Source organism: Tasmannia lanceolata, unplaced genomic scaffold (genome assembly GCF_043159265.1).
Source record: "Tasmannia lanceolata isolate RefF3 unplaced genomic scaffold, GAP_Taslan_0.1 ptg000023l, whole genome shotgun sequence".
NCBI classification, from domain to species: domain Eukaryota; kingdom Viridiplantae; phylum Streptophyta; class Magnoliopsida; order Canellales; family Winteraceae; genus Tasmannia; species Tasmannia lanceolata.
The window spans coordinates 37,183,577-37,327,755 of record NW_027518700.1 but is presented as its reverse complement, the minus strand read 5'-3'; the positions used below and the strand labels follow the sequence as shown (position 1 = coordinate 37,327,755).

Genomic DNA, 144,179 nt, shown 5'->3' with positions numbered 1-144,179 from the left:
TCGATCACATGTTACGGAGGCACCATAAATGTCAAATGGGTGGGGGTCCATATATAAAATATTGAATTTAAAAGAATTTTATTAAAGTTTTAGGAAAAACACCCATAACCCATGTGAGAAGGCCCATTGGGCAAAGCCCACATAGGAAGGGGCCCAAGTGGACCCACCCATGTTGGTCGGCCACATAAGTTGGCACCCCACATGGGTGGCCCACTTAGTTGGGTGCCCAATAAGGATGACGTGGGATGGTGATGTCATATTTGATGTGTTTTGAAAAAAATGGAAAAGAATGAAGAGTTATAATTAGAAAGGGCTAGTATGGTCAGGTTAGTAAAATGGTCATACCTTTTTACCTTCTTGTCCAAAAAATTCTTCTCTATACTTGTTTCGAACGTCTTGAAAAAATCTACAACTTTCTAGTTTACAACTTTTCCTGAATCAGCCTCTAAATAGGTCAACAATGACCTCAAATGTTAGGTAGCCCTCTTTGAACGAAAATCATTCATAAAAGCTAGTTTCCTATGTGAGAAGGCTTCTAGATTGATCTTGAAGGATCACTATTGTGTAATTTAGCATTGCTTAGTGCACAAGATACAAGGTTTAGAAATATATTTTCTATAAAAGCAAGCACACACAACCTTTGGCCCTCCCCTTGAAAAATTCGTCCCTCTTTCTCCTCCCTCTTGCGATTTATTCTACTTTTTTGTGTGCTTTGGTGTTCATCTCTACCACTTAGTTCTACACAAAGTGCTTTCATATATTCAACATATTGGAGGCTATATTATTATTCTTCGAGGTTTTCTTTGCGATAAAAAGGGTAAGTCAAAGCGTATATCCAAGGATTACTTACCCTATAGACAAGGAGAGCTAGCATGGTTGGTCTTCCAAAACCCTCTTTCATGTAACTTAAATTATAAGCATGCTATGAGTGAATTTGTGATTTTCTTTGAAAAGTTATGAAGATGAAAAGTGTTTGCATGTGAAATTTTGAGAAGATGAGATCAGGTTTAGGTTATTTCATAATCTGATTTTTTTTTTTGAAAATCTATTTTTTTAATATTAAAATCTGATTTTTGAACTTAAGAGGGTTTAAATCCATTTTACAAAGCAATTCTAATAAGCCTTTGCAATTTTTTGAATTTTTCAATCTCTGATCTTTTGTGTATTAAAAAGTATAGAAATCTGAAATTTTCAGGAATTTTGACTTCGTTTTGACCGCGATTTGACCTTTTGAACTCTACCCTTAAAGGGGTAAAATTCTAAAGATCGAATTTAAAATGATGTCAAAACAGATCAAAAATCAATGAAAATTTAAACATAACAGACTTTTAAGGTTTTGAAATAGTACAATTTGTTTGAAGAATTTTGGATTTAATTTAAGGGTTTTAAAAATTTATTTAATTTTAGGGGCATTTTTGGGAAAAACTAATTTTTGAAAAATATACAGGATTTTCATAAGTAAAATTTGGATGAGAAATAACTAAAACCTGATCTGATCTCCAGTGAATTTTTCAAGATTTTTTGTTACTGTTAGATATGTCTTATGATTTTTTATGCAAAATAAAGAATGTAATAATAAATCTGAAAAAACTAGTAAATTACAATAAACAATTATGAAAATATTATTTTGAGATTACTGCTTGAATGACATGTTCTCACAAAGTTTGGATTGATTCAAACTACTTTTACTATGTGTTTCTTTGTAATTTCATAATCTGGACAGATATATTTAAAATCGACAATTGATAGAAATCATCTTTAAAATCCATGAAAATTTTATAGTAATCTTCTTTGGTCAAGAAAAAGCTACTGTAAAAATTTTATCTTATTTTGATTAGATTTACTATAAGTTTATGTGTAAATTTATAATCTGGACAGATATCTTCAACATTGGAAAACTGATAGCAAAACACATTTAAAATCCATGAAAATTTTATAGCAATCTTCTCTGGTAAAGATAAACCTACTGTAAAAATTTCAATTTCCTTAGATTACATTTACTATAAGTTGATGTGTAAATATATAATCTGAACTGAAATTTTTTAAAATCCATAAGAACATCGAAATAAATTCAAATTGTTATAAAAATTTTCAGAGAATTTTAATGCTACGTCATGTATTCAATCTTTAAACTATCGAAACAGAAACCTTAGGAATCACTGATTTTTTTTGTAAATTTGCAATGCTATGATAGTTTAACCGCCAAGATCGCATTCATAATCGCATACTAATTGTGATCATTCCTTGATAATTTGAGCATGTAACTTATAATACGTTATTGGCTCCGAGGTCTACTATCCACGGAAATCCTGAGAAACATGTTAGGCAATAACGTACTATAACTTACGTGCTAAATTATGCAAGGGTGGAAAGCATGATTCCTTTCCATGGATGCAATTCAAGGTTGAAACTTGCCAGTTTTAGAGCCATTGGTATTCCTAAGATTTTAAGATTCAGAAACCATTAAAGAACTAAAAATTGTTAATTTCAGCAAACTGAATTAAGTTAATCCGTGTCTTTGGAACGGTTGGATTGCGGTCTCCCATCGTAGGAACCTTTAGGGTCCCTTAAGAACACTTACGTCATGTTGTTTTATAGGTTTTAGGGTATCCTAGAGTTAAGAGTTCAGCCACATCATGACCGATTGTTATTATTAGCAATCGAGTCATAGGTCTAGCTACACTAGTTAACCCATTTCTCTATAGGACAAGCCTAGTTAACCTAGGATGTAGGTTCACCTGCATTAGTTTAGGAAACGTCTTGCACTTAGATAGGACCATATAGCATCTTAGATGAAGTCCTAGTATAATAAAAGCCACTCAACTTAAATTAAATGAATTCTCTTAAACTGTTGAAACAGTTGGTCCAATTTAGATTGATGTCCAAGATGTTTAGGCATGTAGCTTAGTTTAGGCACCGAACTACGTCGACTCTGATCCCAGTGAGGACTGGGTACGTAAGCAGCTTGGATGCTTGATGGCATACCAATCACAAGTCGGCCCTACACAAAATCAGTGGGGTTTTTAGAGTAGTTTTTCTTATTTCTTCTTTATTTTTAAATTCTTAAAATATATAGGATATCCCTCAAATTAGAATTTTATGAGAACATTCACATAGATTGAATCAAAACAAAATTAAGAAAATCAAGATACACATTAGAGATTACATTGAAATTAGATTTTATGATGCATGTCACATTGTTCGCACATTAATATAGAGTTAAATGAGCCATTTAAAAGAAATTCAAGAAAGTTAACTTTTGAAATTGAAGACCGGATTATCGGGCAAGAATGGTGCATGTAGTGGTAACTCCTCATACCTTCCATTCTCGTAATCAGGTAACGAATCTAGATTTCTGGTCACTTATGGGTCCTAGATCTCTCATCTAGGTGGCGACTCTGTCATTCTCTTTTGCATGGAATTCAGATTGCTTTAGTGATCCCAATTTCATGGAAATGATGAATTAAATCAAATAATAAACGACACCCGCCAACAGTGTGGGTACGAGAGACCAAGAGACGAAGACGGGCCGCGCTCCCCTCGCGAGATCGGGTCCCACAATATGGCAAGTCTAAGTCCCCTACATTCTCATGATACTCCCCAAAATTGATTCAAGATGAGCTCTAAATAAATCACACCCCCCTGACATCAGGTTGAAGTTGTGCTTGATAGTCATGACTATCTTAGGCAATAAAATCATCGACAAGAGCATGGTAAGAAAAACTTAAACCTGTAAATTTTTACCATTGGACTCTGAGATCAGACCTACCTTGTTACTAATTTGAAAACAACCTGTAGAACAATCGGTGAAATAACACAATGATTCCACTCAAATAACACGTTTCAACCAATGGGAACCATCGTAACCTTCAAATATGTTGGAAGAATAACATGAACCGACCCAAGCTTCCCACAAAGCACACAGAGTAAGAAGATATACTTAGTAAAAACCCTTCAGGCATTGACATGTAAAATTGACATTGTAAAAAAAAATGTTCACGAACCAAATTATGATTGCAAAGTATAGGCTAAAATAAATTTGTGAACATCGTGTATTATTAGACCCATTTGCAGACATAAATCTTTGAACTGTAATCAATTTATAAACAGAGATTATCACTCAATTAATTTATGGCCACGAAACAACAAGACCAAAACCACAACTAAAGTTATGCAACAACAATAAAATCAAGAAATTTTAGTGAAGAGAATCCTGATAAGGAAATAGTAGAGACAAAATTTTCAAGAATTAAGACTAAGAAATTATAGATTATGAAAGAAAAAACTTACCTAAAATGAATGTATGATTTCCGTTACTTTGTTGCCTATGCCAAAATTACAAGCCAAGGGATTACCTGAGTTTGGCAAATGTGATAGACATGCAAACAACCAAAACTCCTCACCTTCTTCTCTTTCTAATCTCAGATCTCTACAACTCTTTACTCTCTTTTCTTTACACTCTATTTCTCAGATCTATAACATATTTCAGAAATTGCAAAAATTTTCCAAACTCAGATTCTTCAAGACAAGTGTATAGAGCTAGAATCTCAGATTTTAGTGAAATTCCAACTAAAATGAGCTAAGAAATGAGGGTTTTGAGCCTTGAATTTAGGGTTTGAGACTTGGAAAAACAAATCTGAGATTTCAAGAAATCAAGGTTTGAAGGAGATTAAAAGAACACAGATTTTGCGAAGAAGGAAGAAGAAAAAAAATCGCTGTCAATGAGAATTGGCCGGAATCCAGCTATTCTGGCCAGAGAGATTGGCGCTCGATCGGAGAATTAGAAGAAAAGAAAATCTAAGATTTCTAGGTGAGTAAAAAGAATTTGAAATTTCCTATGGTGAATCTAAAGTTTCAAAGAGGTTAAAATGAAGAACAAAGAAGAAAATAAACAAAACTTGCTGGCCGGAGTGTTGCTGCAGCTCACAAGAGATCGATCGGAGAAGATGACTTCGTTGGAATTTTTGGCTGGAATCTGGCCGCAGTCTCGCCTGAGAAGAAGGATTTTGATGAAAAAATGAGGGTTTGAAATTAGGGTTAGGGTTTGGATCGATCCTCTCTCTCTCAGCTCTCTCTAATATTTTTTTTTGTTGAATGAAGAAGCAGCTCTCCTTTTATAGGTCGGATTGTAGACAGATGGTGGGTGAGATGGGTTTGAGTTCCCTCTTTCTTCTCCTCTCCCTCAATTTCTCCCTTTGGAATTTTCTCACGAAAAAATGGGCATCTCCCTGTAATTTCTCTTTTGATTTGCCTTAATTCTCTGTAATTTTTCTTCTTTCTCTGAATCTAGATTCTCCTCAGTAAAGAAACAGCAAGGCCACATTCCTCCTTCCCCTTCTCAACTCTAATCGAAGAGTCCCCTCCTTTTTCTTTTGTTCCCCATGATGTAGAAAATTGTGAAATACCAGCGGTTAGAGTTGGGGGTAGAAGAAGAAGAGATGAGATTACAAATTGGAGTAAATCTAAAAGTTAGAGGATAGATGTGATAAAAATGGGTTTTGTGAGGGTCTGATGAAGAAGCTTGATAGTGGAATTGGTAGTAATGGCTATAGAGATGACGTCGGAGGTTGGCCGCAGCTCCGGCGGAGTCGGCTGGAATCCATGGAGCTTGCTGAAATTAGGGTTTAAATTTCAACAAAAAAAATGATTTTGTAAAGAGTAATATGGATCAAAGGATGAGAGAATTAATCAAAGCAAAAGAGGTGATGATAGTGGAATGAATCTCTTGGAGGCTTGACAGGATTCCGGCGAGATCTCGCTGGAGAAGATGAAGTTAGGGTTTGAAAAATATGAGATCTACTTTCTCTGTAGCTTTCCCTCTCTCTCTCTCTCTTTCTAAAATTTCCAAGAAAACTCTAATTCGAATGAAAAAAAGGCCCTAATCATCTATTTATAGGCATTTGTCAAAAAATTTACTCCCCTCCGATTACTTAGACACTCCCTGTTAGTGTATTTTAACTTGTATTTAATTGGATAATGGTGGTACATAGGAAAAACCTTAATGAAAAATTAGGAAAAATTTAGACCCTATTAGTTACCTAGGGACAACTCTCTTTTGCAAAACACACTAACTGGACTTCCCCTGAACTAGATAAACCACTCCCCTTCTGCTTATTTTAAACTATGCTACAAACTACACTCGTTTGCTAGGCAAACCTTAACGGATTTTAACGAAATTTTAAAGGGACTTAAATGGGATCCTAACCTACTTTAAGGTACCATATGGGACACTAATTCACTAGTATGGAGGGTTTTATTCAAAAGGAGGTGTAAAGGGGTTCGGTCAAAATAGGGTGTCTACACGAATCGATTTTCTGGAAATCCATAAAACATCCAGATTGCCCTCAGCGGGCGACCGCGGCTGTTTGAATTTCGAAAATAAAAAAGGGCACCCGATAAGCGGATGACCACCGTGGCCTGGTCGACCGCGCCGGTTCGGCGAAAGAGCTGTTGGAGCCTGCAGTGGGTAGCTGCAAATGAACTAGCCTACCCAGTTTTATTACGGTTTTGCGCTTGAAGGGTCCCAAATGAACTAGGGTTATTTAAACACCATCAAAGACTTCATTTTACACCTTTTGAGCATTCATCTTTCAAACCCTAGAGCTTCAATCTTTGAAATCAAAAGGATTCTTCTTCAAACCTCTTGTGCATTTAAACTTGCATTCATTTCTTGCCAAGAAGATCTCCCTAAGCATTTAGTTTCAATCATGGGGAGAATATTGTGAGCTTGAGAGTTGTATATGCCTTAAAAAGGCTTGAGAGCTTTTCATTCCTTACTTTCTTTCATTTCTTGTATTTGGAGTTACAAAGAGGAGTTTCTTTCTTCAAGGCGGTGGCGCAACGAAGAAGAACGTCCTCGGAGGCGGATTGTAATACAAGGGTGTGTCCCCTTGTGGAGGTGGAGTATGCTTATAACGCTTTGTGAGGCGACGTTGAGGAGACTTACTGTAGTGGAGAAAATTCCAAGGAAAGACCAAGTACTTGAGTAGTGGAGTAGGTCAAGTTGTGACCGAACCACTATAAAATCATCGTGTAGTCTCCTTGCTCCCTCTCCTCTCTCTTGTGGTGTGATTGGTAATCTCTTTCTGAAATACTCAAGAGGGGGGGTGAATTGAATTTAACTCAATATTAGGCCTTTTGAAAAATTATCTATAAACCCTAATTGGAATTTTTCTTCACTTAATTAAATATTTGGTTAGTGCAAATATAATTGAAAGAACAAAGTGAAAAGCCAAACCAAAACAACAATGGAAATGCAAGAGTGAGAAATGACACACCGATATATAGTGGTTCGGCCAACGGCCTACTCCACTCTACTCAAGGTCGCACTTGAGGGATTCCACTATTGGAGACCTCCACGATGCCCGGCTCCGAGGCGGTTACAAATCCAAGGGATATTAAACAAGGATGCCCTTACACCTTTACAAAGACTCTCCTTCTCCGCCGAGTTCTAAGCGGTTGCTCTCTAGGGAATTAAAAAGGGAATGCCCTAGCCACCTATACAAGATTTGAAAGAGAATAGCTTGGCTTCTTCTTGAAAGGTTGATGCTCTTTGTAGACCCTTGATTGCTCTTCAAAGATGGTGATTTGCAAGTGAAAGCACTACTATATCCAAACTCAAAAGATTCACAAGTGAAAGGCAAGTTTGGGATGAAAAACAAAAACTCAAGCTAAAATGGATTGCAAATGTTTTTGATGCTTAAGGATGTTTTTCAAAGATCAAGAGAGAGGAAATAATCCTCTTGAAGTTGTATAAATAGTATCTCATCAAAATATGACCGTTTGGGCTTAAGAGAATAAGAAAACAATTTTTTAATCAAAACCCAACGGCTCTTTTTTGAGCTGTCGCAAGGTTCTCGGAGTTCCGAGAACCATTCTCGGAGTTCCGAGAAATATTCTCGGAGTTCCGAGACAACGGCCAGAAGAAATAAAATTTCTACTGGACCATTTCTCGGAGTTCCGAGAAATTTTCTCGGAGTTCCGAGAAATTTTCTCGGAGTTCCAAGAAAATGTCCAGATGCTACTGGACCTTTTCTCGGAGTTCCAAGGGAACTCTCGGAGTTCCGAGCTCGGAGCTCCGAGAAAAATTCTCGGAGTTCCGAGAAGCCTAAAAATCCACAGATTTTGATTTTTATTGCTGATTTGATTTTTAGCTTTTGGAACTCAACTCCTATGGTTATTTTGGAATGTTTATGAGGGTCCCAACATGTTGGTCCACCACATAACCATTCACTAATGCATTTTAAGTTCTTAAGTGTTCTTTGAAAAAATATTTTGAAAACACTTTGCCTTGACTTGGAAATCTAAAGAGAAAGGATGTACAATGATACCTATGCAATCTTCGATCCCTCTTTAGCTTTGGTCTTCAAATGATCTTCCATCTTGTGTATGCTTGCTTGAGAGATGAGGTGAGCTTCACTTAGCTCCTTTGACTCTTGTATGGGATATCTCCAAGCATGACCATGTTGTGTGTTGGTTTCTTCAATGATCAATCCTATCTCAAACACAACACTTCAAAGCAAATTGATTAGTATTCAAAAACACAATCAATTATGTTTAGAATCATCAAAACAAGATAGGAGAGTAGACCCTTGGGCTTACAATCTCCCCCTTTTTGATGATGACAAACAAAATTGATTATGAGGTGTGTGTGGAGTGACATAGTAGGCAAGTGAATACTAGAACTCCCCCTCAATATATGCACACATATAAATGATACAAGTTATAAGCAAGTGGTGCATATAGTCAATTGAATAGATAATCAATTTCAAACTTCTCCCCCTTTTGTCATCGACAGAAAGGGTGTAAAAAAAAATTTAGGAGTGGATAACTCCCCCTAAATCAATGCTTATGGTATAAAAATATATAACCAAGTAATGTACATATACCTGTACATGATCGAGATGTTGACATATGTCAAGATGTTAGGTATTTTAATTAAAGTGAAGATACCTCTCCAACTTAGAAAAACTAAGAAGGCTAAGAATATCAATTGAGTGATTTTTAAGATTAAAAGTTTGACATCTCATTCATGCAGATACTACCAAACAAAGATTATATATATAAATACTATATAAATAAGCTGGTTAAAGGCACAAAGTATTTATTTGGCAATTTCTTTAATTTGATCCGCACTCCAAATGTTTAAGGCACTTCGGATATAACAAATTCTATCATCACTAAGGGGTTTTGTAAAGATATCCGCTAATTGATCTTCAGTGTTGATATATTTTAAGCAAATATCCCCCTTTTTGTGAGTGATCTCTGATGAAGTGGTGCCTAATCTCAATGTGTTTTGTTCTTGAGTGTTGTATGGGGTTCTTTGTTAAGCTTATAGCACTAGTATTGTCACATTGGATGAGAATATTTTCCATTTTGATTGCATAGTCCATCAATGTGCTTTTCATCCATAGGACTTGAGCACAGCAAGCTCCAGCTGCCACATATTCTGCTTCTGTTGTGGACAGAGCTACTGAATTTTGCTTCTTGCTAAACCATGAAACAAGTGATTTACCCAAGAATTGGCAAGTCCCACTAGTGCTTTTCCTATCTACTCTACATCCAGCAAAGTCTGCATCTGAATATCCGATGAGAGTGAAGGAAGATGATCTTTCATACCACAGTCCTAGACTTTGGGTTCCTCTTAAGTACTTGAAGATCTTCTTAACGGCTGATAGGTGAGATTCTTTAGGATCCGATTGAAATCGAGCACAGAGACAGACAGTAAACATAATGTCTGGTCTGCTGGCTGTCAAATAGAGCAAACTACCTATCATACCCCTATACAATTTCTGATCCACAGATTTGCCAAATTCATCTTTTTCTAGCTTAGCAGTAGTACTCATGGGAATTCTTGATGTCTTACTGCTATCCATGCCATACTTCTTTAATAACTCCTTTGTATATTTTTCTTGATTTAAAAATATTCCATTTTTGTATTGTTTAATTTGGAGTCCTAAGAAGTAGGTTAACTCTCCCATCATACTCATTTCAAATTCATTTTTCATTAAGGTTGCAAATTCATCACACAATTTTTGATTAGTTGAGCCACAGATGGTATCATCCACATAGATTTGGACAAGGAGGATATCATGATTTTCTCTTTTGATAAATAAGGTTTTATCCACCTTTCCCATCTCGAATCCCTTTTCAACTAAGAAAGTGCAAAGCCTCTCATACCAAGCTCTAGGAGCTTGCTTTAATCCATATAAAGCTTTATCAAGCCTGAAGACATGATTTGGATGTTTGAAGTCTTCAAAACCTGGAGGTTGCTCAACATACACTTCCTCTTGGATATAGCCATTTAGGAAGGCACTTTTGACATCCATTTGATATAGTTTAAATCCTTTATGAGATGCATATGCCAAAAGTATCCTAATAGCCTCCATACGGGCAACAGGAGCAAATGTCTCATCATAATCTATCCCTTCCTCCTGATTGTACCCTTGGGCTACAAGCCTAGCTTTATTTCTAGTGATAATTCCATTTTCATCCAATTTATTTCTATACACCCATCTCGTGCCAATGACTGGATGATCACTAGGTCTAGGTACTAGCCTCCATACCTTGTTCCTTTCGAATTGACTCAACTCTTCTTGCATGGCCATCAACCAATATTCATCCTTTTCTGCTTCCTTGATGGATTTTGGTTCCAATTCGGATAGGAATGCCAAATTATTGCTCACACTACGATAGTATGATCTAGTTCTTACTGGCAATGTGGCATCACCTAAGATTTGGGATTCAGGATGATCAACCAATGTTCTCCTATCCCTAGGTAATGAGGCATCATTTTCATTTTCTACTTCCTCACTAGGTGGTGTATGACTAGTAGATGCATGAGGAGGAGCACTCAATTTTGGAAAAAGATGTTCAACGGGTTCATCCTCATCATGTGGCATTTCTTGAGGTGTTGGCTCTCTTTCATCAAATGTCACATGCATGGATTCTTCTACTACTAGGGTTCTCCTATTAAATACTCTATATGCTTTGCTATGAGAAGAATACCCTAAGAATATTCCATCATCCGACTTCTTATCAAATTTATGTAAATTATCTCTAATGTTCAAAATGAAGCATTTACATCCAAACACTCTAAAATAGCTTATATTTGGTTTCAAGTTTTTCCAAAGCTCATAAGGTGTTTTCTTAGAGATTGGCCTTAAGTATACCCTGTTTATGATATAGCAAGCGGTGCTAACCGCTTCCGCCCAAAAATATCTAGGGAGATCATTTTCATGCAACATTGTTCTAGCCATTTCTTGGAGAGTTCGATTCTTTCTTTCTACTACTCCATTTTGTTGAGGTGTTCTAGGTGCGGAAAAATTATGTTTAATGCCATGTTCATTACAGTAAGTGTCAAAGTGTACATTTTCAAATTCCGTTCCATGATCACTTCTAATGTGGGAGATGGCAACACCTTTTTCATTTTGAATTTGATTGCATAATGTTAGGAAGTTTTCATAAGTTTCATCTTTATGTCCTAGAAATATGACCCAAGTGAATCGTGAGTAGTCATCCACAACTACAAACACGTACCTCTTTCCGCCTAGGCTACTAGTCTTCATTGGTCCAAAAAGATCCATATGAAGTAGCTCAAAGGGGTAGGAAGTTGAAATCATATTTTTAGGTGCAAAAGAGCTTTTCAATTGTTTTCCTAATTGACAAGTTCTACAAATGTGATCCTTGATGAATTTGAACTTAGGCAATCCTCTAACACTTTCTTTTGAGGAGAGGGTCGAAATGAGATCCATTCCGGCATGACCCAACCTCCTATGCCATAGCCAAGAATCCTCACTAATGGCATTTAGACAAGTCACATTTTGGAGTCTAAGATCATCTAGTCCTATTGTATAAATGTTATTGTCTCTAGACCCTAAGAATTTTACTTCTCCATTTATCTTATTTTTAACAATGCATTTGTCGGGATTGAAGACAACTTCAAAACCATTATCACATAATTGACTAATGCTAATAAGATTATGGGACAAGCCATCAACAAAGAGTACATCATGTATGGGAGAGGTAGAGTTACCTATGGTGCCTTCACCTTTGACTTTTCCTTTCTTGTCATCTCCAAAGGTAACTTCTCCACCATCCTTGAGTGATAGTGATGCGAATTGAGTGAGGTCTCCAGTCATGTGTCTAGAGCATCCACTATCAAGGTACCATGTGTTCCTCTTGTTGTGGCTTTTAAGGCATACCTACATAGGAATAGGCAAGTGAGATCCCTTAGGTACCCAAATCTTCCTAATCTTGCTATGTTCATTTGTTTTCACTTTAGAGTTCAATTTGATCTTATCTTGTTTAGCATGCAAGCAAGCAACTTTATAATGACCTAACAATCCACAATAAAAGCAAATTTTGGTACTACTAGAGGAAGTCTTTTCAAGTTTGTTTTTATAGTTAGATATTGTGGTATTCCATCTATGTCCAAGTCCACTTTTGTCACTTGACATTCTTTGAAGATTTACAAGTTTATCCAATTTTAATGAACTATTTTCAAATTTTTTAAAGAGTTTCTTGAGTTCATCATATTCAAAAGATAGTTTACCGTTTTCATGCTTTAGTTTGTTATTTTCAATAGAAAGATTTTGTCGATTTTCATTCAAAGTCTTAATGGTAGCATTTAGCTCATGAATCTCTACCTTGCATTTTTCATTTTCATCATCTAAGAATTCATGATCCTTTTTTAACCAACCAAATTCTTTTGTCATGTTAGCAAGAGAATTTTCAAGTGATGCAATTTTATCAAATTGAATTTCAAGTTCATCATTTGCACTTTGTAAGGAATCTAAAACTTCTTGTAAGATAATGACATCATTTAAAGTGTTTACCTCATTGTTGTCGTTTGTTGAGGCCATGAAGCACACATTTCTTGCAAATAGGCAATCTTCCCCATCATTTTGTTCGCCTTCGCTTTCAATCTCCTCATCCCATGTGGCGGACATTCCTTTCTTGCCTTCTCTTCTCTTGAAGCGGTTGTTTGAAGTAGGTTCATTGTTGAGTGGACAATCCGGGCGAATGTGTCCAAGCTTCTTGCAACCGTAACATCGGGGTTGAGAAGATCCATCACCAACTTCTTCTTTCTTCTTGAATGGAGGATTGGTCCTTCTATTTCTCATGCCTCCCATGTTTCTTTGCAAGAATTTGATCCTTCTTGTTAGGAGAGCTACTTCATCCTCGATGTCTTCCTTTGCATCTTCGCTTTCACCTACATTACAAGCAAAAGCAATTCCTTTTCCTTTTTCGATTTTAGTTTCAATTTCGGGTGCTTTTGTTTTGAAAATCATTTCATGTGTGATCAAGGACCCTATAAGTTCATCTAGGTTCAAAGTGTTCATGTCCTTGGCTTCGGTGATTGCGGAGGTTTTGGATTCCCAAGACAAAGGTAGGGACCTAAGAATTTTAGTTACTAAATCTCTATTGGAAAATTGTTTTCCAAGTCCCCTTAATCCATTTACAAGATTGGTGAATCTAGTGTACATGTCGGCAATTGTTTCATCGGATGTCATTTGAAAAAGTTCGTATTGCCGAAAAAGATGGTTCATTTTAGATTCTTTAACTTGATTGGTTCCTTCATGGGTGACTTCTAGAGTGTCCCAAATTTCCTTAGCCGAATTCAAATTTGATACTCTATTGAATTCTCCGGGAGATAGAGCACAAATGAGAGAATTCATGGCTTTGGCATTATAATTCGAAGCTTGTTGTTCGGCTTCGGTCCAATCATTTAAATTTCTTGTGGGTAGGATATATTCATTATTAATTGCTCTCCACATTTGATAGTCTTGAGTTAAAAAGATTTTCATTTTAGTTTTCCAAAAACCATAATTTGTACCATCAAAATAGGGTGGCCTAGTGTTTGAATAACCTTCATGATGTTGAGGGTAGTTTGCCATTTTTGAATCTTTACTCTAAACCGGTTAGGGTTTTCAAAAAAAATAGAGACGAGGCTTTGATACCAATTGAAATACTCAAGAGGGGGGGTGAATTGAATTTAACTCAATATTAGGCCTTTTGAAAAATTATCTATAAACCCTAATTGGAATTTTTCTTCACTTAATTAAATATTTGGTTAGTGCAAATATAATTGAAAGAACAAAGTGAAAAGCCAAACCAAAACAACAATGGAAATGCAAGAGTGAGAAATGACACACCGATATATAGTGGTTCGGCCAACGGCCTACTCCACTCTACTCAAGGTCGCACTTGAGGGATTCCACTATTGGAGACCTCCACGATGCCCGGCTCCGAGGCGGTTACAAATCCAAGGGATATTAAACAAGGATGCCCTTACACCTTTACAAAGACTCTCCTTCTCCGCCGAGTTCTAAGCGGTTGCTCTCTAGGGAATTAAAAAGGGAATGCCCTAGCCACCTATACAAGATTTGAAAGAGAATAGCTTGGCTTCTTCTTGAAAGCTTGATGCTCTTTGTAGACCCTTGATTGCTCTTCAAAGATGGTGATTTGCAAGTGAAAGCACTACTATATCCAAACTCAAAAGATTCACAAGTGAAAGGCAAGTTTGGGATGAAAAACAAAAACTCAAGCTAAAATGGATTGCAAATGTTTTTGATGCTTAAGGATGTTTTTCAAAGATCAAGAGAGAGGAAATAATCCTCTTGAAGTTGTATAAATAGTATCTCATCAAAATATGACCGTTTGGGCTTAAGAGAATAAGAAAACAATTTTTTAATCAAAACCCAACGGCTCTTTTTTGAGCTGTCGCAAGGTTCTCGGAGTTCCGAGAACCATTCTCGGAGTTCCGAGAATTCTCGGAGTTCCGAGAAATATTCTCGGAGTTCCGAGACAACGGCCAGAAGAAATAAAATTTCTACTGGACCATTTCTCGGAGTTCCGAGAAATTTTCTCGGAGTTCCGAGAAAATGTCCAGATGCTACTGGACCTTTTCTCGGAGTTCCGAGGGAACTCTCGGAGTTCCGAGCTCGGAGCTCCGAGAAAAATTCTCGGAGTTCCGAGAAGCCTAAAAATCCACAGATTTTGATTTTTATTGCTGATTTGATTTTTAGCTTTTGGAACTCAACTCCTATGGTTATTTTGGAATGTTTATGAGGGTCCCAACATGTTGGTCCACCACATAACCATTCACTAATGCATTTTAAGTTCTTAAGTGTTCTTTGAAAAAACATTTTGAAAACACTTTGCCTTGACTTGGAAATCTAAAGAGAAAGGATGTACAATGATACCTATGCAATCTTCGATCCCTCTTTAGCTTTGGTCTTCAAATGATCTTCCATCTTGTGTATGCTTGCTTGAGAGATGAGGTGAGCTTCACTTAGCTCCTTTGACTCTTGTATGGGATATCTCCAAGCATGACCATGTTGTGTGTTGGTTTCTTCAATGATCAATCCTATCTCAAACACAACACTTCAAAGCAAATTGATTAGTATTCAAAAACACAATCAATTATGTTTAGAATCATCAAAACAAGATAGGAGAGTAGACCCTTGGGCTTACACTTTCCCTTTTCTATTTGAATATAATCTTGAACAAGGGTTAGAACTAACTAGGCTAATTTCACAAGCCCTAGCTTTGTAAGTAGAAAAATTTTAAAACACCCAATTCACCCCCTCTTGTGTGTTGCCCTTTGGGATTTCATCTCTCTTCTAAAGCTAGCTAACTAGGGTTTCTTTCTGATTTTCTACAGGGGTTCGAGGTTTGAATTTTACCAAAAGGGGGCAGAAATACACCGGAAGAGGGTGTATAGCACCAAAGGGAGAGAGAGAGAGAGAGAGAAGAGGTGTAAAAACCTTTACCCCCTATTTATAGGCGAGGGGGTTAAAAATATCTGGATCGACCCCAAATTCGTCTCAGACGAATTACAAATTCGTCTGAGACGAATTTGGGATGACAACATCCACCTTTTGGTGGATGATGTCGTCCCCGGTTAGCGCGATAGTTTGTCTCTTTCCCTATTTTGTTCTGTAGTGTTTTCGTCTCTAATCGGTAATTTCGATCGTCCATATCTCTTTCGATTGGACTCCAATTCGCACACGACCAGGTCCGTTGGATTCCTTGTTTCCAAGGCTTTCCAATGGACAAGATATCAGGTGCTTTCAGGAAATAGAGTGCCCTCTGAGTGCTAAAAGAGTTTCAGACCCAAAGTTAACCTACCGATTGAAAATGGCGTGTGTAGACGGGCTTACCAATTTATGCCGTAAAAGGCGAGTGCTGTGTGCACAGGCTTTTGGTTTGCCGAAAAAGTCGGTTGCTGTGTGAAAACAGGCTTTCTGATGGTTCAAAATGGCCTTCGAAAATTGTAAACACCCCCATTTTGCTACGCCTTAAGAAGCAAAGGATGTAGTTGGTCTGTCAAGTCTTGAGTCGATATTCTACAATAGATTAGGCATCTATGCATTCTATGATAGATTTCATCTCATTTTAGGTGTTTTCGAAACCCTAAAGGTTTCTAGGGTGTTCCAACAGTATCTGGAAGATGAAAGTTCAAGTTTCGAAACAAGTGAAAAAACCTCCTATCTTTAGAATTTCCAGGGTTTCCTTCTATTTTGCTCATTTTTGCACTATAGAGGTATTTTAGTCAATCCCGATGTGTCCTGTTTGACAATCGAGTTGTCTCTGAGAAATCTTGAGCGATTCCATGAATTTTGAAAAAGCTACTATTTTGAATCTCAAGGTTTTTCCCATTTTGTGTAACTTGGGGTTGTGTTGATCATTTCTATTGCGCCTGAGATTATCTCTAAGGTATGACTTAAGAATCCTCTAAAATTTCAAGTGTTTTAAGGAACCTGCTATTTTTAGAAACTCATAGGGCTTCCACATTTTCATCATCTTATGGATATTTCGATCGTTTCCCATATATCCAAAATCATCTTGAGGGTATGGTTGACGAATCAGGAGTAATTTCATATGTTTGGAAAACCTACTAAATTTCGATCTCTCAAAGTTTCTCTTAGTGTTGCACTTCAGGGGCATTTTAGTCATTTCCAATATGTCATATTTGGTCCCTAAGTTATGTCTAAGAAATCTTGAGTCATTTCATGAATTTTCGGAAACCTGCTATTTTTGGAATTTCTCAGGGTTTTCCCTAGTTTCACCAAATTTTTGCACCTCGGGGTAATTTGGACTTTTCTTGTGTGATACTTTGATCCCCGAAATGTGTCTGAGAGATTATGAATAATTTTCTGAATTTTGAAAAACGTGCTAAATTTAGAGTTTCTCAGGGGTTTCACTTAATTTGGAAGTTCTGAGTGGTGAGGGCGTTTTGAGAATTTTGGATACCAAATGATCCTGTTTGATATGTCCCACCAAAAGGACCCAATTTTAAAAGTTTCTATTTTTAAGTTTCTCCATAAAAACTTTCCATTTTTAAATTTTCCCTTTAAAGGGTCAACTAATTTGAGGGTATTTTGGTCGCATTTGGATGTGTAATAGTCGAATAGGGGTATTTTGGTCCGAAAAATTATTTTTCTAAAGGGAATGGTTCGACCATATGTCGATGGTGCACCATAAATGTCATATGGGTTGGCTTCATCAATAAAAAATTTAAATTTAAAGGATTTTATTGAATTTTTATTGAAAAAAACCCAAAATACAAGTCATAATGCCCATTGGGCTAAAGCCCATAAGGTAGGGGTCCATGTGGACCCACCCATGTGGGCCGGCCACATAAGTGGGCGCCACACATGAGGAGGCCACATGCAAAAACGTCCAACATGGGATGACGTGGTTGGTGACATCATATTTGTTTTGAAAAATTAATAAAGAAATGAAGAGTTTTAATTAGAAATTGCTCGTATGATCCGGTTACTAAAACGGCCATAACTTTTCACCTTCTAGTCCAAAAAATTTGTGATTTTACTTGTTTTGAACGTATCGAAAATATCTACAACTTTATAGTTTATGAAATTTCCTGAATCAGCCTCTAAAGTGGTCAACAATGAGCTCAAACATCGGGTAGCCCTTTTTGGACGAAAATCATTCATAAAAGCTAGTTTCCTATGTGAGAAGGCTTCTAGATTGATCTTGAAGGATCTCCGTTGTGTAATTTAGCATTGCTTAGCTTGCAAGAAACAAGGTTTAGAAATAAGTTCAATATAGAAATCAAAGAATGAGAAAGTCAATGCACAAATTGGAAACTAACTAAAGGTAGGAGTCCTCACATTGGAAGCTTCCAAATCCAATCTAACCATAACTTTTCTATAAAAACAAAGCAAGCACAACCTTTGGCAGCTCTCTAGAAATTTTCCTCCCTCTCTCTCCTCCATCTTGGTATTTGTTCCATTATTTTGTGTGCTTTGGTGTTCATCTCTGTCACTTGGTTCTACACAAAGTGCTTTCATATATTCAACATATTCAACATTTGAGGCTATTCGGGGTTTTCTTTGCGATTAAAAGGGTAAGTCAAAGAGTATATCCAAGGATTAGTTACCCTAGAGACAATGAGAGCTAGCAAGATTGGTCTTCCAAAACCCTCTTTCATGTAGTTTAAACTAGAAGCAAGCTAGGAGTGAATTTGTGATTTTCTTTGAAAAGCTAAGAAAATGAAAGTGTTTGCATGTGAAATTTTGAGGAGATGAGATCAGGTTTAGGTTATTTCATAATCAAAGATTTTTCTTGAAAAATCTATTTTTAAATATTAAAATCCAATTTTTGAAATTAAGAGGGTTTAAATCAACTTTACAAAGCAACTTTAATAAACCCTTGAAATTTCTTGAATTTTTCAATCTCTGAGTCTTTTGTGTTTTAAAAAGCAAAAAAATCTTGAATTTTCAAAAATTTTGACTTCGTTTTGACCACATTTGACCTTTTGATCTTTACCCTTAAATGGGTAAAATTCTAAAGATCGAATTTAAAAAGATGTCAAAACAGATCACAAATGAATGAAAATTTAAACATAACATACTTTTAAGGTTTTGAAACAGTATGAATTTTATGAAGAATTTTGGATTTTTTTAAGGGGTTTAAAATTTTATTTAATGCTAGGGGTATTTTTGGAAAAAACTAATTTTCGAAAAATATAGAGTTTCCAGAGATGAAATTTTGATGAAAAGTAACTAATACTTGATCTAATCTCCTGTGAATTTTTTAATATTTTTGGTTGCTGTTAAATACTTATTTATGATTTTTATGCGAAATCAAGCATGTCATATTAAATCAGAAACAAATAGGAAATTGCAATGACAAACTCTGGAAATATTTTATTGGGATTTGCGGCTAGAATTACATGTTTTTACAAAGTTTGGATTGATTTGGATTGGATTTACTATGTGTTTCGTTGTAAATTCATAATCTGAACAGAAATCTACTGTAAATTTCATCTTATTTCGATTAGATTTTCTATCAGTTTATGTGTACATTTATAATCTGGACAGAAATCTTCAACATATGAAAACTAATAGCAAAACTTTACAATTCATGAAATCTGTACAGTAACCTTCTCTGGTTGGGAACAAGTTATTGTAAAAAATGAAACTTTTTTAGATTAGATTTGCTATAAGTTGCCGTGTAAATCTATAATCTGAATAAATGTCTTCAAAATTGGAAAATTGAAAGTAAATCACCTTGACGATTCATAAACATTATACAGTGACCTTCCCTGGTCAAGAGAAAGCTACTGTAAATATTTGGGCTTAATTGTATTAGAATTGCTATAGGTTGCCTTGAAAATCTATAATCTGGTCTAAAATCTTTAAAATCCTTAAGAAAATTGAAATTAATTCAAATTGTCTTAAAAAATTTCAGAAAATTCTGATTTTTTCATCTTATATTCAATCTTTAAACTATCGAAACAGAAACCTTAGGAATTATTGATTTTCTTCGCAAATTTGCTATACTATAATAGTTTTACCGTCAAGATTGCGTTTATAATCGTATCTTAATTTTGATCAATCCTTAATGATTTGAGCATTTAAATTATAGTATGTTGTTGGCTCTGAGGTCCACTGTCCACGGAAATCCTGAGAAATATGCCAAGCAATAACATACTATAACTTACGTGCTAAATTATGCGAGGGTGGAAAGCACAATTCCCTTCCATGAATGCAACTCAAGGCTGAAACTTGCCGGTATTAGAGCCATTAGTATTCCTTAGATTTTAGGAGTCGGAAACTTTTAAAGATCTGAAATCATTATCTTCAACAAATTGAATCAATTTACTTCATGTCTTTCGGAATCGTTAGATTGCGGTCTCCTATCGTATGAACCTTTAGGGCCCCTAGGAACACTTATGTCATGTTGTGTTCTTGGTTTTAGGGTGTCCTAGAGTTAGGAGTTCAGCCTCATCACGATCAATTGCTATTATTAGCAATTGAGTCATAGATCTAGTTACACTAGTTAACCCATTTCTCTATAGGACAAGCCTAGTTAACCTAGGATGTAGGTTCACCTGCATTAGTCTAAGGAACGTCTTGCACTTACATAGGACCATATAGCATCTTAGATGAAGTCCTAGGATAATAAAAGCTACTCAACTTGAATTAAATAAATTCCCTTAAATTGTTGAAATAGTTAGTCCAATTTAGATTGGTGTCTTAGTGGTCTAGCATGTAGCTTACTTCAGGTACCGAACTACAATCGACTTTGTTTCCATTGAGGCTTGGATACGTAAGCAGCTTTGGATGCTTTGAATCGCATACCAAGCACGAGTCAGCCCACCACAAATGGTGGGGCTTTGTATATTAGTTTTTTTTATAAATTCTTAACTAAATATATAGGATTTTCCTCAAATTAGAATTTTAAAAGAACATTCACTTAGATTGAATCCAAACAAATTAAGAAAATCAAGATACACAGTAGGGAATACATTGAAATTAGATTTTAGGATGCATGTCATATAGTTCGCACATTAATATAGAGTTAAATGAGCCATTTAAAAGAAATTCAAGAGAGTTAACTTTTGAAATTGAAGATCGGATTATCAGGCAAGAATGGTGCATGTGGTGGTAACTCCCCATACCTTCCATTCTCGTAATCAGGTAACGAATCTAGATTTCTGATCACTTATGGGTCCTAGATCTCTCATCTAGGTGGCGACTCTGTCATTCTCTTTTGCGTGAAATTTGGATTGCTTTAGTGATCCTAAGTTCACAAAAAAGATAAATTAAATCAAATAATAAACGGCACACGCCAATCGCGCGGGTACGAGAGACCAAGAGAGAGGGAGGCAGGCCGCACCGCCCCTCTCGCGGGATCAGATCCTACAGTTTGGCGACTCTGCTGGGGACCACCTAACTTCATTAAAATTTCAAAGGATAATTCGTTTGAATTTATTTTAACTGGCTCATAAAAAACTCTATCTTATATCTTATCTACCTGCTAGATTAGTTTGTTTGCTTTATTTTCTCACCACATCATACTCAAATTTAATCTAAGAAAACCTGAAGGCATCATAAATTACGCAAACTTATTTCACACTTACATCACTTGCATCTAAACCATTGCATCTCACATGTACACACGTCCTATTTTAGGAATCCGGAGTGTTATCTAACATTGTTGACTGGGATTTCATCACCTGGTGCCTCGGTGCTAAAGAAGCATTTCACTCTTAGCCTAATACCTTTATGGTGCGTAAACGGATCTCTTGTTCACCTGTTGATACGCCGAACACTGGTACAGTATATTGAGCATGGATTCGCGCTAAGGGAACTCTTGGCCTTACCCCTATAAATTACCCCACACTTGCATATAGTATGAACACACGTGCATAACGTGTGTGAGCCTAGATTAGGATATAAATCCCATCTTTCCTAAGATCTTATAGGATTACTCATTCTTGATCTACCCATTGAAAGCAATCTCGTGCGATCTCATCTAATCTTTTGATCATGTGTCTATCATTCACCTCTTGTGTGATTCGATTATGTCTTCATTCCCTTTCTCAATTGGCAGAAATTGTGTCTCAATAATTTGATTGTGCAATCTTGATGATCTAATCATACTTGTACCCTTGGTCTCTTCTTACTCTTGGGGCAACCTTTTTCGAGATTATTTTGCTAAGCCCTTCAGAGTTCACTCTCATGATCCTTGAATTATGGGCATTCCCCTATTCGATTCTGTCATCATTGTCGTGTCTTGGTCCTTTAGGATTCATTCTATTGTCCCAATTACTTGCTTAGCGTGTAATCTTTTTTCAGTCATTGAGAAGGAACACTCCTTGAATGTCAAACTCATATACCGTTCTTATTGTTTCCATGTCAGGACTGTTCACAACTGAAAATTCAGGAAAGCTTCATGGGTTTGAATCTATTCGAGGTCAGTGAGGAAGCTAATTCCTAATTTTCTTTGGAAGCGTCTTTAATCCTCTCCTTCCATACTCATGGCAGACTCTATGGAAAATTTCCAGCTCTTTTACATCATGGAAGCCTTGACCCAGCTCGTCCAACAGATGAAGGAATTGAAGGAAGAAAATCAATTCATCAAAGCTCAACTGACTGAGAAATTTGGTCCAACCACTATTATTTTTAAGGGCAAAGGTCCTAGCTTCTCCATGGTTATGGGTTCGGAAGAACTAATTGTGAATCTCTCTAGACAAATGGCTGCGCTAACAGAAGAAGTTGATCAGATGAAGCAACAAATGCAAACCTGGTATTGTCAGTCCCAAAGGTCTAAACATTTCGCTGACAAAATATCAAAGTCCATGATGTTGTTACCAGGAACTTTATCTCTCGGCACCATCAAGATTCTGTTGGGCCTTTAATTCTTGAATATGATCAAGAGCCACCATCTGAGACTCCTAAAAGAGAATTCACCGACTTGCTGATCTCGCGACTTGATGCTTTGAAATTGCTGCTTAAGGAAAGAATGATAACACTATTGGGACCAGAGCATGTTCCTAATCCTCTTCCCAGGACCTTCCAAATGAAAGAATTTTGTGATTATCATTTACGTCCTGGTCATGCTACTGATAAATGCCTCAGTTTGAAATATGATATTCAAGACCTTATAGACCTGGAGCTCATCGACCCTCAAAATCTTTTGTCAAGCGGCGGAACTCCATTATTTCCTGATGACCGCAAACCATGGTTTGAGCAAATGAAGAGAAAGTCTTACGATAATCACGACCAACAATGTACAATGATAGGTAGGAATATATTGAGCCTGGTCTCCACAGGTCAGGAAATCAAAGAGGCCACAACACATGGGGCTTATAACAGGGGCAATTTTACTTTAAAAAATATCAAGGAGCTACAAAACCCTATGGTATTCAAATACGATCAGTCAGGGGCTACACCTAAGCAAGAGCTCAATAAGAAATTTACCCCTCTCCCATTTCCACCGTCTATCGTATTACAGTGAGAATTGGCTTCAGGCAATATTTATTTACCTCCCATTAAACCTCCTCCTAATCCACTCCCCCAAGACATGGAGGGCGCAGGATCACTATGATTTTCACCAAGGATAGGGGCATAGCATTGATCGATGCATAACTTTGAGGAATGTAATCCAGAAATTGGTTGATGAACGTAGGCTGGCATGCCAACAAGCTGTGAATATTGTTGATAATCCCATGCAGAACCATGCCGTGTCGCCTACCAATCGCAATGCTTAGAAGGCCCTATACATGAGAAGCACTGGTCCAGGTGCAGTGAAGAAGAATCAGAAATTAAAAATACTAGACACGAACCAACTTTCGTCGGGCCTCCAAAGCCAGACAGTTGCAGCAGTTGTAGTTTTAGTCCTTCACTTTTTTATCGAGTTGAGTCATTATGGTCAGTCTAGTTATTGAGTCAAGTCTTACAGTTATACAGTTCAAGTTCAATGCCTAGTCCATGCCAATTATCTCCTGCTTTTCTTCTTATTTTTTAGAGTTGTGAATCCTGAGCATGTTCAGGATAGGTCATGGGATGTAATAGCCTTTCTTTAAATGAAATTTCAGTCCCAATAGCTCATTTGTGTTTATGTCTCAAGTATGCTTCTGATCTTAATAATAATAATAAGACTCTCCCTCCTCAAATGACGAAGAGATCGACAAAACTCCACTTGATTCACAGCAATTGCTTGAACAAGAGGAGAAACGCCGATCTCAGCCTCTCAAAGAGAAAATTGAAATGATGAACATTGGCACTAAAACTTTGATTCAGTGAATGCCTATTGAAAATACATTAGAGTGTGAGAAATTGATAAACCCATTTCAAGGATAAAAAGATTGTCTAGAAGCGCTACAACCGATACCAGAGGCAAGACATAGATAGAAATCTCAAGAGAATGAAGAAAGTGAGAGACATATGCTATACAAGGGGCATGGATTGGAAATAACTTTCATATCTCCAGTCAATGACCTTGGTTCCCAAATTCATAATATGAAGCCAACAAATTCAAGATAAGAAGTTCAAGAGAAAGCATTGAAAAGCGATCATCAAATATCAAGACTTACAGATCCATAGATGGAGGATGTCAAAGAACAAGTTTCGCTCCATCAAAGTCGAAAGCACATATCAGAATCTTGAAAGAAGAAGATCCATTATCTCTTACCCGGAAATGCAATCAAACTCTGTGAAAAAAAAAGAACAAAGAATAATAAAGCAAATTTCTCAACCTAGATCAATTCAAAACCTGAACATTGGAAGGCCTTCTTTGGCCGAACAAATTCCAAATTCATGACCCAGTGTCAAAAGGAATACCCGTTTGCAAACCCCTTTGAGCATGAATAAAATTCCTTTAAAACCCCATCAAACTAGGGGCATCTACCCCGAACTACGCGAGGCCTAATCCCTACACTGGGGTACGTAGGCAGCTCGGTTAAACCGAGTTCGGTCGTTTCAAAATAAAAAAATTCAATCGCTCCAAAAAAAAAAGAAAAAAGAAAAGAAAAGAAGTTAGCTTCAAAAAGAAAAATTCAATCATTTCAAAAAGAAAAGAAGAGAGTCAATTAAGAAGAGAATTTACCTTCAAACTAGGGGCATTCGCCCAGAACTACGCACGACCTGATTCCTACCCTGGGATACGTAGGCAACCTGTTCACAGGTTCGGTCGAAATCTTCGTTGAACCTTAAGCCATTGTATGAAAAGCTATATCCTACCTATAAAGTCCTTCAGATGTTCAAAATCAAAGATCTAGGCCTTAAAAAAATTAAAAATAAAAAAGAACGGAGTTTGAATATCTGCTAGACTGAAAACCTGAAAGGGCGGTCTAGGCAAAATTTAAGATCATTCTCCTACTAAGTTGAAAACCTGAAAGGGCGGCTTAGGCAAAAGCTAAGGAGATAGCCTGCTGGATCGAAAACCTAGAAAGGCGGTTCAGGTAAAAGGTAAGGCTAACACGATCCGCCAAGTTAAAAATCCTGAAGAGGTGACCTGGTTACGGTAAGAGAATCATTATAAGAAGGCTACAGCCGGTATCAAGACTGAAGATCAAAAAGAAGTTCAAGCGAGTTCAAGTATCATCCTAGAAATTGGGGGCATTGAAACCAAGCAATCCTAGGAATGGTAACCAAATATTTTAGGCATTACTGTTTTAAGGAAGAAGTCCAGTGTTTATCAATTGAGAAACTACTCTTTAAAATGATAGACTTACCAAACAAAATGTTAAACTAAGTCAGAAGCATCACTGTGTCTGTCAATATAGTTAGTCAATCTTTGTCATTCAGTTCACTCTTTCAGAGTTCCCCAATCCTTTGAATAGTCTCATTTACCCAAATTTTCTCTTTAAGAAGAGTCAACCGCCGTCCTTATGTCCAAATGATGCAACTGTCTCTATAAAAGAGGCTCGGTGTCGTCAGCTCCTTGCGATTGTACCTGCACCAAGTTAATCCTAAAGGAAAGATCTGAAGGATCTAGTCAAAGCGCTTAGTTTTAAAGAAGATTAGCTAAGAAGCATTCCGAAGTAGAAACATCGGGAAGTACAGTTTCCATAAGAGTACCATTCCCCAGAAAGGCACCTGAGACTTGGAGGATTTCAAATGTGATGATGGTTAGGCCAGTTTCTCAGAAAGATGAACCCTTAAAAATTTTAATTTTCGGCGTGGTAGTGGAATACTATCCTAATCATGAAATGTTTATCAAAGGAAAAATCTCACTTCCCAATTTTCAGTATCCAAGAGAGCCATTATTCTAGATTACCAATCCCAGGTATTTAGATCAAGGTTTCAGTTATCAAAATCCCCAGAAGAAAAGACCAACAGTCTCTGTAAAAAATCTTGTTGAAGCTTCCTGAAAGCGTTCCTAAGCAATTCTCGTTAGTCATGCTTCTTCATTCCTAAGGTTTGTCGTCTCGTCATTCTTTAAAGTCTTAGTTTTCAATATCTTCATCAGGCATCTATCGCCCCGATTTCATCCTTCATTGATTTCAAGAAACTAAAGTTCATCAAATTCAACTTCACATCGAATTCAAGTTCATGAAAAATATCCAAATTCTCCATTGTCAAAGTCATTAATTAATCAACAATTGATCAATCAAGCAATCTAAATTTGATCTCCTGTCTCGCTCGCAAACAGGACCCAGGCTCGCTCGCAGCCAGGTCAATCCCTTAGTTTTCCGTCTCATTCGCAGAAAAGCTAATCCCTTCTGACCTTCTGTCTCGCTCGCAGATAGGTCAATCATCTTCACCACAGGCTCGCTCGCAGCCGAGTCAATCCATTAACCTTCTGTCTCGCTCGTAGACAGGTCAATCATCTTGACCCAGGCTCGTTCGCAGCCAGGTCAACCCCTTAGCTTTTCATCTCGTTCGACGACAAGCTAAATCCTTCTGATCTCCTGTCTCGCTCGCAGACAAGTTAAATCTCTTTGAGCCCGTACAACTACGGTGTCTCATTCTCTTCGAGTCCATACGACTATGGTCTCTTATTCTCTTTGAGCATCATACAAATGTGATGTCTCATTTCCTTGGAATCCGTATAAATACGGTATTTCATTCTCTTCGAGTCCATACAACTATAGTCTCTTATTCTCTTTGGTCATACAAATGTGATGTCTCATTTTCTTGAAATTCGTATAAATACGGTATTTCATTCTCTCTGAGTCCATTAAAAAATAGTCTCTTAATTCTCTTTAAACATCATACAAATATGATGTCTCATTTCCTTGGAATCTGTATAAATACGGTATTTCATTCTCTCTGTGTCCATTCAAAAATGGTCTCTTAATTCTCTTTAAACATCATATAAATATGATGTCTCATTTCGCTAGAATCCGTTAAAATACGATATTTCATTCTATCTGAGTCAATTCAAAAATGGTCTCTTAATTCTCTTTGAACATCATACAAATATGATGTCTCATTTATTTGGAATTCGTATAAATACGGTATTTCATTCTCTCTATGTCCATTCAAAAATGGTCTCTTAATTATCTTTGAACATCATACAAATATGATGTCTCATTTTCTTTGAATCATTAAAATTACAGTATCTCATACTTTCTGAGTCCATTTAAAAATGGTCTCTTGTTTCTCTTTGGGATCCATATGATGTCTCATTCCTTGGAATCTGTATAAATACGGCATTTCATTCTCTGTAAGTCCATTCGAAAATGATTTATCTCTTATTTCTCTTTCGCCTGTACAATTACAGTGCCTCATTTCTGTTGAGCCTGTTTGAAAGCGGTATCCATTCGAAAATGATCTCTCATTTCATCATTGCCCGTTTGAAATCGGCGCTGCCTCATAATTATCTTTCATTCTGAGTTGTGTAATTTTTGCATTCAGATTGGATCCATTTCTCCATTATTCTGAACCACCAAGTCACGGTGTTTAGAGTAAATGATCTTGATTATGTTCTAAGACTTCATCTAGGGTTTTGCATTAGGTTAGGTTGCATTGTCTAGTGAATCCTTTGTTGATTAACGCTACACAAAATGGTTCTGTCACTTTTGCTTTGGTATTCGATGACTACATCATCTCTACCAAAGAGGGGCATCTGTAGCCACCCCCATTTTGCTACGTCTTAAGAAGCAAAGGATTTAGTTGGTCTGTCAAGTCTTGAGTCGATATTCTGCAATAGATTAGGCATCTATGCATTCTAGGATAGATTTCATCTCGTTTTAGGTGTTTTCACAATCCTAAAGGTTTATAGGGTGTTCCAACAGTATCTAGAAGATGAAAGTTCAAGTTTCCAAACAAGTGGAAAACCTGCTATTTTTAGAACTTCCAAGGTTTCCTTCATTTTTGCCCATTTTTTGCACTACAGGGGTATTTTAGTCATTCCTGATGTGTCCCGTTTGACCCCCGAGTTGTGTCTGAAAAATCTTGAGTGATTCCATGAATTTTGAAAAAGCTGTTATTTTTAGAATCTCAAGGTTTTTCCCATTTTGTGTAACTTGGGGTTGTGTGTTGATCATTTCTAGTGCGCCGAGATTATCTCTAAGGTATGACTAAAGAATCCTCAAAAATTTCAAGTGTTTTAAGGAACCTGCTATCTTTAGAAACTCATGGGGCTTCTACATTTTCATCATCTTATAGATATTTCGATCGTTTCCCATATAACCAAAATCATCTTGAAGGTATGGTTGACGAATCAGGAGTAATTTCATATGTTTGAGAAACTTGCTAAATTTAGACCTCTCAAGGTTTCTCTTAGTCTTGCACTTCAGGGGCATTTTAGTCATTTCCAATATGTCATATTTGTCCCTAAGTGTCTAAGAAAGCTTGAGTCATTTCATGAATTTTCGGAAACCTGCTATTTTTGAAATTTCTCAGGGTTTTCCTTAGTTTCACCAAATTTTTGCATGTCAGGGTAATTTGGTATTTTCTTGTGTAATACTTTGATCCCCCGAAATGTTTGTTAGAGATTATGAATAATTTCCTGAATTTTGGAAAACGTGCTAAATGTAGAGTCTCTCAGGGGTTTCACTTAATTTGGAAGTTCTGAGTGTTGAGGGCGTTTTGGGTATTTTCAGGGGTACCAAATGATCCTGTTTGATAATGCCCACCAAAAGGACCCAATTTTAAAAGTTTCTATTTTTGAAGTTTGACTACAAAAACTTTCAATTTTTAACTTTCCCCTTTAAAGGGTGAACCAATTTGAGGGTATTTTGGTCGCATTTGGATGTGTAATGGTCGAATAGGGGTATTTTGGTTCGAAAAATTATTTTTTCTAAAGGGGATAGGTCGACCATATGTCATGGTGCAGCATAAATGTCATATGGGTTGGGTTCATCAATAAAAAAAATTAATTTAAAGGATTTTATTGAATTTTCATTGAAAAAAACCCAAAATACATGTCATAACGCCCATTGGGCTAAAGCCCACAAGGTGGGGGTCCATGTGGGTCAGCCACATAAGTGGGCGCCCCACATGAGGAGGCCACATTTAAAAACGTCCAACATGGGATGAGGTGGTTGGTGACATCATATTTATTTTGTAAAAATAATAAAGAAAGGAAGAGTTATAATTAGAAAGGGCTTGTAAGATCAGTTTACTAAAATGGCCATAACGTTTTACCTTCTCGTCCAAAAAAATTACTAATATACTTGTTTCGAACGTCTCAAAAAGATCTAGAATGTTCTAGTTTATGACATTTCCTGAATCAGCTTTCAAATTTGTCAAAATAAGCTCAAATGTCGGGCAGCCCTTTTTGGACGAAAATCATTCATAAAAGCTAGTTTCCTATGTGAGAAGGCTTCTAGATTGATCTTGAAGGATCTCCGTTGTGTAATTTAGCATTGCTTAGCTTCCAAGAAACAAGGTTTAGAAATAAGTTCAATATGAAAATCAAAAAATGAGAAAGTCAAAGCACAAATTGAAAACTAACTAAAGGTAGGAGTCCTCACATTGGAAACTTCCAAATCCAATCTAACTCTAACTTTTCTATAAAAACAAAGCAAGCATAACCTTTGGCGGCTCTCTAGAAATTTCCATCCCTCTCGTTCCTCCATCTTGGAATTTGTTCCATTGTTTTATGTGCTTTGGTGTTCATCTCTATCACTTTGTTCTACACAGTGCTTTCATATATTCAACATATTCAACATTGGAGGCTATTCGGGGTTTTCTTTGAGATTGAAAGGGTAAGTCAAAGCGTATATCCAAGAATTACTTACCCTAGAGACAAGGAAAGCTATCAAGGTTGGTCTTCCAAAACCCTCTTTCATGTAGTTTAAACTAGAAGCATGCTAGGAGTGAATTTGTGATTTTCTTTGAAAAGTTATGAAAATGAAAGTGTTTGCATGTGAAATTTTAAGGAGAGGAGATCAGGTTTAGGTTATTTCATAATCTAAGATTTTTCTTGGAAAATCTATTTTTTAATATTAAAATTCGATTTTTGAAATTAAGAGGGTTTAAATCCACTTTAAAAAGCAACTTTAATAAACATTTGAAATTTCTTTAATTTTTCAATCTCTGAGACTTTTGTGTTTTAAAAAACATAGAAATCTGGAATTTTCAGAAATTTTGACTTCGTTTTGACCACGATTTGACCTTTTGAACTTTACCTTTAAAGGGATAAAATTCTAAAGATTGAATTTAAAAAGATGTCAAAACAGATCAAAAATCAATGAAAATTTAAACATAACAGACGTTTAAGGTTTTTGAAACAGTACGAATTTTTTGAAGAATTGTGGATTTTTTTAAGGGGTTTAAAAATTTATTTAATCCTAGGAGTATTTTTGAAAAAAAACTAATTTTCAAAAAATATATAGAGTTTTCAGAGATGAAATTTAGATAAGAAGTAAATAAGACTTGACCTAATCTCCTATGAATTTTTCAAAAATTTTGGTTGCTATTAAATACTTGTTTATGATTTTTTATGCCAAATCAAGTATGCCATATGAAATCAGAAACAAATAGTAAATTGGAATGAAAAATTTTGGAAATATTTTATTAAGATTTACTACTAGAATTACATGTTTTCACAATGTTTCGACTGATTTGGATTAGATTTACTATGTGTTTCATTGTAAATTCATAATCTGGACAGATAATTTTAAAATCACAAATTGATAGTAAATCATTATTAAAATTCATGAAACTTTTACCGTAATCCTCTATAGTCTAGAGTAATCTACTGTAAAAACTGTATCTTATTTTGATTAGATTTTCTATGAGTTTGTGTAAATTTATAATCTTGACAAAAATCTTCAACATGGGAAAACTGATAGCAAAACACATTCACAATTTGTGAAAATTGTACAGTAACCTTCTCGGGTCGAGAGCAAGTCATGGTAAAAATTTGAACTTATTTAGATTAGATTTACTATAAGTTACTGTGTAAATCTATAATCTGGACAAATATCTTCAAAATTAGAAAATTGATAGTAAATCATCTTGACGATTCATAAAAATTATACAGTGACATTTCCTGGTCAAGAGAAAGCTACTATAAAGATTTGGGCTTAATTGAATTAGAATTGCTATAGGTTGCCTTCAAAATCTATAATCTGGTCTAAAATCTTTAAAATCCTTAAGAAAATTGAAATTAATTCAAATTGTCATAAACATTTCTAGAAAATTCTGATTTTTTCATCATATATTCAATCTTTAAACTATCGAAACAGAAATCTTAGGAATCATTGATTTTCTTTGCAAATTTGCTATACTATAATAGTTTTATCGTCAAGATTGCGTTCATAATCGTATCTTAATTGCGATCATTCCTTAATTATTTGAGCATTTAAATTATAGTATATTGTTGGCTCCGAGGTCCACTGTCCACAGAAATCCTGAGAAATATGCCAGGCAATAACATATTATAACTTTCGTGCTAAATTATGCAAGGGTGAAAAGCACGATTCCCTTCCATGAATGCAACTCAAGGCTGAAACTTGTCAATATTAGAGCCATTGGTATTCCTTAGATTTTAGTAGTAGGAAACTTTTAAAGATCTAAATTATTATCTTCAACAAATTAAAATTAATTTACTTTATGTCTTACGGAACCGTTGGATTGTGGTCTCCCATCGTAGGAACCTTTAGGACCCCTTAGGAATACTTATATCATGTTGTGTTCTAGGTTTTAGGGTGTCATAGAGTTAGGAGTTCAGTTTTATCACGACCAATTGCTATTATTAGCAATCGAGTTATTGATCTAGTTACACTAGTTAACCCATTTTTCTATAAGACAAGCCTAGTTAACCTAGGATGTAGGTTCACCTGCATTAGTCTAAGAGACGTCTTGCACTTAGATAAGACCATATAGCATCTTAGATAAAGTCCTAGGATAATAAAAGCTACTCAACTTGAATTAAATAAATTTTCTTAAACTGTTGAAATAGTTAGTCCAATTTAAATTGGTGTCTTAGTAGTCTAGGCATGTAGCTTAGTTCAGGCACCGAACTATGATCGACTTTGATTCCAGTGAGGCTTGGATACGTAGGCAGCTTTGGATGCTTTGAATCGCATACCAAGCACGAGTCGGTCCACCACAAATGGTGGGGTTTTCTATATTAGTTTTTTATAAATTCTTAACTAAATATATAGGATTTCCCTCAAATTAGAATTTTAGGAGAGCATTCACTTAGATTGAATCCAAACAAATTAAGAAAATCAAGATACACATTAGGGAATACATTGAAATTAGGTTTTAGGATGCATGTCATATAGTTCGCACATTAATATAGAGTTAAATGAGCCATTTAAAAGAAATTCAAGAGAGTTAACTTTTAAAATTGAAGACCGGATTATCGGGCAAGATGTGGTGGTAACTCCCCATACCTTCCATTCTCATAATCAGGTAACGAATCTAGATTTCTGGTCACTTATGGGTCCTAGATCTCTCATCTAGATGGCGACTCTGTCATTCTCTTTTACGTGAAATTCGGATTGCTTTAATGATCCCAAGTTCACGGAAAAGATAAATTAAATTAAATAATAAACGGCACACGCCAATCACGTAGCTACGAGAGACCAAGAGAGAGGGAGGCGGGCCGTGCCGCGTCGCCCCTCTCGCTGGATCGAATCCCACAGAAATCATTTGTTACCCTAAAGAGAGATTGAGAGAAACACAACTTGTGCTCTGGAACTCGTCATAAGGTTTTTCCTCGCGACACCTATCACTAATATTTCCTTGACAAAATTGGGTGTCTACAGATGCCCCTCTTTGGTAGAGGGTACAAGGCACCTGAATGCCAAAGTAAGGAGACAGCAAAATTTAGTCAATGGAGACTAATGATAAGCTTGCAAAACTCACATTGGATCATCAGGTGTACAACCTTCACCGAGGAGTCTTGCTGTCATGTCATTGAGTGGAAACCTCTCACCGACGGTTTTGGGATTTTGAAGATACTACTGTTAGAACGAGTCTTGGGATGGACGTCATCACTAACAGTCGGGAGGGACATCGGGAATCAGGTTAAGGATACCTGACTCGGGGAGGGACCTCTGGGGATGTCATTTTGACATCTAGTGCGCACACTATCAACAAAAATGTCAAAACGACACCTATTGATTGTTATGATGGATAGTACGCAAGATTTCGATATGATATTGTGTTTTAAACTGTGTCTGATCTCGACGAGTTACCGTGTATAAACGGATTTACTTGGGCTTTGATTTGACTTGCAGGATCATTGCAGGAGCAAAATATTTTTGGTTCGGAAAGTTTTTGTGTAAAAAAAATGTTTTCTAGGGAGCTACCGTGTTATAACGGGTTGGCTCGGATTGGATACCGTGTGATAACAGGTTCACATTGGAAGGTTAACTCGTTAGAACGAGTTTAACCTTGGAGAGCTAACACGTCAGAGCGGGTTTACTCAAATTGGATAGAAACAGGTTTACACTGGGTTGGAGGGCTAACACGTCGGAACAGGTTTCTCCTGAAAAGCTAACGTGTGATAACGGGTTGGCTCGGGTTGGATACCATGTGGAAACGGGTTTACACTGGGTTAGAGGGCTACCGCGTGACAACGGGTTGACCCGAGAGAGCTAACGCGTCGTAACTGGTTCGGTCAGATTAGATACCGTGTGGAAATGGGTTCATACTGGGTTGGAGGGCCAACGCGTCAGAACGGGTCTTCCCTAAAGAGCTAACGCGTCGTAACGAGTTCGCTCAGATTGGATACAGTGTGGGAACAGGTTTATTCTGGTTTGAAAGGGCTACCGTGTTCAGACGGACTTAACCATGGAGAGCTAACGCATCATAATAGGATAGCTCAGATTAGATACCGTGTGAGAACGGGTTTATTTGGTTTGAAAGGGCTACCATGTTCAGACGGACTTAACCCTGGAGAGCCAATGCGTCATAATGGGTTAGCTCAGATTAGATACCGTGTGGGAACGATTTTATTCTGGTTTGAAAGGGCTACCGTGTTCAGACGGACTTGCCCTGGAGAGCTAACACGTCGTAACAAGTTAGCTCGGATTAGATATCGTGGGGAAATGGGTTTATTCTGGTTTGAAAGGGCTACCGTGTTAAGACGGACTTACCCTGGAGAGCTAACACGTCGTAACGAGTTAGCTCATATTAGATACCGTGCGGGAACAGGTTTATTCTGGTTTGAAAGGGCTATCATGTTCAGACGGACTTGCCCTGGAGAGCCAATGCGTCATAACGGGTTAGCTCAGATTAGATACCGTGTGGGAACGAGTTTATTCTGGTTTGAAAAGGCTACCGTGTTCAGACGGACTTGCCCTGGAGAGTTAACGCGTTGTAACGGGTTAGCTCTGATTAGATAGTTCAGACGGGTTTAGTCTAGTTTTGAAAGTATTTTGAAAGACTCTAACTAGGGATGATGCCTCATGGGGCTTTTGCTGGTTTTGAATGCCTGATTTGGCCACAAATTCTGTTGTGGACACGGGTACAAACTTTGCTGGGGATTTGGGTACAAAGTTCGCTGAGGATTTGGTTGCAAACTCCGCTAGGGATTTGGGTACAAAGTCTGCTGAGGATTTGGTTGCAAAGTTCGCTGGGGATTTGGGTACAAAGCTCGCTGGGGATTTGGTTGCAAACTCCACCAGTGATTTGATTGCAAACTCCGCTAGGGATCTGAATAATTCGGAAGGGAAAGGTCGACATCTTGTCGATGGATTGAAGAATTGATTCTAAAAGGGATGTAAACATCCACTGGTAGTATTGAGATTGATCTCTGTAGACACCCACATTTTGCTCCGCTTTAATCAACAAAGAAATTAGTGTTTTCCTAATGGTTTTCCAGTTTCCATTTCCGTGTCCGTCTCTTATATTTTTTCAATATTTTCGGTCATTTATGTCATGTTTCTCATTTTCCCGCCAAGTGTTGAAAAGGGTTATTCATAAATATCCAAACCAGAGAGAATTTGGACCCATTTGGTGGGCCCACATTGAGCATTTTGATTAGATTTGGACTGAGCAAGTTGGCCCATGTAAGAAACATTCGAGTCATCTGTAGAGTTCACTATGGTTTTCAAATATCAAATTTTACGGAAAAATAAGTTCGCCCAACATAGAATGGGGCCCACATTATGATGATCTAAGTCACTCACTCGATAGGCCATAAGTTGGACGGTTTGGATCATCTAATGAAGAGGATATAGGGGGTGTGATTAACCAAATGGACGGTTCAGATCATCCTATGATGTGGGGTTGCTATGGCGTTTTCAATTTTAGTCTCAAAAGATTTCGGCCAAGAGGTGGATTTTCGGCAATGTTCATTTTATTTCACTTGTGGTTCGGTCAACATGCGTTTTAGCTATGGCAAACTGATTTGGTCTTATAGTATTGAGTTACATTGAGAGAGGGAATGAAAGAGTCTGATTCTGAGTTAAAATTCAATTTATACAAGTGGGGCCCATCATGTTTGTTTTTATTATATAAAAAAAATATCGAATGTTAATTCAATAGGGAGTCGGTTAGAGTAATTTTATTTTAAAAAAAAAATCTTTGAGCTGTAATTCCAATGGTATCCGTCCATTATGGTGGAGCCCAGTTTAATTGATCGAAATGCATTCTTAAGGAAGGATTTTATTTTAATCCATTGGATCACGATCAAGGGGTGTTGAAGAATTTCACTTTGATTCTAAACCGACTTGGAATTCTCTACACCTTTTCACATTCCAACTTCTAATAAAATTCTACCTATCAACAGGACTCTTTTAACAATGGATAAGATAAAAAGACTCACACCACCGACTTTATCTAGATAAATATGAAATCATGTCTTTTCTCTCATATTCTTTCTATCCTATCCTCGTTTCTTATAAGATTTATCAGATATCAGATATTTGTCTTTTCTTTTTGCTTGTGCAAAATTCTGCTGAGTTTTAATTCAGATCAGTTCAAACTGAGATTGTCATGCTGAGTTTTAGTAGGTGTGGTTGTGATAGAAGAGCACAATTCTGCATGAACTCACATAAAGTACACAGGCAGCTTGGTTGAGTTTCATGATTGAATCTTTGTTTGCATACTAAAACTAACTATACATTACCATGGGGACCAAAAATGAAATCAGGCTCCTTGCTTACATCAGGATGTGCAGTTGGCTATTCAATAATTCCCATGTTTGGGCCAAGGTTTGGAGATTGTCTTCTAAATTCACTACCCCATAGTTACAATGCCCAGGTTTGGTCTAGGGAATGATAGGAATTGCATGTTATGAAGCACTTTCTGTATTACAAAATCAAATAATCATTGCATAGAGTGCTTCTATTCAGATAGAGGGAGATTTCCAGCTATAATTTTTCTTTGCTTTGACTATGAGCATTTGAAAACGCAGCCTAGGGTTTTTGTCATACTGAGATTCATGATAGCTTTGTTTATTCTGCCTGTTACTGATGTTCATACTATTAAAATAGTAAAATTCATAGGAAGCCAAGTCAGTTTGAGCATAGAAAGCCAAGTTAGTTTTAAATCTCAATGTGTTTATAATAATTTTTTCCAAATTGGAAGGTTTATAATATGTTTCTCATATAGATGACTACAACGAAGGTTGTATAGGAAGAGGTTAGAGTTGGCGAGGAGGAGGACCACCGTTGGAGTGCACTAAGTAAGTGTTTACAATCAAATGTAATTCTAATAGATTTTTGTGTACCACTGATGAATTTTAATCGTGCATTTGATGCAGGTCAGTAGAAGAGGTCAGAAATTGGTCACTGAAGCTTTGGTGCAGATATTTTTTTCTTCACCTGCTATTTCGAAGCAACAACATTTTTTGTTCACCTGCTGTTTGGAACCTACAACGGTTCAACTAGTGTTTGGAACCTACAATTGGGAAGTTAATCCATACAACTTTTCAACTATAGTGGTTGTTCTTTTTTAAATTCTGTATGCAATTGTACCCAATTTTTGGGATTTTCAATGTAAACATTTGGTGAATGTAAAGAGGGTGCCTTTTGGAATGTAAACAGGGTGCATTTTAGATGTGAATGTAAACAGGTGGAGAATGTATACAGTGGTTGTTTCAATGTAAACATTTGGTGAATGTAAACAGGGTGCCACTTCTCCAAACCCAATTGTGAACATTAACTAACTAGATGCTTTGACCACCTTCATTTCTTGTATGATATCTCTGTTTGTGCTTTTGGCAGATGCTTCCCTTCACACTTGGATTTATTGGCTCCATGGTGGGTACCATCTATGTGTCCATGGTGCTTCACAGTTATATAATATCTTCATTTTCTCTTTAGAAAATGTTTGTGGCCTTCATTATGTACAAAACCAAACTTCCATTGGATACTGCTGAGGCGTGCAGAGTTTTAATTTGCACATCATGAGCCAACCAACCATGCTGAACTGAGTTCAACTTCGATCAGCAGGCACTGTTTGATCCTGATTAGACATTGACCCAAGTAATGTGTGGGTATGCTAATTGCATGCATGCAACAAATGTGTCTATAGAAAATTCTATCTTTAGAAGGATTTTCCACCTCTTCAGTGAACTAGTAGGGAATTTAATTAACTTTTTTAGTGAGGGGGAAGGGCCCCAGTCTTATTGCTATCCCTTAGGAGGTAGTCTCTAGAGCATCTCATAACCATCTCTCTTTGCAGGAAGTCTCGAGTTTCCCAGCTTCCATTTTAATGGTGGAGCCACGTATGGAATAAGGGAGGGGGGCAGCCTTTCCCCCTATGAGTTGAAAAAAAAATTAACATTAAAGTACATGTTTTAAAAGATTTGGAAAAGCTTTTCTATGCTTTGCATTCTCCCCTCTAAATGGATAAAATTAACATTTTCCTTGAGAGTGTTTCACAAGGATAAATTCACCACTTTAACGTTTAATATAGTAGTGCGAGACATATGAAGCTTACAACTCTACAAGCAAAGCACTACAAGAGATTATGACTATTACAATATGATTGAGACTCTTTCATTCTTCCCACCTCACTTAGTGCTACATTCATAAAAATAAAAAACAAGGAAAAAAACCACAACACCCATAACTTTAATCCACCCAGTTTCATTCTCGACCACTTTAACGGCTTCACGTCCCTGTTGTACCAACACCTTCATTTCAGCAACCTCATTATCCAACCTTTCCAACACTTTAATGGCTTCACATCCCTGTTGCACCAACACCTTCAATTCGGCAACCTTGCTCTCCAACCTTTGCAGACGTTGATTTGCAATCAGGTTGTCCCTCCTCAAACGAAATTCGTTGTCCTCAACATCATTTTGACACCAACGGAAATACTTACACTTCTTGATGCCAAGTTCCTGTGTGTTGTATGAGCTTTAGGAATTTGAAATTTGGTCAAGAAATGAAATCACACGTATTGAAACATATTGAATTTTTACTTACAACGAATCCACATGTGTAGTAGGGCCGTCCTCGGTTTCCATTTTTATCTGACTTAGTTATTCTCATACAGGCTTTCTTTTGACAGTCACAATTCACCACAGTTGAACTACCATCACTCTCAGTAGACGACGCCATCGATTAATCTTAACTATCTGCACAAACGTTCTCTTTTTGACTGGGCATAATTCACACACAAGAAAGAAACATATCATGGAAAGATTCTGAATTGGCAAAACCAAATTACAAAAATCCAACCAAGGATAAGCACTCATCACATTTCCAAAACTAGCACTCTCCAAAATCTGAAATTTCGACAAAAAAAAGAGAGACCCAAACAAAGAAATTCAGGGTAGGGTCATCAATTATATTTATTAGATAACGAAATAAAGTTTGAAAAAATTAAATAATCTAACTAAAAAAGCATCAATACACAGCCAAACAAAAAATAATCCTATGAAACCATGAACACAAAAAAATCCGCCAAACTTAGTCTCAAATTCCAGGAATGAAATCCAAAACAACGAAAAAACACAAAGTCAAGGACAACCGACACTAATTGCCTCAAATTCACTTAAAAGAAGACCCCAATCTGTATCAACAAACCATAACCCTCCAACTCCTCACTACAATTCTGCATTATTCCACCCAAAAATCAAAACCCTAACCCAAGCGACATTGCCGAAGGAATCATCAAAGATGGAAAAACAGCAAACAATAAAAAAATAAAAAAAGAGAGGAGAAATTTAGAAATTTGGGGAATGAAATCCAAAACCGTCGCCCTCATCTCCTTCTCAAACCATCTAGGGTTTCCACCTCCTTAAAAACCAGGTTTTTAAGGAGCCCGATTCTTCCACTTTTAGCCTAAAAAAATGGAAAAAAGAAAGAAAGGGGTGGAGAAGGACTTACCTGCTGAAGGAGATCCTCACCCGAGGAGATGAGGGCGACGGTTTTCTCTTCGTAGTGTAGAAAACCCCTATTCTTCTCTCTGTTTGGGTTTCACCCTTACCTGGGGAAGGAGATGCGAGGAGATGAGATCTGTTGCTAAAAAGATTGCCGAAGGATGAAATCTGAGACGGTTTTCTTCGTAGTGTAGAAAACCCCTATCCTTCTCTCTGTTTGGGTTTGACCAAAATAAAAGCATGAAATCTGTTGCTAAAAAGATTGATGTTCTTCTCCCCAAATCGAAACGAAAGAGAAGAAACCCTAGTTATTTTTTGGGTTTCACCCTTACCTGGGGAAGGAGGTGGAAACCCGAGAATCTAAGGTGAGGAAACGAGGGCGAGGAGACGAGATTTTCCGTAAAAACCCAAAAGCAGTGAGGAGCCTCAGCTAGGGTTTCAGAGAAAGAGAGGAGGAGACGCCATTTTTGGGTTTTTTCCTTTCGTTTTTGGGTTTTGCTCGATGCCCTCCTGTTTTTGGGTTTTCCATCAAGCCAAAGGTAGGAGATGAGAGAGAAACCAGGTTTCACCAAAACCAGAGACGAGGATAACAGATTTGGGTTTTTCTCTTTCGTTTCGATTTGGGTTTTTCTCTTTCGTTTTTGAAACCTGGTTTTTTTAAACTTATGGCTGAGATGAGTTTAATCTAAGGGCTGCTGTTAAAAGGCGTTGTAGGGGTTACTAATGTGTAGAGACTTCTCTAAACACATGTGTAGGAACCGTTTTCTATATATATATATATATATATATATATATATATATATATATATATAAGTGTAGCTACACATACGTGTAGCTAACTTAGCTACACCAATGGCTTAAAATACTGTGGGCCCCACATTGTTTCGGTGATGGAAACCATTCATTTGATGGGCCCTCACATAGATAGGATGTGCCCAAAAAATCAGCTCCATAGGATCATCCCAACCCTACGATTTGTGGAGGCAAAAATGGACGTGTAAAAACCATCACAAATCTGTCCATTTTTGCCTCCACAGTTTGAAGGGTTGGGATGATCCTATGGAGCTGATTTTTTGGGCACACCCTATCAATGTGAGGGCCTATCAAATGAATGGTTGGATAACCCAAACAATGTGGGCCCACTGTATTTTAAGCCGTCGGTGTAGCTAAGTTAGCTACACATATGTGTAGCTACACTTTTCTCATATATATGAATAAGGGCTGATTCACATAAAACAAAAGGGGGAGGATTTGGATGATTGTTTTTCTCTCTCTCTCTCTCTCTCTCTCTCTCTCTCTCTCTCTCTCTCTCTTAAGCCACTCTACGTTTTATATTCAGCCACTCCCAACTCCCCACCTCCTTCATCATCTCCTCTCTCATCCCACGATCAAAACCCATCTACCACACCCCATCTCATGATACACCATAGCCCATACATCTACACACCCCTTTAACCTATACCCTCATATTCACACCAAATCAACGTACACTCAATACTCATATAAACCCTCTCACTTGGTTAATTAGAAAAGGCACCCTTACTCTCTTTCTCTCTTGTTGGCGGACCACATCGAAGCAGGTTTTCTACACAAAGTTTCGACGTTTGGGCATCATCAACTTCGGATCGCAGCGTTATCAAAAGGATTTCTTTGGCGAGCATTTTGAGCCGTTGGTTTAGCAATCAAAGGTCGATACCTTAACCCTTTCTAGAATAGAACTAGTATCATGTTTAGGGGTGTTCTTTTCTTGTTTTTCTATGATTTTTTGTAGAAAATTCATGAGATGTTGTTTGCTATGAATATAATATAATATGTGATGGACCAATTTGTGTTGTTGTTGATTTTGGCCGTTGTACATGAAGAACAAATGATGTTCAATAAATTAGGGTTTCAATTGGTTTTTGAGTCTTTTTCAAAGCAACGAGTTTAAAACCAAAGATCTTCCCCAAAGTTATATTTTCTGAGTTTTAATTGATTCAAAAGAATATTAGAAATTCAAAAATTTCAATAGAATGTTTTCATCTTGATGATTTAAAAATTTATTAAAGAAATACCTCGAAAAGGGTTATTTGGTGAATAACAATTCGTTTACATGTCAAAACAATTCAAAATTTGACGAAATTTTATTTCCAGCAGCATTTTGGTATTTAAAAATCATAAAAAAATTAAAAAGAACATAGTGGTTATTTATTATTTTTCTTGAATTGTTTAATGAAAAATAATTATTTTCTACATGTATAAAGGAGTTGTTACCAAATGAACTCTTCGGAAGCTGAAATTCTTGAATAAGATGGATTGGTCTGGTAATATCATGTAATTAATTTTTCAAAATTTTCTTACATGATTTAATATTTTTAGTGATTTTTATTCAGCCAAAACATAAATAAATCTATTAAAAATAGTAAATGCCAGAAAAAATATGTGAAATTTCTACTATGATTTACTATTGTTAGGAACATATTTAAGGATTAATTTAGATAGAATTTGATGATTTTTGCTATAAGTTGCTTTAGAATTCTAATAAATTGCTTAAATTTGTACAAATCATTAAAAATCACATAAAATTTGTAAAATCATGAAAAATTCCAGAACATCACAATTTTTCGGAAACATCATAATCCTGAAGTTGTTGAAGTAAAAAGTGTTAAAGATCATTGAGAATCTTCATAACTTGCTAAATTGATCAAAACTCTAACCTATGTGAATTTACCCTTAGAGCCTTAGAATACCCGGTGATAGGAACCCCTTAAAAGATGAAAATTACCAACTTAATAACTTTGGTTGAGAAAACCCAAACTCAATTCAATTCTGGAACGTTGGATCACGGTTCCATCTCGTAGGAGCTTTTAGAGCCCCCTTTAGGAACACTTACGTCAAGTCGAGTTCTAGGTCTTAGGGAGTCCTAGAGTTAGGAGTCTGGTTAGCCTCATCACGGTCTGATGCTATTGATAGCAACTGATTCATAGATTAGATTTCATTAGTTAACCCATTTTCCCTATAGAACATGCCTAGTTAATCTAGGATGTAGTGCCCACTTGCATTAGTCTAGGAAGTGTCTTGCATTTAGATATGATCATATAGCATCTTAGATGAAGTCCTAGGATAAAAAAACGAAATCAACTTGAATTAATTAATCTCTCATAAACTGTTGAAACAGTGAGTCCAGTTTAAATCAGTGTCTTAGATGAGTTAGGCATAAATAGCTTAGTTTAGGTCACCGAACTACGTCGACTTTGATCCCAGTGAGGCTTGGGTATGAAGGCAACTTGGATGGCATTCCAAACTCAAGTTGACCCTACACACATTCCAGTAGGGTTTTAAGGTTGTATTTTATTTCTTGATCATTTTCTAGCCCTAAATTAAATTGATTAAATCACTTAGGACTTTTCCTCAAATTAGATCTTAGGAGGACTTTCACATAAATTGAATCAAACCAAATTAAGAGAATCAAAAGATGCATCTAGGAACTACATTGAAATTAGATCATTTATGGTGCATGTCCAATAGATCACAACAAGGGAGTTTAATGAGCATTTTAAAAGAAATTTAAGAAAGTTAATCTTTGGAATTGAAGAGCGGATTACCGGGCGAGAATGATGCCTAACACCTTCCATTCTCGTAATTAGGTAACAGATCTAGACTTTTAGGATCGTAGAACATTGCAGTGTCACTTATGGGTCCTAGGCCGCTTGCTTAGGTGGCGACTCTGGTCATTCTCTTTTTGCGTGAAATTCAGATTTCTTTAGGGATCCCAAGTTCACGGAAAAGATGATTCATATCAATAATGGAAAAACACACGCCACTTGTGTGGGTAAAAGAGACCAAGAGAGGCGGGTCGCGCCCCTCTCTAGGGATTGGGTCCCACAATCTTGTTCAACCAAGTTTTGGTGAACACGTTGCTAAACGGATTGTGATTTAAAAGTTTTTTGCATTCCTTGACTTCGCAGGGGATTGATTGATCATCTGAGTCAGAGATGTCCTGACGTAGAACTTTGACTCTACTGCTGAGGAGGATTGCTCCGTTGGGGAGGTTGTGAGTGGCATAAAATTGCCTTAGAATTCTTTCAATAGTGAGCAGACTCGGCATACTCAGCTAGGGAGAAAACGAGACGTTCACGTGTCCCAGATTGAATTTGACACGGTGCGAGACTCGTTAGGAGTGTTTGGACTTCGTCAGGGATGATTTAGGATGCTCTGGATTGTCTCCAAGGATTCCAGAATCCCAAAGCAAAGGTTTAAGAGGCGATTGATGCCAAATGGATGCCCTATGCGTACTTTGCAAAGAAGGATGAGTGAATCCTAGATTTATTCAGGGGTACGGGAGGCCTGAATCTGCTGAATATATTCTGAATAAGCACATTTGAAAGATCTGAGGACTGCCCAGAGAGTTGACTTGATCCATAATTGAAAGATTGGTGGAATCCGAGGACGAAATGTGAGTAAAACGGGGGCAAAACGGTGAAAATGACCAAATTGGGGGGAATATTCCCCCAAATTCGTCTCAAACGGTGAAAATGCCCTGCATGTCATTCACGCCAAAAGCAGTAGAGGATTACAAAAGTGAGTTCTATTCTTAGAAACTATGGGAAAATTGGAAAGTATGGTGGACCATATAAATTTGTAAGTTTTCTACGAAGTTTCCGAATCAAATTCCTTTTATGGTACGATTACATTAGAAGCAAATTTAAGGGAGAAGAGTAGGAAAAATTCAAAACGAAGATTCCTTACTTAAAATATTTTTCTAATTTTTCCAACTTAGGATAGGATGCAAAGTTTAAGTATGAGGGTATTCTTGTTTTTCTATTTTGAGTAATTTATCAAAGAAAAAAAAAGGATTAGAAATTTTTGGCTTTATTCTATAGTGAGATTTGTAAAGAAAAGTTTATTTTTAGAATTTTGTGTGTATATTCACTGCAAACACTCACGAGACAAAACTCGTCCACTAGGGTAACCTAGGGGTTTAAAGGCTTGTTACACGTGCTAAGTGCAATCGTGATTCCTACGAAAGTAGGTTATGTCTTTTTCTTTTCATCGTTTTTAGTTTTTGCCTTGTTTATGTTTTTAGCTTAGTTTTAGTTTTCTTTTCCTTCTTGATTGCTTGAGGACAAGCAAAACTCAAGTATGGGGGAATTTGATGAACACATTTATGTGTGAATGGTAGTGGTAAGAAACATGCATATTTTTATCCTTTAAAGTTGTGCTACTAATATTTTTTATTGTTTCTTATGTTTTAGGGTTATTTACAGGAGTTTCGAGAAAATGGAGCTAAAAAGCTAAAAAGGGCGTCGGGTTGGTCGAAAATTTAGAAGTGGATTTATAATTTACGCTTTGGCCAATCAAGTGAACGGTTAGATTATTCTATAAAGTGGGCTCTGCAATTTTACACCCCTTTTTATTACAAGGGACACCTAGTGTAAGTGTATCAATGGTAAAAAGGGGGCGTAAACATCATAGCCCATTGAAATGGATGGTTTGGATTAGCTATGGAAATGATTTAGAGGGGACACTTGAGTCATCAATGCCCATTAAATGAATGGTTTTGATCAACCCAATGAAGTGGGCGCACATTTGTGTAGGATTGTAACAGCTACATCAAATGGATGATCCGAACCATCCATTTGATATTTCAGCGTTCTCTATTGATAATTGCAGCCCCAAAATTTCTACTTTTACAAAGGCTAACATTTTGGCAGATTTTGTCTTTGTTCGTGGGCTCACTTGTAAACAGATTTTGTCGTCATTCACAGATGGATGATTGCATGTTAGAGTGCAGTTACATGGGCTCCCTCTCCAGCCGATTATCTTTCATCCAAAAAAGAAAGCTAGGATCATCCTTCTGTAGGCTCGTCCTCATTATTAAGCTACCACTTTGTGGGTCCCACTTTTGATCGATCCAACCCATTCATTTGAGAGGCATGGTTCGGATGTTGTGTTGAGTCCCACCAAGGAAAAGACAAAATGGAATTGTGCAACTAGTGAAACATGGTTGGGATCTCCCTTCATTATCTTAATTTGCATGGTTGCCATCCAATGATAAACGGTCCAGATCTATCTAATTCAAGACAAGAGAAAAGAAGATGTTTTTTTTTGTAGCTCTTCCTATGGTGGGTCTCACGTGTGAGTAAGGTGAATCATTTACTTGATATGGCAAGTATTCCAACTAGCAGGTGGGCCCATGTTACTAATTTTTTTTAAGGATTCTTGCAATTCCCAGCCTACTCCATACAGAAACTTGTTAATAATAGGATGGAGTGCTTGTATCAAAATGAGGGAGTATGGATATAACAAAAGCCACGTTTGGAAACTTGCTTTGTCTCTCAGAAATTTAGCCTCTATGTCTGCCATTGGAAATAAAAAGAAGGCAATTTTCTTAAACAACACCTCATCAAATCTACCATTTTAGCATCTTGCCAAGTTTTCAAAATCCATGCAAAACAATTTAGCCCACATTTTTGGGTGAGTACAATAGTATGTTGCCATGCAAAATATACTATACATGCATATGTGGGACCCACTTGCACTTTCCCTTCTCTTTTGTCATATATGCAAGCTATTTTGCCTTGTTTCAAAGAAAGCTACCCAATTCCCACGTAAGGCAAGAGAAAAGTCAACTTGAAATTAGCAACAAAAGGTACTAAGTTGCTGAAATTGTGAAGAAGAAAAGAAGAAGTTTGTCATTACAAACAAATAGTGAAGTTTCTAAAATTATCAAAGACAGGTGAGGTTGCCAAGAATACAAAAAGATGCCAAGATTGTGTCTTTTCTTGGAGATGAAAATAGAAGGGGAAAGAAAGCTACATATTGGAGAAGAAGAAGACATTATTTTTTCCTCTCTACACTCTTGCTCTCTATCTATCCTTTTACTTATTCTCTCTTCTCTCTACCACTCTCAAGCTCTTTCTTTTAGGTTTTCTTGTTCTCTCTTGCTTATTTTCAAATTCTTTTCAACTCTTAATCAAAGGCATCATCATCCACGATTCAAACTCAAGGTGACATTAAAGCTTGAAGGAGGAAGATTCAACCAAAGATTGGAGGAGAAAAAGAATAAGTTCTTTCTATTTTTGTTATTTATTTTCAAGTTCAAGTTGATGTACTTTTGTTTCAATTCAAATTAGTGGAGAGTTTATTTTTCTTTTAGTTTTCTTTTCAAGTAATTATATATGGCACTCTTTCTCCCATCTATCTCTTTTATTTTTGTTTTTCTTCCTTTCTTCATGAATAACTAAATCCTATTTACTTAGGGTTTAGTTGAAGCCATGGGGAAGGAGAAATATTTATAATTAAATCAATCTACTCAATTGAAAAATTGTGTAGGATTTTGTGTTTGGAAAATCCTAATCATTCATGCCATTGGCTTTCCCCTTTCGTATGAATGATTGTTGATTAACAAATATAAAGTTCTATATAATCAATGTAAATTGGAGAGTGGATTTGATTAATTACTTATAAGGAATGACATCCCTTTGATCTTATTCCTTATTGACTAGTTAATCGAATTTTCAACCCAATTCAAGAGTTGTTTTAATTAATCAATTTAATCCAAACCCATGGTGGATTCTAACCCTAAGTAATCTTTTATTTTGAATTAAGGTTTTTACACTATTTCAAATTACTTTCGCAATTTTCTAATTAACTTAGGCCCTTAGAATTTTGGCTTTCTAATTAAATTAGATAAGTAGTTAAAAGATATCATTAGAACCTTGGTACACTTTGCCTAAATTTCGATTTTAAATAAAAAAGATCTTAGTTAAATTTGATTCTTAGATTGATTAGAATACACGCTTATATATAGTGTTGGCTCCGAGGTCAAGTCCACGGAAATCCTGAGTCCATTCCAGGCAACATTATATCATAGCTAGCATTATAATCGGTACAAGAATAGGATTGACAACTAGATTTTTCTTCCCTGAGTTCGACCTGTGACTACACGCGATCCGTGCACTTGCGGTTATTTAATATTACAAACAATATCCCTCAATTATTCATTGGTATGGATATACTGGATGGATATATCCCTTTTTCAAGAATGATCCCTTAGAAAATGATGCCTTACTTCTATGTGCTTGGTTCTAGAATGTTGAATTGGATTCTTTGTGAAGTTAATTGCACTTGTATTATCACAATGGATTGGAACATTGCTAAATTCAAGATTGTAGTCCATGAGGGTGTTTTTCATCCATAGGATTTGTGCACAACAAGCTCCGGTCGCAATGTATTCGGCTTCGGTAGTAGACAAGGCTACGGAGTTTTATTTTTTGCTAAACCAAGACACTAGAGATCTACCGAGGAATTGACATGTGCAACTTGTGCTTTTTCTATCAATTCTACAACCGGCAAAGTCGGCATCCGAATATCCGACTAAGTTGAATTCATTCAATCTTTCATACCATAAACCTAGAGAGGGAGTTCCTTTGAGATATTTGAATATCCTCTTAACGGCACTCAAATGAGACTCTTTAGGAGCTGATTGGAAGCTAGCACAAATGCATACACTAAACATTATATCCGGCCGACTAGCGGTCAAATATAATAGGCTACCTATCATTCCTCTAAACTTCTTCTCATCAACCGGTTTGCCAATGTCATCCTTTTCCAATTTGATGGAAGTGCTCATAGGAGTTGGCTTGATTTGTGAGCTATCCATGCCAAATTTCTTAAGGAGTTCCCTAGTATACTTCTCTTGATTGATGAAAATTTTGTTTTTATATTGTTTGATTTGAAGTCATAGGAAATAGGTAAGCTCTCTTATCATACTCATTTCAAACTCTTTTTGCATGGATTGTGCAAATTCTTCACACATCTTATCATTAGTAGCACTAAATATTGTATCATCCACATAGATTTGAACAATAAGCATATATTTTCCTTTCTTCTAATGAACAAGGTTTTGTCAACCTTGCCCATTTGAAAGCCACTTTCTAATAGGAATGAGCTAAGCCTCTCATACCAAGCTCTAGGAGCTTGTTTGAAACCATACAAGGCTTTGTCCAACTTATTTACGTGATTAGGGTATTTAAAATCCTCAAAACCAGGAGGTTGTTCAACATAAACTTTCTCAATAATATACCCATTTAGGAATACACTATTCACATCCATTTGATACAACTTAAAGTTTTTATGGCATACAAATGCAAGTAGCATCCTTATGGCTTCCAATCTAGCAACCGGAGCAAAGGTCTCATCATAATCGATACCTTCCTCTTGGTTGTAACCTTGGGCTACTAATCTAGCTTCATTCCGTTGAATATCTCCTTGCTTATCGAGTTTGTTTCTAAACACCCATCTAGTCCTAATAACCGGGTGATCACTAGCCCTATGAACTAACCTCCATACTTTATTTCTTTCAAATTTATTTAGTTCCTCTTGCATAGCAACCATCCAAAATTCATCCTTTTCGGCTTCTTTTATGGACTTGGGTTCTATTTGGGAGATAAATGCCATGTTGGCACAAACATTCTTATAGTAAGATCTTGTCTCGACTCCTTGTGAGGTTTCACCTATTATTTGAGTAGAAGGGTGACTAGACATGATTCTACTATGTTTGGGAGGACCTTCTATTTCAACCTCTTATATAGGTTGACCTTCTAAATCAATATTTTCTAAGGGTTGAACAAGGGGCTCTACTTGACTAGGAGGCTCTAGAAGATTGGCACCATCATCATCTTCATCAATGACTTTAGGAGGTTCAAATGACTCATCAAATTTGACATGCACTGATTCTTCAACAATTTGAGTTCTTTTGTTATGGACTCTATAAGCTTTACTATGAGTTGAATAGCCTAAGAAGATACCTTCATTGAATTTTGAATCAAACTTGTGCAAGGTGTCTTTCATGTTTAAAATAAAATATTTACAACCAAACACTTTGAAATAGCTAACTTTGGGGGGTGTTCTACTCCATAGTTCATAAGGTGTTTTGTTAAGATAAGATCTAATGAGCACTCTATTTAAAATATAGCAAGCCGTGTGAACAACTTCCTCCCAAAAGTTTCTTGGAACATTGTGCTCATTTAACATGGTTCTAACCATTTCAATAAGTGATCTATTTTTCCTTTCAACTACCCCATTTTATTGGGGAGTTCTAGGAGCCGAGAAATTGCGCTGGATTCCATTTTCATTACAAAAGGTATCAAACTCAATATTCTCAAACTCGGTTCCATGATCACTTCTAATTTCATTTATGAAGACCCCTTATTCATTTTGAATTCTCTTGCACAAGTTAACAAATTTCTTGAAGGTTTCATCTTTACTAGTTAAAAACAACACCCAAGTAAACCTAGAGTAGTCATCAACAATCAAATATACATATCTACTTCCTCCTCTACTACGAGTCTTCATGGGACCAAATAGGTCCATGTGAAGGAGTTGTAGTGGACAAGAGGTCAATAATACACTTATGGGTTTAAAAGAGTCTTTAGCATGTTTCCCATAAATGCAATCACTACAAACTTTATCTCTAACATACTTGAGTTTAGGTAACTCTCTCACAAGATTCTTAGAAGACAATCTTGAAATCAAATCCATATGAGCATGACCAAGTCTCCTATGCCATAACCAAGGGTTATCATCCATGACGGAGAGACATTGGATGTTTTGATTCTCAAGGTCTTCTAATGCTAATGAATACATATTACCATCTCTATATGCAACAAATTCAACTTCATTATTCTTAGCATTCAAAATCTTACATCTATCTTTTTCAAAAGGAACTTTGTAATCAAGATCGCATAGTTGACTAATGCTTATCAAATTAAATGAAAAACCATCAACAAGCAAAACATGTTCAACTTTAATGTCCTTAATTTTAATGGTACCTTCACCGATAATTTTGCTTCTTCTATCATCTCCAAAGGTGACATTTCCTTGATGGCTCATGGTGACGAAGGCAAACTTGGTTACGTCTCCCGTTATGAGCCTTGAGCAACGGTTATCCAAGAACCACTTGTCCTTTGAGGGTTTTCCTTTCAAGCACACCTATAAGAACCAAAGCTCATGTTGAAGTTTTAGGTACCCACTTTTTCTTGGGTCCTTCAAGGTTAGCAACATCATAAAGCTCATCTTTTCTAACCCAAATAAATTTAGATGCTTTTGATTTCTTAACATTGCATGCAAACCTTAAGTGTCCTATTCTACCACAATAGTGACAAGTATGAATAAAAGCACTAGTGTTAGCATGCATGTGGGAAGAATTCATTATAAACTTATTCTTGACTGAGGCTTCTCCTTTAGAAAAGAGTTGGTATCCAAGACCAATTTTTTTTTAGAGAGACAAGCTTATTTTCAAGAATTTCATCTAGTTTATTTTTGCCACATGAGAATTTTCTAAATGTTAAATCAAGTTCTTTACATTTCAAAACAAGTTTATCATTTTCCTCTTTCAAGCTTTTGTTTTCAAAAATTAATTTGTCTATTCAAAGCCTTGTTTTCCAAAATCATTTTTTCACTTGTATTGGTTTGCAAATCAAATTCCTTTTTCAAGAACCAAAAATCCCTAGTTATATCATGCAAGGATTTTTCACTGTTTTGTTTTTGGCAAGCTGTAAATCCAAATTTTCATGAAGTTTTTCACAAGCGATTAATAGTTCATCATTAGAAAATTCATGAGAGATATCATCGACATCATTTACCTCGGATACAAAGATGTCATGTGTCACATCGGCGAGTCCCATGGCATATCCATGAATGACGACTCTGAGCTATTTTAGGTATGTCTTGGTTTGCGGATTTATCCTTGGATCAAGAGGTATCTCATTTATCGTCACTCGTGCTATGCTAAGAGGGTGGCACCATTTTGAGAGTTCCTTGGTAGAGCTCACCTTCATGTGGAGATCCAATGAACCGACGGGGACTAGTTTTCCTCGCCGCCTCCTCCGGATCGGGGTCCACAATTTCCCACCAATGTTTAATTGGCAAGCGAACACGCGTGGGAAACCTTCTCCTGCACAGTTTCTAGGGATTTCCTGCGCAAATGAACAGGCGCGGGAAACCTTTTCTTTTCCTTTCCCGGGAAAACAAGTGAACGGAGCCTCAATGAAAAAGTAGTATGCTAGGCTTGCGACCTCTACTCACACACAAAAGGTTAAGGATCCCCGAAGCTGGACTCCGAGGGAACCCTTCGACACTCAAGAGTCAAATCAGATGGAGACAACACAAGGAGAACCGAACATGGAGAGGAGAATGGCTCCTGGGTGTGCACACCTGAGTATATCAGGTTGGGACGTACACCAACCTGATATGACCTTTCGGCAGTTGGCAGAAGATAGGATCTTCTATGGCTCTAGGTGGAGTCAATCCAATAGTTAGTTATCAGATGATGTGACCTGGTAGATCCAATGGAGTAGTGACCAAGCAAACTGGTAGGTGACAAGGCGTTGTATGGTCACCGAATGCTCTCACTCAAATAGGAGCCCTAAAACCTTGGCCAAATCTGTTCCTATTTCTTGTCACAAGGCGGCACTTGGTATGGACCATCGGTTGTCGAACGACCAAGGGCTCTCCTGCCGGCCAAGGCAATGGTTGTGCAGCGAGGTGGCACTTGGATGGGGCTCTCGGGCTCTGAGGCTCCTCTCGATCGAAGGCTCTTCTCCTTGACTCCGCAAAATGGGGCAGTCGACAGTGCTTGGCTCTCGGCTGATTGAGTATTCTTGTCTCGGTCGAAGCTGTAAGGCGGCTTGGCTCCTTCAGATTTTCTTGGAACTTCTGCCACATGCTATGCTGCTGTCGGCTGTCCTATTTTACTCCCAACATGTAATATCCTTGTCTTAGTTGAAGCCATGAGGTGACTTGGCTCCTTTGGGTTTTTCGCAGGCCCTCTGCAATGTGTCATGCTGCTGTTGGTGGTCCGATTTTACGCACAGCATGTAATGTCCTTTTCTCGATCGAAGCCATGAGGCAGCTTGGCTCCTTCCGATTTCACAGGCCCTCTGCCATGTGTCATGCTGCTGTCGGCGGTCCGATTTTACCCCCGACAAGTCCAATAATTAGTATTGCACTCAAAATCGATTCTCAAAATCTAAAACAAACATGACCAAACTGTAAATTTGTGTCTAGTAATCAATTTTGGACATAGAATCGATTCTCAAATCCCAAAACAAATAGGGCCTTAAATGATCACGGGGCTAGAATGACCATATCAAGGCGGAGCGTCTACCGCAATGAGCCAGAATAGTGGTTGCTGGCTGAATCAATGGAACATGTCTATGCGTGTGGGCCCAACAAGTAGCCTAAGGCCATGTTCATTTTAGATTTTGACAAATGATTATGAGTGTGGTATGTGAGTCCAAAACTGATTATTGGACTCACAATCGGTTGTCAACACAGAAATCGAGCAAGTGCAATAATTAGTTTTGGAAACACAATCGGTTGTCACAATCTAAAATGAACAGGGCCTAAGTGGCACTATATATTTAGGCCTTGTTTGTTTTGGATTTTGAGTCCAAAAATTTGAGTCCTATGATCAATTTGGGACTCATAATTGGCTCTCAAAAACCAAAACAAACTGGCCTTAGCCTTTTTTTCTTCTTGTGATAAGTAGTGTTTTATTACAACACTTGATCAGGTCTGTGACCAACACTGAAAATACTAAGGCCCGTTCGTTTAAGATTACGATAACCTATTGCGAGTCTAAAACCAATTATTGGACTCAAAATTAAACGTAATTTTGAGTCCACTAATTGGTTTTCGACTCACAATTGGTTGTCATAATCTTAAACGAACAGTAAGGCCGTGTTTGTTTAAGGCCCATTTCGTTTAAGATTATGAGAACCAATTGTGAGTCCCAAACCGATTATTTTACTTAAAATGTATATATAATTTTGAGTCCAAAAACCGGTTTGAGACTAACAATGGGTTCTCATAATCCTTACTATTCTAAAAGCCTAAACCAGTGAAAGTTCGTCAACCATCTTCTCTCAGATTTCTGCATGTGTCCTGCCTCCCAATGCCTTAGATTTCTCGCTTCTTCCATATAAATAAATCCTGTTCATCGGTTAGTCAGCCCATTTCGGTCTTTTCATCTTCTAAATACCCTTGTAGAAGCATCCAAGAAGCCACCGTTTCCTCTACCAACCTGAGCGCCTGCTCCTCTCCTCACACGTCTTTATCACCGCCTCCTCTACCAATGGCGGCTGCTCTTCATCCCCAGCAGACACTTGTTGATCTTCTCTCGTCAAATGGACACCACGTATTGTCGAAATATCACCACATGTCGCTGTTCTTCTTTAGGAAATGGTATTTCTATGAGGTTGTTCTTCCTATTGGCCTTGGGTTCCAAATATTGAAAGAAATGGTATGTTTTGTTTTTAAATTCTTTGCAAGTGTGCGGCTTAGGGTTTCCATTGATTTGTTTTTTCGCAGACGCCCTTTCTCTTCTTTGTTGCAGGCTTCCAGGGGAAGTTTTTATTTGTTACTTGTAGTTAATGACTCCAATGTTTTCTACCGATTTGCCAAAAACAATTTCTCATTCTCTATTTTCCTATTCCAAATATTAACAGGGACATTAGCAATCAAGGAAGACAACTCGATCCGCTGTGAACAACCAAGAGTAGAATGTATGATTCTCTGATTCATTTTTCCCTTCCTTCTTTTACTAAAGGTTTTAATGACTTAGGGTTTGCTTCCTTTTTTATCTACAGTTTTAATGATTTCTAAAACAATATAATAGTTAAGTTCTGCATGTGTTAATACACTTGTGATTGGGGCCTACCTGTTAAAAAGTTGAGCAATTTATTACACTCATTTTATCTATGTACTTCTTTAATTTTTTCTTATCTACAAGAAATAATGGGGTGTTTTTAGTTGGTGGTTTTTTTAGGCTGTGTGATTAGTGCACACAACTCTACCCAATTGTACAAAAGCATGAGTGTTAAGTTATGATTCTTTTTCTCCCTATGCTTCCGTCATTCATTTTCTTTTACCTAAGAGAAATAACTGGGCATTTTTAAACATCCCTACTCTCATGCTTTTAATACATCTTACATATATTAATATCTAGAGTAAGATATAATATAATAGCAAAAAGGTTTCATTTATTAAAGTATTGCATTCAATCCTATATCTTCTCAAGCTAAAAGTTTTCTGCCAGGATACCGCCTTACTTCTTATAATTATTCATCTGTGGGTCTGATTTTATACTTTGTCAGCATTGTAAAAGATTGTGGTGTTTGCCCTTTCATATAATGGTGATGACCTTCACAATTTTCTCCATATATACTTGCTTTGTTACAAGGACAGCTAACCTGCCAACGATCTTCTAGCAATGAAAAACTTAATTACTATGGGTTTCGAAGTTTAGGGCGAAGATATCATGGCTATTCTTCTATGCAGTTTCATGACTTCTTTTTCGGTATACTGAATTTTCCCCTCCTCTATTTTTTACTAATTTTCAGAAAGAAGTGAAATTACATCCCCTTTGTGATCATAAAGTATTTAACGGGCAGTACTTTTTCCTTTAACAATTGATTTCAGCTATTTTGAGTGTTCTTTGGGCACTATAATTGGTATTGTATGCATATTACAGCAATGCCCCTATTTTGTCTTTTGTGTAATTAAACCTCAGCTTCATGCGAATTTACCAATATTTTTCTAAATCACTGGTTTTACTACTATGCTGTCATTTCAATTATTTCGGCATTTATAGGGAAAAGGCTCGAATGATAGTCCAGTCAAATGAATATATAGATCTATGCTTAAAGCAAAGAAAGTTACAACAACTTTTTAAGATGTGAACTGTTGAATTGATCGAAAAAAGGTGTCATATACAATTAGGTACATTGGGAGGCTTCATAGCTAGGTGGGGGATGCATACAGAAGTAGGTTGTTCAAAGGTGATCAGTATGGTTCCTAAGCAATCCTGCTTACTAACTGAGAATGCATATTATATTGTTAGAAGTTGGAACAACAAAACTATAAAAGTTGTGGCCAAAGGCTTTAAAGATTGAAGGATGGCTTTGGGAAGTGAGGAGCTAGAATTAGTCTAAAGTCACATCATTTTTACCATGAGTAAGAGGGAATCAGTTCAAGCATATTCTTAGCTTTACGCATTTGTTCATTTTCAATTAGGGCCCATTTGGATGCCGAGAAGATTTTGATTTGGATTTCTCACATTTGCAGCCCTTTTTGAGTTGTGATTTGGATCCGGATCAAATCCTTGGATTTCCAAATCAGCGACTGACGGTGAAAAAAATCAGATTTCCAAATATGCTGTGGAAATAAGTAATTGGAAATCCACAGATGTGGCAGTTTCCTTCACCCTCTTTGCTCCTCAACCTCTCCCCTCCAGTAGGAAGTACCCTTTTCCATCTCCGTCAACCTCAACATGAGCTGGCGGATCTATTCATTTTGTATTCAAAACTCAATTCCAAATCCAAATACAAAATATGAGGTATCCAAACAGGCCCTTAGTGTATTATGAAATTTCTGGTTCCTAAGTAAGAAATCTGTGTAGCATAAAGAGATATCATTTCTGTATCCACTGAACTCAATATAAAATGAGTCTCTTTTTATGGGTTTGTTACCCTTATATATCATTTCTCTTTAATATCCATGCTGAAATTTCAATTGACTATGGATTCAAAGTACTTTCTGAACCCAATATAATTCCAGGAAATGGTCAACCAAGCTAATCATTTTGGGTGGGAAACTTTAGGGTCCTAAAAAATTTTAATTTTCCAATTTCTCGTCATTTCCCTGGAAAGGTTTGGGCCTCCTGTGGGTCTAAATAAATAAATATTGTGAGTCTACCTCTGACGGGGATCAATAAAGGAATGGTTTATCCCAGGCCAGAGGGCTGATATGTGTGTACCTCAGAACATTATTATTCCTTAGTGTGAACTCAAGAAATCCACAGGCTGATGGTTACACCTTCTGTCTGTTGGGAGAGGAGAAACAAGTTCAATACCTCTAGAAACTTGGTCAATTTCACTTTGTCTTTATTTGCCAAACGGATTCCCATGTTGGAAGTGTTTTCCTATTATTATATACCATATTGTAATGTGGATTAAATATATGCAAATATTCTACTAATGGCAACAAGCTTTCTTAAAAAGAAGAAAACTATGTAAAAGGAAAAATGAAAAGCCTAACTACTCTTTAGTCTAAATCCACCTAGAGCTGGAAGAGGTAGAAAAAAGTCAAACTGTTTCCAAGGGCAGGTAAGCAAAAAAATTACAGACGAAAGCTACTTTTGCGTTGCAGAAAAGAGAAAGTGTTATAACTGTAGGGCAATCTGAGATTGGCTACTTTTTTTGTTGGAAATATTGAGGTCTCTATGTACCTTTTTGGGAAAGATTTTTTCATTTGCTTTTGTTCTTTACTTCCATTTAGTTTGTTTACTATTTTACGGATTTCCCTTCGGTTCATACATCCTTCAGCATAGAGAACACCTTTTTTTTGTTGTTTACTTCCGTTGGTTGGTATGTTACTGTTGATATAATCCATCATATCCCATGCTTTTCTTTAGTGTATTTTCTTTTATAAAGATAGTTAGGAAAAATATGCAGATGACAAATCTCGATGCTGATGGATTTGATTAAAATAATATGCAGATGGGAGCATGAGAGCTTGAAAATCCTGGTAACACCAATCATTCAAAGTCAGTTTTATTGACATTTCAAACCTATTATTAGTAAGTTATAAATTTAGCCTTCTTTTTACATGGACGTATAATCTTCTATCCGTAAGTCATGTGTCATGTACTATATTGGATTTTTTTTCTTTTGAATGCTTTGCATCTTGCACGTACTCAGCACCTTGAGGTTAATGAGTATTTTTTAGATATATTTCTACCTTTTAGCATACTTTACACAGATATTACATCTCCTCTCTTCCCTTTTAGGTAATATTAAAAGTTGTTTCATATTTAACGTATTGATTCTCTTAATATCTTTTGCTATGGTATGGTTTGAGAGGGTATGTTGAAAAGAAGTTTAAGGTACTTAAAATTTTCCGAATTTGCTCTCTTTTCTTCAAAAGAAAGAAAATCAGGTGTCGTTGAACCACATGGTAGTCCAATAAACAGCACACTTGACTCCTGTGAAAATGATAGTGTTCATTTGTTTAGGGTAATCCAATCTGGTAAATGGCTAAATGCAAATATTTGGAGCGCTGCATGGCCAATATTCGAAACAGGTTATTCATACAATATCTTATGACCTTCTTCTTACTGTGGGATTTGTGCATGAAATTACTATTTTCTGATGTCTTGCCCTCAGAAATTAATTGATGGCTCTTCAATTAGCTTCATGCACCCTTTTTGCTTCCTGTACTGACAATCCGTACAATTTTTCTTCCTTTTTTTGAAGAACATATAAACCACTATAAATATATTCTATTGTACATTGCCCACTGTCCATAGAACATGATTTTGGTTTCTTTATGTTTTTGAATGCAGGGTTTTCAACCTTTCGTTTTAACGACATTCATCTCCCATTTTAAATTATCCGCAGCAAACAGGCAATGGTGTAATCCCTAAAGAAGATTCAAGCAAAATGGTACCAAGGCATTGGTATCCCACCGTGTCCTCTCACATATTTTGACGAATAATATTTTTCTTGGGGCTGAGAACTAAAATCATAGTGGGCGCTGCTTACTTTTGCATGTCAAACAAATAAATGTAGAAAGTAGCGACCTGCACGTATTCATGTATTTAAGAATCTTAGTGGGCGCTGCTTACTTTTGCATTGGCCTCTACTGACCCCTGTGCTTTCTAGGTAAAGTTTGAAACCACCAGTTGGGAAAAGCACTAGAAGAGTCAGCAATTGACATGGAGGAGGCTAAGGCCTGTCCTCTGGCTATGGCTTGAGGTGGAAAATGCTTGTTATCAAGATGTGTTTGATTACCAAGAAATGTTTCTGATCCACTAGTTCAGATGCACTCTATTTTCTGGACGAAAGATTGTGGAAGGTGTGATCATGAAGTGGGTTTTAATCAGGCTTTCCTATTCGAGGAAGATGAGGAGCCATCTCTTACATGGAGCGTTTCCATCAGTGTGTTGCTTATTGCATGTGCGAGTGGGAATTTACTAATATGATGGCATCACCAATGAATATGAAGTCATATCATTTATTTATTTATTTTCGTTTTTTTACAATTCTAATGCATTCTTGTATGTATCATTTGCTGCTGCTTTTTTCGCCTTGTGTGCAACAAGCTCTGGAGCTGAGGGAGAGGTATTCTAACCCTAAAAAATGAGTAGGGGTTGGCATCAAATGAAGAGGGAACTTTCAAAAGCTATGACACATTTCAACTATTTTGTTGATACATTTGAAATGTTAGACGGTGTAAAGAAAATGTTTTTTGCTTGTAGGTGATGAGGCTTGCTTGTAGTTGATGAGACTGTTAACTGAGTGCGACTAATGATCTGCCTCCAACTCTCAAGATTATAGTAATATTCTACTGTGCACTTTTCAAGCAGTACCTTCACTGATTACTCTCAGTGTGATAAAAATGAAGTTGTACTTCTCTAAGCAGGGTAGAGTTCTTTTAGTCTTTTGAGTGGCCACTAAACTCTAGGACTTTCTTTTACATTTTCTGTTACTTTTGATGTTTCTTTTCCTTGTTGAAATCCTTACAGCCCATGTGATTTTCATAACCGGTCAGTATTTTTGTGGTGGTAATAATGGTATACATCACAGCAAAGAAGGATGTCCTTGGACACAATTAGACAGTGGATATTCGTTTTGTTTCCACAATCGAGGGCTTCAGTTTAAGAAATGCCATTTTGGTGAATGGCCATCATTGTACAATTAGAACCAATTCTTCCTGGGTCCGCAACGAAGGTGGGAAGTGAGCCTTTTTCTGTAACATATTGAGTTGTCAAAGTTGCCACAATATAAAGCTCTGTATTCTTCCATTGCGATATTGTGCAACGAACACTATAGAAACCATGTTCTTAAATATCTTAGTGGCACGTGCAATGCACGTGCATTTTTTACTAGTCTTAATAAAGCCCTGTTCATTTGAAATTGTGACAGCCGTTTGTGGGCCCCAAATTAATTATTGGACTAAAAAAGTGAACATAATTTTGAGTCCAGCAACATGTTTGGGCTCACAATCCTTGTTACAATCTCAAATAAACACGGCCTAAGGTAATGACAACAGATTGTGAGCCCAAAACCATCTAATAATTGGTGTTGGAGTCACATTGGTTGCCTTGATCTTAAAGGACTGTTTGTCAGAAACGTGGAGAATCATTTAAATTCATTTTTAGCCCAATAATCGGTTTTGGACTCAAAATCGATTCTCACATCCAAAACCAACAGTGCCTAAGAAAGTGGGCTCTCTTTGTCGGAGACCGACCACCAATAACGTTTTCGTAGGGGTCAGGTCAAAAATGGCAAGAATGAGAGAGGGAGAGAGAGAGAGAGAGTTTCAAACCTCCTTTTTCTTACTTTTCATTATTTGTCTTCTCTTCATTCCTGATAATAACATCATTAAATACAATATATCCTCAGCCGCCTCTACCCTTCAACACTACCCCTCTTCCCAACAAGGATTCTCTCTCCACAAACGAAATGGGTATGTTTTTCTATTGTTTTCTTTCATTGATGATTCAAATGGGTATGTTTTTGTTTTTATTTTTATTTTTGAAAGGTTTCAAATGGGTATGTTTCTCTATTGTTTTCTTTTCTCTCTTTGATTCATGATTCATATGGTTATGTTTCTCTATTGTTTTATTTTTATCTCTTTGATTGATGTTTCATTTATTAATTTTTGGTTCGCTACAAACTCCCTCCTTGATGATTGGGAGGAAATTTTGTATGTTTTGACTTTTTTTTCTTGGGTTTGATATGTGATCAATTAGGCCCTGTTTGGATTTCAAGAAAAAACATTTCTGATGTAAAACTTTTTTCTTGAGAATTTTTTTCTTCCCACCATTTACAGGGAAATGGTATGATTATGGTTAATTTAAATTGAAGGTCGCTCTAAGTAAAAATTGATTAGGGCTGGTTCAGATTGTCGGTTTTTTTTTTTTTTAAAGTAAAACAAGTAAGAAATTTTAGAAATATTTTTTCTTTCCAAACTTTTCCATCAAATTACTGCAATCCCAAGATGGCCTAAGGCTCTGTTTGGATTGCAGGAATTTTTTGGAGAAATTTGGAACGGTAAAATATTTCTAAAATTTCTACTTTCTTACGCACGGAAAAAGATGAACTTGAACCTATTCAATTTTTATGAAGATAGACCTTTAATTTACGATGATATCCGTCTAAATTAACCATAATCATATCATATCCTTCTAAATTGTGTAAAGAAAAAATAAATTCCGACAAATGTTTTTCCATCAGAAATGGTTTTCTTGCAATCCAAACAGGTTCTTAGGTCTTGCAATTCGTTTTTTTTTTCAATCTAGATAATGTTTTTCCTTTTGAATATATGATTGTTAACAAAGGAAAACAAGCCTATTTATTCGATTGCTACTCTGATAAAATGTCGTTTCTCTTTTTTCTTTTGTCCGTTTTATTGTATTTGGATTCGTGTTAGGATTTGGATCGTATCTGATATTAATTTATTATGGTTAAATGCCCCTTTTTCAGTTTCAAATTGTTGAATCTTGTACATGATTTATTGGAATTTTCAAGCATTCCAGCTTGGAACAGTTGGTTGTTTTGAAATTTAATTCGAATTATGCATAAATGCATGTATTTATGTATGTATTTATTTGTGTTTGGTTACTGATGGAAGAATCTTTTATGTGGGAAATTGGGTTGCCTCCTTGTTTACCTTGTTCTTGGATTTTTTGTTCTTTTTTTTTGTTAATGAACCAGGTTTGATAGCATAGCAGCCGAGTTATTTTAAGGGTTTGAGTACTTGGGCTCAGTGATATGGAAAAACATATGCAGCGCAAGGTTTCCTTTGAGGAAAATCACCCAGGTTGTATGTGGAGAATACTTCATCTTTTCGATTTCCATCAGCGGGTTATGAACCGAAAGATGATCTCGGACAATAAGCATTACCGGGGAAGACGTGCCGGAGGTAAGTAATTTGACTAATAAACTCACTTTATCTTCCATTTTTTGCTTATCGTTTGCGTATGTGTTGTTGATGCTGTGGCTTTTGGTAATTTCTTCCTTCTGTTTACTACAATTGGATAAACAATGCTGGGCTCATTGAATAAAATCATGATTAGAGGATCACAAATGATTGTACTTCACAATGAGGAAAATAAATTGTAAAAACTTGTTGGGACACTTCCCAAAAGGTTCCTGATAAATTTTGAAAGATGTTTATGCTTCATAACTTCATTCTGGTAGTAAGTTCTATGTAATGTACTGATCTATGAAAATCACAAAGTCAAAATTTTAGGTGCCGTTTGGCAGCGTTTAAAAAAAAAAAATGTTTTTGGCGTTTCCTATTGAGAGTGAATCGTTTTATCGAGATTCCTCTCTTCCAACCCATCTCTCCTCTAAATACTCTTATCCCATTCATCTCTAATGAGCTCGCAGCCACATCGACTGAGGACCATCGCCGAGTGCTGACCCTTGCCGACCTCTGACTCGCCAACTCGCCGGCTGCCCAAATAATATCTCTCTCTCTCTCTCTCTCTCTCTCTCTCTCTCCTCTTTTCCTGATAATAGAGAGAAAAAATCTATGCTCTCCTCCTTTGCATTTTCTTTGTTTGTATATGTTGCTCTTTAAATGATTGAATTAGAGAGAATTGGAATGGGTTTTACCACAAATGCATAGAAACTGTTGAAGCCTTGTGTATAGTCTGACAATTTTTCTTGAAATTCCGGAGTTTGGGTTTGTCTTTCTTGAATCAGTTGGATGGAAAGTTGCTAATGGTCTGTAAACTAGCTAAAAGCTTTCCACAATAATCCTTGGGGCTTTAATTAGAAGTTTTGGACATTTCACCATATGTTCGAATTAGGGTTTACTTTTCTTGAGCAAGTAGATTTCAGCTGTTTATGTAATTGCTTCCTTGTTACTGTATAGTTTTGAAGTGGAATCTGACGATGGATTTCCAGGATTTGGGTTTCTTCTGTAGAACCAATTTGTCAAAGTGGTGAAAATGGGTTTCTTCTTGTTTTCTGATTGCTTGTGGTCTTTCTGAAAAGTTGATTTTGAGGTGAAAGTGTCTTATTTTGGACTATGAATGATACTTGTACAATGTATTGTTTTCCCTCTTTATGTTTTTGAAGATTTATTTTTCATGTAATTAGTAATTAATTTTATCGGCCATGATTCTAATTTTTTCTACCAAAAATGATTATGATTCTTTAGAATTAGAATTAGAATCGAAAACAAAATAAAAAATCAGAATCAAAATCAAGAAACTAAATCAGAATTGTAACGAAACGCACCCTTACGTTCTCAGCTGGTGAGCAATGTTGGGTTTGATAGACTTTCTTGCGACAACTGCTGGCATAAAAGAACTAAATTTCCATTTTGAATTTTTGTTGCTTGTTTGGAACATCCTCATTGAATCCTTGGTACCGACAATTGATTGACTACCTGTTTGGCTTAATGGATGCAGAGATATTATAATAGGAGAGTGAATTGGTCTCTCTAATCTTGCTCTAAGAAATACACATATGTGGGCTCATGAATTGTGCAATCAGATGCTTCTTCATCGACCAACAAATCAGTGAGTCTTCGGAAGGAAGATTTCCTAGCACTCTCACTGGAAAAACCGGGAAGGAAAAATACATGCAAATCTAAACATTCAACTCTCAACCATTAATCTAAATTTCAAAATTCAAATATCAAAGTTATTGGATAATTTCTCAGGTACAAAGATATCAAATACAAATTTAATCTTCAATTCCAACTTTTGACTCGGCAATAGTTTGAAGACATTAGGTTTTAGGCTTTAGGATGCTAATTTATGACGCAGCGGATCAAACGAGAATCATAGCGAAAGCGTACAATCTGAAATATGCCCAATCCACTAGGGAAAAAGAAGAAGTATCCTAGAATCCACTAGGAAAGAAGAGAGAAGAAGGGAAGAGGAACCCTAGAATCCACTAGGAAAGAAGAGAGAAGAAGAAAGAGATAGAGAGAGAAACGAATTTGATATTATTCGAATAATCGTCTCTTTCACACACGAGCTCTCATATTTATAGAAAAAAAGAATTTAAATTCTACTAATTCAACACTATCACTTTCCCACTTAAGTGACCAACAAAACAGGAAACTAATGCTAGAAAAGTAAAACTTCCTAAGAAAAATAAGATACTAATCCTAGTGGAAAGAAAAGAAAGAAAGATGTTAATCTTACTACATTTAGGAAATAAAATCCTACTACATCAGAAACTTATCATGAACTTTCAAAAAGAATAAAACAAACAAATAATTAGTAACCCAGTGTCCTACGTCAGTACCTCCCACTTGAAAGAAACTCCTCCTCGAGTTTAGACAAAAATGGAGAGAACAAGTTGAAATTTAGACCCGTTGTGGAATAGATATCTCTACAGATGAATTGATCGCTTCGACTTTGAATTGAAATCCTTTCCATCAAATCGGATACTTCAGATGCCTGTTAATCCGGCATGTGTGGACAAAAAATTGGACTTGATTCGACTAGAAATCATGCCTTCGATAAACTTTTCAATCTGAGGTAGTTGAGGCAAAATATATCCTTCACTATGCTCTGTATGAACGATGTTGTAATAGAAATGGGGGTAAATCTCCATTTGTCACCTCTGACTCGTGTGCTGCAACTAAGAATTTCATCACGATGCTTCGTCGAGTGATCTGGGCGCGAATTCTTTCAGAAACGGGTCACGTATTTCTTCCCAATGACTGAACGGTGGTTGTCGCAATTTGTATCGCTCATGTTCCATCTTTATTAAGAAGGATTTAGCATAAAGACCTACTGTCACCCTAGCACATTTTATCGTCTTTTCTTGGGTGAGACCATATTTTCTTGGCAATCCTCAATGGCATCAATTCACGCCAAACACACGGACTCGCAATCTCCATATCCAAAGAAGGGCGGAATGAAAGACAGATCCATGAGTGGCTAAGGTAAATTTTGGCTACTACTAAGGGTTAGGATTAAAGGTGACGATAAAATAACACAAGAGGAAGGGAAAGCAAAAGGAAAGGAAAAAGGTTTGGAAATAATGGGAAAGGTGGTTAGGAAGTTGGTTGGGTGCTAAAGAAAGTGGTTGGCAAGGATGGGCTTGGTTATGAGGAAAAGCTTTTGGGTAGTTAAAGAGAATGAGAATTCTTGGATGTTGAAGAAAACAAAGAAGTGGGTAAAGAGATGACTGGTTAGACAAGGTAATTTAGGCTGTAGGTTAAGAGAAGAGAGGGTATTCAGGTAGGTAAATGGGACAGAAGAGTTGTGGTTTTGGGTAAAAAGGAAAGAGGGTCTAGGCTGCCAAAATTGTAGGAGGAGAGGTGGTAGATATAGGCTATAATTTAGGGATGGCTTAATGCATTAAATTGTGGGTGGTTTTGGTTAAGGAAAGGCATTGATGGGAAATAGGTAAAAGAGGGAAAGAGGGGTTTGTGTGGCTGCTTAACAGGGAAGGGGGTGGATTCGGATATTCTTGGGCGCCTACTTTCTAGGTGATTTAGGGTGGTCAATAATGGAAAGTTTCTATCCGAGCGTGTGTGGCTTTGGTTTTAGGATGTAGAAGGGAATGGAGAGCGTCACAGTTGTGATGCTTTGTGGTTTTGGTAAGGCTTCTGATGGTGAGTCTATGAAAAGGTCAAGCTATGAAAAGAAGTCAGAATCACGAAGAAGAGGGAATGGCCTGGCTGATTGTGTGGATATGGACTTTCAAAATGAAGAAGCTGACTTTGATGACGAGTATGATGATGTGATTGACTCTCAGGATGATCATATGGAAGAATTTAACTGTGAAAAGCTAGAAAATGTGGACTATTCAGATGTAAGAAATGACCATCATGATGATGATGTTGGAGAATCTTCATGTACCCTTGATGATCAAATCAGAGACGCCAGTTCCATTGGGGAGGATGATAATTCTGATGAATCCTTCAGCAATACATTCAGGAAAGACTCTCTGCTATCTCAAAGTGTTGTTAGTGCTAAAAGGGACGAAATTGCAAAAGTAAATAGTAGGAATTGCAGATAGGCAAGTTGTGTTATGCGGCAAAGCATAGAAATTCCAGGGCTTGCGGTTAAACTAGAAAATTAGCTATTTGCATCCAAGAAAATAGGAAAAAGAAAGGAAAGGCTATAACACAGGGAACTATGGCTAAATAATAGGATCTTACGAAGTGGAGAAGATGGCCTTTTCTGGCAGTTTTTTGCGGCAAAGACGAAACCAGAAAAGCTGTGTTTCTGCTGCAAGATTAGAAGCAGGGGGGTGAGAAAGATGAGTGGGGTTGAGAGAGATTAGAAAATTAACTTGAAATCTTGGATTGGATGGCGCAAAATATGTGAAGCCTGGCCATTTGTGCGACAAATCCGCATCAGAAATCCGATCTTCGGGGTTGGCGGTGGTTTGACGTTGAATCAAGATGGTCCTATATGAGGAGAAGCCTCGCTCTGATACCAACTAACACAACGGATCAAACGAGAATCGCAGCCGAAGTGTACGATCCGAAATATGCCCTAGAATCCACCAGGGAAGAAGAAGAAGAATCCTAGAATCCACTAGGAAAGAAAAGAGACGAAGGGAAGAAGAGGAACCCTAGAATCCACTAGGAAAGAAGACAGAAGAAGAGTGATAGAGAGACAAACGAATTTGATATTATTCCAATAATCATCTCTTTCACATACGAGCTCTCATATTTATAGAAAAAAGAAAGCAAATCCTACTAAAGCAACAATATCTCTTTCCCACTTAAGAGACCAACAAAACAGGAAACTAATGCTAGAAAAGTAAAACTTCCTAAGAAAAATAAGATACTAATCCTAGTGGAAAGAAAAGAAAGAAAGATGCTAATAATCGTACTACACTTGGGAAATAAAATCCTAATAAATCAAGAAACTAATCACCAACTTTCCTACAGAAAAAAATAATAATAATTAATAACCTAGTGTCCTACGTCAATTTACTTCAAGACAGGAACAAGAATTTTAATATGATTCAAGTTACTTGTTTCAGTCAGTAGACAGATTAACAAATATTAAAACAATCACAAATATTGAACATAACTGCATGATGTGGGACTCCACGATTTGCTGCTGATTAGTACATCCAAATCAACAGAATCACTCCACAATTTGTAGTAACCTGCCCTTGTGAACCAATAGAGCTCTTCACATTCAATATATGAATACCAATCGTACTTTTACCACAGCTTCACACATACAAGCCCACTATTACCCTTTTATTATCATTCTTCAAAAGAGAACACGACCTTGGATATGATAGAATGGAAGAAAATGATCCACGTAGAAGAACCGAACTAGAGCTGGGTAGATTCCTTTCACCTTCTTCATGAAATTTTTCTAAAGGATTCATTTAGCCGACCCCGACTAGTTTGGGACAAAGTCTTTGTTTAGTTGAGTTGAGTTGAGTTGAGTTCAAAAGAGAACATGAACAGAACACAAATTGAAACCACGGCCAGCCATTGTGGTTGCTGCACGCTTGGAAACTATAGATCTAGGGTTCTTCAAGTAGTCTCCAAGTACATCAGAAAAAGATACAGAGAAGAAAAAAAGGAAAAAGAAATGTGGAGAGAAATCAAGGGAGGAGAATACCTAGGACTAGATCAGATATGATGGTCTGATACCATGTCACTAGTGAGGGCAGGAAAGGAGAAAAACATAGAAATGGTTAAGGAGATAAATATGAGTTCTGTCTTAATATCTCCAAACGTTAAGGAGAAAAATGTGTGTTCTGCCTCATTATCTCCTCCTTTGTTTCATTAACTTAAATGCTATTTACATAATACCCAAACTGCCCCTACTAACAGAAAACCTGACTTTAACAGTGATTATTCCACTAGTTGTGCTAGGATACCTGTTGGGTAAAAGCACTTATATTTCTATCAAGATTGAAGGAAAAATTCTCTGATCAAGCTAATGTTATGAGACAACATCAATTTTCAATGTTCCTATTTTCAATTTATTTATTTTTTCTTGACAAACCCATGATTACAGTTCCCAGATTTTTTTAATCTTTTTAGAAGTAACTTAGCAGGAAATGAATGCTTGTGGCTGTAGAATATCTTTACGCCTTGAGGTGATGTCTTTCATGTTGCTTTCATGGATGTCTTTCTGGGGTGTTGGGGAAAATGCCTGCATGTGCTTCATCTTTTGGTATATTTTGTTAAATTGACGAATTGTACATTTATTGTGATGCATGTACTTTTTAACCTTTTCCTTCTTTACAGGCATCAAAATTCCAAGAACAAAACTAAACACCACTGGTGCTGATGCCCGTGAGCTTATGAATGAAGAAGAAGCCTATTGCCTTGTAAGTCCATGGTAAATGATTTATTTAGCATGGTGTTGGAGTTCAATCAAGGAAAAAATTTCCTATGTAGATGAGCTATTAAAGGAAACAAATGCATATTGTATATATATATATATATATATATATATATATATATATATATATATATATATAGGGATTTTCTAGGGTCCGTCGCAAAAGGCACTTTGCCGCTGGTCTGTTGCATGTCAGACCAGCCACCTCGTGAATGAAGACAACAGCTTTTGTCTCCATTCACGAGGTGGCTGGTCTGAAATGCAGCAGACCAGCCGCGAAATGCCTTCTGTGATGGACGCTAGCAATTCCCATATATATATATATATATATATATTTGTGTAGTTACAATCAAGGAAAGGATTTCCTATCTAGGTCAACTATTAAAGGAAACGAATGCATATTCTTTTTACAGTTTCTATTGTCTCTCTTTTGGACATTTTACTAGTCACTATAGCTTCTGATCCTTATCATGGTTGCTGCTTCTATTTAGAGACAGTTCTTTCGTCCCCTTGCAAAAACCGTAACTAGGCATGTTTCCAACACTCATCCCCCATGCATTTATTAAAACAAATGTTCTAAGTAGTTTGATTCACAGTTGTTACCAACTCTACTTGGCTGATTAGTAGACATATTTATATATCTTGATTTACATTAGTTTAAAAAAAATAAACCACTTCAGTAATGCATATGTATGGAATTGTAGCAAAAATTTCTTTTGAATCAGGACTAATGAACCATGAAAAACTAATACTGGTCTCTTCAAAGATTTTACCCTAGACTCGTCTAATTAGGGAGTTCAAAATAGAACCAAATCCAACCACAGGATTTCAGATCTAAGATAAATAAAGCAATCCTTAAAAAATTCAACCATATCCGACAGTTGGATTATGATAGCTAACCACTATATAAATTCAGTGGATGAGATTAATCTAACTTCCCAACATATCTTTGATTTGTTTCGTTCAGATTGTTCCTCTTGATGACAATATCCATGGGAACCCTAAATTTTTTCCCATGGATTTCAAAATCAATAAAAATAAAATCCAAGGGTTATGGAAGCATGAAAATTTGAGTAGAGAAAGAAGTAGATTGTTGGGGTGCTACCTTTTTCTGTCTTTTTTTAATGGCTGGTTGAGATGTTACCTTAAAAAAATAGAAAGAAGAAGATAGATTTGTTGCAGTCGCATCAACGATACCGTCAAGCATCAAACAGATGGTATTCCTAGGGCATCACACCACCTTAGTTCGATTGCGGATCACACAACAGTCTATGGCGAAGAAGATGTTCTTCATAGCAAAAGCTTTTTCTCACAAATATATCTAAATGCCATGAGGCTGTATATGTATATATGTATATGAGGATTGCTAGCGTCAAGCGGGTAACCACCTGCTTGAAAATACTCAGGATTTTATTGGCCCACGAGTCACATTTAAAACCATCCTTTTATGTATTATGGTAAGTTAAAGGTCCAAACGGATGCAGCATGTAACCCAATGACAGCTATGCAGTCCCACCCGACATGAGTACCATCTCTCTCTAACAAAAAACCAGCAACTTCAAAACCTCTACCCTCATTTCGCTGCCGACCACACCGTCAACTTCATCGCCACAGCATGATGGCATGGCATCTTCTAACCCATCAACAGAACCACGCTCTCGTCCTTCCCTTTCTTCTTCTTCTCTTCGAAGATAAATGTAGTTTCAAGGGCCGTTTCAAGGGTATTTTCCTTCTGTAGGAAGAAAAAGGTAATCTAGACTTGGTCCACACCCATCCTTTTTTTAAATTGGTTCTATTCATCATCACATTACCCTTTTCGTCTCCTTTATTTCGATATGGATCCTGGTCTTAACCAAATGTGTAAAAACTAAAAACAATACTATCCAGTTCTAACAATCTCCTATGGAGATTGGAGTTTTGTCTACATCACCCAAAGATTGGGGTTTTGTTCATCTCTTCAATTAGTTGTGACTCTTCGAAGTGGATCAACAGCATGATCTTCCCTCTAGAAGATCAAATCCGTTGCGGACCGATTTAGGTTCGTAACAAGTGGTATCAGAGCAGTCGGTCCTGCACCATGAATGCATCTTTGAAGATTTTTGATTCCCTGCGTGATGATTTTCAGTAGATGAAAGTATCTGTTTCAAAAATGATAGAAGAGCAACAACGATTTGCTGAAGGATTGAACAAAATCAGCATACTGATCAAGGAAATTCGCGAAGATGAAAGAAAGCAAATTGAAGAAAAGAAAAATACAAATCGGAAACGGAGAAACAGAAAAAGAGGAGAAGAGAAGAATGGAGAAAAAATCAGCCATAAGAAAAGGTGAAAAAGCCACAAAAGAAAGTTCGTCGCCAAAGAGTCTACCGTTCCTCTTCTCCCCCACAGCCATTTGTACATTAACATCCCAATCATGCCAGGAGAACACAACGAAGGAGCTTTGATGAACACCGTAATGAGATCGTTTTGAAAATGGAGTTGTTTCATGCATTGATGAAGACCTATCGCAAGACAAAGAGAAGAAGAAAATGAGGGAGACGGAAAAAAACTTTCAAAAAATACGCACGATTTGATTTTTCATCAATTGGTCTGCAATCTCCAACCTTGAGGACAAGGTTGATTTCAAGGCGGGTGGAATGCTACGTGTCTAAATGGGTCTCACCTTGGCTGAAATAAATCTGTTTAGAAATATCTGTTATTTTTAGATATGCTCTTTGGATGTTTAGTATATGTAGGACTCTTAGAGATAAGGGCTATCTTGATTAGGGATTTTCTATAAATAAGTTGTACACAACCTTTCTTGGGGAATGAAAAAATTTGTTACAAAAATTGTGTTTTTGCACAAAAGAGGATTGATCCTTCCCTTGAAGTGGATCAAAAGGCTGATCTTCCCTCTAAGAAGATCAAATTCGTTGCAAACCAATTTAGTTTCATAACAGGATCCAATTGTTTTATTGGTGATAAGACTTGCAACATTTAGTGACACAGTTATAATGTCATATGTTGTACATGAATGTGTTGAGTTCAAAGTTCAAGAACAGCCTAAGAAATGCTCTTTAGAGATCTTAACTCCATTTCTAGGTGAGAGAGAGAGTGATATTGCTAATGTATGTAGATTTAATGTTGTTTTTTTAAAAGAACGAGTGTCAGAACCACGGATGGCACGTCTAGTGAGTTTCCAATTACAATAGGACTGCACCAAGGATCAGCTCTAAGCCCTTATCTTTTTACGCTAGTTATGGATGAGCTTACGGAGGGTATCTAGGCTATGGTGTCGTGGTGTATGTTATTTGCAGATGACATAGTATTAATCGACGAAACCAAAGCAAGAGTAGATGCTAAGTTAGAGTTATGGAGAACTACTTTGGAATCCAAAGGTTTTAGACTGAGTAGGACTAAGACAGAGTCTATGGAGTGCAACTTTAGTAATGTAAGGAGGTGGGATGAGGATGTAGTAAATATGACTGGACAGGAGGTACTTAAGAGGGATATCTTTCACTATCTTGGTTCAATTCTACATAAGGAAGGAGAGATTGAAGAGGATAGTTGAAGTGGAAGCTTGCCTCAAGAGTTTTGTGTGACCGTAAAATCCCTACCAAGTTGAAGGGGAAGCTTGCCTCAAGAGTTTTGTGTGACCGTAAAATCCCTACCAAGTTGAAGGGAAAGTTTTATAAGACAGCTGTCAGGCCAGCCATGCTGTACATCTTAGAATGTTGGGCCACCAAGAAGCAGGATGTGCATAAGATGAGTGTAGTAGAGATGCGAATGCTTAGATGGATGTGCGGCCACACAAGGCTAGATAGAATTAAAAATGAAGACATTCGTAAAAAGGTGGGGGTGGCTCCAATTGAGGAGAAGATGAGAGAGCACCGCTTGAGGTGGTTTGGACATCCAACGCAGGCCTTTGGATGCTCCAGTAAGAAGAGGCAACTCGTGCCAAATTGATGGAGTAAAAAGAGGTAGGGGCAGACTGAAAACAACTTGGGTAGAAACAGTGAGGAAAGACTTAATAGCTAGGAACATAACAGAGAACATGACCTTGGAGAGGATAGAAAGGAAGAAAATGATCCACGTAGAAGAACCCAACTAGAGCCAGGATTAGAGCCGGGTAGATTCCTTTCACCTTCTTCATGAAATTTTTCTAAAGGATTCATTTAGCCGACCCCAACTAGTTTGGGACAAAGACTTTGTTGAGTTGGATTGAGTTGAGTATGTAGATTTAATGTTAATTATGGTGTTTTCTTCTTCTGCACTTTAAGTCACATAGCAAAATGTAGGGATCTACTCAACTCTACTCAACAAAGCCTTTGTCCTAAACTAGTTGGGGTCGGCTAAATGAATCCTTTAGAAAAATTTCATGAAGAAGGTGAAAGGAATCTATCTGGCTCTAATCCTGGCTCTAGTTAAGTTTGTCTACGTGAATCATTTTCTTCCATTCTATCCTATCCGAGGTCTAGTTGGTTGTTATCCCTACAACAAAATGCAGGGTTAATAACCAAAATCTCTTTGGGTTGTAATTTTACTCAAATTACACCTTGAGCAATTACTATTGTAAAAGCGGAGGTTTGCAGTTGAGCCACTTTTGGTCACTTTGCTATTTGTTATTTTTTTTTTAATCACTGATCGTGTGTAAGAGATGAGGAGGGAGCGGTGAGATGGGCTTTTGAGGTATTATTGGAATTGCAGATTCCAGTGAAGTGCAGGTTCGAGCAGTCCACCAAGGAGTGAAGCTATTAGTGGGGGAAGATCTCAATCGAGTGAGAGTAGAAGGGGATTCTCTCAACATGATTCGGTGGTTACCCGGGTCTCATATTTTCCCTCAGCATTTTGCAGACTTTTTTAACAAAATGAAAGATATTGTGGGTAGTTCTCAAATATCCTTTCGCCACATTAAAAGATAGGCTAATGTTGATGCGGATAAGCTTGCCAGGTCCAGGGTTCATTTGGTGGCGTTGGAACAATTCAATTTTCTTCCTCCTTGACTATTGTTCTCTCTTTTCTTGTTTTTGCGTTTGTATACTTTGGTGTATTCTTCTCTTTGTTTTTTTACCATCTTGGTCTCTTTTAATAAAATCTATCACCATTAAAAAAAAAAAAAATTTGATCGCTGGTTTGAATTCTTCCTTGCAGGAACCATTACTAAGAAAGGGTCATTTCACCTTCATGGGCGGGTGCGGCGGGTGAGGAGGCGAGTCCTAGGCCATCACTCCCTTGGTGACGTGCCACATCGGTGCCTAGGTGTGGTGGAAAATGGGCAAGGGTCCTTGCACTCTACTGGACAGGTGCGAAGGGCGAGGAAGCTAGTCCAAGAGAGTAGGATTCGTTTAGCCAGTTGGAACATAGGTTCACTAACAGGTAAGCTGAGGGAATTAGTTGATACACCGAGTAGAAGGAGAGTTAATATAGCTTGTCTTCAGGAGACTAAATGGGCAGGAGAAAAGGATAGGGAAATAGAAAATACGTGTTTCAAGTTATGGTATACAGGGATGAGAGGAATAGAAATGGTATAGGGATCATAATAGATTAGAGCCTAAGAGATGAGGTTGTAGATGTTAAAAGGAAGGGTGATAGAATTATTCTAATTAAATTAGTATTAGGTGAAAAGACGATTAACGTTATTAGTTCGTATGCCCCTCAAATAGGATTAAATGATTCTGTCAACATGCAATTTTGGGACAATATGGATGAAGTAGTCCAGGGAATACCACATGGAGAGAAGTTATTTATAGGAGGAGATTTAAATGGTCATGTGGGAAGAACTAGTGGAGGTTTTGAGAGGGTTCCTGGAGGATTGGGTTTTGGCAATAGGAATGAGGCAGGAGAAGATATTTTAGGGTTTGCAGTGGCATATGATTTGATGTTAACAAATACTTTTTTTAAGAAAAGAGATTCACACTTGATAACCTTTAGCGGTGGCAACAACTGTAGCCAGATAGATTTTATCCTCACTAGGAGAGAGGACAGAGCTGTGTGTAAAGATTGTAAAGCCATACCCGGGGAGTGTTTAGTCACACAACATAGGCTAGTGGTGTTGGATATATACATCAAACGTTGGAGGAGAAAAGATAGAGATGTTAGACAACCGAGGACTAGGTGGTGGGATCTCAAAGGGGAAAAACTAAAGATGTTTAAGGATAGGCTGCTTAAAGAAGAGGGGACTAATATTATGTGGAATGGGATGTCTAGTTATATCAGGATAGTGGCTAGGGAGGTACTTGGAGAATCTAGAGGAAGTTTGCCGCCGTCTAAAGACACATGGTGTTAGAATGAGGAGGTCCAAAAGGCAATTAAGTCTAAAAGATAGTGTTATAAATGTTTACATAAGTGTAGAAATGAGGAGAACATTGAGAAGTATAAATTTGTTAGAAAAGAAGCTAAGAAGGCAGTAAGAGAAGCTAGAGGCAAGGCATATGAGGATTTGTACCACAAGTTAGGGACGAAAGAGGGTGAAAAAGATGTCTACAAGCTTGCTAAGATGAGAGAAAGGAAGAACAGGGACTTGAATCATATAAAATGCATCAAAGACGAGAATCAAAGATTGTTAGTAAAAGAAAACGAGGTTAAAGAGAGGTGGAGAAGTTACTTCAATAAGTTGTTTAATGGATAACCTGTAGCGAATTTGGGAGAACTTGATAACGCTTTTGATGATACAAATCGGAGGTTCGTTCGTAGAATCCGAACATCAGAGGTAAGACTAGCTATGAAAATTATGAAATTAGATAGGGCTGGGGGGCCTGACGATATTCCTACTGAGACATGGAGATGCTTGGGTGATGTGGGTTTGGTTTGGTTAACTAGATTATTTAACAATATTTTGAAGACTAAGAAGATGCCTGATGAGTACAGGAAGAGTACATTAGTACCTATAAAGGGGATATTCAGAGTTGCACCAATTATCGGGGAATTAGCTTTGGGAGAGGGTAATTGAGCATAGACTAAGAAAAGAGACTAAGTTGTCAGAGAATCAATTTGGCTTCATGCCCAGTCGATCGACTATGGAAGCTATCTTCTTGATTAGGCAGTTAATGGAGAGATTTAGAGAAAATAAAATGACCTTCATATGGTTTTCATTGATTTGGAACAAGCGTATAATAGGGTTCCCAGGAGTGTTATGTGGTGGGTCCTTGAAAGGAAAAAAGTGCCTACTAAATATGTTGATGTGAGTAAGGATATGTATGATGGAGCAGTAACTAGTGTCAGAACTATGGATGGAACGTCTAGTGGGTTTCCAATTACTATAGGACTGCACCAAGGATCAGCTCTAAGCCCTTATCTTTTTACGCTAGTTATGGATGAGCTTACGGAGGGTATCTAGGTGTCGTGGTGTATGTTATTTGCAGATGACATAGTATTAATCGACGAAACCAAAGCAGGAGTAAATGCTAAATTAGAGTTATGGAGAGCTACTTTGGAATCTAAAGGTTTTAGACTGAGTAGGACTAAGAATATATGGACTGCAACTTTAGTAATGTAAAAAGGCGGGATGAGGATGTAGTAAATATGACTGGACAGGAGGTACCTAAGAGGGATATCTTTCGCTATCTTGGTTCAACTCTACATAAGGAAGGCTAGATTGAAGAGGATGTTAGCCATAGAATAAGAGCAGGTTGGTTGAAGTGGAAGCTTGCCTCAGGAATTTTGTGCGATCGTAAAATCCCTACCAAGTTGAAGGGAAAGTTTTATAAGGCAGTTGTGAGGCTAGCCATGCTGTACAGCTCAGAATGTTTGGCAACCAAGAAGCAGCATGTGCATAAGATGAGTGTAGCAGAGATGCGAATGCTTTGATGGATGTGCGGCCACACAAGGCTAGATAGAATTAAAAATGACGACATTCGTAAAAAGGTGGGGGTGGCTCCAATTGAGGAGAAGATGAGAGAGCACCGCTTAAGATGGTTTGGACATATCCAACGTAGGCCTTTGGATGCTCCGGTGAGAAGAGGCGACTCGTGCCAAATTGATGGAGTAAAAAGAGGTAGGGGCAGACCGAAAACAACTTGGGTAGAAACAGTGAGCAAATACTTGATAGCTAGGAACATAACAAAGAACATGACCTTGGATAGGATAGAATGGAAGAAAATGATCCACGTAGAAGAACCCAACTAGAACTAGGATTAGAACCGGGTAGATTACTTTTACCTTCTTCATGAATTTTTTCTAAAGGATTCATTTAGCCGACCCCAACTAGTTTGGGACAAAGGATTTGTTGAGTTGAGTTGAGTTGAGGTGAGGTGAGGAACCATTACTAAGAAAATATAATTCTAGGGAGTAATAATAATTCCAAATTTTAAATTTCAAAAAACAATAACAAATCCAAATTTTAAGTAAGCTTTGCTTTTCATGTGAAATCAAGCCTGATTCATCTAGAGATGCAAAGTGCTCCACCACTCTATCACACATCCTCTTCATAGCTTACTAGAGATGAAACATCTATTCCTAAACAGAAAAGCTAAAAAGTTTCTATTTTAATTGAGTCGTTTGTATTATGAAGTGGCTGTTTGCATGTTGGTTTTCACATCTCTTACTAATCTAAGTTGTTTGATTATTTGCATTTGAAATGCATCAGCTTGGAGACAAGATGAAAGAGACCAATCCAACAAGAAAAAAATCTGGTAGGCGTATAAAGGCACTAATTGCTGAAGAGATGTCTAAAGAACAGAACCAGAAGAGACCAATAGCACGGTTGACACGCACGTATTCCATCCATCATATGGAAGATGCAGAACTTGATCTCATTAGCGAACTGAGTGCAGACGGTGACAGTCCAATAATTGAGCTCCACCCACATGAGACAAACCCTTGTACAAGCAGTGTCTACAATCCTATTTTGGTCCAATCCCCTGACGAGCCAATTGTTTACAATAAACGATGTGAGGTATGTGGCACTATGAATAGCACGCAATTGGGGCATGACCAGCTTTATGAGCTCAGGAGACAGTTCCTTGAGAAGCATGAAATTCTCGAGGAAAAATTAGATGAGGCTAGGGCAGCATTGTTAGAGCAGACGTTTGTTGATGGTAAGGAGCTCGCAAGAGATGTTGTTGCAGTTCACCAGTCAAAGGAGTTTCTGGATGCACTGGAGCTATTTAATGCAAACAGAGAAGTATTTTTGAAAATTCTACAAGATCCAAGTTCCGTTCTAGCAAATCATTCCCAGTGCACTTCCAGTGCAGAGCTGGTATTAACCAAGTCTGGGTCATTTCCTGGGGCTGAGCCATCAGTGAGAAAGAATGTTGGGCTTATCAAACTTAAACATAAGGACATTATGTCCTTTGCAAAACGACAAGGAAAGCTGGAAGCTGAGAACTCACCAACAGTATTGAACACTGAGGATAACTATGGTGATTCTACGCCATTAACGACTGACGACAAGGTGGGCAGTAATTATCAGTCTCCCAATGGAAATGATGTTACTGAAATTGCTGGAGTCAGTAGCAGTTCAGAGCCTTTACTGGGTGCACCTCCTCATGCGTCGAAAAACGAGAGGGATAATGGAATAGCCAGGAACCGTTTTAAAGACATCAAGCAGAAAATCACACATGCAATCAATGAGAGCAAAAAAGAGCAACTTCGGATTGCTATGGATGGGATTCTTCATAGAATCCCTAATGGCCGCAAAGCTTCCAAAAATGTGAAGCTTGCAACTGACAGCCCAAGAAGTGGTTATGAAAGTGATGGTTCAGTTAGCCTCATACGAAGATCCCACTCTCTTACTGAATCCCTTGAGAGGTATTCTCACTTGCTTGAGCCTAATTTAAGCAGAGACACTCCAAAGCTTCGCTCTGCTTCTTCCAAGTGGGAGGGTTCTCAGGATGACCGAGCCTCAAAAACCTTTGGAAGAATTCTCTCCCTACCTGACTTCAAGTCTTATTCATTAGGTATAGAATCTAGTGATTTGGAAAGTGAAGTACCTCGTGACACACTTCATACAGTGGCGCCAACTATGTCTTTTGTGGACTGCAGTGCAGATGCTGAAAACATCCGTCCTGATGAACAAAAGTCAGTGAATACTCTTATAAATACAGAATCATCTCAGTTGAATTCCTCTATAGAAAATGGAAATCAAGAACAGTGTGTACAAGAAAATGCAAGTGGTCCAATCGATGGAGATCCCAATCAATTGTTATTGGATACCAAAGGTGATGAAAATGCTGAAGTGGTTGGCATCGTTGATGATTTCACAGTGGGAGAAAGCAGCTATATTCCTCTACATGAACAGGAGATTGAGCCTGCAATTACTAAGCCAGCGCAACCAAGTCCAGTTTCTGTTCTCATTCCATGTTTTCAAGAGGATATTACTAGTCCTGTGAAATTTTTGGTCTCGGAAGGTAATATATTTTCTGCTATTCCAGTAGTTTTCTTTTAACTCCTATCTCCTCTTTTCAGATCAGGTAACCCATCTTAAGTGAGCACCTTTGAATATGACTCATAAGATAAGTAAAATCTAGTACTGCTTTAGGTAGGGATGTCAATATGTGGAGCCTGGGACAGGTTTTGATTAGAAGATGGATAACCCTGTGTTCTGCCTTCCTAATATAACAAGGTAAATTTGGCCCAATTACTGTCCCAGGCCAACCCATTGACACCCATATGTTCGAGTGCCCTGATCCTTTTATCCTCTCTGCAATTTTATTTTCTATGCATCTGCTCCTAAATTTGTTAGCCAAAAACATAAATGATAAATGAAAATATACGATTCGACTCTGGGGAGTTGCTCTGTGTCAAGTTGGTTACGAAAAGCTTCAAAACTGAATATCAAGCACCAAGCAGAGTGTAAAATGTGTCACCGAAATTCGAACTCATTACAAAAAGTTCTGATTTTTCCCAGTTGATGCAGGCTCACAGTTGAAACCTAGACACATTCATTTCGACGAGCTGAATCCGCGGATAGACCTAGAAGATCAACTTCGTGTGGACGTCCATGATGGCGTGGGAAACGTAACATATGTACATGAGGTGCAGATTCCCCATAACCACACTGATTCCGACTCTCTGGATTTTCAAGTGGACACAATGGATGAAGCCCAATTCAATTATGTGAGGGATGTATTAAAAATATCTGGGTTCAGCGGTAACGAGTTACTCGGAATGTGGTACTCACCTAACCAGCCATTGGACCCTTTATTGTTCGAGGAACTCGAGGGTTCACCGCTCAAACGAGACACCTCTGGGGAAGAGATGAGCAGCGGTTGCGAAAACCTGCTTCTGTTTGATTTAATCAACGAGGTATTACTTGAAATTTATGAGAGATCTTTCACTCACTTCTCTTCACTCCTGTTCATCAATTCTCACATTCGGCCTATGCCCGTGGGGTACCATGTTCTTGAGGAGGTGTGGAGAAGTATTAGTTGCCACTTGAGTTTGCAGCCAGAGCGTAATCCTTCGTTGGACTGCGTTGTGGGGAGAGATCTTGCAAAGAGTGATGGGTGGATGAATCTCCAATTTGATACTGAATATGTGGGACTTGAGTTGGAAGAATGGATTTTAGATGATCTATTAGATGAAGAAACACTTGAGCTCTTTGCCTGATCAAATGTATTGGTTCGTCTCTTCAATATGTACATATTTTTTGCCACCTGATTTGTGTAATCAATAGCCATTCATCATACATTTGTACAGTTGTAAAAGTAATGTGCCTGTAGGTAATGAATGTGTGTAAAAATAATGTGCCTAAATGTAATGGATATGTCACAGATACGTCAGACTAATAAATGAAGTGCTTTGAGTGATTAAATAATCACATTTCTTCTATGATTTTGGCAAACCCAGCTGTAGATTCTACAAATCGGAGCTTATCTACATGTGAAATGGGTTTTCTGATTTTGATTGGCAGTTTTACATGATGGATTGCTTCTTTCTTCTTACTTAATATTGCTTTTGACGATGCTATGATTGCTGGATCCATGCTCAGAAGTTCTGCTTCGTTCATTGAATGAAGGAAAATTACATATAGACCCCCCTGTGGTTTGGCCATATTCCGCTTTAAACCCTGTGGTTTGAAAGTCATCAAACACACCCCCTGTGGTTTCCGTGGGTTTTTTTAACATGACGGAGTAGACGGAAAGGGGGAAATGATTGTTATGCCCTTGTCTTCTCCAACTAAAATTAAGGTTTTCATGCATTAAAACTTAAAATTAGGGTTTGATTCAAAACCTTGTTTATCTATCAACATAAACCCTCGATTCAGGAGTTTTATTTGTCTTCATTCACATCATTATCATGATTTGCACATAAACCCTAATATTTTAGGGATTTTTTTATGTTTTTATCAATTTTTTTTTTTTTAAATGTGGGTTTGATTTAGCCATGGGTGGAGGTGACGGCAGTGGCCGGAGATGGCGACAACGGCGGCGACTGAAGGTGGCAACGGCGGTGTCCGAAAGTGGCTACGGCGGCGGTGGCCGGAGGTGCGGAGGCGGAAAATGGCGTAACCGTAATCCTCTGCAAATGAGGGTATTTTATCCTCAAAATATTAACCATGGTTAGTTTTAGTCATTCCGTTAGGTTAAGCTAACGGACCGTCAACGGAGGGGGTCTACTTAAAAATGTTAGAAAGTTGAGGGGGTGTGTTTGATGACTTTCAAACCACAGGGTTTAAAGCGGAATATTGCCAAACCCTTGAATAATTTTCCTATTTGTTATGACCATAGTTTGTAATTATTTCTTAATAATGGGAATTTCTTGAAAAAATATCATTTTTATGCCACATTTCAAACTTAAAAATCCTTGAATAATTCAAAATTCTGGTTCCACTTTCTAATCAAATGGGAATTTTCCTTATTAAACACAAATTTCCCAATTATACAAATAATTCATTAATTTTTTTTATTTGAACGTGCATCGTTTATTGTGTACATTTTTGTAATTAAAATCATTAATTGTTTCGTATACCGAAAATTTAGACGAGTTAAGTTTAATGATAAAACAAGTTGTACAAAACAATTGTATACCAAGATATCTCATGTGGTGGTCGGCCAATTCAGAGGTAGATAGAGGCTTGGTCTAAGGTCTTTAGGGGATTGATTGTCCATAGATCACCCTGCGGTGCTTATCATAGTTAGCAAACTGTGATTAGGCAAAAAAAACTGGACGGCAAAAATTCGAGTTCAATACAGTATTGGTTCAAAAAAACGTAGTCAAAAAAATGGAAACACAAGAAAATGGGTTTAAAATTTTATCATTTAACAAAATATGGTGGGTTAAAATTGGAAATTTTGCCAAAAAACGTGTTTGAGACACGTTTTAAACATGTTTAAAACGTTTGCCCAAAAAAACGGAGTTTTTTTTATTGTAAAAGTTTTTAATGGAATATTAAATGGCACAACAAGAAAACACTTTTTTTTTCTTCAGAAAATACAGAGTTTTGCTAACTATGGTGCTTACCCTCTTCATTTTGCTTTATTAACTACTTGGATGAAAGGAGGACATGCGAGTAAATGGAGCCTAAGATGAGCAGTTAGCAGAAGTTCCCTTCTTAAGAACGTGGGGTAATGGGGAGCGGTTAGCTGGATAAAGCTATATAAGGAGACGGTCGTCTCCAAAGAAGCTAGAATAAAAATCAAACATGTTTTAGCATTTTTCTTTTTATCATTTACCTTTCCACAGTGTCTTTTACTTTTCATGGCTATAGCTTTTTGGATTAAGGAAGCAATAAATTCATCTTCTCAGAAGAGTCTCTCTCTTTAATTCAACTGTCACTTGCACCAGCGTTTGCTTTCGTCTGTTTTTATTAGTTAGTTGAGTCGTTTACATTCTGCGTGCATCGGTGGCATCGTTCACACTCTGCGCATGTCAGCATTTTAACCCGCGAGTTGTTCACATTCTGCGTGTATCGACGTGTTGTTCAGATTATGCGTGTATCGACATCCCCACATTTGGTGTCACGTTCGTACTGTGAGTCCTTTCCATCTGTGTTGTGTAAAGGTAGAAGAGCCCAAGGAAGAAGTGTCGTTCCCCTCTTCTTCTTAATCTCCTGAAATCCAATCCTAGGGGAGGGAAACATTTCGGCCGTCAACCCCTCGAATTATTTCCGATTTTGCCTCCCCGGAGGCTGGCACGCATGCGCATTCACCAGTCACCCACCCCCACTCAATGCACTAAATGACCTCCCCGGAGCATTTTAGACTAATACTGGATAGTATGGGTTCTTAACTTCTTATATGATCGATAAGCATATTTTCCCAAGGAGAAATAAGAAAAAAGTGGGAGCCACTTGCTCAATGATACAGACCATTTATTTCCTAGGTCTTGCTATGGATTGATTCTAACCCTTCACTAAGAGTGTCAGAAACTAAAAAAGCAACAGAACAACTGCCTATATTTATAAGAAAGCTTCAACAAATTTTTGGGTTAGGACCGTCCAATGTGAGAGGCTTTTGCTCAATGGCCCATCCATAACAAGGCCTAGGAAATATATGGCCTGGAACATTTTTTTGCTGCTCATATTAGTAATAGTATCATGTGATACACTAGTCCAAATGTTCACATGGTTCAATAGTTAAGACAATCCAATTGCATGCAAAATGGGTCCCACTGGATCAATAGTACAGATCATAGTCACAAATCTCTGCGACCTTTTCAAAATATCACGATTTTGTTGATAAACTGACGAAACCCTAAAATAGGCCCGAGATTTTGAAATTCCAAGGGTAGGCCCAAGTACTATTCTAATGGCAACTTATGAGGAGGGAAAATTAGGTTACTAATAAGTTTCAAGCTTTTGAAAACTCTAACCCAATTTTGAAGATTTAAGAGATCAAAAAGGTAATTAAGCATACAAGTTAAATCCTAAGTGCAATGCAAATGTAAGGCAAGAGATAAGAGAGCGTGCACCCGAGATTTAAAGTGGTTCGGTCCTCAAAATGCGAGGCATACTCCACTCCACCAACCAAACCCGTTAATGGCTTCACTATGTTGATCTTCTTAACTTTGGCGAAGATCGGTGCCAATTACAATTCCAATTGCCTTTAACCTTGGTGGCAATCCTCACCACGGAGAGTGGGCTTCGCTTCTCCGAACACTCGTCCGAATACAATCGTCTTGATAAAGAAAGAAAGAACAAAAAATCCCTCACAAGGGTTTACAATGTTTGAAGAAGATGTACAAATTGAAGCCTATGATCCAAATCTTAATTCTAGAGGATGAGAGGCATAAACAAGCTTAATACACTCTTAGGATATTCCAATAGGTTTTTAGAGTGTTAGGATTCATTATTGGGAAGTTTAGAACCCACATATATATAGAAAACCCAAATATGACCGTTTGAGAGGCATAGTGGTAATTCTGGCAAAAACCCCAACTGCTATAATTGTGTTCCCGACATAGTGATCTCGGAGTTCCGAGAAATTCTCGGAGTTCTCTCGGAGTTCCGGGAATACAAACAGAAGTTGGAAAAATGTTACTGGACCATTTCTCGGTGCTCCGAGGATTCTCTCGGAGTTCCGAGCTCGGAACTCTGAGAAAATCTCTCGGAGTTCCGAGAAGCCTATATGCAACTGGTTTTTCATTTTTGTTTCTTATTCATTTGGGCTTCCAACTCTACACCAAGTTGGGATTGTTTGAGGGTTCCAAAGTGTTGGAACACCACAAGGACAATCTCTTAAACATTTAGGGGTGTGTGATTTACTTTATTTATGCCTCTAAACACCTAAACTAGAATTGGATCTTTACATTCTAAAACGACTTCGATCTTCAATTGCGATGCTTCAAGTCTTCATGCGTCTTGGATCTCCGATGTCTTTGGCCTTCCGAATGCAGTCCAATGAGAGCTTCTTGGCCTCAATCCAAGCAATCTTGACTTAACATATACATTATCTACAACTTAGACAATCAAACACATTAGTGATATTAAATCACTTGTGTATTGGAATCATAAAAAAAAGATGGGAATGCCAAGGTGGGAACCATTGGGCTTACAGATTTTGTTTTTTAAATTGCGATATTTGCATTTTTATTATTTACCATAAAATATATCACAGAAATACCACAATTATTTTAAGGAAATGGTAAATGCGCCCCTTTTCATCACTTGGGACACCCAGCTACAGTGTATCTATGACTGCAAAGGGGCTGATGTACTTCACATTTGAAGGAATGAAGTGACCTGATTGCCACGTACAATGCAGCGGGGTGTCCCAAGTGATGAAAAGGGGCGCATTTATCATTTCCCTTATTTTATGATATTTTTATTTTATATTGTTTCTTAAATTACATAATTTTAAATATACTATTTTCCAATTTTCCCGATATAAACCCGAAAGTAGAAAAAAAAATTTCCCCATATACATACTTCGCGAAAAATCCCCAAGGCAAACATTTGTGACAGGAACAGATAATGCTGGTATTTTTTGGGTGGCCCAATCACTACATCTCATTAGAACTCTCACATAAGAGCATCTATGTTCTCTTATAATGTAACAACACTACAATGGAGAGAAGCATTGCATAACTCTAATCTTATATTCTACTCTTGCCATCGATCAGAGCAAGACCAGGAATTTTCAGAACATTCCTCTCATCCATACACCTCCTTACTCTCTCAGCATCATCAAACCTACCAGCCCCAGCTAAGATATTGGATAGAAGCACATAATCACCACTATATCCCCTCTCCATCTCCATTATCTTCTTCATTACTCTCTCACCCATCTCTGAATTTCCATGAAAACTACATGCACCCAAAAGAGTCCTCCAGACAATCACATTATCTTTCATGGGCATCTCCAATATCATCCTCTCAGCTTCTTCCAACCTTCCTGCCCTCCCCAACATATCAATCATGCAACCATATTGCTTAATCCCAGGCACAATACCATGCTCATTAATCATATCAGAGAAAAATTTCAATCCCTCTTCTACTAGTCCTCCATGGCTACAAGCATTCAAAACACTAATAAAAGTCACTTGGTTTGGCCTTAAATTCACCTTTTTCATCTCCTCAAACTGATCAATGGCTTCTCTTGCCAGCCCATGCATTGCTAATGCAGAAATAATTGATGTCCATGATACCAAATTTCTCCTTTCAGAAAGCTCCTCGAAAACTCTAAATGCATTCTCTATACAACCACATTTCGCATACATGTCTATAAGTGAGTTGGTGACGCGAATGTCCGATGCATTGAAACAGCTCTTTTCCCCAATGGCATGGACTGATAGGGCTAAATCAAAGGCACCCAAATTGGAAATGGCTGGAATAATGCTGAGAATGGTTATTGGCGTTGGTTTTACATTTTCAGCCATCATTTGGATGAAAAGAGTTAGAGCTTCTCTGGGTTGATTGATACGGGTGTATCCATCTATCATTCCAGTCCAAGATATTATATTTCGATATGGCATTCTTTCGAAAAGCGAGCCAGCAAGATCAACCTCACCCCATTTTGTTAAACCCGTGATCATGACATTCCATGTGACTAAGTTTTTCATAGGCATGTTATTGAATACTCTTTCAGCTTCAGAGTAAAACCTACACATTAAATACATATTAACCAGAGCAGTTTGCACATAAACATGAGACTCATAACCAACCTTCGTGATGTGGCCGTGGATTTGGATTCCTTTTCTGGGTTCTATAAGATTTGCACAGGCCTTGAGAAGGAAAGAGAAGGTGAAGCTATCCATTGGTATGAAAGAACTTTCAGACTCTTGCATTTGTTTGCAGAGATGAAGGGCTTCTTCAGGATAGCGTCCCTGTGAATACTCTCTAAACAATGCGTTCCATATCACCATCTCAATCCCACACATCCAATCATGGTGTAACCCATTTGTGATCAGTTGACAGTGAATTTGCTTGGATTGGTTTCTACTCTGATGTTCATGTAATAGAGAAAAGATCACTCTTTTACTTGGTTGGAGAACATGGCTATGCGTTGACTGGTTGAGAGAAATAATATACTGATAAAAGAAGGAATTCAGCGCACAAGTTCTTAAATTGAAGAGAGGTGACCTGAGCCAGAGCATAATCCCGGTATCAATAATTCAGTACAAAGAGGCGACCATGATGAACAAGAGTCTTGATGGCCCAGTTGCCAAAGTCAATAATACCCTGCAGGTGATCAAAACATGATTTGTGTGTCATAATAAAATGTGTAGCTGCTCAAGCAACCATTGTCCATGAAAACAGAAGAAATAATGAATCATAAGGAAAGTAAAGAAGCCAAATTATTGTCAAAATGATTGTTAGATATTTCCAAAAATACACATCTATCCCTATAATTAAATAGAATTCCACAAATATTCCTCTTCTTTAATCCATATATTTCATTGAGGGCCCACATCAGTGCAAAGAATTAACCATCAGATATTTCATAACAAGAATGCCCCATTTAGACTGTACATCAAACATTAAGTACATGTATAATTTGGTATTCAATTGCAGAAAGTGATTGCCCACCTTGTTGCTCCCATGCATATGCGTGAATCACTTGCCATAGTAGTACCAAAAATGTATGAGATCCTCATGGAAGCAAACATCATAAGCTTATTCAATTATATAAGTCAAAAAACTTAATGGAAATTTCATATGTTTACTCGGATGTATAGGGTCAAGTGATTGACGAACCTCTATAGCCAATGTTATAAACAAGGTTTACAAAACAGTAACACTGTGTTATAACTGTCATTGACCATCACTGTTATGAAGCTGTTATAATGCTTTTTATTTCCATTTCACATTTTCGATTTCTTGAATCTTGATCATAACAAATCAATACATCCCATGGTCCATCAGTAACTGATGTATACATGGATTGTTCTAGCAGAAGTCAGTATCAAGTCCTGAGAGTTGAATTACCAATTGACTGCGGGATTTCAGCAATTTTCCATTGTATTAAAAGAAAAAACACTGCACAGAAAACAAGGTGGTGGCCCAGTGCACAAGGCTCCCGCATTCCTGGGTCTGAGGAGGGCTAGATGTACGCAGCCTTACCCCTGCTTTGCAGAGAGGCTGTTTCCGTGACTCGAACCCGTGACCACCAAGTCACAATGGAGCAACCTTACCGCTGCGCCAAGGCTCGCCATTGTGCAGAAAACAAGAAATGTGTAAAAAAAGAAGCCTTTAAAAACTTGGATTAAGATGAGAACTTGGCCAATGTAAAATATCATCGACTCAGGCAAGTCAATGATTGCAAAGTTAGTTTTCTTTAATTCAGTCAAGTAAAACTATGATATCCAGATACGAGTACAGACACGGGTACAGAGGTACGACTCATCATTTTCCAAAACGTAAGATATGGCTATAGATACGAGTATCCCATGCCATGAGATATGGCACAAGAGATCTATAAATAAATATCATAAAACTTAACTAGATTTAAGTTAGAAAATATAATTAATAATAAATTTAGGGAGATGAGGAGAACGTTGAGAAGTATAAATTGGCTAAAAAAGAAGCTAAGAAGGCAGTAAGGGAAGCTAGAAGCAAGGCCTATGAGGATTTGTACCACAGGTAAGGGATTAAAGAGGGTGAAAAAGATGTTTACAAGCTTGCTAAGATGAGAGAAGGGAAGAGAAGGGACTTGAATCAAATAAAATGCATCAAAGACGAAAATCAAAGATTGTTAGTAAAAGAAAATGAGGTTAAAGAGAGGTGGTGAAGTTACTTCGAAAAGTTGTTTAATGGAGAACCCATAGCGAATTTGAGAGAACTTTATAATGCTTTTGATGATACATTCGTAGAATCTGAACATCAGAGGTAAGAGTAGCTATGAAAAGATGAAATTAGGTAAAGCTATGGGCTGACGGTATTCCTATTGAGACTTAGAGATGCTTGGGTGATGTGGGTTTGGTTTGGTTAACTAGATTATTTAACAATATTTTGAAGACTAAGAAGATGCCTGATCAGTGGAGAAAGAGTAAATTAGTACCTATTTATAAGAATCAAGGGGATATTCAAAGTTGCACCAATTACAGGGGAATTAAGCTAATGAGTCACACCATGAAGATTTGGGAGAGGGTAATTTAGCATAGACTAAGAAAAGAGACTAAGGTGTCAAAGAATCAGTTTGGCTTCATGGCCGGACAATCGACTATTGAAGCTATCTTTTTGACTATGCGGTTAATGGAGAGATTTAGAGAAAATAAAAAAAGAACCTTCATATGGTTTTCATTTAGGGTTCCCAAGATTGTTATGTGGTGAGTTCTTGAAAGGAAAAAAGTTACTACTAGGTTAATTTGCTGTGAGGAAATTTGTGTATGGGCTCGGGGGGGGGGGGGAGGGGGTGGTGGTGGTTATGGTGAAGGAGGAGGGGAGCATGTGTAAATCTGTTGGATTCCACCCGCAGGGAAAAGGAGAAAGAGACAATGTGGATTTCTCTCCGATCATTAGCTAGACCAAAAGATTCAAAGAATGCAATCTTGTCTGGCCTTGCAATCCAAGTTACCAGACGAAGGTGCCAAGTTCAAAGCTACTCTCACCCGCTTGGAAAAGGGGAGAGAGCGAAGGGGATTTTTAGGGAGCGACGATTGGAGGGAAGATCGGAGGGACGAACAGATCAACCGGCGTTAGACACTAGTAGACCAAAATTCTTACCGGGAGACTGGATATGTAAAGGATGCTCGTACTACAACTTTCGAAGACGTAATGAATGTAGGAGGTGCTCTCGCAAAACTGCGGTACAGCAAAATCACACTGGGACATCGGCTAGATTGGCGATGGAGGATTATCCAGATAAATCAATGACGGAGGACGGATTATTGGTGGATAATGATGATGGACAATCTGTCACGATTGAAATCTCTGGTAAACGCGTTGAAGCCAGAACTAACCTTCTCAAAATGTGCCTAATCGGAAAGATCAAAAAACCGGATTGGGAGATTGGTGAAATCTGGAGATGGGCGAGATGGTTTTGGGACTTCCCAGAATTATCGGAACCATTTATTATCAGTTAAAATGAGGTTCTATTCGCGTTCGATTCTGTTGAACAGGCGGATAGGATTTTTCTTAAAGGTGCTGCCGCCCATAGGGAGTATATTTCTTAAGTCCATGGCACCCGGCTTATAAAACCGGTGCGAAGGCAATATGGATTCGCTTTTATGGCATTCCCCTGCATGCCTGGAGCACTTCAACGGTGGAGCGCTTGGGAGTGTATTTGGATCGGTGATACAGGTGAAAATGGAAGGTGACTGTTCGCAAAGTTTAAAATATGCAAAGGCGAAAATATTTACTTCGGAGTGGTCATTTCTTCGATCTGTTGTGAGGCTGAATGTTGCTAATAGATTCTATTCCATTGGTGTTGCCGGGGAGTTTCGAGAAGACATCAAAATTGCAGCAAATCGGCACATTCTAACCGAACCACCAACCCTTTGAACACACGGAAGTAAGAGTGGAAGGGCATGTTACTGGCCAGCGGAAGGGCACGGGGCATCGGCGGCAGCCTGATTCCTTATGGAAGAAGACGGATTCTGATCCACTGGATCAGCTGAGACCGAACGGTCAAGATACAACAGATCCAATGGTCAATAATGATGTCATCCAATCTAAACAGTATATTTCAAAATTTGAAATGTCGTGTGCTTCGGTGGTGTACCGATGTGGAATCACGTGCCCCCTGTTGACTCTTCTGAGAGGCACGCGTTTTTGCAAGATTCTGATAAGGCGGGTAGGGAGTCGGTCCCCTTTAATATGCCACGTGCCCGTGCGGATTCAACGTGGAATGACCACGCTTCTCCCACAAGACCGGTAGGTATGGCTTTTAAACAGCTGGCATCGGTTTTGGATGGGAGGGCAGCTGTTTCTTCTAAAAACTCTCATGTCTATCTTGATGGGCAAGAGAATATTTTGGGTGGAATTTCACCGTGTAATAGGGTGTGGGTGGCGGGCAATGCATCTAAACCATCCGTAATCTCAAAAGAAACTCCTATATTTACGCCTTCTGATGAGGTAATTGCTGATGGGGGCACTAATGGGGGGACAGATGGCAAACATATAGGTTCATGTGATCGTTACATGGAAGCATCATGGATCACCTCTGATGTAGCGAATACAATCATTACACGAAGCTATCAGTCTAATTATCAGGGCAGGAAGGGCTTTATCATGAATAAGAGAAGAATGAATCAAAAGATCCTTGGCGACGATTTCAGTATATTGTATAAGGAGGAAGAGGGATGCACACGGAAGATTTTTCTGGAGATTGAAAGTAAGGATCGAACAGGATTTCAAAAAGTGAAAAAATTGGGGAAGGGGAAAAAAGGAACTCAAAACCTGGTGGCAAGCAAGATCTAAAGGTTTCTTTGGGCGACGTTCTTGATCTCTAAAATGAAGATCCTCTTTTGGAGTATTGGGGTTTTGGGGTCGGAGAGAAAGAAACTAGCGGCGAAGGAATTTCGTCGGTTGAGGAAACCGGACATTTTTTATATTTTTGAATCAAAATTACACAGGGTGGGGGAGAATATAATTAATGAAATTTGGGGCCGTATAATCGCCAATGGTGTTCGAAAGTCGTTTCTTTATGGGCCTGTGCAAGGTCAGGATCGTCATGTTTCTTGGGCCGGAATTTCAATCAATTTGCAATGGATGGCTGGGTGTGTGGATTTTAGTATAATCAGGAACCATCAGGAGGAAAATCATCCCAGTCGTATTACTTCTACTATGCGGAAGTTATCTAATTGTGAGTTGATCGACTTGCCTCTGGATGGTGCAAAATGAGGCCTCAAATATAGCACTGTTTAGTGGGTTGATAATTTAGGCTTTGGGTAATGTAATGGGGAATGGGGATGGATAGCATATAATAGATACGTAAGCTACTCCTACTGTAGGGAGGAGGCGTTACTGCAGCCTGTTAGGGGACAACTTGTCCCTTATTAGGCACTCTTTGGAATAATAAATGTCACTTTCCAAAAAAAAAAAAAAAAGTTACTACTAAATATGTTGATATGATTAAAGATATGTACGATGGAGCAGTAACAAGTGTCGGAACTACGGATGGCACGTCTAGTGACTTTCCAATTACAATAAGAAGCACTAAGGATCAGCTCTAAGCCCTTATCTTTTTACTCTAATTATGGAAGAACTGACGGAGGGTATCCAAGATGAGGTGCCGTGGTGTATGTTATTTGCAGATGACATAGTTATTGTTAGAATAAGCTTATGTAGCCTAAGGGCATTATAGTCTTTTCATATTCTTTTCATAATAAATATATATGTGTGTGTTAGGTCAAGGAGGCTAATACACAATATTTCATTCTCAAATCTCTCTGTTAACATGGTATCAGAGTCCTAGGGTTTCTCGATGCCCTAGGGACCTCCATTGAAGACCTGCATTGAAGACCTCTTGTCTTCCTCTATTGAAGCTCATGCCCATGCCCTAACTTCTTCTTCTTCTCTCTTTCTTCCTCCATCTTCACTGGTTGCCCCCCCTGGGAAACCCAACTGTCCCTGTTTGCCCTGCGCGCCCTCCCTGAAAACCCAACTTTCCCTATTTTGCCCCCCTGGACAAACCCAACTCTTCCCTGGTTGCCCTGCGCGCCCCCCTGGAAAACCCTACTCTTCCTTATTTGCCCCCCCTGCGCGTTCTCCCTTCTTCTTTTGTAACATCTTTCCCCATCTTCTTTGACCTATAAGGATAGTGTTCTTCTCTTCTAGTCATCTCTTCTAGTCATCGGGTGTTCATGCCCTAAATCTTCCCGTAACATTTCTCACCTTTTTGGTCGCGGCTCCGCTTTGTTACATTTTTCTTTGCTTCCTATTTGATGACTTAAGCTTTGTCTCTATGTTTCGTTGTAGTTCCACAAGTATGAGGCTTCGTGCTTGTTTTTTTTCGGGGTCCTTCCGGCGGATGTTTGTGGTTTTTCCTTCTGATTGTTTATTTTTCGTGGTGATTTGCTTGCTTATATTTAGCTGCCCTTTTCTGTGGGTGTCTGTGATTGTTGTGGTGTGTCTTGTCTGGTCTGCTTCACCCACATCCCATTTGAGTTTTGGTGTTTATTATGGCCTTGCCATCACCTTCTTCCTCCGGTTCATTTCCGGTGTCAGTGACCTCTATGACATCCATTAAATTGGATGGTGCTAATTACCCTGCCTGAAGTCGTTCTGTTCACCTCTATTTGCGAGGTCAGGGCAAGTTACGTTTCATCACGACGGATCCTCCGGATCCGAAAGATGCTGGGTATGATAAGTGGAGTCAGAAGGATGCCCAACTTCAGTCTCTTCTCTGTCAGAGTATGGAACCAAAGATTGCGAGCCACATGCTATTTCTGGATAAATCACGGGCAGTCTGGTTGCGTGCTGAGACACTCATTCCGGCAGCAACAATCTCACGCGGATTACTGATGTTTACAGTGACTTCTTTCGTATCTCGCGTGGAGATAAGACTGTCGCTGAGTACTATTCGGATTTTGTTGGTCTTTGTGAGCAGATTGATATTTATCATCCCCCATCCACCGACCTTAAAGCCTTGGCTCAATAGAAGAATGAGCTCCGTACTACTCGGTTTTTGGATGGCTTAGGGCCTGAGTTTGTCCCTCTTCGGCAGCAGATCCTTGGGTTAGGCACGCTCCCATCTTTGGATGAGATCTTTTCTCGATTTCAACGCGCTCTACGTCTCGATCTGGCTATCTCTGTTGCTGGTGACCAGTCCGCCTTTGCTGCCCAGTCTGGTTCCTTTCGGGGCACTCGTGCTAGGGGTCGTGGTCGCAGTCGTCGCGGACAGGGCCGTGGCTTTGGCCGAGATTCTGGGGGAGGCCGTACTTATGGGGGTCGTGGCTCACGTTATTGCAGTCATTGTGACATGGAGGGTCACACTATTGATTTCTGTTACGATCTCCATCCCGAGCTGCGTCCCGCTCGAGCCGCCCACTTCGCTTCTGAGACACCTGCTGCACCTACTCCTACTCCCTCAGACACCATACTCGTCTCTCGGACTGAGTATGAGTCACTTTTGCGCCTACAGGAGAAAGGGAAACAACCGGCTGCTCAACTTGCCACAGAAGGTAGCAACCTATCTTGCTCCCTTAGCCACTCCGCTTCCTGGCTTATTGATTCTGGTGCCTCTCATCATGTGACCGGTAACAGTACACTTCTTAGTTCCTTTACTTCTTGTGCTCCTACTAAGATGGTCACCTTGGCCAATGGGACTCGATGTCCTATATCAGGCACTGGGACTGTTACAGCCACATCCCACTTATCCTTATCATCTGTACTCTATGTTCTTACTTTTCTTTGCAATCTTCTTTCTATTAGTCAGCTTACTAATCGCCTTAATTGTTCAGTAACATTCTTTCCGTCTTATTGTGTTTTTCAGGACCTTGCGACTGGGAAGACAATTGGCTCAGGGCATGAGACAGATGGCCTATACTACCTGGATGATGCTATCACTCCCACGACGTTTAGTACCTCAGCAGATTCCTTTATGTGGCACTGCCGGCTCGGTCATCCTTCTCTTGAGCGTCTGCAGCGTTCTTCAGTTGTTTCTGGTGTTATTAGTCCTTTTCATTGTGAGTCCTGTCAGTATGGAAAACACCATCGTGTTTCCTACTCGTATCATTCTATTAGTCGTGTCAGCAGTCCTTTTGAGTTAGTGCATTCTGATGTTTGGGGTCCATGTCGTACTCCTTCTATGTTTGGTGGGAAGTACTTTGTTATTTTTGTTGATGATTTTTCCAGGATGACCTGGCTTTATAAAATAAAGGATTTGTTTATTTTATGCTGAAATTACAAATCAATACTCATGTTCCCTTAAATGTTTACGTACTGATAATGCCCGTGAGTATTTTTCTGATCGGCACGGTTTTCAGGAGTTTTTTTCTAGTCGTGGAATTATTCATCAGTCGTCTTGTGCCCATACTTCACAACAGAATGGTGTTGCCGAGCAAAAAATACGGTATCTTGTAGATATAGCTCGCACCATTCTGTATCAGATGCATGTTCCCAAATCTTTTTGGGCTGACGCTATGCTTACAGCCTGCTTTCTGGCTAATCTTCTACCATCTTCACTTCTTAGCAATCGGTCCCCTTTTTCGGTGTTACACCCTTCTGGGGATCCATTTCCGTTACTTCCCAAGGTGTTTGGGTGTGTTTGCTTTGTTCAGGATCTCACCCCAGGACTTGATAAATTGGCCCCAAGGGCAATCAAGTGTGTTTTCCTGGGTTATTCACGAACCCAGAAGGGTTATCGATGCTACAGTCCTCAGCTTCGCCGCAAATTTATCAGTGCTGATGTCTCCTTTTTTGAGGATACTCCCTACTTTCCTGCTTCCTCTTCTTTACCGGTATCTCCTCCTCCGTTGCCATTGCCGGTTCCGATTCCCAGTTTGCCACCAGATCCGATTCAGTGTCCCTTCCAGGTATATACTCGCAAGCGTTTTACTACCTCAGTTGAGCCTTCATGCCCTGCCATCTCTTCTCAGCAAGCGGGTCATTTACCCTCATCCTCTGATGATGCTACTCAAGTTGATGAATCTCTTGATGCCCCCATTGCGAGCCGTACTCGTTCTCGTACCACTCATCACCCTATTTCTGATGCGGTAAGTTATGCTCGGTTATCTCCTTCATATACCGCATTTATATCATCTTTGTCATCGGTTTTTATTCCCCGCTCTGTTTAAGAGGCTATGCTTGATTCGAGATGGCGAGCAGCTATGGAGGTTGAGATGGATGCTTTGGCCAAAAACCAGATATGGCAGTTGGCTTCCCTTCCTCCTGGTGCTCAGGTAGTCGGATGTAAGTGGGTGTTTACCGTCAAATACCTACCTGATAGCTCTGTTGAGAGGTTAAAAGCCCGTCTTGTTGCCAAGGGCTTTACTCAGACTTATGGGATTGATTATGTTGAGACACACTCTCCAGTGGCAAAGATTCCATCCATCCCTGTATTGATTTCTTTGGCCGTGAATCAGTCTTGGCCACTATATCAGTTGGATATCAAGAATGCGTTCCTCCATGGTGATTTCTAGGAAGAGGTGTATATGGAGCAACCACCAGGGTTTGTTGCTCAGGGGGAGTTGCAGCATACCGTCTGTAAGCTTAGAAAGGCGATTTATGGTCTTAAACAGTCTCCCCGTGCTTGGTTTGGGAGATTCAGTGAGGCCATCCTACGATTTGGTATGAAACAATGTGCTGTAGACCATTCTGTGTTCAGCTCTCGAAGCAAGGATGGTTTGATTCTCCTGGTTGTATATGTTGATGATATTGTTATTACAGGGAATGACAAAGCAGGAATACAACGCCTCAAAGATTTCCTTTAGAATGAATTCAGCACAAAAGACCTTGGTGTTCTGAGATACTTCTTAGGCATTGAAGTGGAATATTCACAAAGGGGGCTATCTTTGTCTCAAAGGAAGTATGTTCTTGATATTTTGGAAGAAACAGGTCTTCTGGGGGCAAAACCTGCACAGACTCCTATGAATCTGAATGTCAAGCTTTCACCTGATCAGGGGGAGCCACTAGAAGATCCTGGTCGATACAGACGGTTAGTAGGACGGTTAATCTATCTCACAGTCACTTGTCCGGACATTGCATATGCTGTTGGTGTGGTTAGCCAGTATATGAGTGCGCCTCAGACATCACATTGGTCAGCTGTGATTCAGATAGTGAAGTATCTGAAGAAAGCTCCCGGGAAAGGTCTTCTCTTCAGGATGCATAACCATTTGAGGATTGAGGGATACTCTGATGCAGACTGGGCCGGATCTCCTGCTGACCGGCGATCTACTAATGGCTATTGTACTTTCATAAGTGGAAATCTAGTATCTTGGAAGAGTAAGAAGCAGGACGTTGTGTCACGATCCAGTGCAGAAGCAGAATACAGGGCCATGGCTTACACAAGCTGTGAATTAATTTGGCTACGGTCGTTTATGTCAGAGTTGGATTCTCATACTCCTCACCTGCATCCCTCTACTGTGACTACAAGTCAGCCATTCACATAGCTATGAATCCGGTATTTCACGAACGAACTAAGCATATAGAAGTGGATTCTCACTTTATTCGTTACATGATTCAGACAGGCCAAATGCAAACCGAGTTCACTCGAACGAATGATCAGATTGCAGACATGTTTACCAAGCCGTTGAATGGAGTTCGATTGAGTGATTTATGTAACAAGCTGGGCATGTATGACATTCATACTCCAGCTTGAGGGAGAGTGTTAGAATAAGCTTATGTAGCCTAAGGGCATTATAGTTTTTTCATATTCTTTTCATAATAAATATATGTGTATGTTAGGGCAAGGAGGCTAACACACAATATTTCATTCTCAAATCTCTCTGTTAACAGTTATTAATTGATGAAATCAAAGCAGGAGTTATAGCTAAGTTAGAGTATGGAGAACTACTTTGGAATCCAAAGGTTTTAGACTGAGCAAGACTAAGACAGAGTATATGAAGTGCAACTTTAGTAATGTAAGGAGGCGGGGCGTGAATGTAGTAAGTATGACTGGACAGGAGGTACCTACGAGCGATATCTTTTGCTATCTTGGTTCAATCCTATATAAGGAAGGAGAGATTGAAGAGGATGTTAACACGGAATAAGGGCGGGTTGGTTGAAGTGGAATCATGCTTCAGGAGTTCTGTGTGACCGTAAAATACCTACAAAGTTGAAGGGAAAGTTTTATAACATGGCTGACATGGCTGTGAGGCAAGCCATGTTGTACGGTTCAGAAGGTTGGGCCACCGAGAAACAGCATGTGCATAAGATGTTTAGCAGAGATGCTGAATGCTTAAATGGATGTTCGGCCGCACAAGGTTAGATTGAATTAAAAATGAAGACATCCGTAAAAAGGTGGGGGTAGCACCAATTGAGGAGAAGATGAGAGAGCACCGCTTAAGATGGTTTGGGCATATCCAACGTAGGCCTTTGGATGCTCCGGTGAGAAGAAGTGACTCGTGCCAAGTTGATGGAGTAAAAAGAGGTAGGGGCAGACCGAAACAACTTGGGTAGAAACAGTGAGGGAAGACTTGAGGGCTAGGAACATAACAGAGAACATGACCTTGGATAGGAGAGAATGGAAGAAAATGATCCATGTAGACGAACCCAACTAGTGTCAGGATTAGACTTAGTCAGTTTGAGCCAGGTAGATCCTTTCACCTTCTTAATGAAAATTTTCTAAAGGATTCATTAGCTGACCTCAACTAGTTTGGGACAAAGGCTTAGTTGAGTGTAGTTGAGTTGTATGATATCCCCCCTCTTAACGGTTTTCGTGAGCATGGTTCACTGTTTGAGGATAAATTCACCCCCTTTAACGTTTTTCTTGGCCTTTAAAACTTAACGAATAACGTTTTCCTTTTTTTTCCTATTTTTCTTGTTTTTTTTTTTCTTTTTTTTGGGGGGGGGGGGATATCATTTCCCTAAATTTAACATACGATGTAAAACTTACTAAGTCAAAGTTATCGTTGCAAATATAATACATTACCAAGAACAAAACATGATGGTTGATTCAAATAGAGAGGCATATGCTTGAAGCGAGAAAGTTATTTCACCAACAAAAGTATCTATTAAGTATCCATGTAACATGTTGTATCATACACATACACGGTATGTTGGGCCTCTAGAATAATCTGAGTATCATATAGTCAAAGGAGTTATGATTGACATGCTTGGGAAGAACTCTGACATGGACGTGAACTCGAACAAGGTAAAAGTGAGTCAACTTGAGCAAGTTGATGATTGACTCGAACAAGGTAAAAGTGAGTAAACTTGAACAAGTCGATGATTGACTTGTGAAGTTTTTAAATAGTTAAAAATGTCTCCTTGAGTTTTTATTGAAAACCTAGCTACGAAATAATAAGAAAAAGTGACCAAATCGAGTCCTAAAAAATATCAAATTAAGGACTTGAATTAGAAACCAAAAAATAATGATGCAAAACCTAGATTTGTTCCCTGTTGGACTCGAAATTTTATAAAAATGGGATAATACTAAAATCTCTTACTAAAATTAGAAGAGAGAGAAAATGGGGTGTTACGTATTGCATTATTCCCTAAAGTAAAAAAAGGATAAATATGAAGTCAAAGTGCTTTAATAAAATGAAAACAAAAAAAAGGAGCCTACAACTAAGGGAAAAGAAATCCCTAAATTTAAGGGAATAAAATAACTCTCGCAAAAGAGAAAAACAAGTCACCCACCTTTAAAAAAGGGAAGTTACGTAACTCCCCACAAAAGGGGTAGTTGTGATTGTGGAATCCTGGATAAGCGATGAGGTGGCACTCCATAACGGCTCCGAGGAGAAAAACTTGAGATCGTGAATTGAAAGTAAGGGATGAGGTGGCACTTGCCAACTAATTCAAAAGACCTCTATAAATAAAAGAAAGACCATTTGGGAAAAGGAGCCTGATCCTGATCCAATTCTGGTGAGAAAAGCTACGCAGGGATCGGATCTGGGTGAGAGAAAAGCTACGCGAAGGAAAGAACATAGAGGAGAAAGGTGAGAAAATATTACTGACTAACAATGCCTTTTTTTCTTTGGTTCTTTCTTTGCAGGCTTCTCCATAAAAAGGTTCCAGAAAGGAGACCAAGAAGAAGGTCTCTGCATGTGCTTGTCCATGTTGGATAAGAGGACTACAGAGGTCCCGACATATGTAGAATCGATGCGAGCTATAGAGAAGTTTGAGCAGCGGATTGCAAGCCAAAATAAACTGATAAAACAGTCCTGGAAAAGGCTACACTTGTTGCTGCCTCGGGTGAAATTAAACTGGTGGTGGAAGATGGAAGTGTCACAGGATGAGATATTCAGGAAGTGAGACAAAGTCTTCATACTACTAGAAGAGGCACGCAATTTAAGGGAGTAAAAACTTCCTTAGAATACTGCAATCTTGGAAGGAATTTGCACGGGTTAGCTAAGAGCTCTGCTGGATACCATAGAGTTCCCAAAACAGAATCCTTGAAGAGAACTGGAAGCTAAACAATCAAGAGCAGTGAAGTCCCGGATACATCCCATTACTCATCCTTCCTCTAATCAGAACATTCATACATGGAGGCTGGACACAGAAACTCACATTGATTCACCAAGCTTCATACAATATTTCAATGAGGGATATTGTAAATAATCAAAGCCCAACGATTGTTGTAACCCGACAGAGTTGCTCTAGAGAATGGAAAGTCTTCGACATATGAAACTCCAACAGCTACTGAAAACACAAAAACTCACATTGATTCACCAAGCTTCATACAATATTTCAATGAGGGATATTGTAAAGAATCAAAGCCCGACGATTGTTGTAACCTGACAGAGTTGCTCTAGAGAATGGAAAGTCTTCGACATATGAAACTCCAACAGCTACTGAAAAGATAGGGAAAGGTGAGGGCCTTGAGAGCAATGTTCATTGAGGAAGCACTGAAAATTGCAGCAGCTTTACTCTGAAGATATAAAAAAACAAAAACAAAAACAAAAACAAAAAAGTGAGGAAAAGGTTAAAAATAAATCAACTGCTGAAGCAAAACCTCCTAGGTTTATTAAAAATCTCCTGAGGAAATCAGATTTCGAACTTTCACCTCACCTCCCAAGGATCGGACTCTGACTGAGTGCATTTAAGCTAGGAACCTGCAAATGCAGTCTTGAACATGTCATGGTTTTAGAAAAGCCTCCTCACATGCAGTTGCTCTATATTCGCAAGATGATGGTAAGAACTTTCAAGCATATTCAGCAAGCATTAGTTATTGCTGCTGATGATACTGAAGGTGTATTGGCTGTATCAATACAGCAATGCTAAACAATGATGCTCGAGGATTCCGAAGTTGAAGAGTAAAAAAAAAGCACCTGAAGCATGCTCTATGGAGATGAATGGACGCTTTAAACCTAAATTGTAGCCCCGAGCCCCTCGCATTCAAACATTACCGCCACATACATTAATGTGCGTGGCAATGGAGGAAAAATCGTACGGTCATTCCTCCTATATGTTTTTTCTCTTCCGTCATCCTTTGATCAATATCACACTGTCAATGGTGGCAGATGTCATAGCAGTTGGCCAGCAATGCTTGTCGAGAGCAGTCTATGCCTCAACAGCAGGAGCAGCAAGCAGAAAAGCATGCCACCTCCAGGCCCTCTCCATGCAACAATTGCCACACCATCAAAGACAATACATGCTACAAGTCTACAACAGCAAAGACACCAAATGCAGAAGCATATGATCCCTAAATCCAACACAGAAATACTCGTTCCATCTTCCAACAAAACCCGAAAGCCAGATGCTCGTCCCTCAATCCAAGATAGAAAACCTCATTCCGATTTCCCTAGTGAAGGAGAAAATACCACTAAACCCAAATTAGTTTGATGAACCCCAGCCTACAAGGTCATCATCAAGCATGGAAACGGCAAAGTGGAGCAAAAATTTCACAATAACGGGGACATCAAGTTTTGTAACAGAAGGGGGCTCTCTTAGGGAGGGAAGTAAAGAAAAGGAACAAGGAGAAAGGAAGATGATGCCAATCTCTGCAAAATATCGGCTGAACCCACATCCAAGTCAAACCCATCTGCTGATACAAAAAGGGAACCGCAAAAGACTCCCTCAAGGCTATCAATACTACACTTGCTAATAGAGCAAGTGGCGTTCCAGCAAGTGCATATGAACCAGTGTTGGGTATGACTTAGTTCCGCACAAGTATCTGCTCTCCACATAGATTAAAAAGGAGGGGAAAGGAAAGTACAACCTGCTCTCTTCGGTGATCACGAGAGGAGGGAATGACAAACAATGAGGACTGAGGAGGCTTCAAAAAAAAAAAAAAAACCAAGGAAATGATGAAGATGGAAGTTATGATGAGGCCGTTAATGATTGTTGTAACCTCACATCCGTCCAAAGATTACCTCATCCCATCCATGACCAAAGGTGGAATCAAAGTCTGCCTCCGCATATCCATTGCAATGTGATAGTCCAAATGTATTATGATTGATTTCTACGAGCATCAGTCCCCAACTAGCTCTTATCGGATCTAATATTCGGTAAAAAATATTGCCACAACAAGGGCAGCAAGTACTGACTGCCCTAAGTCTTTGATGCAACCAATGCAAATGAGGCAAATGCAATGGCAACAGATGTCAAATCAATTCAAAAAAAAAAAAAATTATGCTCCTTTGCTTCAACGACGGCATGGTGGTGCCACACCGGTATATTCACCTTTAGGATCGTCTCCTAATCTCAGACGTTCTTTGACCATTCTAATATATATATATATATATATATATATATATATATATATAGAAAGAGAGAGAGAGAGAGAGAGAGAGAGAGAGAGAGAGAGAGAGTAAATGAAGTATGTGCAGCTGCATAGATAAGCTATCTTTGCATGGCTGCACAAACCATAGTGGGGGCCACATTTTTTGGGGGATCCAAAGCATTCATTTGGAAGGCCCTTCCATGTATTGGGTGTGTACCAAAAATCAGCCCTTTCGGATCATCCTAACCCTGCCATTTGTGGAGGGAAAAAATGGGCAGAAACAGTGTCTGTCCATTTCCCCCTCCAACTTTGATTGGGTTAGGATGATCCTAAAGGGCTGATTTTTGGTACACACCCAATCCATGGAAGGGCCTTCCAAATGAATGCTTTGGATCCCCCCAAAAATGTTGCCCCCACTATGGTTTGTGCAACCATGCACAGATAGCTTATCTGTGCAGCTGCACATACTTCATTTACTCATATATATATATATATATATATATATATATATATATATATATATATATATATAATCAGTATGATGACCCAACATATTAAATAAATCCAAATCAGTAAAATCCAAATGGCACAGTCGCCTAAAAGGGGGGGCACCCCAAAGGGTTCCCCTGCGGAGCAAAGCATCATAAATTAGTGTAGTCCCCCCGTAGGGTTCCCCTGCCGATAAGTGGTGCGTGACTAAAAAACATCAGTGCAGCTCCCCCCGTAGGGTTTCCTTGCCGATAAGTGGATCATGCTCAAAAATCAGCGCAGTTCCCCCCGTAGGGCTCCCCTGCCAATAGGTGGTGCATGACTGAAAATTAGCGTTGTTCCCCCCGTAGGGTTCTTCTGCCGATAAGTAGTGCGTGACTAAAAAAAATCAGCGCAGTTCCCCCCGTAGGGTTTCCTTGTCAATAAGTGGATCATGCCCAAAAATCGGCACAGTCCCCCCCATAGGGCTCCCCTGCCGATAGGTGGTGCATGACTGAAAATCAGCGCAATCCCCCCCGTAGGGTTTCCTTGCCGATAAGTGGTGCATGACTGGAAAAAAAATCAGCACAGTCCCCCCCGTAGGGTTTCCTTGTCGATAAGTGAATCATCCCCAAAATCAGCGCAGTTCCCCCCGTAGGGCTCCCCTGCCGATGAGTGTGCACGACTGAAAATCAGTGCAGTTCGCCCCTAAGGACTCCCCTGTGGATGTAGTAACCCATCGCAATGTCAGTCTATCATCTACAATTAAAGATCACCCGCGAAATTGAATCTCCTGTTTGCTTGTTCGAAAGCCTAAAACGTCCACTCCTTCAAATGTGAATCAAGTCAAGCCATTTGAGAACAAGTGGACCCGTTTCTCCCCTGTTGCTGGTGGTATCTCCGTGTCATCGCGACAGACTGATTCTGTTGTGGCTGATCACAAGTGTACAAATCTTGAGTTATGCAAGTGCCAAATTGTCGAAGATTTTGAACATAAGAGAGCACTTTGGAAGCTTACATGCTATGGCCATTGGAAAAATCGCCTTGTAACATTCCTGGTGATATAAGCTACGAAGAATTGCTGGCAGCAGCATATGAAGATGCCAAACGAGGGTTAAGTTTGCAATCAGTTGTCAAAAGAGAAAGGAATTTACTAAATTCAAAGATAATTGAACTTGAGAACTTACTGCGAAATCCATATGTGATACGTCCAAATCCTTAGAAGCAGGAACCTCCTCTCGGGGTGCCGCTCCCACCTCGGAACCTCGATTCCGCGCTCCTTAGGAAGGAGCTTCCAGGGAGCGCGACCCCAGAGAGACAGGAACTGCTCTAATGACGCTCACAGTCTGCTTCTATTACTCTATAAGTCCCACGATCACCAACTTCCTTATATCAAACTCCTCCAACTCTTCAAAGTAATTCGTTGGAGAAAGCACAAAGGCTTGTGCATCTTCAGAAGGCACGAGGAACGAGTGCACACAAATGAAGATGGTGAAGATGGTTAGAAATTAGCTTTTAGATGTACTTAAATTTTGAAAGATACATATGGAAATGGTTAGAAACTATTATTTTTTGATGTGCTAGAATTTTGAAAGATATATAAAGAAAATATTACATACACGCTCCCATGGCGCTCCCAAACTTAGACTCTTCTAGAACCCACGCTTCCCCGCCCCCGCTTCGTGCTTCTAAGTCCAAATCTGGTGTTCAGAATAATGCACCTCCATCAGTTTCAAGCTTTAGTCAACTTGGGACATCGATTAATTCAGGATTCGGTATCAGGCCTCCGGTGCCATCAAATAGTGCTTTGAGCCAATCAAGTCCTTTTCAAAATTCCATTCCAACATCAAGTGCTTTTAGGATGAAAATTTCAACATTTTCGACTCCAGGATCATTCAGTAGCCAACCACCAGCACAGCCATTTGGAGGTGGACCAATTTCCAATCTTCTGGACTTAAACAATGGTGTCATGAATGCTGGCAGCAACCCGTTATCCTTTCCTCCAGTAGCATCCTCACATATGACAACACCTGCAAATAATCACTAGCGGAGAACAAGAAAGCAGAAGTTCCAGAAGATCTTAGTATTTAAATAAAGAAGGAATAGAAACGAGGGGAGATTCCAGAAGAAACACCTCCAGATTCATCGCTATGAAGCATATACTACTTTAGATGAAGGCATTAACAAATCCCCATGTCTCTCCTGGAAACATGGTAGCATGCCAAAGAAGCATGTAGCAACAAGATAGGTGGACATATGGCCGCATGTCAACAGAATTGCACGAGTCCTGAAGGTCAAGATCTTGTTGGTTGATCAAGCAATTGACTTTCCTTGTCTATCACCACCCTATCTATGGAGAAACTGATAAAAAGGGGGGTAAAACTACACCCACTGTGATCAGACCAGTGGGTAATTTTGTCAAACACCAGGCGGGCGAATAGAGTTCCCAATCAAAAAGAGGGTAAAAAAAAACTGCTCTAATAAACATCAAATTGCTGATAAAAGAAAGAGAGGAGAAAATAAGATTGAAGACAAGAAAAAAATACCTCAATGAAGCCTTACAGATGTTCTTGAACCCCTCTTAAGCTAACCACAACAAAAAAAGGTTTTCTCTGTAAAGAAAAAAAAAATTGAGAAATTGAAAAAGAGAAAGAGACTGAAAAAGAGATGTTCTTGCTTCAAAGAGACTAAAAAAAAGAGAAAAAACTGAGAAATTGAAAGCTTGAATTAGGAGAAGATGGAAAGGAGAATTGGAGATCGGAAAGGAGAACATAGTATATATATATATATATAGAAGGAGGAAGAAAGCTTATTGTGGAAGGACTCTTGCGACCCCAGCTCTCGCACGATTTGGACTTCTACGTTCTAATCTTTCTATTCATTCTTTATCCCTATCTTAACCTTGATTCTCTGCGTATGATGTTATCCCCAAGTTAGGGTTGTAAACGGATCGAATTCGAATCGGATATGGCAATATCCGAATTCGATTACAGTATACACCATCCGAATTCGGATTCGGATTTGAATTTGACGGATATTTCATATCTATTACCGAATCCGTATCCATCGGATATTGTTCGAATTCGGATATTATCCGTATCCGTTAATCCGGTAAATTCGAACATTTTATTGCAGCACTTTATCTTTCTTCTCTTTCTTACTCCTCGAATAAATTTTCCAAACCCTAAAACCAGACCTCTACCTTCTCTTTACAAAATTAACTCTCAAACCCTAAAATATATGAGATCTTCTTCTTTCTTTTAAAACAAAGGCAGAGAGAGAGAGGCGGTGGGGATGGATGATGGTGTTGGTAGTGGTCTTTGGGTTTTTTTTTTTTTTAATGTATATGAAGGAATGGGTTTGGGCTATTTTGAACAGGGGAAGTGGGAGTGCTGACTGTGGAAGATGAAGAGAAATGGGGATGGAGATGGAGATTGGGTTAGAGATAGAGGTGACTGGCGGTGATGGACGTGGTTGTGAGAAGGTGGAGAGGCGCGGTGGTGGATTTTGGTGGGGTTGGAGGCACTAAGGAATGCCGAAGGTGTCTCAGCCTCCTCCTTTCTCCTCTCTCTTGCTTCTCCTTGCAAACCTTAGAAGTCCCCTCTTTTAATTGCATTTTGGGTTTTTATATAACCCTAAGTTGGAAAATTGATCTGAGCCGTCCATTTACCATCAATGACTATGGCCTTTTTGCTCTAGAATTCTCTAGAAACTATGACATCTTCTTTCAATCATCATCATCCATTTGTCTTTTTCATCCTACAGCCCACATTTGTTGCTTCATAAAGAAGCCATGTCAAACTACAAGAATACCCTTAAAATGAGAGATTACTTCATTTCTTACCCAAAACACTTTTTGCTTTTTTTTTCTAAAAAGAAAATTCACTTTTCTTTTAGAAACAAAAGATAGTGTGTCATTACTAAAAATAAATATTAATGATATTATTAATAATAAATAAAAAGGATTTACTTCTCGGATTCGGATGTAAAACGGATCGGATATACTATTTACCAGATTCGCATCCACTGAGAGCCGGATATCTCATAAACGGATTCGGATAATATCCGCTTGAAACGGATCCGGATAATATTCGCTTTAAACAGATTCGGATGCAGACGGTAATCGAATTTTCGAATATCCATTTACACCCCTACCCCAAGTCTCCTCTTTCATGAAAACTCTCTTCAACGAACTCTTGCTAGGTTTGAAACAAACTAGCCTACCACATTCACACTTAAGGTGTAAAATAAAGTACTAAAAGAAAAGGGTTAGGTGAAATGGTGGACCCCACCCATGCTAACCCATAGTGGAAAACGATGACCTCATCTCATTGTAAATAGCAGTACACCTCATCAAAGCATGAGGTATAAAATGGGGGACGCACTTTACACATGGCTTAGGTGCAAAAATAGAGGGCCCCACTTAATCAAAATCTGAAGGGAAGATAGCGGTACGTACCTCCTCTCCAAATTAGCTATAAATTATGGTCTCTTAACTTATGGAGGAGTATGAGAAGATAATGAGCCTCAATCAAAATCATGATGTGTAAAAAGATGGGCCGCACCTGTTCAATATATAAAAGGGTAAAATGATGGGCCTCATCTAATTACAAAACAATAGTTCCACCTCATCAAAGCATAACGTATAAATCAGTGGACCCACCATATACATGGTTCGGATAGAGTATGTGGGTCCAACACCATCAAAGCAAGGGGTGTGAAATGGCAGCCACACCACCCTAATTGTAAAAAATAAAATAGTGGGCCCATTATCAAAATTTGAGGCGTAAGATGGTGGTCCCACCTTATAGATGGGTAAAAGACAGTGGACCGCACACATCATGGGATTTAAACTTTGGGCACTCCTCATACATGGGTTGGGTGGGAATTATAATGCCCTACCCTATCAAAAAATGATGTAAAATAATGGGCAACACGCATGAAAATATAAGGTTCAAAGTGATGACCCGAACATGTCACGTCATGTGGGCCCCAAAGGATGCGGTCATATCAGCACAAATACACTGGATTCGATCAAAACTCCAAGGTTAAGCGTGGTTGGGTGAGAATAGTATTAGGATGGGTGACCAACTGGGAACTCCTCATGTTGCACCAAAAAATTAATGGAGACCCCATACAATAAAACATGGGATTCAAAATGATGGGCCCCACCCATTCATAGGTCGAGTGGAGTGGTGGACCTTACTATACCACTTGGGAAATTACAAAAATACCGTCAAGTCAGGTAAAAAGACCAGGATACCCTCGGGTCAAGGAAATTGGTCAAAATATCCCTAGGTAAAAAAGACAGGATACCATCGGGAAAAGGAAAATTGGTCAAAATATCCCCAGGTGACAAAGACCGGATACCCTCGGGTAAAGGAAAATCATCAAAATATCCCCAAGTCAGGAAAAAAGACCAGAATACCCTTGTGTCAAGGAAAATAGTCAAGACACCACCAAATCAAGGAAAAAGACCACCATACCCTCAGATCAAAAAAGATGGTTAGAACACTACCAAATCAAGTGAAAAGACCACCATACCCTCGGGTAAAAAAAAAATCATAACACCACCAAATCAAGTGAAAAGACCACAACCCTCGGGTCGAGAAAATGGTCACAAGACCACCAAATCAGATGAAAAAGACCAAAATACCCTCCGGTAAAGAAAAATGGTCAGAATATCACCAAATCAGGTGAAAAGACCGCAATACCCTCGGGTCAAGAAAAATGGTCAAAATACCACCAAATTAGGTAAAAAAGACCAGAATACACTCAGGTCAAGGAAAATGGTCAAAATACAAAGAATCAGGTAAAAAAGACCACAATACCCTCGGGTGAAGAAAAATAGTCAGAATACAACCAAATCAAGCATGAAAAGACCAGAATACCTTCGGGCGAAGAAAAATGGAAAATTACTAAAATACCCTTATATCAGAATCAAGTCTTGCAAGCCTCGGAACCCTTCCGCTCACAAGACTTGAGAGGGCATTTGTTGGACTCAAAATTTTCTAAAAATGGGATAATACTAAAATCTCTTACTAAAATTAGAAGAGAGAGAAAACGGGGTGTTACGTATCACATTATTCCCTAAAGTAAAAAAGGATAAATATGAAGTTAAAGTGCTTTAGTAAAATGAAAACAAAAAAAAAGAAGCCTACGACTAAGGGAAAAGAAATCCCTAAATTTAAGAGAATAAAATAACTCTCGCAAAAGAGAAAAACAAGTCACCCACCTTTAAAAAAGGGAAGTTACGTAACTCCCCACAAAAGGGGAAGTTGTGATCGTGGAATCCTGGATAAGGGATGAGGTGGCACCCCATAACGGCTCCGAGGAGAAAAACTTGAGATCGTGAATTGAAAGTAAGGGATGCGGTGGCACTTGCCAACTAATTCAAAAGACCTCTATAAATAAAGGAAAGACCCTATGGGAAAAAGAGCCTGATCCTGATCCAATTCTGGTGAGAAAAGCTACGCAGAGATCAGATCAGGGCAAAAGAAAAGCTACGCAGAGGAAAGAACAAAGAGGAGAAAGGTGAGAAAAGATTACTGACTAACAGTACCTTTTTTTCTTTGGTTCTTTCTTTGCAGGCTTCTCCAAAAAAAGGTTCCAGAAAGAAGATCAAGAAGAAGACCTTTCTCCTTCAGGAGAAAGAGGAAAATCCCTTCAGAGAATCTCTCTCTAAAGGTCCCTTTAGGATCTCTTTTCAGAGACTCCCTAAAGGGAGAAGACCTTTCTCTTTTGAGAGAAAGATGATAAAGACGGCGGTGTCCCCCAAAAGATAAAGACAGCGGTTTCTCCAGAAGAAAGAAGACCTTTCTCCTTCAGGAGAAAGAAGAAAATCTCTTTAGAATCTCTTTTCAGAGGCTCTCTAAAGGTCCTTTTAGGATCTCTCCTTAGAGACTCCCTAAAGGGAGAAGACCTTTCTCTTCCGAGAGAAAGATGATAAAGACGGCGGTTTCCCCCAAGAGATAAAGACGGCGGTTTTCCCAGAAGAAAGAAGACCTTTCTCCTTCGAGAGAAAGAAGAAAATCCCTTTAGAATCTCTTTTCAGAGGCTCTCTAAAGGTCCCTTTAGGATCTCTTCTTAGAGACTCCCTAAAGGGAGAAGACCTTACTCTTCCGAGAGAAAGATAATAAAGACGGCGGTTTCCCCAAGAGATAAAGATGGTTGTTCCCCTAGAAGAAAGAAGACATTTCTCCTTCGGGAGAAAGAAGAAATCCTTTTAGAATCTCTTTCCAGAGACTCTCTAATGGTCCCTTTAGGATCTCTTCTTAGAGACTCCTTAAAGGGAGAAGACCTTTCTTTTCCGGGAGAAAGAAGATAAAGATGGCGGTTTCCCCCAAGAAATAAAGATGGTGGTTCCCCCAGAAGAAAGAAGACCTTTCTCCTTCCGGAGAAAAAATAAAATCCCTTTAGAGTCTCTTTCCAGAGACTCTCTAAAGGTCCCTTTAGGATCTCTTTCCAGAGACTCCCTAAAGGGAGAAGACCTTTCTCCTCCAGGAGAAGGATGATAAAGATGACAGCTCCCCAAATGAAAGATGAAGAAAGTTTGGGCAATTGAAGAAAGTTACCAGGACAAAGAAATTCCACCTGAAAGGATCTGTTAACAAAAATCAGATCTTTCTAACGGATAATTAACAAAAGTTGTATTTAGATAGGGAACCTCCTGATGGATAATCAGAGGTATTTTCTTCTTCAAGAAATGTAATTAACGGCCAATAAAGCCGGAAGTGTACGATCCCTACCAAAACTTAAAAAACCTCTTCTTGCAAGAGGGAAATTTGATCCCAATTTATTTTATATGTGTGATTATCTTTTTCATGCATGTGAAATTTGTTGCGAACAATCCCAAAGGAGAAACAAGGGACAGGTTGCAAAAGACAGTAGGGATTACAATTTCCTTTTGTCTCCCAGCAACAGAGTATTGATGTCGGACAACAAAGACTAAACTCATTTAGAAAAAAATTCTGAAACAGAAGTCAAATTAAACTGTAATCCTAGAAATCTGAAACCCTAAAATAAAAAGCAATGTACTAGAATAAGTTTCTGGCATGATTCCTAATAAAAGTACGGATAAAATTAGAACATAGAATCCAAAATCCCAATCAACAACAAATCAAAGGTTTCAATTAGAAAGAAAACACGTAAAAAGATTAAAGGTCCCAAATACCCTCGCATAAGATGTATAGACGACTGAATAAAAGAAGTTAAGACTATATTTTCCTTGTTCTTCTTCCAACCAAAGAATTTTCATTAAAGGCGATCGAAACCACATTTTTCCGACAAAAGGTAAACAAAATCATCAAATTCTAGAAACCCAAAACCATGGATCCAAAACGGAAATAACAAATGTAACTCCCTAGTTAGATTTCAAATAAAGGAAACAAGGAATCAATGAAAAACAGAAAAAATTAAGAAAAAATTAAATACAGAAGAGAGAAAAATAAAATAAAACTCCACTCTTCTTATAGAACAAAAAAGAGATTGACAAAGAAGTTAGGATTTAATTTTTTTCCACTTTTCATTTCCCAAATAATGAATATTAGTTTTGGTGTCAGGTTTTAGTGTGGCTTTTCATACATTTTACAATGGCATTTTTGTGATCACATTTATGCTATATGCAGATATATTTCCTTTGATTATTGTGATCGTTTTTATACATATACATGTTGAACGGAATTGTTAGAACCTGATTATTTACATTTGTAATGCAACATTACATTATGAATGCGATTCATTTAATATGACGGCCACCATGAGTTAGCGAAGTAAGGGCGACTAGAGATGATCTATGTGGTTTGAAGTATCTGTCAATAGTTTAAACCCGGGAATGCTTGGTATGCTTCCCTAATCCACATTGTGGCATGTAGTTATTATGACACATTTCGGGGTTCCCTATCAAATGTATTGTGTGTGGCCAATCCCATGAGAGACTTAAGTGCCCTCAACAACTCATCATTAAGCCAGTATAATAAGATTTGGTAGTCACTAATTCGACACATTATGATATTGCCATGGATGCATGCCAGGAAAGCAGGCTGACCCAAATAGATGGACGGATCTATCTGTTAAGCCCATGATCCAAAAGAAATGGAAGAAATTGAAAAATAGAGAAGAGAACACTCAGAAACTTTTTTTTGAAAGTTGACATATTTTCATTGATATTGGAATTACATTGCGGACCAGGAGTCCCATCCTGTGTTACAGAATATCAAAAAACTGGTTAGGGCATACCCTGGACCAGGAAATTGTAAGACATGAAACAAAATAAAATAACTGGGATATGTATTCCTTCATCATGCCAGTGGCTTTGCTTGAGGCCCCAAGGGCGCTTCTCTGTACCAAGCTCTTCCATCAATCTTTTTACAAGCTAACCTCCAATTAGTCCTATTAACACCATTACTAACAAACACCAAGGTTTCAGCACGTCTATTATAACCATACCTCCAGCAAATAGAATAGCAAGGCAGAAAGATTCAGACAAAAAGCCAGTCTAAGCAAAAACATAGTCTCTCAAGCCAAAATTGGTCAAAATATAGCCCATCTGAGTACAGACAATAAATAGATACTTTTGCTATCTAGTGGTGACATCTTTACCCTGGACGATCACAGATGTTACAGATAAAATCCCAAATCCTTCCCCGATCTTGTAATCAAGCAACCTCCAGATACACCCCTAAGAACTATCTTTCCAACCTTCAGAGGGCAAGAACAACCTCCAGGGAAGGATTACACCCTAAGCGAATGACCCTAAAGTTTCTCAAGTCAAGGGGAATCAACTTCCAAACAAATGCTCCACAGCTTCCATTTAAGCTTAAAGCCTAAGGTGGCCACAAATATTGAAACATAGTGGAGACCTTCAACGTATTTTTCGCTAACTTGCATCTTCTAGAAAACTAAGATCCATCTTCTTTAGAAATTAACTACCTTATGAACTATCTAACCACCTTCTTCAGATGCTAAAAAAATAACTATCTACAGGGGGCCCAGAAGATTCTTCCTTTAGGGTTTACAATTCCATTAATCTGCATTTGGTGAAAGAGCTTCAATGCATAACTATGATTTCTACTATTGAGTGTAACAAGCAATCATTGGATTCCAAGAAACTGCATCTCTGTAAGGCATCTTATCGAAAAATCTCCAGGAAGGTTCAACGTTGCCAGAATTAACATGTCTAGTGATCATGTTACTCCAAGAAACCACATTTTTTTCCAGAAATACGTTGGAGCAGTGAATTTGCAGTGAGAAAATCATTACTTCTCATAGTTCACAATCATAGTGTTCCACCAAACAAGTTTTCTTCACATGTCATCAAATACATGGCGTGTGAGATCAAGGCTTCCCCGGTGACCATAAATGAATATCAGGGAATTCTGAATAAAAATATTACAATCCTATCCCAACTAAATGATCCTGGAATGGAGTTCACCACCCTTTTTAGTAAAAACAAACCCATGATCTTCATCCATTGCCCAAACTCTAGCACAGCTCAAATGGGTAAGTTAAATGATCAGATTTCATGTTGTTAGACACTTAGACCTATTCTATAGATGAACATGCCCTGGGAATAAGCTATGCTCATGGCATTGAAACAGTTGATCGTGTGTGTTGAAGTGTGAATGATTAAATAACGCCAACTCCATTGGCTTCAGCTTTTGGAGTATTTGGTAGTTTCACATGGTATGGAAGCAAAAGGTCCTGAGTTCAAAGCTCCTTGATATTAAAAATCCACATCTAATGGCCAACATAAAAGAAGGGCCACATGTGCCACATGTAGGGCAATCCTAAAGTGACGTGAGGGGGAGTGTTAAAGTAAAAAAGATTAAATGATACCTTCTCCAACGGCTTAAGCATTTGGAGTAATTGGTTGTTTCACATGGTACCAGAGCTAAAGCATCTGGGTTCAAAACTCAAAACTCCTTGATATTAAGAGTCCATGTGTAAGGCCAACCCAAAAAAAAAAAAAAAAGGGGGCAATACGTGAGGGGGAGTGTTGAAGTATAAATGATTAAATATTGCCAACTCCAACGGCTTAAGCCTTCCAAGTAATTGGTAGTTTCACAGTGCGTACTCAATGCTCCCCAAAGCAAATAGAGCAGAGAAACTAATCAGTTTGCAGACCACATAAGGATGTTCACTAAAGCCTGATTTAGTGATAAGTGCATTACTTTGCCTCAATTCACTCATGCTAGAAATTCCTTCCTCAATTGAAGAAACCCACCTTGAATTCCATCTCTGATTGAGGAAACCACAAACAGACATATGATATCACAACGGTAACACGAGCAGTTATTTGATTGGTAAAGACCCATATGCTAAAACTAGACAGATAACTACATGTAACTATTATCTCCCCTCAGAACCATTTCTTCATGAGTTTCTACACCCAATAACTTGATCTTCTCAAATGCAGTTCTACAAACAGGCTTATTGACAACAGCAGTAAAGCTGCCCTCAATGTGAAGAGTCTGATATATTAAAACAAGACAAAGGCAACTGCATATAAAAATCTCTTTCATCACAATCAGTTGTTCACATATCAATCTGATACGGTGCCGTCATCCATTCCCACTTCATCCGAAGTTCCCGCAGACATCACGACTCCTCTTGCAAGTGCCCAACAATCACCCTCCACCAGGGCTCGATGTCCACCATCGAACATGAAGGACTACGTGTGAAATCCTTACGGTTGTGCTACCTCTAGTCAGTAGAATAGGAACTTTTATCTTCCCATGTTCTCCACGTAGATGATTTCAGTTTCGCATGTTCTCCATGTTCTCCATGTTCTCCACGTAGATGATTTCAGTTATTTCTTGTATTTATTTAAGTGATGAATGTAATAGCTAGGGGAATATAATATGTTTATTCTCTGTTCCATCTCTCTCTTTCCCTCACAATTCTAGGAGGACCTGGCCTCGAACTCAGGAAAGACTCTCTACTTCGTTGATTGTACACAGTACTCTACCAATTTGGTGCTTTCATTGAGATCCTTCTCGGTGGGTACTCGCCTCCGCGCTCTGGATGAGACCGTTACTGGCCACACCAACCAACTCAAAACCATTACGAACAACTCACCTCTCTTGTTTCTACCGTCACCTCTTTCGATGGTAAACTCGACAACTTTGACTCAATAAATCAGACTCCCACCGACCCGATACCGCCAACTCCTCTTCCATTCTACCTCCACGCCACCTGAAACTTGATTTTCCTCGCTTCGATGGAACCGACCCTCTCAATTGGATCTTCAAGGCAAACCAGTTTTTCTCCTACCATTCCACGCCGGACGAACAACGCCTCACCATTTCCTCCTTTCACATGGATGGAGCGGCCTTCGCCTGGTTCCAGTGGTGCTTCCGGAATGGCCAATTCCAAACCTGGGATGCCTTCGTCACAGCATTAGAGACACGCTTTGGCCCGTCACAGTTTGTCGACCACCAGGGTGCACTGACGAAACTCACCCAGACGACTTCTGTCCTCAACTACACCGCAGCCTTCGAAGCCCTTGCCAACCACACCACCGGACTCCCCGCCGCACTCATGCTCAGTTGCTACGTCTCGGGGGCTCAAACCTGAGATTCGACGAGAGGTCCAGGCTCTTCAACTGCCACCCTCTCTCAAGCCATGGGACTTGCCAAACTTCAGGAAGACAAGTTCAACGAGATGCGACGTTTCCCATTTCGACAACCATCATACCAGTAGCCCGCCCTCCTTCCAACACCCCCGCCCCCGAAGCCGACATCGTCCGCACATGAAACACCCACCAATCGATTCCCCATCTGCCGCCTTACACCCGACGAAATGCAAGCCCGCCGTGAGAAGGGCCTTTGTTTCAACTGCTACGAAAAATTCTCGCGCACGCACCGTTGTAAACCTCAATTCCACATCATGCTCTCTGAGGATGCGCCGGATCCACTGTACCAACCAGAACCAAAACCTGACCCCTTCCCTCCTGAACCAGACCCACCCTTGGACCCCCAACCAGAAATTTCCCTCCATGCCTTTGCCGGACAACCATCCCTCCGCACCCTTCATTTCACTGGTCGCATATCTCACCTGCCTGTTCAAATCTTGGTTGACAGCGGGAGTAAACATAATTTTATCCAGGAACGAATCGCCTCACATTTGCATCTTCCCATCAACTCCGATACTACCTTTGCCTTCACTGTTGGGAATCGGGATTCCCTCACGTGCGTTGGGCATTGCACCCAAATTCCATTATCAATCGGTGACACCAATTTTCTCCTGGATTTATTTGTTTTCCCATTACACAGCGCCGATGTCGTACTAGGTGTCCAGTGGCTTCAAAACTTGGGGCCAGTAATGTTTGACTATAAACAGCTCTCCATGGCCTTTACGTGGGATTCGAAGCCCCTCACACTCTTTGGAGAACCATCCCCATCTCTCCAATATATTCATCCATCACAATTAAGGCGGCGTCTCAAAACAACTTCTATGGCCTCTCTCTTTCACATGTGGGCCATCAACCCCACACCCAGCAACCCCGTAATTCCCGACCCTTCCATTTCAACCATCCTTCAAGAATTCACCCCACTATTCGATAAGCCACATGGCCTTCCCCCACCACGCCCATTTGATCACCGCATACACCTCCAACCAGGAACCTCCTCGGTGAATGTCCGACCTTACAAATACCCCTATTTTCAGAAGCGGGAGATTGAGAAATTGGTGACCGGCATGATCACCGATGGCATCATCCACCCCAGCACTAGCCCTTTTAGCTCTCCAGTCCTCCTTGTAAAAAAAGACAGTTCATGGCGGTTTTGCGTCGACTATCGAGCTCTCAATGCCGTCATTGTGAAGGACCATCTCCCCATCCCAACGGTCGAAGAATTATTTGACGAGCTCCATGGCTCCAAATTCTACTTCAAGCTCGAGCTCCGGTCCGGCTTCCACCAGATCCGCGTCAATGCAGCCGACATCCCGATGACTACATTCCGCACTCACGAAGGTCACTACGAGTTCCTTGTAATGCCGTTTAGACTCTCCAACACCCCATCTATGTTCCAGGCTGCGATGAACTCGACCTTGAAGCCATTTCTTCGGAAATTTGCATTGGTATTCTTCGACAACATCTAGGTGTATAGTGCTACCTGGGACCTCCACCTCAGTCACCTGCGACAGGTACTCCAAGTCCTCAGTGATAATAATTTTTTTCTCAAGCTTTCTAAGTGCAATTTTGGGAAGGAAAAATCAAGTATCTAGGTCACCTTATCTCCTGTGTCGGAGTAGTTGTTGACCCAACCAAAATTGCAGCAATTCAGAAGTGGCCCAAGCTTACTACCATCAAGCAACTCTGCGGGTTCCTCGGTTTGGCAGGTTACTACCGTCGTTTCGTGCTCGGCTATGTATCTCTCGCAACTCCACTTACCGATCTCTTAAAAAAAGATGCATTCCAGTGGGGGGATGCCGCTGACTCGACCTTTAGGGTGCGTTTGGATCGCCGGAATTGGAAATCGGTATTGGTATCTGATACCGGTTTGGGTGATTTCCTCGTTTGGTTGCATTTACCATAAGGAATGGGAAAGGATATTTGACTCCAAGCGGAGTTAACGTGGGAATATATGGGGCATTTTGATAGCCGCCTAAGGGGGTGGTATTCTGATTCCAGGAAACAAGAGAAAAAATAGGCGTCAAATATCCATCCGATTTAGGCTCGATTTTAGCTTCTAATTTTAGGATTTTCCTCTCTTGAACTTCCCTCTCTCATCTCTTCTCCTCTTATTCTCTGGCTCTGCAAATCAACCAAGATCTCTCTCTCCCTCCCCCCTCTCTGTTTTTGGTCGGAAAACGGACTCTCTCTCTCTCTCTCTCTCTCTCTCTCTCTCTCTCTCTCTCTCTCTCTCTCTCTCTCTCTCTCGGGCGAAAAACAAAGAGATGGTTTCTCTGTCTCTGTGAATTTGAACGAAACCCAGTCTCTTGACAAAAACAGAGTGGTCTCTCTCTCGCTCTATTTCTGGACAATAACGGAGTGGTCTCTATCTGTGGAAATGTCAGAAGAAATGATAATTTTCATAGATCAGAAGAGTTATTGGACAAAAAAGACCAATAAATTGATGCAAGTGAATACACCATATCGTTCTTCTAATCAATTGACTCAACTGCTTCTATTGCTATTATGAGCAGTGATGTCATGTGATCAATTTAATGGATCAAGGGTTTGATAATGGCAGCCTGAACCAGAAAACATCATGTCATTATTCTTTTTACATTGCACTCCTCGTTTTGATATTGGCAGCCTACTTTGTTTCAAAAGTAAACCATGAAGCATTATATGTAGCATATAATTTCTTCTATTCTTGACATGGACGAATGGAGGTCAAGAGCTTCTCTTGAACTCATTTGAATGAGAGAACAGAGAAATAAAAAGAACACTAAACCACCCAAGAGCAGAGAAATTGAATGCACAACCTAAACCACCCACCAAACGATGGTCTAGATGGTACCAAACGCCAAAATGGGAATCACAATTGATTCCGTAGATAAATTCCAATGCTTACACAAACATTAGAATTGGAATCATTATCCGTTTACGGGGGGAATTGGAATTGGATTGGAATGTGATACTGATACCGATTCCTGATTCCGGCGATCCAAACACACCCTTAGGGATTTAAAGGAGGCACTTACCACCACCCCTGTTTTAAGCCTCCCGAATTTCGACATCCAGTTCATCGTCAATACGGATGCCTCAGGAGCTGACATGGGAGCCATTTTGTCACAACGCGGTCATCCTCTCGTGTATTTCAGCAAGGTCCTTACCACACGGTTACAAGCCTCATCTACCTATGCTCGGGAGATGTTTGCCATTACTGAGTTGGTTCGACGTTGGCGCCACTCTCTATTGTGGCGTGAGTTCATCATTCGCACAGGCCACCGCAGCCTCCAGCATCTCATGGATCAATCGATCTAAACACCCAAACAACATTACTGGTTACAAAAGTTGTTGGGTTTTCATTACAAGATCATCTACAAACCTGATCGTGAGAACGTAGTAGCGGACGCTCTGTCCCATCACACCGACTCCTCCTTCACAGCGATATCTACCCCACATGTTGATCTTTTGCACCAGATTCGATTGGAACACGAGTCGGATCAGGACACCCTGAAGTTGGGTGGCGTAATTCAAGCATTCCCAGATCAGTATCCAAAGTTTCGATTGGCAGGAGATGTCATCTACTTCCAAAACCGTATATACTTGGCTCCAAGCTCACAACTCAAAGCCACGGTTTTCAAGGAACTTCACTCTTCTCCTGTAGGTGGTCACTCCGAGTTCTTGCACACGCTTGCTCGCATTCAACAGCGTTTCTTCTGCCGAGGCCTACGCAAGAATGTGGCTGAGTGCCTTGTTTGCTTGCAAACCAAGTATACGACCAAGTCTCCGCAAGGGCTTCTTCAGCCACTACCAATTCCAACTCGCGTCTGCGAGGACATTGCTCTTGATTTTATTACTGGACTGCCCAATTTGCATGGCAAAACTGTGATCTTGGTCGTTGTCGACCGGCTTTCGAAGTATGCCCACTTAGTGGCTTTAGCCCCTAATTACACTGTCGCGAAGGTGGCTGACATTTTCGTTAGCAACTTTGCAAAGCTGCATGGCATCCCACGAAGTATTGTCAGCGACCGGGATCCACTCTTCCTCAACACCTTTTGGCGCGAGCTTTTCCATCGCCAGGGTACCACTCTTCGAATGAGTACTGCCTACCACCCACAGATCGACGGGCAGTCGGAGGTTCTAAATCGCTGCCTGGAGCAGTACTTGTGTTGCTTCTACATGGACCATACTCGGTAGTGGTTCACACACTTAGACTGGGCGGAATATTGGTATAATACCTCACTCCACACCGCCATTGGGATGACCTCGTTCGTAGCACTCTACGGTCGCCCACCACCAGCCATTCCAGATTACCTTCCATCCGACTCAAATGACAACCTAGTGGACCGCGAGCTCAAACTCGTGACATTATCCTTCGCCAACTCAAAGCCAATCTAGAAAGGTCACAATTAAGGATGAAGCTCCAAGCTGACCGCAAGCGCACTGAACTCCAGTTCAAGGTCGAGGATTGGGTACTGGTTAAACTTCAGCCGTATCGCCAGTCGTCTGTAGCCCGCCGACCCTCCTTCAAGCTCGCCAGGCGTCACTACGGCCCGTATCAGATTACGGATCGTATTGGTGCCGTTGCCTATCGGCTACGCCTTCCATCCGGCACACTAATTCACCTGGTTTTTCATGTCTCTCTCCTCAAGCCATTCTGCGGAGACCCCGGAACAACTATCATGGCCCTTCCGAACGATGATGAGTTGAGCCCGAACCTTGAGGACAAGGTTCATTTCGAAGACGGGAGGAATGATACGGTGCCGTCATCCATTCCCACTTCATCCGAAGTTCCCGCAGACATCACGACTCCTCTTGCAACTGCCCAACGACCATCCTCCACCAGGGCTCGACGTCCACCATCGAACATGAAGGACTACGTGTGAAATCCTTACGGTTGTGCTACCTCTAGTCAGTAGAATAGGAACTTTTATCTTCCCATGTTCTCCATGTTCTCCACGTAGATGATTTCAGTTTCCCATGTTCTCCATGCTCTCCACGTAGATGATTTCAGTTATTTGTTCTACTTATTTAAGTGATGCATGTAATAGCCAAGGGAATATAATATGTTTACTCTCTATTCTATCTCTCTCTTTCCCTCACAATTCTAGGAGGACCTGGCCTCGAACTCAGGAAAGACTCTCTACTTTGTTGATTGTACAAAGCACTCTACAATCACTGAGGCATTTTTACAAACATGTATATCATAATAACAATGAAACAACAGCATTTCAGTTTATTACTCTGCAAAGACCTATATACGAAACCAAGACATAAAAGTATACGTCTCTTTCATCACAAGCAGATTTGTTCACGCATTTCTACAATCTAATCTGTCTCTGAAGCATTTCTACAAGCAATTGTTTAAGAAAAAAAACATTGTATGATGGGCGAACACCCCACATCTCTCTCATAAAATAAAGAAAGACCAAAAAACGAAACCAAAGCAGACGAAACGGGGAAGTGGGAAAAATACCTCTTGGTCTTTGTCTCCCTTTTTCTGGGCCACAAAGGTTTGAATTCCATATGAACTCAGGGTTGGCTCACCTTAATCACTCTTACTCAGGTTGACTGATTATATAAAGTTGGTATCCTTATGCTCAAAGTTACTCAATCAGGAATCTACCTTAATTTGGGCTAGATGTATGGTTTGTCAGGGGATGTACATCAATTCTCATATTAATGTGAGATAAGTGTGCCTGCTAATATAGGATAAGCGCATTTTTTGAAAATTGTAGGGCATTTTTGCGGATAAAAGAAAGACTAGGAGCACAATTAATTATGGGAAGACTTGGACATGTCTCTAGGCTCTAATTTGTCTTTAGAATTTTCTCTATAAATGGAGGATTAGGAACATCCTATGGAAATGATTTTGAGGCACAACCTATTTACGTTGTGCCCATCAGATAGATGGTTTCGATCATTCTAAGTACGGGTTTGTATGCCCACACATCATATAATTTCTGGTAAGAATGATAACAAATTATGAGATTTTATCAGCACAACCATATTTTGATATTTGCACAAACCCAGTTGTCAGGCAATGTAAGAGCTGTCAAAATTAAAGCTTATTACATTTCCGAAAATGCTCTCACGAGCCAATTAAAGAAGAAAATACAGTTGGGTTTGTGAAAATATCAAAATTTGATTGTGCTGCTATCATTTCCCTTTATATATTGTTGTTTGCGTGAAGTCAAGTATTTTTAAAAGAGCACAGTGAGGCCACCTCAAAGGATGATCCAAGCCATCCATTTGTTTAGGGGTGCAACTCGGGTCGGGTTGGGTCGGATTGAAGCCAACCCGAACCCAAACCAAAACTCTAAACCATCTAGCCGAAGCTGAACCCACGAACCCAACCCAACCCAAAAAAGAAATATCTCAACCAGAACCCGACCCGATTTCCCAATTCGGGGCGGATTGAGTCGGGTTGACCTGGTTATGGTGATATCTTTCCCATTTAGGTTTTTATGTTCTCAGAAAAATGGAAAAAAAATAATAATAAATGTCAGGTTTTGATGTAGGTTTGGTAAACCCAACCCTGCCCCGTGATTTGGGTCGGGTTGACTTGGTTATGGTGATATCTTTCCCCTTTAAGTTTTTATGTTCTAAGAAAAACAAAATAGAAAAATGGAAAAAAAAATAAAATAATAAATGTCAGGTTTTGGTGTAGGTCGGGTAAACCCAACCATGACCCGTGATTTGGGTCGGGTTGACTTGGTTATGGTGATATCTTTCCCCTTTAGGTTTTTATGTTCTAAGAAAAGCAAAACAGAAAAATGGAAAATAATAATAATAAATGTCAAGTTTTGATGTAGGTCGGGTAAACCCAACCCTGACCCATGATTTGGGTCGGGTTGACTTGGTTATGGTGATATCTTTCCCCTTTAGGTTTTTATGTTCTAAGAAAAACAAAACAGAAAAATGGAAAAAAAATAAAAATAAATGTCAGGTTTTGATGTAGGTCGGGTAAACCCAACCCTGACCCGTGATTTGGGTCGGGTTGACTTGGTTATGGTGATATCTTTCCCCTTTAGGTTTTTATGTTCTATGAAAAGCAAAACAGAAAAATGGAAAAAAATAATAATAAATGTCAGGTTTTAATGTAGGTCGGGTAAACCCAACCCTGACCCGTGATTTGGGTCGGGTTGACTTGGTTATGGTGATATCTTTCCCCTTTAGGTTTTTATGTTCTAAGAAAAACAAAACAGAAAAATGGAAAAAATAATAATAAATGTCAGGTTTTGATGTAGATCGGGTAAACCCAACCCTAACCCGACCTGACTCAAATACAACCGACCCGTATTTTTTCAGGTTGAACCTGACCTGAGTTGCACCGCTACATTTGTTGGGCTACAAAATAAATAGTTTGTAGATCATTTGCATTGGATGATCCTAACCCTCCGATGTGTAGAGGGATTGCACGTTATAGAAACCTCTATAGATCCCGGGTTTGGATCATCCTATGGAAATGAACTATAGGATAGATACAACCCATTTCCGTAGGATGTTCCTAACCCTCCGATCTGTAGAGGGGTTGCACATTATAGAAACCTCTATAGTTCCGGGTTTGGATCATCCTATGGACATGAACTCTAGGATACAACCCATTTACTTTGTGGTCCAACAAATGAACGGTTTGATTCATCCTATGAAGTGCGCCCCATTGTACTTTTTTGAAAAATATGAACTTTAGGCGGACTCAGCAAATAAAAACTCCCAAATTACAACCGTGTATAGGTACATAAAGAGTCCCTCTTAAGGAGAGAGGAACATCAGAAGATCGATACGATTGCTAATTAGAAGGAAATGCTTCAACTACAATCGAGTAGGCTTGCTTACATAGTGGGCCCCATCTTCATTGATCTGGACCGTGTATCTAACACACCTTGTATTGGATCTCCAATGACATAAAAATCATGGCAAATGGATAATCCCAGCATCCAATTGCCGTAATTTTTCGGCAAGCAGACATCAAACATAGATAAACGGTTCAGATTAAACACGAGTGGGGTTCTCTCACCTAATTGAAGCATTCCATTGCAGATTAGAATATTGTGCCCTTTATCATCCAAAGATGCCATGAAAAATCTCAATTGGACAGCTAGGATAGCCCTATCTAAACGATTTGTGTTACCCAATGGGGCCCACTTGTCACTTGATGATCTAAATCAAGGGAACCGAGAAAGCAAGATCGGCAATTGTAATAATCCTAACCATCCAAATTGAGAAATTAAACTTGGGCCATTAGACTGGATGTGGTCAAGATCGTTTAAGTTTAATTTTGACCAATGGCAAATTTATAGCAGGGCCCACTCTTGGATGAGCACCAATCCTCCAGCTATACAGCATGCACCCTTTTAGCACACGGAGAGTTTTCAAAAGTTAGTTGAAAAGGTGATATCTCAAATGGCTTCCAAACTCGATCCATATCACAGAGAAAAACGACTCCGATATATGCGCAAAACACATTAGAAATGATATATTCTCCTTTTTTATCTGGGACAGCTCCCTTTAGTAGGACCTCTAGGGTAAAAGAGCAGTCATAAATACAGTAGAGGGGTGTTCCGAGTAAATAGGGATGGGGGGAGAATATCACTTGCCAAAATATATTACGAATTTGATTTATTTGTAAAAAAAAAAAAAGAAATGATATTCCCCACACCCTACATGGATAAAATGGCCCTTTAACGGTTTTCTGTGAGAATGGTTCGCTGCTTGAGGATAAATTCACCCCCTTTAACGTTTTGCTTTGCCTTTAAAAACTTAACAAATAACGTTAAACGGGGGATTTTATCCATAAGGCGAGGGGGGGGGGGGGATATCACTTCCCTAAAAAAATGCTCAATCAATTGTATATTCGCCCCATTTTCTTCCCAGGCCACCACCTGAAGTGTATTTATGACTGCTCCTTTTTACACTACAAGGTAGTGGCCTGGGAAGACGAGCGTATTGAAATCCAAATAGGCAACCCAAGAGAGGGATGAATTGGGTTTATAAAAAAAAATTCCCTTTTTAAGTTGAATACTTAAAGACTTAAAATAAGATTCCAAGTGGGCCGAATTGAAGACCCTCTTACAAGCTTGATTCACCTTTCTTAGCAGGCCGAATCGAAGACCCTTTTTACTAGCTTGCAGAAAGAAGAAGACTATATAGCCTCTATGTAGGCTTGATTACAAGTTGAAACTCACACAAAAATTTTCTCAAAGAAGATTACAAATAAAACTTAATCTACTCTCAAAAGGATTTAATCAAGATCAAGGCACAAATGAGGTGGAGAAAAATATTCAAGACAAATAAGGTTTGCAAGTGTTTGTATATGCCTTAGATATGTTGGAAAACCTTTTTCTTAAGTTAAAATGCAAGTTTAAACACGTATATATAGCAAAAAATCAAAACTAGCCGTTACAGTGGCAAAACAGTAATTCTGTACAACTTTTAGAACACCAACAACTATATTTTAAATTCCAACGCGCATCACGGAGCTCTATGGTGCTCTACAAATTTTCGTACAAGGAGCTCCGTGGAAACCCACAGAGTTCCATACCTGGATTCCAGATTTGAGGTTCCAACTTGTAAAATTCATATTTTCTTCGTTTCTTATCGGATTTTAAAGTTCTAATACTCGATTTAAATGGAAATGATGAGATCTTTCTGTTAAAAATATTTGAAAATGTTTTGGACCAGTTATGATAAGATTTATGTGCTGGATCAATTTTTCAAGTGTTAATTTCATGTATTTCTATTTTAAAACTTAACGTGGCACTTGAGCTTTGGGGCCACTTGGTTTTGGGTCACTTTTGAAAATATTTTGGGGTATTTTTTAATGTACCTTGATCAAGAATAAATCCAAGAGAGAGAGGAATACATACTACCATTTTGTTCACTCTCTTGAATGCTTCTTTACTTAGCCTTCATTTGATCTTCCTTTGAGTGCAAGGCTTGCTTGTGGGATCGTCAATTCGAGCTATTTGCTTGATATTTTCCATTATTTGAGGTCTTCACTTGTGAGATGATGTCACCCATGTATTCAAGCTTTTTGACCTTTGTGCTTGTTGATCATCAACCTTTGGCCTTCAATGATCTTCCCTTGCTTGTTCAAATGCTCGAGATGGTTGAGATAGAGCTATGCACAATAACATGGGTTTATAGAGATCAACATAATATATCATGTCATCAATGGTATAAATACCTATATATAGATACGTAACAAATAATCAAGGTGTCGTAATAAGATCTTTTTCGAGCCCCATAGGGGAAGCGGATGCCACAAAAGCGGAGGTTCATGCGGCTTATCAAGGACTTAAACTTTGGTGAAGAACAAAATAGATAAGGCGGTAGTAGAGGGGGACTCTCTCAATATTATCAAGTGGCTTAAAAGGAATCTAATCCATCAGTGGAGATTCGATAGTCTCTTTGATGAGATGCTCGATTAGTTGGGAAATTCAGAGTTTGTATTGTAGCATGTTCGTCGGTCGGCCAATGAGGTGGCTGATTCTCTTACATGGGAAGGAGTGCAAAAAGAGTCTCTAGCTTTGTTTGACTCTCTTCCTCCCTGAGTTCTTTCTGTTGTTTGTATTTTAGCACATGGGGTATCTTTTGGGATTTAAGATTTGACCCGTGATATACTTAATTTTTTCAACATTTTTATCACTTTATCTCTACACAAGTTGTCTTTATTTACTTTTTCAGCAATTTGTTTTAGAACACGAGGACGAATTTGTGTTACCAGAGACATATTAGAAAGAGATTGGCAATGGATCTTGTTGATGTTGATTTGGTGGTTTCCCATGGATACACCTACAACCAATGTAGTAGCTGAACAATTTTTCTCACATTAGGTCACGAGGCAAATCCTTTTAAAGCATTTGAGCATCGTAGAGGGCCAAATGGTTGACATTTCTTGAGTAACCCTTTTTTGTAAAACAACAATTATATTTAGTTACAACTTTCCTTTTTGCTTTTCTCTTTTTCTTTGCATGTATTTGAATAATCTATTTCCTTATCTAGGCTTTTACTAATTCTCAATTTTGTAATGTATGGATAGTCATCTATGAGAAATCATGGAGTCATTTATGAACATATGTAATGTATGGGATAAAAAAATCACAGGATTAAAGCAACATAGATCAGGTATTAGAGTGAAAATAAAACCTGTGATGACACATCAAAGAAGACATGAAATAAGACCTTTTCATCGACCCCAGAAATGGTATTCACCCCCATGTTGTAATCTATTCAAATCATGGAAGACTTTGTCCCAATCCCAAGTAGTATATATCTCCAAAAGGTTTTACCAAAATTTGACATTAAACCATGATGGCAAGACCTCAATTCAATTTTAAAATTTTAAAAAAATCAAATTATTCTTAGTGGTCGATAATTACTTTGGCAACTGGAAATTTTGGTCAAGCATCTAAACTAATTCGTTCCTGTGCAACGCATGGGTCTGCAACTAGTATATATGTGAAACAGAATCCTGAACGACGTGGGTGCGCCATGTGGCACCCCTTCTATACCCAGTTTTCTTTCCTCACAGGATTCATGATTAGGAAAAAAATTAGAAAAGTAGCTGATTTTTACTAAATACTCTACGGGAATAGATTGAAACGTTTTGATATTGTGTCCAATTTCCTTTACGTAATCCTACTTGATATTCCCACAGCATCAAACATTTCAGCATTTCAATAGAGAGAATATATGCGAAAATATCTCTCTTCTCTATCTATAATCCTACTTGATATTCCCATATCATCAAACGTTTTGAGACTCTCTCTTTACAGGATTCACTCTTGAGTTTCCTTAGTTCGGCAACGGTTCCCATATGTGGTACAACTCTTCTCCTTTTCCTAGTTTTTATAGATTTATATACGATACTTATACCTCACACCTTCCCTTTTTTGTACGATACTCTTGCCTTTTCTTTAGTATATTCCATTAAATATACTTACCGATTCATGTAGATTAGCATTTTCAAGACGGTATAACTTTTGGTATTCCTAGAGAAGTTTCGTAATCTATAGGGGCTGGTGATGACGAGAGCATCTCCAATTTCCTTATCAGTTTGGGTAGTGGATGTGGATGAGCAACACCGGTGTTGACGAGAACAACCATGGGAATCGAGATTTTGGGTTAGGCAGTAAGATTGAGATTGAGAATCTAGGTAGTATTTTTTTGTGTGTGTGGATGTTTTTGTTACATATATGTTATGTTTTTCTGTCTTCCTATTGGGAGGTATTCCTAAAAAAAATGAGATGTTATGGTTGTTACTGTGATGCTCAATGCATAAGGAGCATTATAGGCCTTTGATCTTTCAAAATTTTGATCCTACTAACAAGTTAATGCAACCCATTTGGTGGGAAATAAACTAATGATAAAAGTTACCTTCACCCTTTTACCATTACATCCTTCAAGCATGTCTTTTTTGTTTTATTTGTTCTCTATCCCTGACACTCAAGTAGGTTTTTTGAATTTTCATGTGCTTGAATATTGGAGATTATATTTTTGTTGTTGGCAACTCAAACATTTGAGCTAGATTGAGAAATTTGATGTTACTATTGATTTAAATTTCATTCGAGGGATTTACTTCTTTTTTAGTCCATTTAAGACTTTGTTTTTCATGTATTTTTTTGCACATTAATGATCTCTTCTCCTTTTTCCCCTCACATATCTTTAATCGGTAGAATGACTCGATGGTTATAACTACTGAAAAACAAAACAAACAAAAACACAATAGGAGAATCAATGATGCTCTAAAATCTGTTTTTCTTTTTATCTATTTATTTTCTTAGTGCGGAAAGATTTTCATTCTTTTTTTTTCTATTTTTTTTTATGCGTATAGAAGTTAGGTGTCAAGGTTATGTTTGTTCTTTTTCTTTTATGTTCTTTTTAATTTTGCCACTTCATTGCAATCGCCTATTTTATGTTCTATATTTTAGTTACTAAATTCTACTTTTTTTTTCTCTTTTTTTTTACTACTTGATGTCTTCCTTTCTTGGTTATTTATTTATGAATTTAGGGTTTTTTCTATCGCCACTACCTCTCTCATTTTTTTCCCTTCACAGTATCGGTAAAGGTATTTTGTTGTCTTTTTAGAGTCGTTTATTAAATGTCATTGTTTGCTTTATGTTTTGTATTAAGATTCCAAGTAACTTATCTCATTAATCAATTTCCTACCTCCAGATTTTTTAAAATAAAGTTTTAAAGGATATTTCTTTGTGTCTCCCCATGCATCGCACGGGTGTCTCACTAGTAAAGATGAAAACAATAGGAAATTGTAACAACCTTTTGACAGCTCTTTAAATGCTAAAGGACAAAATGCATTATTGCTTACTAGCAAAGAATGGTTGTGTTGACGTCATTACAAATGTTGAAGCGTAAAAGAGAGAGATCTTTGTTTAATTTAAGGAGATTTTTGCTACATTCACCGCACATGACGAATGTCCAAGCTACTCGGCTAAACTTTCTTGAATTGGAAAGCCTTTTTATTTGCTTTATATGAATCTCAAGAAAGGTGATGATATCCACACTCCTATGTTTTGACATCGACACTTGTCAATTTATTTAGCTATCAAAAGCTTGATGGAGATTGTAATTGTGTGCCACGTGTCACCACTTCTATACCCAGTTTCCTTTCCTCACAGGATTCACAATTAGGAAAAAAATTACAAAAGTAGATGAATTTTTGCGTAAATACTCTACAAGAATAGATTGAAATATTTTGATATTGTGTCCATTTTTCTTTACGTAATTCTACTTGATATTCCCACAGCATCAAACATTTCAGGATTTCAATAGAGAGAATATATGCGAAAATATCTCTCCTCTATCTATAATCCTACTTGATATTCCCACATCATCAAACGTTTCGGGACTCTCTCTTTACAGGATTCACTCTCGAGTTTCCTTAGTTCGGCAACAGTTCCCATATGTGGTACAACTCTTCTCCTTTTCCTATTTTATATAGATTTCTATACGATACTGATACATCACACCTTCCCTTTTCTGTACGATACTCTTGCCTTTTCTTTAGTATATTCCATTAAATATACTTACTGATTCATGTATATTGGCGTTTTCATGACGGTATAACTTTTGGTATTCCTAGAGAAGTTTCGTATTCTATAGGGGGTGGTGATGCGAGAGCATCTGCAATTTCCTTCTTGGTTTGGGTAGTGGGCGTGGATGAGCAACACTGGTGTTGACGAGAGCAACCATGGGAATTGAGATTTTGGGCTAGGCAGTAAGATTTAGATTGAGAATCTAGGTAGCATTTTTTTGTGTGGTTGTTTTTGTTACATAGATGTTTTATTTTTGTGTCTTCCTGTTGGGGGATTTTGCTAAAAAATAATGAGAAGTTATGGTTGTTACTGTGATGCCCAATGCATAAGGGGCATATAGGCCTTCGGTCTTTCAAAATTTTGATCCTACTAACAAGTTAATGCAACCCATTTGATGGGAAATAAACTAATGATGAAAGCTACTATCAACCTTTTACCGTTACATCCTTCCAGCATGTCCTTTTCTTTTTATTTGTTCTCTATCCATGACAGTCAAGCATTTTTTGAATTCTCATGTGCTTGAATATTGGATATTATATCGTTGTTGTTGGTAACTCAAATATTTGAGCTGAATTGAGAAATTTGATGTTACTATTGGTTTAAACTTCATTCAAGGGATTTACTTCTTTTTTAAGTCCATTTAGGACTTTGTTTTTCATGTACTATTTTGCAAATTAATGATCTCCTCTCCTTTTTTTCCCTCACATCTCTTTAATCGGTAGACAATGACTCGATGGTTATAACTATTGAAAAAACAAAAGAAACAAAAACACAATAGGGTAATCACTAATGCTCTAAAATCTGTTTTTTTCTATCTATTTATTTTCTTGGTGCGGAAAGATTTTTGTTCTTTTTTTTCTATTTATTTTCTTTATGCGTAAAGAAGTAAGGTGTCAAGGTTATGTTTGTTCTTTTTTTTTTATGTTCTTTTTAATTTTGCCATTTCATTGCAATCGCCTATTTTATGTTCTATATTTTAGTTACTAAATTGTACTTTTCCTCTCTCTTTTTCTTTTTTTGGTTATTTATTTATTAATTTAGGATTTTTTCTGTCACCACTACCTCTCTCACTTTTTTTCCTTCGCAGTATTGGTAATGGTATTTTGTTGTCTTTTTTTAGAGTCGTTTATTAAATGTCAATGTTTTCTTTATGTTTTGTATTAAGATTCCAAGTAACTTATCTCATTAATCAATTTCCTACCTCCAGATTTTTTGAAATAAAGTTTTAAAGCATATTACTTTGTGTCGCCCCGTGCATTGCACGGGTGTCTCACTAATAAAGACGAAAACAATAGGAAATTATAATAACCGTTTGACAGCTCTTTAAATGCTAAAGGACGAAATGCATTAGTGCTTACTAACAAAGGATGGTTGTGTTGATATCATTACAATTGTTGAAGCGTAAAAGAGAGAGAGAGAGAGAGATATTTGTTTAATATAAGGAGATTTTTACTACGTTCACCGTTCATGACAAATGTCCAAGCTACTAGGCTAAACTTTCTTGAATTGGAAAGCCTTTTTATTTGTTTTGTATGAATCTCAGAAAATGTGATGATATCCGCACTCCTATGTTTTGACATCGACACTTGCCAATTTAATTAGCTTTCAAAAGCTTGATGGACATTGTAACAGGGCACCACGTGGCACCCCTTCTATACCTAGTTTCCTTTCCTTAGTGGATTCACGACTGGGAAAAAATTAGAAAAGTAGCTAATTTTTGCCTAAATACTCTACAGGAATAGATTGAAACGTTTTGATATTGTGTCTAGTTTCCTTTACGTAATCCTACTTGATATTCCCACAGTATCAAACGTTTCAGGATTTCAATAGATAGAATATATGCGAAAATATCTCTCTTCTCTATTTATAATCCTACTTGATATTCCCACATCATTGAAAGTTTCGGGACTCTCTCTTTGTATGATTCACTCTCGAGCTTCCTTAGTTCGGCAACAGTTCCCAGATGTGGTACAATTGTTCTCCTTTTCCTACTTTATATAGATTTCTATACAATACTTATACATCACACCTTCCCTTTTATGTACGATACTCTTGCCGTTTCTTTAGTATATTCCATTAAATATACTTACCGATTCATGTAGATTGCCGTTTTCAAGACGGTACAACTTTTGGTATTCCTAGAGAAGGTTCGTACTGTAGACACCCCATTTTGACCGTGCCCTAATCCTTCCGAGTTTGAGCAAAACCCAACCAAATCAATCGGCTAGGATCCCAAACTTCACCCTAAGCTAGCTTAGGGTCCCAGTTAGGTCCCTGCGAAATTTCGTCAAAATCCGAGTGCGTTTGCCTAGCAAACGAGTCGAGCAAAGTCGTAGTACAAGTTCGCAGAAGGGGGGTGAATTATCCTGGAGCGGTATCAAGTTTGGGCCATATGGGACATACGAAACCGCACGTTCATCAATTTGTCGCGCGTTCATCAAAAACCGCGTGCCCATCATTTTTTGAGTGCCAATATCCGCACCTTGTTTTGATATAAATATCTGCTTAATTTCATTTTCAAAAAAAAAAAGATTTTCGCAGAGAGAGAGAGAACGAGAGATTTTCTTGCTTCCGATCATCTTCTCCGGTCCAGTTCTGGCCAAACCTCGGCCAGCTACGATTTTATTTTTCCTTCTTCATTAGCTTCTTCTCCTCTCTGTTGCAAGCCCTAGAAATTTTTAAATCCAAGCTTTTCCCCCATTTTTTTCCGATCGATATCATCTTCTCCGGCAAGCTACGGTGAGCCTCAGCCAAATCTTCTTTTTTCTACTTCATCTTCTTCTTCTTCTCCTTCTTCTCCATCGGTTTCTCTACATCTCTAAACCTTCGATCCCTCTCTTGAAACCCTAACTCATCCAAAACCTCAGATCTATAAAAAAAAAAGAAAAAAAATTAGAGCATCAGAGAGAGAGGAATTAGATCTGAGCATTGAAACCCCAAACCTTCGTGGTTTTCCTTTTCCCGATCATCTTCTCCGGCGGATACGGCAAGGTTCCGGTCATATTCCGATCCGATTCTGCCTTCTTCTCTGAGCAAATCTGGTCGGATTCCGGTCATCTTCTACTTCTAGTTCTCAGATCTGCAAAAGGAAAAGCCTTAAGTAACGATAATTTTTCATTGAGGTATTTTTTTTTTTTCATTATTTCTTTTTGAAGAAAAATCTAATTATCCTTAAATTTCCTACATATGTAAATAGCTTGATGTTCGTGTGAGTTATTCTATTCTGTGATTTTGTAATTTTTGAGCTAATCTCTTATTCTTATTCTTATTTTTAATCTGCATTATGTACTCAGATTTATGAATTCAAGCTTAATATACTTTAGATCGAGAAATAAGATATATATATATATATATATATATATATTACATATATCCAGGTAATATGATTTTTTTTTTAAAAAGCGGTCTGAATGGAATAAGGTAATCCTTTTCCCCTTACCGTATCCATCTGAAGTTCTTCTATATTTTTCTCTCGCTTCACAATGATGAATTTTTCAACATTTAATTATCCTATTTTCCGATCTTTGCCGTGATTTAAGTAATTTTCCTAGATTTCTCAATCTGTGTTGGAGATATCGGTCAAATGTTTAGCTGTTTATCTTAGTTCTCGATCGAGTTCATTTTGTATCAGATCTAGGATTTGCAATCTTTTCTTTGTCCGATCTTTTGAATATGATCATTTTCTTGTGACGATCAGCTGAAATTTAGTAATTTTTAGGATCTGATAGGAGTTTCCTGTGTTTTTCCGCTAGAAGCTAGTCGATGATCAATTTAATCTTCAGATCTATGATTCTTTTGGTACTAATTGAGATTTTGTCGAGTGAGATTGCCAAAGATTTTATTCCATTTCTTTCTGCCTAGATCGACTTTTGCATGTGTTGAGTATCAATTTAATTTTGTTCTTAACATATGGTCAGATCTGCTACAGTTATTCCTCATCTTAAATTTATTCTTCTAATCCTGCTTTGTAGTTATTTCTGAGGATCATTATAAATTTGATTAGTCGTTGCAATACAGAGAGACAAACTGGGTTAGTGTAGTTGTGTGAATATGGTTGTGGTGGTATCATTACCTTGGAGTAATTGAAAGAGATTGATAAAGGTTCTACAACATTTAGGTAATGACATTACTTCACAGTTCATGTCCTGAAGTTAATTCCTGATGGCCATCTTAAGTGTGTAATATATAATCGATATAATCAGTTCTTACATAAATAAGAAACAAAGCTAGTAGTGATGGTATCAAAATTTTGTAGAGCTGATATCAATTACCTTTGGGCATTAGCACCTCATTTTAATGTTTGCACATAGGCCAGTTCTTTTTCTCTATTTTGAGTGCTATATTTTTGTAATCTGAGAAGCTATTGTAGTTCATGACAGAGATTCTATTTCTCTTTGGGTCCCTTTTGTTGGTTCTAAACAGTTTAATTCCATACATGCTTGAAATAGATAAAATCTGTCCTCACATGTGAATTGACATATGTTCATTTGAATAGCTATGTGTTAGGTGTTTTCATGATATTTTCTTTCTTATTCATTAATAAAGATAACCTTAGAGTTTTCTTTACTAATGTGGGAATGAGATAACCTTAGAGTTTTCTTTACTAATGTGGGAATGAGATAACCTTAGAGTTTTCTTTACTAATGTGGGAATGATGATAATAACACAATTATGTTTAGTTAAGATCCAATTTTAAATGGCTTCTCATGTTCCAAATAGTTTCAGTACATTGATTTGGTTTGATACTTCTAAAATTGATCTTATCGTGATTCCCAAAATGTGACCCTTGATTGTTGATTCCTTCTTTGTGCTATTTTTATATATATGGGAATTTGGAAAAGGGGAGTATTGAGTTTTATATCAGAATTTGAGGTTTCTTGTACAAATTATAAACTTACCTGATTTAATTTGGCTATGGTCTTATGGGAAATAAGAATATAGTCATGGAAATATCATCTGTTTGTTGATCCCTTTATTCTCTTTAGGATATTGTGAAGGAATAAGTTGATCATGGCGTATCTAGTAAATCAATGTGTGGGTTTATCTTGTGATAAAATTCCCTTCAGCAATGGAGTGTCACATTTTTGCTTGTTAGTTCAAGGCGTGACTTTCTTATTTGATTGTTCATAGCACAATCATAAAGTAAAGAGGGTTTCATATGCAGGCCTTCTTGCTACTCTACTTTGCGGGTTTATGGCGATGAAGATGTTAACCCAAACCCATCATTAGGGGACTTGCTCAGTCCAAGTAGCACTCCCCTCTCTCATTTAAAAGACTTGCCCAAGTCTTTTAGATGTATATTCCTTAAACCTTAAGTCTCTCTCATTGCAAAGGCAATGATAGCGTTAGCTGGAGCCTCCCCCTTTTTGAGGAGACAGGCTATGTCTCATGTAGGAAAATTCAAATTCTTTGGAGACAGGCTTTGTCTCATTGGCCCTACTTATCCTTTTGATTTAGGAGACATGTCATGTCTCATTAGAGCCCTTCTCAGAGTCATTAGCATAGGAGTCTGTCCTTTAGTGTTAGGAGTCAGTCTTTCAGTTTCAGAAGTCAGTCCTATCATCATAAGGGTTAGGATTTGTTCCAACCTCTCATCAAATCATGTGTTTTTCTACCCACTTCTACAAGGTATATGATGCTGTCCAACCCTTGCAGAGTTGTTATTCTGTTCATCCCCCCCGCAAAGCATAGGATGCTGTCCAACCTTTGCGGGATATCAGGAGTCAGTCCTGCCCTTATGATTATATGGATTCTGTCCTCTTGTTTCAAAAATATCAAAAACATTTTAAAATCCAAAAATCTCAAAAATCTCGAGTCATTAGGAGTAGCTAGGAAATTCTGTTTCGAACTACGTTGGCTTGATCCCTTTTAACAGGGTACGTAGTGCAGCTTGGGATCCACATCCCAAGTCCAGCCAAACCTTTAAAAATAAACATTTCAAACCTTTAAAAAAATACAAAAAACTCTTCAAAACCTTTTCAAAAAGATCTTCTCTTAGAGTTAGGAGTCTGTCCTAGATATTTGAGGTGTTTTAGAGTTAGGAGTCTGTCTTGATTTGTATTGATATGGTGTGTTCTGTCGAGTGAGTGTCCCTAGAGTTAGGAGGCCTCAAGTCGATCGGTTAGACATTTAGTCGAACCGATGGCTAGACTAGGAAGCATATAGTCAGCCCATGGTTTTCATTAGGTTGCACAGCCTAGATACGCATAGGATGTAGGGCCCACCTGCATTAGCTTAAGGCTAACCAACTTGCATTAGTTAGGGCATATAGAGTCCTAAAAATTACAACTCACATGAACTTAAGCAATTGTACAAAAAAGCTTTAAAAATCAGTCGAGTCTAGTGGATCGAGTCTAGGATAGCGGTTCTAGATGGTTAGGCATCATAGTTAGAATTAGGGCTGCAACTCGGGTCGGGCGGGTCGGGTTTTGGAGAACCCAACCCTACCCGAGAAATATCTCGGGTCGGGTCGGGTCGGGTTTTTTTCGGAAAACTCACGATTCCCAAACCCGGCCCTACCCATGATAAATCTCGGGTCGGGTCAGGTCGGGTCGGGTTTTTTCACGTTGACGCAATTTTTTAAGGAAAATTCTTGTTTGGCAAGGCAACTCAACTCATAGAAGTAGAAACTACACTCACAGTACACTTGAATCAAACAATGATGTAATTACACTCACATTACACTTGAATCAAACAATGCTGTAATCAAACAATGTTGTAATTACAATCAAACAATGCTGAATCAAACACTTGAATCAACTCAACTCATAGAAGCAGAAATTACACTCACATACAATAACAGTGCGTGCGTGGGTTTTCACTTTTAACTTTTAACTAACAATAGAAAAAAATGTACATACTATAACTTATGTAACTCGGGTCGGGTCGGGTCGGGCCCTTTCAAACTCGGCTCGACCCGAGATTCATGCGGGCTTTTTGATGCTCAACCCGGCTCGACCTGAAACCCATGAAACCTGAACCCAACCCAGGCTATTTTCGGGTCGGGTCGATGCGGGTCGGGTAAAACCCGGCTCGAGTTGCAGCCCTAGTTAGAATAGGTCATCGAACTACGTTGACTCCGATTCTTCCCGAGGCCGGGATACGTAGAGCAGCTGGGATGGACGGCCATCTTGGTCCGAGTCAAGTCGCATTAGAGTTTTAGGATTCTTCTTATCCAGTCATATATAGAGTTGATTTTTGTTGTATGTTTTGCTGTGTTTTCTTACTTTCATGTACAGATCATATACCTTTAGCTGTAGCATGCATGTGTTTGCACACCAGAACTCAGACACCAATTAGGTATGACATTCATAACCTAGTTATTCTCAGGTGACACTTATTTTATTTCTTTTTAAGCGTGTTCATTAATCGTCTCCGAGACATGCATGATTAGGTAGACGTCTTCTCGGAGATATTCGTTCCCATTTCATATGACTTTCGCCCAAAACTCTTCAAAATCAATAATAAATGGCATAAGAGACCATGTGCTTGCACTTGGGCGGACGAGGTTCTCTTCGGACCTTCTAAATTCCTAACCAGGCACGAACCTTTCTTTTATAATCTCTGGTTATCCGTTGCAACAGAGCATAGTATGGGATCCTTAGCCCACTTCCTTGGATGGCGACTCTTCTTTGTTTAAGGTACGCCTCGAATCTGGGCTAGTCCCAGAATCGAGAGGTATCTCACCATTGTATCGCCACTCATGCTGTGAGAGGCATTTCTTCTTTCGAGAGTTCCTTGGTAGAGCTCTCCATTCACGTGGATGATCCTGAGACTTCGCGCGTGGGGCACGTCCCCCGGCCCCTCTCTCGGATCGGGGTCCACACGTACTCTATAGGGGTTTGTGATTACGAGAGCATCTACAATTTCCTTCACGATTTGGGTAGTGGGTGTGGACGAGCAACACTGGTGTTGACGAGAGCAACCATTGGAATCGAGATTTTGGGCTAGGCAATAAGATTTAGATTGAGAATACAGAGTGCATTTTTATTTTTTTGGTGGTTGTTTTTGTTACATAGATATTCTGTTTTTGTATCTTCCTGTTGGGGGGTTTTGCTAAAAAAATGAGATGTTATGGTTGTTACTGTAATGCTCGATGCATAAGGAGTATTAAAGGCCTTTGATCTTTCGAAATTTTGATTCTACTAACAAGTTGATGCACAACCCATTTGGTGGGAAATAAACTAATGATGAAAGATACTCTCACCCTTTTACTGTTACATCCTTCCAGCATGCCCCTTTTGTTTTATTTGTTCTCTATCCATGACAGTCAAGTAAATTTTTAAATTTTCATGTGCTTGAATATTGGATATTATATCGTTGTTGTTGGTAACTCAAACATTTGAGCTGAATTAAGAATTTGATGTTACTATTGTTTTAAACTTCATTCGACGGATTTACTTCTTTTTTTTAGTCCATTTAAGACTTTGTTTTTATGTACTTTTTAGCAAATTAATGATCTGCTCTCCTTTTTTCCCTCACATCTCTTTAATCGGTAAACAATGACTCGATGGTTATAACTATTGAAAAAACTAAAGAAACAAAAACACAATAAGGGAATCATTGATGCTCTGAAATCTGTTTTTCTTTTTATCTATTTATTTTCTTGGTACGGAAAGATTTTCGTTCTTTTTTTCTATTTATTTTCTTTACGCGTAATGAAGTAAGGTGTCAAGGTTATGTTTGTTCTTTTTCTTTTATGTTCTTTTTAATTTTGCCACTTCATTGCAATCGCCTATTTTATGTTCTATATTTTAGTTACTAAATTCTGCTTTTCTTCTCTATTTTTTTACTAATTGATGTCTTCCTTTTTTGGTTATTTATTTATTAATTTAGGATTTTTTCTGTGACCACTACCTCTCTCACTTTTTTTCCCTCGCAGTATCAGTAAAGGGATTTTGTTGTCTTGTTTTAGAGTCGTTTATTAAATGTCAATGTTTTCTTTATGTTTTGTATTAAGATTCCAAGTAACTTATCTCATTAATCAATTTCCTACCTCCAGATTTTTTTAAAATAAAGTTTTAAAGCATATTACTTTTTGTCGCCCCGTGCATCGCACGGGTGTCTCACTAGTAAAGATGAAAACAGTAGGAAATTGTAATAACCTTTTGACGACTCTTTAAATGCTAAAGGACAAAACGCATTAGTGCTTACTAACAAAGGATGGTTCTGTTGATATCATTACAATTGTTTAAGCGTAAAAGAGAGAGAGACGTTTGTTTAATATAAGGAGATTTTTGCTAGGCTCACCGTACGTGACGAATGTCAAAGCTACTCGGCTAAACTTTCTTGAATTGGAAATCCTTTTTATTTGCTTTGTATGAATCTCAGTAAAGGTGATGATATATGCACTCCTATGTTTTGACATCAACAATTGTCAATTTATTTAGCTTTCAAAAGCTTGATGGACATTGTAACTGTGCGCCCCATGGCACCCCTTCTATACCCAGTTTCCTTTCCTCATAAGATTCATGATTGGGAAAAAAATAGAAAAGTAGCTGATTTTTTGCCTAAATACTCTACGGGAATAGATTGAAACGTTTTGATTTTGTGTCATGTCTCCTTTACATAATCTTACTTGATATTCCCACATCATCAAACATTCCAGAATTTCAATAGAGAGAATATATGCAAAAATATCTCTCGTCTCATCTATAATCCTACTTTATATTCCCACATCATCAAACATTTCAAGACTCTCTCTTTACAGGATTCACTCTCGAGTCTAAATAAGATGGAAATAAATATCCTAGAATCTAAATAACATGAAAATAAATTTCTGAACTAAATAACATGGAAATATAAATGCCTCGAAACTAAATAATATGGAAATAAATCTCTAAAAGTCCTAATGGAAAAATATGCCACTTATTTACCTATTATTTGCATCATTCTCCCCCGCTTGAAAAGAACTCGACCTTGAGTTCTAGTCCGCCTTGATCAATTATGTAAACGACCCAATCAAGCAGTATGAGTCGTAATCCTTCGAACTCTGGAATGCTGTACAACGCTCGTGATGACTGTGAAAGTGCTATGGAACGTGAGCGTAGTAATACAGAAGAAATCATCCATGCAGAATCATAAAGACGTGAACCTCTCTTGACAATCAAATAAGCTGGGAATATGGCAACGTACTCCTCCTGGATTGGTGGGATCGGCATAATAGGTATGGGGAGTACCAATCCATGACTAGCCTCAATAAGGTCATCATCCATTAGTATCACATCTGGTGCAATGAAATCAACAACAAAGTCATCTGCTAGAATCGTATCTGGCATAGTGATATCAAGAGGGCAATCCTCCTGATCAATCTCTAACACATGACTCTGCTCGGTCGACTCTGTCAAAGGAACAGCCTCACATGGCTCTAACACAATATTTGCCGCTACTGTGAAAATGTCTAGAGCTCTCTCTAGATGCTCGGCAATTGGCCCTGTGAAAATCTATGAATCGTTATGCCCTTCGTCGTCGGCCTCATCAATCACTGAAGTCTCTGGCTCTATATCGGAGATCTCTGACTCAATATCTGCCATCATGGACTCAGTATTTGACATAACCAGGTGCTCAACCTCTATAATGATCTCATCCACAATATCATCTGTCGGACCAATAGCATCATCTATGTCTGGCTTGTCAATAGTGTTAGCAAATTTCTTCACTGCTTCAATTTTAGAACTGTTGTCCTTGAATTCGATTGATATAAAGGATCTGTAAAATGAATACTAACACTTCCAATGATATTAGAAGAAAAAATTTCATATTTGTTAATAAAATGGTACTGTTTATCCTCTAATTAAAAGCTAAATTTGCTTACAACAAAATTGGATTAATTTTACCGGTGGTCAAAACTGCTGGTAAAAGTCCTAAAATCCACCTGTAGAGGGCATGTTTGCAAATATGAAAATTATTCCATGGAGATCGAAGAGCTGAGAGGAGTGAAGGAGAGGGACTTGATCATGGAGAGAGGATAAGAAATCTCTAAAAACAGTGATATCCTCTACAGTGATATCATGGGTGTGCCCATCATAGTACAAACATGTTTAATTAGATTGCAGAAGTTAGGAAAGGACACATATTTCGAAAACTTTAATTCTCTTTACATGCGAAAGAATAGCTACGTACCAGACAAGAGATGAAACCACGTGTGTAACCGTGCGGGAACAATGGCTCAAGAGTTACTCCACCTAAACTGTCTAATGTAAGGGATTTTTGAACTATGATATTGATACAGGTGTTTTCGTGGACCGTATATCAAGTGTAGTTTGTTGGTAGTGGGAAAAACTTGAAGAATACACAAGAATAGAAGATTACAGTCAAATCTTGGAGGAAATACGGGTTACCTCATGAAACCCTTGCAAGAGAACGCTTTCCCACCTCAAAGAACCAATGTGAAAGATCTTTTTCTTCTTCTCCAAGAACCACTCCAAAACCCTAGATTTTGGCTTGTTTTCCCCTCTTATTTCTTGCCCAAACAAAGACTTCAAGCTTCAATGGAGTTAGGGTTACAAAAACCCCTTTAGGATTTTGCCCCAAAGCAAATCCTAGATCAACCACAAGAGAAAATCCTTTTTTTTCTCTTTCTATTCTGCTCTCTCTCCCTTTTTTTTCTTTTTCTTTTTTCACTCGTTGTAAAATACCCCCCACCAACTCTCTCTTTGAAATTAAGAGACGAGTGAGTGGGTGGGGCCTTTATGGGGGTGGACCTCACAACAATCTCCCCTCCAGTCCCATGAAGAAGGATATCTGAACTGGATGCTCACGTGGCATCCATGCCTGCCAAACCTCTGCATAGCTCATGCTTCTCCTTTGGCGCTGTCTTCGTCATCATGTCTGACGGATTCCGATCGGTGTGAATCTTGCTGATTTCCATCAACCCATTTTCCAAAATATCTCTAATCCAATGGTAACGCACTTCAATATGCTTCGTCCTGGAGTGGTAAGTGGCATTCTTGCTCAAATCAATGGCACTCTGACTATCGCATTTGACTATGTATTCCTTCTGGTCCAAACCCAACTCTATGAGAAAACGCTTCAGCCATAGCATCTCCTTACAAGCTTCTGTATCAGCAATGTACTCTGCCTCTGTAGTCGATAATGCAACACATTTTTGCAGCTTTGATTGCCATGAGATGGCTCCCCCTTCAAAAGTAAACAGGTAGCTTGAAGTAGACTTCCTCTTGTCTATATCTCCTGCTATATATGCATCTGTATAGCCTGGGTGATGTGTTTCCAAAACATAAGCATTGTTTCGAAGTGCCTCTCAGATATTTCAAAATCAACTTTACAGCTTCTCAATGCTGCTTGCTTGGATTTGCTAAATATCTGCTAACTACATCGGTCGCATATGCTATGTCAGGCCTTGTACAAACCATAGCATACATTATGCTCCCTACGGCTGACACATAGGGAATCTTCCCCATCTCTTTCTTCTCTTCACTACTGGTTAGAGACAACTTCTTACTCAACTTGAAGTGACCAGCTAGTGGAGTACTGATGGGCTTGGCATTTTTCATGTTGGACCTTCCAACTTTCTCAATGTACTTCTCTTGTGATAGCCATAGCTTCTTGTTTCTTCTATCATGTTTCACTGCCATACCCAAAATCTGCTTTATAGGCCCTAAGTCTTTCATGTCAAAGACTTGGTTCAACTCTTTCTTTAACCTGCAAATCAGGTTAGCATCTTGACCAACAATAAGTATACCATCAACATATAACAAGAGAATAATAAATTTACCATCAGGAAACTTTCTGACATACACGCAGTGATTTGCAGTTGTTCTTTTGTACCCTTGATCCGCCATAAATGAATCAAACTCCTTGTACCACTATCTTGTAGCTTGCTTAAAGCCATACAAACTCTTCTTCAACCTACAAACCATCTGCTCTTTGCCCTTTACATGAAACCCTTCTGGCTGTTCTATGTAGATTTCTTCATTCAATTCTCCATGCAAGAAAGTTGTCTTGACATCTAGTTGTTCAAATTCTAAGTCTAGGCTAGCAGCTAGACCTAGATAGTGCGAATAGAGGACATCTTCACCACCGGAGAAAAAATTTCATCAAAGTTAATACCCTTTTTCTGCCCAAATCCTTTTACAACTAGCCTTGGGTTGTACTTCATATTCTTCTTGTCATCTTCTTTCTTCACTTTGAATACCCACTTGTTCTTCAAGGCTTTTCAACCATTTGACAATTTAACCAACTCATAGGTTTTGTTCTTATGCAAGGAATTGCGCTCTTCTTGCATAGCTTTCTCTCACTGTTCTTTATGCTCATGTGTCATAGCTTCTTTGAAACCTTCTTGTTCACCTTCAGTGAGTGTCACATACTCTGGTGATGGATATCTAGTGGAGGCCTTCCTTTCTCTTTCTGATCTTCTCAACATAGATGGTTCTTCATGAGAGGGCTGCTCCCCCTGCTCGGTATCAACATGCACATCCTCATGCTCATCATCTTCATCTATTTGAGGGGCCTCACTACCCCAAGCCTGATCTTCACCATCTTCATCTTGTTGCTCATTATCATCAAATGTGGGTAAGGGGACTTGAGCTTCTGGCAGCTCAACTATAGCCTCTTTTGGCATTTCTTTCTTACCAAAATCAGAAATCGTCCGATCTTCGAGAAAAATCACATCACGGCTTCTATGCAACTTCTTGGCCTTTGGATCCCATAACCTGTATCCAAATTCATCATCACTATAACCCAAAACTACACATTGGGTTGCCTTATCATCAAGCTTGCTTCGATTCTCCTTAGGTACATGCATAAAGGCCTTGCATCCAAACACTCGTAAGTGTGAGTAGGACACATCTTTGTCTGTCCATACTCTTTCAGGCACCTCTCCTTCTAATGGTGATGAAGAAGATCGATTAATCAAGTAACACGCTGTACACATAGCTTCACCCCAAAATTCTTTAGGTAACTTTACCAATGAAAGCATGCTTCGAATTCTTTCAACTATTGTGCGGTTCATTCTTTCTGCAACGCCATTGTGCTATGGCGTATAAGGAACGGTCTTCTCATGTCTAATGCCATGATTCGCACAATAATCCTTGAACTTTCTTGAGGTGTACTCTCCGCCATTAACGGAGCGGAGACATTTCATGACCTTGGACATTTGCCTCTCAACCATAACATGAAACCTCTGAAAGATTTCAAACACTTCATCTTTGCTCTTCATAGCAGAGGTCCAAACTTTCCTGGATGCATCATCAATAAATGAAACAAAATACAATGCACCACCAAAAGTCTTTACTGTCGTAGATATACAAGAATAAACTAAATCAAGGATGTTAGTTTTCTGGTTAGCTTTAGAATGCAAGAAAGAAACCCTGTGTTGTTTTCCAACTAAACAATGATCACAAGGGGTTAAGGACGCACCTTTAAGTTTTGGAAGGGAATTGTTCTTCACCAAAATCTCCAAACCTTTCTCACTTAAGTGCCCAAGTCACCGATGCCATAAATCTGGTTGAGATTCTTCAAGGGCATTTATCTTGCCCTTAGATAGCAGACCTTCTGTCTTATAGAGGGAGCAACACTTCTTGCCTCTTGCCACAGCAAGAGAGCCTTCTCTCAACGTCCACAGTCCATTGCCAAACTGTGATACATACCCTTCATCATCAAGCTTTCCTGTTGAGATGAGATTCAATCTAACGTCAGGAACATGTCTCACATCCTTGAGTATCAACTTGCAACCAACATTGGTGGTAATGCCAACATCACCAATGCCAATAAGTTTTGATACGCCATCATTTCCCATCTTTACCGAACCAAAGTCGCCCGACTTGTACGTGGTAAAGAAATCTCTGTGTGAGGTAGCATGGAAGGAGGCTCCTAAGTCTACTACCCAATTCGACCCATTAGACGTTGTGCTAACACAACCTTCATAACATACCAAGAAGATCACAACTTCACTCAATGCCACTGCGGTGGTTTCTTGAAGTTCTCTACTTCCTTAGCCATTTTTTTCTTTCTTTTGCTCACTTTTGTATATTTTGCAATCATTCTTTACATGTCCAGGCTTCCTACAATGAAAACAAACTATTCCACTTCTTGACTTGGATCTTCCTCTTGATTTGCTTCGGCTGTAATTTTTCCTCTCCTTTGATCTCTCCCGTTCTTCAGTGATAATGCCTGGGAGTGGGAGGAATCTGAAGATTTTCTTCTAACTTCTTCATTCAACAAACTACTTGTAACTTGGCTCATGGTGACAATACCATCTGGCGTCGAGTTGCTAAGGGATACGACAAGAGTCTCCCAACTGTCAGACAATGAGCTTAGCAATAACAGTCCTTGTAGCTCATCATCTAGCACCATCTTCATAGCCACAAGCTGATTCACGATGCTCTGCATCTCATTCAGGTGCTCTACAACTGACCCATTCTCTCTAAACTTCAAGTTCACAAGCTTTCTGATCAAGAATGCCTTATTTCCAACCGTCTTTCTCTCATACAAATCGTGCAACTTTTTCCACAAGGAACTTGCATTAGTTTCTGTTCCCACATTGTGGAACACAACATCATCTAGCCATTGTCGGATACAAGCAACAACTCTCCGATCCAACTTCTTCCATTCATCAATTTTTAGGGATTCCGGTTTATTCTCTATACCCTCAATTGGCAAATAGAGGTCTCTTGAATATAATAGGTCTTCCATCTTGGCTTTCCAGATAAACCAATTTCCTCCATTTAGGCTAATCATCCTTGATGTGGTACTTGCCTCCACCCTTTTGATGCACAGATAAATAATAACTAACAACAAATGCTCTGATACCAGTTTGTTGGGGAAACACGAATAAACCGCAGCGGATAAATTTCTCCAACAGAAATTAGCCAAAAGTGAGCTGCGAAATGGCTTTCCTATAACTTACCTAGAAAACCCCATATCTATAGTAGGAATATGTTATATGTAGGAAGAATGCTGAACTGTATTGCACTCCTGCAAAAAACTAGCTACAAAAGCCCCCCATTATTGGACTATCTCACCAAAGTGCATTTATTTTTCCTTTATTTTTATAATTTTTATTACCATTATAAATGGTGAAAATAAATAAAGTACTTAAATTGGGTTTTATTTTTCCTGGTTTTTAAGTGTCCTTTCTTCTCTTCCTCCAACCAACCTTCTCAACTCTCCCTCTCTTGCCATAGTTTACAACTGGCACCACAAAT

The 144,179-nt window shown here is 38.5% G+C and overlaps 3 protein-coding genes, 1 long non-coding RNA gene and 2 pseudogenes across 9 annotated transcripts; 5 read left to right on the top strand and 1 right to left on the bottom strand.

The window, feature by feature from the left end:
- The first annotated feature begins 53,650 nt into the window (after positions 1-53,650).
- LOC143856343 (uncharacterized) lies at positions 53,651-58,540 on the top strand. Of its 3 annotated transcripts, XR_013238166.1 has the most exons (5): positions 53,666-53,740; positions 53,946-54,002; positions 56,997-57,076; positions 57,842-57,955; positions 58,161-58,540. It is a non-coding gene; the product is annotated as an uncharacterized LOC143856343 (long non-coding RNA). The 3 variants fall into 3 exon arrangements; XR_013238167.1 differs by having other exon boundaries at positions 53,651-53,740; positions 56,997-57,024; positions 57,842-58,540; XR_013238165.1 differs by having other exon boundaries at positions 53,659-53,740; positions 57,842-58,540.
- A 1,227-nt stretch (positions 58,541-59,767) lies between these two features.
- LOC143856211 (uncharacterized) lies at positions 59,768-79,561 on the top strand. 4 transcript variants are annotated; one of them, XM_077366351.1, is made up of 5 exons: positions 59,768-59,967; positions 61,218-61,425; positions 67,714-67,796; positions 76,374-78,135; positions 78,636-79,561. In XM_077366351.1, exons 2-5 carry the CDS (start codon positions 61,275-61,277, stop codon positions 79,334-79,336), a joined length of 2,697 nt encoding a protein of 898 aa, XP_077222466.1. In that variant the 5' UTR covers positions 59,768-59,967; positions 61,218-61,274; the 3' UTR covers positions 79,337-79,561. The 4 variants fall into 4 exon arrangements, with proteins under 4 accessions (XP_077222466.1, XP_077222467.1, XP_077222469.1 ...); XM_077366352.1 differs by having other exon boundaries at positions 59,770-59,967; positions 78,645-79,561; XM_077366354.1 differs by lacking the exon at positions 59,768-59,967 and adding an exon at positions 72,941-73,165 and having other exon boundaries at positions 61,400-61,425.
- Positions 79,562-84,066: 4,505 nt separating this feature from the next.
- On the bottom strand, positions 84,067-119,943 carry LOC143856204 (pentatricopeptide repeat-containing protein At1g09220, mitochondrial-like). The gene is made up of 2 exons (XM_077366341.1): positions 119,436-119,943; positions 84,067-85,847 (listed from the first exon to the last, which is right to left on the bottom strand). Exon 2 carries the CDS (start codon positions 85,760-85,762, stop codon positions 84,263-84,265), a length of 1,500 nt encoding a protein of 499 aa, XP_077222456.1. The 5' UTR covers positions 85,763-85,847; positions 119,436-119,943; the 3' UTR covers positions 84,067-84,262.
- Positions 89,331-94,690, top strand: LOC143856063 (uncharacterized). Its single transcript, XM_077366100.1, has 6 exons — positions 89,331-89,966; positions 91,859-92,123; positions 92,249-92,937; positions 93,043-93,235; positions 93,702-94,264; positions 94,349-94,690. The coding sequence occupies exons 1-6, from the start codon at positions 89,331-89,333 to the stop codon at positions 94,688-94,690; spliced, it is 2,688 nt and encodes an 895-aa protein (XP_077222215.1).
- Positions 96,346-103,390, top strand: LOC143856061 (uncharacterized; annotated as a pseudogene).
- Positions 106,341-106,459, top strand: LOC143856868 (5S ribosomal RNA; annotated as a pseudogene).
- Positions 119,944-144,179: the final 24,236 nt, after the last annotated feature.

Excerpts from the sequence above, each read along its gene's own strand:
- LOC143856063 (XM_077366100.1), top strand. The coding sequence starts at position 89,331 with ATGTGGAATCACGTGCCCCCTGTTGACTCTTCTGAGAGGCACGCGTTT. Across the intron at positions 92,124-92,248 it reads GGAGATAAGACTGTCGCTGA|GGCCTGAGTTTGTCCCTCTT; the intron begins GTACTATTCGGA and ends TGGATGGCTTAG. Across the intron at positions 94,265-94,348 it reads ATCACCCTATTTCTGATGCG|GCTATGCTTGATTCGAGATG; the intron begins GTAAGTTATGCT and ends TCTGTTTAAGAG.
- LOC143856211 (XM_077366351.1), top strand. The coding sequence starts at position 61,275 with ATGGAAAAACATATGCAGCGCAAGGTTTCCTTTGAGGAAAATCACCCA. Across the intron at positions 61,426-67,713 it reads CCGGGGAAGACGTGCCGGAG|GCATCAAAATTCCAAGAACA; the intron begins GTAAGTAATTTG and ends CCTTCTTTACAG. Across the intron at positions 78,136-78,635 it reads GAAATTTTTGGTCTCGGAAG|TTGATGCAGGCTCACAGTTG; the intron begins GTAATATATTTT and ends GATTTTTCCCAG.
- LOC143856204 (XM_077366341.1), bottom strand. The coding sequence starts at position 85,762 with ATGCTCTGGCTCAGGTCACCTCTCTTCAATTTAAGAACTTGTGCGCTG.